Here is a 144,179-nt window from a genome sequence, read left to right on the forward strand (position 1 = left end):
ATCTGCGCTGGATACTAATATCCAAACTATAGTGAAAACACTATCAATTAGCACAGTAACAAGATCGGCAGTTTAAGACATTAACTTGTAAGCACAAAACACAAGATACTTCTCTTTTCAATATGAATAAGGCTTTATTAGATAAATCTAAGACATATAAACTAATCTAACACATAAACACACGCACACACACATTCACACAAGTTGCAGGAAGGTCGAAAGTTAGGGAAAGATGAGTTTAAGAGAATGGAAATATGGAATCCCAAGTTAACAGCAATACTTTAAATTGCATAGACATGAACAACCATCAATCACGTAATTAGCGCTCGCATTGAGTTCCTCAATGGGGTTAAAATTATATTAGATACACCAGCACAACAAATATCTGGGAATACGTTGCCTTCGTTTGCTGTGAAAGGGACTCCAGTTGAAAGGGGTATCCCGGTGTCGCTGATTGGCTGGAAGTTCAGTAGTGGCTGAAGTGACGTCTTGGGAAGCCCGTGGTTGGGCGTTGGCTGAAAGTGCAGAGTCGTGTTCGCTGGTTGAAGTTGAATGGACGTTACAAAACTTAACTCAGAACACGAAACTCTCAAACGGAAAAGAAAAGAAATAAAGTTTGACGAGACTAGGTTGTTTTCTTTCTCATCGTGGCATAGTAGCAGCAGGCAGGCACGCTGGAACCGCGCTCAAAGAACAATGATGATTAACCGCATGGCTAGATGCTACAAGCTAAAGCTACAAGCTAAAAGCTAAGAGCAGGCATGACTGATAGCACGAGCAAAGCTGGAACTAAAAGCCGACATGGCTAATAGCAGCAGCTAGGGACTAAAAGCAGACTAAAAACAAGGCATGACTGATAGCACAAGCAATGCTAGAACTAAAGCCGACATGGCTTATAGCAGCAGCTAGACTAGAACTAAAAGCAAAGATTTAAAAGCAAGGCATGACTGATGTCCAAGCAATGCTAGAACTAAAAGCCGACATGGCTAATAGCAGCAGCTAGACTAGAACTAAAAGCAAGATTTAATCGTGTCCAAAGTTTTTAAACTTCCTTGTTGGCCACCCCTCAAATGTTGCCTTGACCAATCAGATATGTTCTTGGGGTGGGTATCATAAATCATTTGTTTATCTTACCAAGCATGTGGTTCTTGCCTCACAGGGTCTAATTTTGGACAGGATTCCTATAACATGATTATGATATATTTTACAAATAAATGATTGTCAGGACAATATCAAGCAAGAAAATGCGATTATTTCAATACTAGACATGACTAGGTATCCTATAGTTATCAAAAGACATACACAATAAGTGATTATACATGATAGTCAAATGTGTGGGTTACACGTAAATGAATATGGAGTTAAGCAATGGAATGATTCATTCATAAGTCTTTTTTTGAGTTCATTCTGGTCCATATATAATGTATAAAAAGGGTTTCTTTGCCATTCTCTGGCAAAGGACTTTTCTGTGAAGACAAAGGTTTAAAGCCCTTCCCCCTTAGGAATTTCAGTCTGGTTTCACTGGCTGGGGGGGGAAGTCAATGCAAGTATTTAACTTGATCTCCTGGGTTTACATGTGATGTCCAGCGTTGCATTCCAATCACAAACAATAAATTTGACAATCTCTTCTTCGAATTAAAATTGTCAATAATTGTTCTATTGGTGTTAATGTTGAAAGCTGTTGTGTGAACAAGTTGGTTGGTTGGTTATCTTGCTTGGTTCTTGTGGCACTAGAACTGATTTATGACTTCCTGAGGAATTCAGCTCATGTTTCAATGCACACAGCTCTGATAGACTCTTTTATTTGTCTGATTTGACTCATTTCTGCTACATATAAACCATTATTTTATATATTCTATTTTGATAATTTTGAATTATTACAGAACTACAACCTTTTTTTGTTTCAAATAGTTCATTGAACAATAATAAATTAAGTATCTGAAGCTGACAATGAAGTAAATGTATAATAATTAGCAAAGATGATTAATTTAGCGCTGTAAAGGCGCGTGTGAGGGGCTGAGACGCGCAGCGGAGCGTCAGATGCGCGTGAGGACCAAACACAGCAGAACGGTAGGAAACTTCACTCCTCTTATTATTTCTCTTTTACTATAGCGATTTATTTTTAGATACGTGATCTGAGTCTTTCATAGAGTTGTAGAGTTATTAGAGAAATAGAGTTATTTTTTACATTCTTTAGTCGAAGTTTTCAGATCGGGCCTTCGGAGCCTGTTCGCGACTCTTTTGATTCAGATCGGCACTTCGGAGCCTTTTCGTGACTCGGTTGATTCAGATCGGCACTTTGGAGTCTGTTCGCGACTCGGTTGATTCAGATCGGCACTTCGGAGCATGTTCGCGACTCGGTTGATTTCAGATCGGGAATTCGGAGCATGTTCGCGCCCTCGGTTGATTCAGATCGGCACTTCGGAGCCTGTTCGCCAATCGGTTGATTCAGATCGGCACTTCGGAGCATGTTCGCGACTCGGTTGATTCAGATCTGTACTTCGGAGCATGTTGGCGACTCGGTTGATTCAGAATGGGACTTTGGAGCATGTTTGAGATTTTTTTTAATTCAAATCTAGACATCGAAGCAGGAAGTGTTTGTCAAACAGGTGATAAATGAATATTTGGACTTGAGGCCTGTTTTTACCTGTCGATTCATTATGTACATGGACCCACACACAAAGGTGGACACACTCTAGACTTAATCATCAGTAGGGCTCTAAACTTTTCATCCATTGTTATTAACGACGTAGTGTCACGGATCGCAAGAGGCGAAGACTCAAGTGCAGGCAGATGGGAAGACTTTATTTATACGTCACCAAAATAAACAAAAACACAACTGAAACCAGAGGAGCGTTCAAAGTTACGAGACATAGACTGAAGTCAGATTCCCAGTGAAATGCTCTCAGACATCAAATGAAATGAGATTGCATCCTTCTTTTCTGAGAAGATCATCAATATCAGGAAGGCGATTAGCACATCCTCAAGTAAAGCAGTTAGAAATACCAAGGGTTCACACAAAACAAGGGGAATCTGCTTTTAGTTTCTATGCCGCTCGCAGTTGGAATCAGCTTCCAGAAGAGATCAGATGTGCTAAAACACTAGTACATTTAAATCTACACTTAAAACTCATCTGTTTAGCTGTGCATTTATTGAATTAGCACTGTGCAATGTCCGAACTGATTTCACTATATTTTCAACGTTTTTTTTTTTATGTAAAATAATTTTGAAACTGTTTTTAAATATATTTTAATTAAGTACATTTTTTAATCATTATAAAAGTTTTAAAATTGCTTGTTTTATTTTTTTTTATAATTTTTCTTTATGATTATTTTACTTTCTTTTATGTGAAGCACTTTGAATTACCATTCTGTATGAAATGTGCTATATAAATAAACTTACCTTGCCTAGTGTGTTAGTGGGCTTATATATATATATATATATATATATATATATATATATATATATATATATATATATATATATATATATATATATATTTCTATATATATATAAACACACAAACTACCGGTCAGAGTTTGGGATCAGAATGACTTTTAATGTTTTTTTTTACAGGAATTTATTTTACTCATCAAGACAGCATTTATTTGATCAAAAATACTGGAAAACATGTAATATTGTGAAATATTATTAATATTTTTCTATTTTAATATACATGAAGTTGTAATTTATTCATGTGATGTGCAGCTGTATTTTCAGCATCATTCATCCAGTCTTCAGTGTCACATGATCTTCAGAAATCAGAATAATATGATGATTTATTATCAGATTTGTGCTGCTGAAACTGTGATACTTCTTTCAGGATTCTTTGATGAATGAAAAATTAAAAAGAAGAGCATTTATTTAAAATAGAAGACTTTTCTAACAATATTCACTACAGTTCAATAGTTTGGGGTCAGTAAGTTTTTATCCTTTCTTTTTTTATAAGAAATTGTATTCTTTGTTAGATTTTAGAATCTTTCATTCAGGATGTGTTAAATTGATAAGAAGTGATATAAAAGATTAATTTTGTTAGAAGAGATTTATATTTTGAATAAACGCTGTTCTTTAAAAAATATATACATCGAAGAATCCTTAAAAAAGTATCGCAGATTCCAAAATAATATTTGGTAGCAAAATTATTCATAGTTCTAATAATAAATCATCATATTTTCATGATTTCTAAAGATCATGTGACACTGAAGACTGGAAGAATGATGCTGAAAATACAGCCGCACATCACAGAAATAAATTATATTTTAAAGGATTTTAAAATATAAACCATTATTTTATATATTTTATTTTGATAATTTTGAATTATTACTGAAATACAACCTTTTTTTTGTTTCAAACAGTTCATTGAACAATAATAAATTAAGTACCTGAAGCTGACAATGAAGTAAATGTATAATAATTAGCAAAGGTGATTAATTTAGCGCTGTAGAGGCGCGTGTGAGGGGCTGAGACGCGCAGCGGAGCGTCAGATGCCCGTGAGGACCAAACACAGCAGAACGGTAGGAAACTTCACTCCTCTTATTATTTCTATTTTACTATAGCGATTTATTTTTAGATACGTGATCTGAGTCTTTCATAGAGTTGTAGAGTTATTAGAGAAATAGAGTTATTTTTTACATTGTTTAGTCGAAGTTTTCAGATCGGGACTTCGGAGCCTGTTCGCGACTCTTTTGATTCAGATCGGCACTTTGGAGCCTGTTCGCGACTCGGTTGATTCAGATCGGGAATTCGGAGCATGGTCGCGCCCTCGGTTGATTCAGATCGGCACTTCGGAGCCTGTTCGCGACTCGGTTGATTCAGATCGGCACTTCGGAGCATGTTCGCGACTCGGTTGATTCAGAATGGGACTTTGGAGCATGTTTGAGATTTTTTTTAATTCAAATCTAGACATCGAAGCAGGAAGTGTTTGTCAAACAGGTGATAAATGAATATTTGGACTTGAGGCCTGTTTTTACCTGTCGATTCAGCATGTACATGGACACACACACAAAGGTGGACACACTCTAGACTTAATCATCAGTAGGGCTCTAAACTTTTCATCCATTGTTATTAACGACGTAGTGTCACGGATCGCAAGAGGCGAAGACTCAAGTGCAGGCAGATGGGAAGACTTTATTTATACGTTCTTTTTTTTATAAGAAATTGTATTCTTTGTTAGATTTTAGAATCTTTTATTCAGGATGTGTTAAATTGATAAGAAGTGATATCAAATATCAATTTTGTTAGAAGAGATTTATATTTTGAATAAACGCAGTTCTTTAAAAAAAATTATACATCGAAGAATCCTTAAAAAAGTATCGCAGATTCCAAAATAATATTTGGTGGCAAAACTATTAATAGTTCTTATAATAAATCATCATATTTTCATGATTTCTAAAGATCATGTGACACTGAAGACTGGAGGAATGATGCTGAAAATACAGCCGCACATCACAGAAATAAATGATATTTTAAAGGATTTTAAAATATAAACCATTATTTTATATATTTTATTTTGATAATTTTGAATTATTACTGAAATACAACCTTTTTTTGTTTCAAACAGTTCATTGAACAATAATAAATTAAGTACCTGAAGCTGACAATGAAGTAAATGTATAATAATTAGCAAAGATGATTAATTTAGCGCTGTAAAGGCGCGTGTGAGGGGCTGAGACGCGCAGCGGAGCGTCAGATGCGCGTGAGGACCAAACACAGCAGAACGGTAGGAAACTTCACTCCTCTTATTATTTCTCTTTTACTATAGCGATTTATTTTTAGATACGTGATCTGAGTCTTTCATAGAGTTGTAGAGTTATTAGAGAAATAGAGTTATTTTTTACATTCTTTAGTCGAAGTTTTCAGATCGGCACTTCGGAGCCTTTTCGTGACTCGGTTGATTCAGATCGGCACTTTGGAGCCTGTTCGCGACTCGGTTGATTCAGATCGGCACTTCGGAGCATGTTCGCAACTCGGTTGATTTCAGATTGGGAATTCGGAGCATGTTCGCGCCCTCGGTTGATTCAGATCGGCACTTCGGAGCCTGTTCGCAACTCGGATGATTCAGATCGGCACTTCGGAGCCTTTTCGTGACTCGGTTGATTCAGATCGGCACTTTGGAGCCTGTTCGGGACTCGGTTGATTCAGATCGGCACTTCGGAGCATGTTCGCAACTCGGTTGATTTCAGATCGGGAATTCGGAGCATGTTCGCGCCCTTGGTTGATTCAGATCGGCACTTCGGAGCCTGTTCGCGACTCGGTTGATTCAGATCGGCACTTCGGAGCATGTTCGCGACTCGGTTGATTCAGATCTGTACTTCGGAGCATGTTCGCGACTTGGTTGATTCAGAATGGGACTTTGGAGCATGTTTGAGATTTTTTTTAATTCAAATCTAGACATCGAAGCAGGAAGTGTTTGTCAAACAGGTGATAAATGAATATTTGGACTTGAGGCCTTTTTTTACCTGTCGATTCATTATGTACATGGACCCACACACAAAGGTGGACACACTCTAGACTTAATCATCAGTAGGGCTCTAAACTTTTCATCCATAGTTATTAACGACGCAGTGTCACGGATCGCAAGAGGCGAAGACTCAAGTGCAGGCAGATGGGAAGACTTTATTTATACGTTCTTTTTTTATAAGAAATTGTATTCTTTGTTAGATTTTAGAATCTTTTATTCAGGATGTGTTAAATTGATAAGACGTGATATCAAATATTAATTTTGTTAGAAGAGATTTATATTTTGAATAAACGCAGTTCTTTAAAAAAAAATTATACATCGAAGAATCCTTAAAAAAGTATCGCAGATTCCAAAATAATATTTGGTAGCAAAACTATTAATAGTTCTAATAATAAATCATCATATTTTCATGATTTCTAAAGATCATGTGACACTGAAAACTGGAGGAATGATGCTGAAAATACAGCCGCACATCACAGAAATAAAATATATTTTAAAGGATTTTAAACTATAAACCATTATTTTATATATTCTATTTTGATAATTTTGAATTATTACAGAACTACAACCTTTTTTTGTTTCAAATAGTTCATTGAACAATAATAAATTAAGTACCTGAAGCTGACAATGAAGTAAATGTATAATAATTAGCAAAGATGATTAATTTAGCGCTGTAAAGGCGCGTGTGAGGGGCTGAGACGCGCAGCGGAGCGTCAGATGCGCGTGAGGACCAAACACAGCAGAACGGTAGGAAACTTCACTCCTCTTATTATTTCTCTTTTACTATGGCGATTTATTTTTAGATACGTGATCTGAGTCTTTCATAGAGTTGTAGAGTTATTAGAGAAATAGAGTTATTTTTTACATTCTTTAGTCGAAGTTTTCAGATCGGGACTTCGGAGCCTGTTCGCGACTCTTTTGATTCAGATCGGCACTTCGGAGCCTTTTCGTGACTCGGTTGATTCAGATCGGCACTTTGGAGTCTGTTCGCGACTCGGTTGATTCAGATCGGCACTTCGGAGCATGTTCGCGACTCGGTTGATTCAGATCTGTACTTCGGAGCATGTTGGCGACTCGGTTGATTCAGAATGGGACTTTGGAGCATGTTTGAGATTTTTTTTAATTCAAATCTAGACATCGAAGCAGGAAGTGTTTGTCAAACAGGTGATAAATGAATATTTGGACTTGAGGCCTGTTTTTACCTGTCGATTCATTATGTACATGGACCCACACACAAAGGTGGACACACTCTAGACTTAATCATCAGTAGGGCTCTAAACTTTTCATCCATTGTTATTAACGACGTAGTGTCACGGATCGCAAGAGGCGAAGACTCAAGTGCAGGCAGATGGGAAGACTTTATTTATACGTCACCAAAATAAACAAAAACACAACTGAAACCAGAGGAGCGTTCAAAGTTACGAGACATAGACTGAAGTCAGATTCCCAGTGAAATGCTCTCAGACAGCAAATGAAATGAGATTGCATCCTTCTTTTCTGAGAAGATCATCAATATCAGGAAGGCGATTAGCACATCCTCAAGTAATGCAGTTAGAAATACCAAGGGTTCACACAAAACAAGGGGAATCTGCTTTTAGTTTCTATGCCGCTCGCAGTTGGAATCAGCTTCCAGAAGAGATCAGATGTGCTAAAACACTAGTACATTTAAATCTACACTTAAAACTCATCTGTTTAGCTGTGCATTTATTGAATTAGCACTGTGCAATGTCCGAACTGATTTCACTATATTTTCAACGTTTTTTTTTTATGTAAAATAATTTTGAAACTGTTTTTAAATCTATTTTAATTAAGTACATTTTTTAATCATTATAAAAGTTTTAAAATTGCTTGTTTTATTTTTTTTAATAATTTTTCTTTATGATTATTTTACTTTCTTTTATGTGAAGCACTTTGAATTACCATTCTGTATGAAATGTGCTATATAAATAAACTTACCTTGCCTAGTGTGTTAGTGGGCTTATATATATATATATATATATATATATATTTCTATATTTCTATATATATATAAACACACTAACTACCGGTCAGAGTTTGGGATCAGAATGACTTTTAATGTTTTTTTTTACAGGAATTTATTTTACTCATCAAGACAGCATTTATTTGATCAAAAATACTGGAAAACATGTAATATTGTGAAAAATTATTAATATTTTTCTATTTTAATATACATGAAGTTGTAATTTATTCATGTGATGTGCAGCTGTATTTTCAGCATCATTCATCCAGTCTTCAGTGTCACATGATCTTCAGAAATCAGAATAATGTGATGATTTATTATCAGAGTTGTGCTGCTGAAACTGTGATACTTCTTTCAGGATTCTTTGATGAATGAAAAATTAAAAAGAAGAGCATTTATTTAAAATAGAAGACTTTTCTAACAATATTCACTACAGTTCAATGGTTTGGGGTCAGTAAGTTTTTATCCTTTCTTTTTTTATAAGAAATTGTATTCTTTGTTAGATTTTAGAATCTTTCATTCAGGATGTGTTAAATTGATAAGAAGTGATATAAAAGATTAATTTTGTTAGAAGAGATTTATATTTTGAATAAACGCAGTTCTTTAAAAAAATTTATACATCGAAGAATCCTTAAAAAAGTATCGCAGATTCCAAAATAATATTTGGTGGCAAAACTATTAATAGTTCTTATAATAAATCATCATATTTTCATGATTTCTAAAGATCATGTGACACTGAAGACTGGAGGAATGATGCTGAAAATACAGCCGCACATCACAGAAATAAATGATATTTTAAAGGATTTTAAAATATAAACCATTATTTTATATATTTTATTTTGATAATTTTGAATTATTACTGAAATACAACCTTTTTTTGTTTCAAACAGTTCATTGAACAATAATAAATTAAGTACCTGAAGCTGACAATGAAGTAAATGTATAATAATTAGCAAAGATGATTAATTTAGCGCTGTAAAGGCGCGTGTGAGGGGCTGAGACGCGCAGCGGAGCGTCAGATGCGCGTGAGGACCAAACACAGCAGAACGGTAGGAAACTTCAATCCTCTTATTATTTCTCTTTTACTATAGCGATTTATTTTTAGATACGTGATCTGAGTCTTTCATAGAGTTGTAGAGTTATTAGAGAAATAGAGTTATTTTTTACATTCTTTAGTCGAAGTTTTCAGATCGGGACTTCGGAGCCTGTTCGCGACTCTTTTGATTCAGATCGGCACTTCGGAGCCTTTTCGTGACTCGGTTGATTCAGATCGGCACTTTGGAGCCTGTTCGCGCGGTTGATTCAGATCGGCACTTCGGAGCATGTTCGCAACTTGGTTGATTTCAGATCGGGAATTCGGAGCATGTTCGCGCCCTCGGTTGATTCAGATCGGCACTTCGGAGCCTGTTCGCAACTCGGATGATTCAGATCGGCACTTCGGAGCCTTTTCGTGACTCGGTTGATTCAGATCGGCACTTTGGAGCCTGTTCGGGACTCGGTTGATTCAGATCGGCACTTCGGAGCATGTTCGCAACTCGGTTGATTTCAGATCGGGAATTCGGAGCATGTTCGCGCCCTCGGTTGATTCAGATCGGCACTTCGGAGCCTGTTCGCGACTTGGTTGATTCAGATCGGCACTTCGGAGCATGTTCGCGACTCGGTTGATTCAGATCTGTACTTCGGAGCATGTTCGCGACTTGGTTGATTCAGAATGGGACTTTGGAGCATGTTTGAGATTTTTTTTAATTCAAATCTAGACATCGAAGCAGGAAGTGTTTGTCAAACAGGTGATAAATGAATATTTGGACTTGAGGCCTTTTTTTACCTGTCGATTCATTATGTACATGGACCCACACACAAAGGTGGACACACTCTAGACTTAATCTTCAGTAGGGCTCTAAACTTTTCATCCATAGTTATTAACGACGCAGTGTCACGGATCGCAAGAGGCGAAGACTCAAGTGCAGGCAGATGGGAAGACTTTATTTATACGTTCTTTTTTTATAAGAAATTGTATTCTTTGTTAGATTTTAGAATCTTTTATTCAGGATGTGTTAAATTGATAAGAAGTGATATCAAATATTAATTTTGTTAGAAGAGATTTATATTTTGAATAAACGCAGTTCTTTAAAAAAAAATTATACATCGAAGAATCCTTAAAAAAGTATCGCAGATTCCAAAATAATATTTGGTAGCAAAACTATTAATAGTTCTAATAATAAATCATCATATTTTCATGATTTCTAAAGATCATGTGACACTGAAAACTGGAGGAATGATGCTGAAAATACAGCCGCACATCACAGAAATAAATTATATTTTAAAGGATTTTAAACTATAAACCATTATTTTATATATTCTATTTTGATAATTTTGAATTATTACAGAACTACAACCTTTTTTTGTTTCAAATAGTTCATTGAACAATAATAAATTAAGTATCTGAAGCTGACAATGAAGTAAATGTATAATAATTAGCAAAGATGATTAATTTAGAGCTGTAAAGGCGCGTGTGAGGGGCTGAGACGCGCAGCGGAGCGTCAGATGCGCGTGAGGACCAAACACAGCAGAACGGTAGGAAACTTCACTCCTCTTATTATTTCTCTTTTACTATAGCGATTTATTTTTAGATACGTGATCTGAGTCTTTCATAGAGTTGTAGAGTTATTAGAGAAATAGAGTTATTTTTTACATTCTTTAGTCGAAGTTTTCAGATCGGGCCTTCGGAGCCTGTTCGCGACTCTTTTGATTCAGATCGGCACTTCGGAGCCTTTTCGTGACTCGGTTGATTCAGATCGGCACTTTGGAGTCTGTTCGCGACTCGGTTGATTCAGATCGGCACTTCGGAGCATGTTCGCGACTCGGTTGATTTCAGATCAGGAATTCGGAGCATGTTCGCGCCCTCGGTTGATTCAGATCGGCACTTCGGAGCCTGTTTGCCACTCGGTTGATTCAGATCGGCACTTCGGAGCATGTTCGCGACTCGGTTGATTCAGATCTGTACTTCGGAGCATGTTGGCGACTCGGTTGATTCAGAATGGGACTTTGGAGCATGTTTGAGATTTTTTTTAATTCAAATCTAGACATCGAAGCAGGAAGTGTTTGTCAAACAGGTGATAAATGAATATTTGGACTTGAGGCCTGTTTTTACCTGTCGATTCATTATGTACATGGACCCACACACAAAGGTGGACACACTCTAGACTTAATCATCAGTAGGGCTCTAAACTTTTCATCCATTGTTATTAACGACGTAGTGTCACGGATCGCAAGAGGCGAAGACTCAAGTGCAGGCAGATGGGAAGACTTTATTTATACGTCACCAAAATAAACAAAAACACAACTGAAACCAGAGGAGCGTTCAAAGTTACGAGACATAGACTGAAGTCAGATTCCCAGTGAAATGCTCTCAGACAGCAAATGAAATGAGATTGCATCCTTCTTTTCTGAGAAGATCATCAATATCAGGAAGGCGATTAGCACATCCTCAAGTAATGCAGTTAGAAATACCAAGGGTTCACACAAAACAAGGGGAATCTGCTTTTAGTTTCTATGCCGCTCGCAGTTGGAATCAGCTTCCAGAAGAGATCAGATGTGCTAAAACACTAGTACATTTAAATCTACACTTAAAACTCATCTGTTTAGCTGTGCATTTATTGAATTAGCACTGTGCAATGTCCGAACTGATTTCACTATATTTTCAACGTTTTTTTTTTTTATGTAAAATAATTTTGAAACTGTTTTTAAATATATTTTAATTAAGTACATTTTTTAATCATTATAAAAGTTTTAAAATTGCTTGTTTTATTTTTTTTAATAATTTTTCTTTATGATTATTTTACTTTCTTTTATGTGAAGCACTTTGAATTACCATTCTGTATGAAATGTGCTATATAAATAAACTTACCTTGCCTAGTGTGTTAGTGGGCTTATATATATATATATATATATATATATATATATATATATATATATATATATATATATATATATATATATATATATATATATATATATATATATACACATTTCTATATTTCTATATATATATATAAACAAACTACCGGTCAGAGTTTGGGATCAGAATGACTTTTAATGTTTTTTTTTACAGGAATTTATTTTACTCATCAAGACAGCATTTATTTGATCAAAAATACTGGAAAACATGTAATATTGTGAAATATTATTAATATTTTTCTATTTTAATATACATGAAGTTGTAATTTATTCATGTGATGTGCAGCTGTATTTTCAGCATCATTCAACCAGTCTTCAGTGTCACATGATCTTCAGAAATCAGAATAATATGATGATTTATTATCAGAGTTGTGCTGCTGAAACTGTGATACTTCTTTCAGGATTCTTTGATGAATGAAAAATTAAAAAGAAGAGCATTTATTTAAAATAGAAGACTTTTCTAACAATATTCACTACAGTTCAATACTTTGGGGTCAGTAAGTTTTTATCCTTTCTTTTTTTATAAGAAATTGTATTCTTTGTTAGATTTTAGAATCTTTTATTCAGGATGTGTTAAATTGATAAGAAGTGATATCAAATATCAATTTTGTTAGAAGAGATTTATATTTTGAATAAACGCTGTTCTTTAAAAAAAATATACATCGAAGAATCCTTAAAAAAGTATCGCAGATTCCAAAATAATATTTGGTAGCAAAATTATTCATAGTTCTAATAATAAATCATCATATTTTCATGATTTCTAAAGATCATGTGACACTGAAGACTGGAAGAATGATGCTGAAAATACAGCCGCACATCACAGAAATAAATTATATTTTAAAGGATTTTAAAATATAAACCATTATTTTATATATTTTATTTTGATAATTTTGAATTATTACTGAAATACAACCTTTTTTTGTTTCAAACACTTCATTGAACAATAATAAATTAAGTACCTGAAGCTGACAATGAAGTAAATGTATAATAATTAGCAAAGATGATTAATTTAGCGCTGTAAAGGCGCGTGTGAGGGGCTGAGACGCGCAGCGGAGCGTCAGATGCGCGTGAGGACCAAACACAGCAGAACGGTAGGAAACTTCACTCCTCTTATTATTTCTATTTTACTATAGCGATTTATTTTTAGATACGTGATCTGAGTCTTTCATAGAGTTGTAGAGTTATTAGAGAAATAGAGTTATTTTTTACATTCTTTAGTCGAAGTTTTCAGATCGGGACTTCGGAGCCTGTTCGCGACTCTTTTGATTCAGATCGGCACTTTGGAGCCTGTTCGCGACTCGGTTGATTCAGATCGGCACTTCGGAGCATGTTCGCGACTCGGTTGATTTCAGATCGGGAATTCGGAGCATGTTCGCGCCCTCGGTTGATTCAGATCGGCACTTCGGAACCTGTTCGCGACTCGGTTGATTCAGATCGGCACTTCGGAGCATGTTCGCGACTCGGTTGATTCAGATCTGTACTTCGGAGCATGTTCGCGCCCTCGGTTGATTCCAGGGCTGGACTGGGACAAAAAATCAGCCCTGGACTTCATCCAGACCGGCCCACCATGCATGTAAACATGCGCGCACACACACACACACACACACTACATGTGTATACATACATTAATCTGCATGTAAAATTACTGATTAGAATGTATTACTATCAAAACCAAGAAAAAACTATTAAAATAATAAACAAAGAAAATGTAAATTATTTTATCAGGCTTTATTTTAAATATCTAAAGGTCTTAATTTATGTGCTTCTTATTATTCTAATAAAATATTAATGCTTAGGGTACACAATTTCTGCTGTAACTGTATTTCATTTGCTGCAACATAACACTTGTTTTTTTTTTATGTTAATTCACACAAATTACCTCTGACCTGTTGGCTGCTTATAGTAGGCTAGTATTAAGACCACTGAACTATAGTAAGCATTATTTATAAAGGCCACTGATCTACAATAAAATAAAAGAGTAATTAAGACAAAGAACATTGTGTAGTGATTTATTTTTAATTTTTCATAACATAATCAAAGGCCTTTAAAAAGCCGCAGCATAAATGGCTGCCCACTGCTCCGGGTGTGTGTTCACGGTGTGTGTGTGTGTTCACTGCTGTGTTCACTGCTCTGTGTGTGTGTACACTTCGGATGGGTTAAATGCAGAGAACGAATTCTGAGTGTGGGTCACCATATTTGGCTGAATGTCACTTCACTTTATTCAAATGCAGAGCTCAATGCTAGGGTTCAGAACTTTTCTTGCCCTGCCAAAAATAAATACATAAACAAAAATAAAAATAAAATTGCTATTGTTTTCTTTGTAAATAAGCTGCAATCTCATTTCACAATTCTAATTTCAATACCACAATAAACATTAACTATTAAGTTCAAACATGAAAAGACAAGTGAACAGTCAGTAACAAAAATGTTAAAAAATTATCATAAATAGCACCGTTTTCAGGTACAGATATTGCATAATCAAATGTAAATACTTCAGGTGAAAATTTAATAAATATGTACTGTAGTGCACATATTTACCAAAATACTCCTTTCTTATGGCTATTTTTCAATCTCAACTAACCTGCTATGGTCTTTAAATGCCTTTCTTGAGGTAAATGTAACGTTCTGTGACAAAATTGTTCTTCTGCTGTTTTGACTGATAACTGATCGATATTATTTCAATAATATATACATTTCGGTAAGTTGTACTCTATCTTTAAACAGAAAGTAACAGATGATCGGTTTACTTGAACTGAGGCACTAAAGCGATCTGTCACGTCACATTTTTTTAAGCCAAAACGGTATTGTCTGAATTTTGTAATAAAATGGACAGAACCTGAGAGCTGAGAATTTTAAATGTAATTTATATAGATCAGTGAGTGGTGGCATATTACAGCTGGAATATCCTAACTTTTTGAAACAAAACAATGCAGTAGCCTACGTGTATAATTACATTTCTGTCTCACCTCAGCAGTCAAGTCCCGCCCTGCTGACATCTTCACTAAAGTCTTTTGCCTTCCAGCAAATAATTTATATATCTTGACACATTTGGCATCTGCCTCAAGTGCTTGTCGTTTTCTCTCTCTCAACGTTCGGCCACTCCTTTATGCTTAGATATTTTATATTTAACATATTGAATTTCGTCGCAGTTTTAAAGCGGCCGCTTTTCAAGGCTAGAACTTAATTCTGATTGGCCAATGAGCAGTGAACACGTCACGTCTCGCAGCTCGCATCAGCATCATGCGCACGCGTTGTTTTATCTGTTCTTTATACTGCTTTTTGTAATGTTTTAAATAAATTATTGTGACTAACGTAAAAAAAAAAAAAAAAAAAAAAGCATCATGCGGCTTCATGAGAGAGACACATAAGGCCGGAATTGGACTGTACAACAATATACTTACGAATATATTTGCGATAAATAATGATTTAAAAATAAATACATAACGCACCGGCCCAACCAGACCGCGGCCCACCGGGAATCTCCCGGTAGTCCCGATGGCCAGTACATGCCTGGTTGATTCAGATCGGCACTTCGGAGCCTGTTTGGCGACTCGGATGATTCAGATCGGCACTTCGGAGCATGTTTGCGACTTTTTAATTCAAATCTAGACATCGAAGCAGGAAGTGTTTGTCAAACAGGTGATAAATGAATATTTGGACTTGAGGCCTTTTTTTACCTGTCGATTCATTATGTACATGGACCCACACACAAAGGTGGACACACTCTAGACTTAATCATCAGTAGGGCTCTAAACTTTTCATCCATAGTTATTAACGACGCAGTGTCACGGATCGCAAGAGGCGAAGACTCAAGTGCAGGCAGATGGGAAGACTTTATTTATACGTTCTTTTTTTATAAGAAATTGTATTCTTTGTTAGATTTTAGAATCTTTTATTCAGGATGTGTTAAATTGATAAGAAGTGATATCAAATATTAATTTTGTTAGAAGAGATTTATATTTTGAATAAACGCAGTTCTTTAAAAAAAAAATATACATCAAAGAATCCTTAAAAAAGTATCGCAGATTCCAAAATAATATTTGGTAGCAAAACTATTAATAGTTCTAATAATAAATCATCATATTTTCATGATTTCTAAAGATCATGTGACACTGAAAACTGGAGGAATGATGCTGAAAATACAGCCGCACATCACAGAAATAAATTATATTTTAAAGGATTTTAAACTATAAACCATTATTTTATATATTTTATTTTGATAATTTTGAATTATTACTGAACTACAACCATTTTGTTTCAAATAGTTCATTGAACAATAATAAATTAAGTACCTGAAGCTGACAATGAAGTAAATGTATAATAATTAGCAAAGATGATTAATTTAGCGCTGTAAAGGCGCGTGTGAGGGGCTGAGACGCGCAGCGGAGCGTCAGATGCGCGTGAGGACCAAACACAGCAGAACGGTAGGAAACTTCACTCCTCTTATTATTTCTCTTTTACTATAGCGATTTATTTTTAGATACGTGATCTGAGTCTTTCATAGAGTTGTAGAGTTATTAGAGAAATAGAGTTATTTTTTACATTCTTTAGTCGAAGTTTTCAGATCGGGCCTTCGGAGCCTGTTCGCGACTCTTTTGATTCAGATCGGCACTTCGGAGCCTTTTCGTGACTCGGTTGATTCAGATCGGCGCTTCGGAGCCTTTTCGTGACTCGGTTGATTCAGATCGGCACTTTGGAGTCTGTTCGCGACTCGGTTGATTCAGATCGGCACTTCGGAGCATGTTCGCGACTCGGTTGATTTCAGATCGGGAATTCGGAGCATGTTCGCGCCCTCGGTTGATTCAGATCGGCACTTCGGAGCCTGTTCGCCACTCGGTTGATTCAGATCGGCACTTCGGAGCATGTTCGCGACTCGGTTGATTCAGATCTGTACTTCGGAGCATGTTGGCGACTCGGTTGATTCAGAATGGGACTTTGGAGCATGTTTGAGATTTTTTTTAATTCAAATCTAGACATCGAAGCAGGAAGTGTTTGTCAAACAGGTGATAAATGAATATTTGGACTTGAGGCCTGTTTTTACCTGTCGATTCATTATGTACATGGACCCACACACAAAGGTGGACACACTCTAGACTTAATCATCAGTAGGGCTCTAAACTTTTCATCCATTGTTATTAACGACGTAGTGTCACGGATCGCAAGAGGCGAAGACTCAAGTGCAGGCAGATGGGAAGACTTTATTTATACGTCACCAAAATAAACAAAAACACAACTGAAACCAGAGGAGCGTTCAAAGTTACGAGACATAGACTGAAGTCAGATTCCCAGTGAAATGCTCTCAGACAGCAAATGAAATGAGATTGCATCCTTCTTTTCTGAGAAGATCATCAATATCAGGAAGGCGATTAGCACATCCTCAAGTAATGCAGTTAGAAATACCAAGGGTTCACACAAAACAAGGGGAATCTGCTTTTAGTTTCTATGCCGCTCGCAGTTGGAATCAGCTTCCAGAAGAGATCAGATGTGCTAAAACACTAGTACATTTAAATCTACACTTAAAACTCATCTGTTTAGCTGTGCATTTATTGAATTAGCACTGTGCAATGTCCGAACTGATTTCACTATATTTTCAACGTTTTTTTTTTTTTATGTAAAATAATTTTGAAACTGTTTTTAAATATATTTTAATTAAGTACATTTTTTAATCATTATAAAAGTTTTAAAATTGCTTGTTTTATTTTTTTTTTATAATTTTTCTTTATGATTATTTTACTTTATTTTATGTGAAGCACTTTGAATTACCATTCTGTATGAAATGTGCTATATAAATAAACTTACCTTGCCTAGTGTGTTAGTGGGCTTATATATATATATATATATATATATATATATATATATATATATATATATATATATATATATATATATATATATATACATTTCTATATTTCTATATATATATATATAAACAAACTACCGGTCAGAGTTTGGGATCAGAATGACTTTTAATGTTTTTTTTTACAGGAATTTATTTTACTCATCAAGACAGCATTTATTTGATCAAAAATACTGGAAAACATGTAATATTGTGAAATATTATTAATATTTTTCTATTTTAAAATACATGAAGTTGTAATTTATTCATGTGATGTGCAGCTGTATTTTCAGCATCATTCATCCAGTCTTCAGTGTCACATGATCTTCAGAAATCAGAATAATATGATGATTTATTATCAGAGTTGTGCTGCTGAAACTGTGATACTTCTTTCAGGATTCTTTGATGAATGAAAAATTAAAAAGAAGAGCATTTATTTAAAATAGAAGACTTTTCTAACAATATTCACTACAGTTCAATACTTTGGGGTCAGTAAGTTTTTATCCTTTCTTTTTTTATAAGAAATTGTATTCTTTGTTAGATTTTAGAATCTTTCATTCAGGATGTGTTAAATTGATAAGAAGTGATATAAAAGATTAATTTTGTTAGAAGAGATTTATATTTTGAATAAACGCTGTTCTTTAAAAAAAATATACATCGAAGAATCCTTAAAAAAGTATCGCAGATTCCAAAATAATATTTGGTAGCAAAATTATTCATAGTTCTAATAATAAATCATCATATTTTCATGATTTCTAAAGATCATGTGACACTGAAGACTGGAAGAATGATGCTGAAAATACAGCCGCACATCACAGAAATAAATTATATTTTAAAGGATTTTAAAATATAAACCATTATTTTATATATTTTATTTTGATAATTTTGAATTATTACTGAAATACAACCTTTTTTTGTTTCAAACACTTCATTGAACAATAATAAATTAAGTACCTGAAGCTGACAATGAAGTAAATGTATAATAATTAGCAAAGATGATTAATTTAGCGCTGTAAAGGCGCGTGTGAGGGGCTGAGACGCGCAGCGGAGCGTCAGATGCGCGTGAGGACCAAACACAGCAGAACGGTAGGAAACTTCACTCCTCTTATTATTTCTATTTTACTATAGCGATTTATTTTTAGATACGTGATCTGAGTCTTTCATAGAGTTGTAGAGTTATTAGAGAAATAGAGTTATTTTTTACATTCTTTAGTCGAAGTTTTCAGATCGGGACTTCGGAGCCTGTTCGCGACTCTTTTGATTCAGATCGGCACTTTGGAGCCTGTTCGCGACTCGGTTGATTCAGATCGGCACTTCGGAGCATGTTCGCGACTCGGTTGATTTCAGATCGGCACTTCGGAGCATGTTCGCGACTCGGTTGATTCAGAATGGGACTTTGGAGCATGTTTGAGATTTTTTTTAATTCAAATCTAGACATCGAAGCAGGAAGTGTTTGTCAAACAGGTGATAAATGAATATTTGGACTTGAGGCCTGTTTTTACCTGTCGATTCAGCATGTACATGGACACACACACAAAGGTGGACACACTCTAGACTTAATCATCAGTAGGGCTCTAAACTTTTCATCCATTGTTATTAACGACGTAGTGTCACGGATCGCAAGAGGCGAAGACTCAAGTGCAGGCAGATGGGAAGACTTTATTTATACGTCACCAAAATAAACAAAAACACAACTGAAACCAGAGGAGCGTTCAAAGTTACGAGACATAGACTGAAGTCAGATTCCCAGTGAAATGCTCTCAGACAGCAAATGAAATGAGATTGCATCCTTCTTTTCTGAGAAGATCATCAATATCAGGAAGGCGATTAGCACATCCTCAAGTAATGCAGTTAGAAATACCAAGGGTTCACACAAAACAAGGGGAATCTGCTTTTAGTTTCTATGCCGCTAGCAGTTGGAATCAGCTTCCAGAAGAGATCAGATGTGCTAAAACACTAGTACATTTAAATCTACACTTAAAACTCATCTGTTTAGCTGTGCATTTATTGAATGAGCACTGTGCCATGTCCGAACTGATTTCACTATATTTTCAACGTTTTTTTTTTTTATGTAAAATAATTTTGAAACTGTTTTTAAATATATTTTAATTAAGTACATTTTTTAATCATTATAAAAGTTTTAAAATTGCTTGTTTTATTTTTTTTAATAATTTTTCTTTATGATTATTTTACTTTCTTTTATGTGAAGCACTTTGAATTACCATTCTGTATGAAATGTGCTATATAAATAAACTTACCTTGCCTAGTGTGTTAGTGGGCTTATATATATATATATATATATATATATATATATATATATATATATATATATATATACATTTCTATATTTCTATATATATATATAAACAAACTACCGGTCAGAGTTTGGGATCAGAATGACTTTTAATGTTTTTTTTTACAGGAATTTATTTTACTCATCAAGACAGCATTTATTTGATCAAAAATACTGGAAAACATGTAATATTGTGAAATATTATTAATATTTTTCTATTTTAATATACATGGAGTTGTAATTTATTCATGTGATGTGCAGCTGTATTTTCAGCATCATTCAACCAGTCTTCAGTGTCACATGATCTTCAGAAATCAGAATAATATGATGATTTATTATCAGAGTTGTGCTGCTGAAACTGTGATACTTCTTTCAGGATTCTTTGATGAATGAAAAATTAAAAAGAAGAGCATTTATTTAAAATAGAAGACTTTTCTAACAATATTCACTACAGTTCAATACTTTGGGGTCAGTAAGTTTTTATCCTTTCTTTTTTTATAAGAAATTGTATTCTTTGTTAGATTTTAGAATCTTTTATTCAGGATGTGTTAAATTGATAAGAAGTGATATAAAAGATTAATTTTGTTAGAAGAGATTTATATTTTGAATAAACGCAGTTCTTTAAAAAAAATTATACATCGAAGAATCCTTAAAAAAGTATCGCAGATTCCAAAATAATATTTGGTAGCAAAACTATTAATAGTTCTAATAATCATCATATTTTCATGATTTCTAAAGATCATGTGACACTGAAGACTGGAGGAATGATGCTGAAAATACAGCCGCACATCACAGAAATAAATTATATTTTAAAGGATTTTAAAATATAAACCATTATTTTATATATTTTATTTTGATAATTTTGAATTATTACTGAAATACAACCTTTTTTTGTTTCAAACAGTTTATTGAACAATAATAAATTAAGTACCTGAAGCTGACAATGAAGTAAATGTATAATAATTAGCAAAGATGATTAATTTAGCGCTGTAAAGGCGCGTGTGAGGGGCTGAGACGCGCAGCGGAGCGTCAGATGCGCGTGAGGACCAAACACAGCAGAACGGTAGGAAACTTCACTCCTCTTATTATTTCTATTTTACTATAGCGATTTATTTTTAGATACGTGATCTGAGTCTTTCATAGAGTTGTAGAGTTATTAGAGAAATAGAGTTATTTTTTACATTCTTTAGTCGAAGTTTTCAGATCGGGCCTTCGGAGCCTGTTCGCGACTCTTTTGATTCAGATCGGCACTTTGGAGCCTGTTCGCGACTCGGTTGATTCAGATCGGGAATTCGGAGCATGTTCGCGCCCTCGGTTGATTCAGATCGGCACTTCGGAGCATGTTCGCGACTCGGTTGATTCAGAATGGGACTTTGGAGCATGTTTGAGATTTTTTTTAATTCAAATCTAGACATCGAAGCAGGAAGTGTTTGTCAAACAGGTGATAAATGAATATTTGAACTTGAGGCCTGTTTTTACCTGTCGATTCATTATGTACATGGACACACACACAAAGGTGGACACACTCTAGACTTAATCATCAGTAGGGCTCTAAACTTTTCATCCATTGTTATTAACGACGTAGTGTCACGGATCGCAAGAGGCGAAGACTCAAGTGCAGGCAGATGGGAAGACTTTATTTATACGTTCTTTTTTTTTATAAGAAATTGTATTCTTTGTTAGATGTTAGAATCTTTTATTCAGGATGTGTTAAATTGATAAGAAGTGATATCAAATATCAATTTTGTTAGAAGAGATTTATATTTTGAATAAACGCAGTTCTTTAAAAAAAATTATACATCGAAGAATCCTTAAAAAAGTATCGCAGATTCCAAAATAATATTTGGTAGCAAAACTATTAATAGTTCTTATAATAAATCATCATATTTTCATGATTTCTAAAGATCATGTGACACTGAAGACTGGAGGAATGATGCTGAAAATACAGCCGCACATCACAGAAATAAATGATATTTTAAAGGATTTTAAAATATAAACCATTATTTTATATATTTTATTTTGATAATTTTGAATTATTACTGAAATACAACCTTTTTTTGTTTCAAACAGTTCATTGAACAATAATAAATTAAGTACCTTAAGCTGACAATGAAGTAAATGTATAATAATTAGCAAAGATGATTAATTTAGCGCTGTAAAGGCGCGTGTGAGGGGCTGAGACGCGCAGCGGAGCGTCAGATGCGCGTGAGGACCAAACACAGCAGAACGGTACTTCACTCCTCTTATTATTTCTCTTTTACTATAGCGATTTATTTTTAGATACGTGATCTGAGTCTTTCATAGAGTTGTAGAGTTATTAGAGAAATAGAGTTATTTTTTACATTCTTTAGTCGAAGTTTTCAGATCGGGACTTCGCAGCCTGTTCGCGACTCTTTTGATTCAGATCGGGACTTCGGAGCCTTTTCGTGTCTCGGTTGATTCAGATCGGCACTTTGGAGTCTGTTCGCGACTTGGTTGATTCAGATCTGTACTTCGGAGCATGTTCGCGACTCGGTTGATTCAGATCGGCACTTCGGAGCATGTTCGCGACTCGGTTGATTCAGATCGGCACTTCGGAGCCTGTTCGCGACTCGGTTGATTCAGATCGGCACTTCGGAGCATGTTCGCGACTCGGTTGATTCAGATCTGTACTTCGGAGCATGTTCGCGACTGGGTTGATTCAGAATGGGACTTTGGAGCATGTTTGAGATTTTTTTTTATTCAAATCTAGACATCGAAGCAGGAAGTGTTTGTCAAACAGGTGATAAATGAATATTTGGACTTGAGGCCTTTTTTTACCTGTCGATTCATTATGTACATGGACACACACACAAAGGTGGACACACTAGAATTAATCATCAGTAGGGCTCTAAACTTTTCATCCATTGTTATTAACGACGTAGTGTCACGGATCGCAAGAGGCGAAGACTCAAGTGCAGGCAGATGGGAAGACTTTATTTATACGTCACCAAAATAAACAAAAACACAACTGAAACCAGAGGAGCGTTCAAAGTTACGAGACATAGACTGTCAGTTTCAGAGTCAGATTCCACGTGAAATGCTCTCAGACAGCAAATGCAATGAGTTTGCATCCTTTTCTGAGAAGATCATCAATTTCAGGAAGGCGATTAGCACATCCTCAAGTAATGCAGTTAGAAATACCAAGGGTTCACAGAAAACAAGGGAGTCTGCTTTTAGTTTCTATGCCGCTCGCAGTTGGAATCAGCTTCCAGAAGAGATCAGATGTGCTATGTTACGAACCCCTGTTATAAAATGCTCGTTGAGAAAGGGGTCCACAACATGAGGCCAACAGCAATTTAACCATTTGTTTTTGGACTAATAAATGATTACTCAATCTCACGTCTCTCATTCACCTCAACTCTCCACATGTAACAATAACAATTAAACTATACCAAAGTCAAAGAATATACTTAACAGACACTGACAAATAGATCAAACCAAATACACATCAAATAGAACACAGCTTTCTTCGGAGGCTGGACATCATGATGCGCACAACATTCACCGCTGAATGGAATTCACTGCTGCATGCTTCATTCTGGTTCACCCTTCTCTTATATACTCTAGTTGAGCCATCAGAGAAACAGGACACAGGGGTGCAGGGGCGGAGCCTAACACTCAGAAGAGAAAAGACTAATTAGATCACTAACAAACAAATACAGATTCAACACTCAGAAGGCTTAGGCCGTAACACTTCTCCCCCTAAAGGAAGAATTTGACTTTTCTCTTTCCTTCCTTAAAAGGACAAGGAAAAACAAATTCTGAATGAAACCATACCAAAGCCTAAACCAAACCACGAGACAAAGCGTCGGCCACCACATTGTCAGACCCTCTTTTGTGATGGATCTCCAAGTTATACGGCTGAACTATCAAAGCCCAACGCATCAGTCGTTGATTATGGTTATACATTTTATGCAGAAATACCAACGGATTATGATCCGTATAAACAGCGACTGGACAAGAGCTGGACCCCACATAAACATCAAAATGTTGCAATGCTAACAACATAGCTAAAGTTTCCTTTTCAATAGTGGAGTAATTCAACTGATGACGGTTAAACTTAGCTGAAAAGTATGACACTGCGTGGCCGATTCCATCAGCACCCTCCTGTAGCAGGACAGCTCCTATTCCAACTGCACTAGTGTCCACCTCAAGCTGGAACGGGCGAGTCATATCTGGGGCAGACAGCACAGGTGCACTGCAAAGAAGAGATTTTGCAGAGAGAAAAGCTTGCTGGCACTCATCAGTCCAACTGAAACAAACTTTAGGACTACACAGTTGAGTTAAGGGGGCAACTACACTTGAGAAATTTTTGCAAAAACACCAGTAGTATCCAACCATGCCCAGGAATCTACGCAACTCTCCTCGTAGTAGGTACTGGATAGCTAAGGACAGCGGCCACTTTTCCATCCAATGGCCGTACCTGACCATTCCCCACCTGCTTCCCTAAATAGGTGACAGAAGCCTTTACAAATTCACATTTCTTAAGGTTTAGCGTTAAGGAAGCATCTGCTAAACGCCGAAACACGTCATGTAAGGTCGATAGGTGTTCATCCCATGTAGATGAATAGATTACTACATCATCCAAATAAATATTGCAATTAGGAACCTCACCTAAGACAGTTGACATCAAACGCTGAAACATTGCCGGTGCGTTTCGCAGGCCGAACGCCATTCGCGTATATTTTAGGAAAGCGTCAGGGGTGACGAACGCGGAGACCTCAGAAGCGCGTTTAGTGAGAGGCACCTGCCAATAGCCTTTCAGCAGGTCTAACTTAGTGATATACTTTACGCCCCCAAGATTGTCAATACAATCATCAATACGTGGTAACGGAAAAGCATTGGCCACAGTGACAGAATTGACTTTCCTGAAGTCGGTACAAAAGCGAAAAGACCCATCAGCCTTTGGTACCAGAACGCACGGCGAGCTCCAGGGACTATTGCTCGGAACAGCAAAACCATTCTGCAATAAATATATCACTTCGTTCTTCATTGCCTCTCGTTTACCTATTGGACAGCGATAAGCATGTTGCTTGAGGGGTAATGCACTGCCGGCCTCGATGTCATGCTGGATGACATTAGTACCAGGAGGAACGTCATAGAATAAACTCCAAAAACTTTCTATCAGCTTCATTATCTCTCCTCGCTGTTCAATCGTTAAATAGGAGAGCTGGGAGGAAAGCAAAGATAAGACTTCTGAGTTTTCAAAACATCCTCCTTGTAAAGCTTCCATAGGGACATTCAACCCATCATTCTCAGTGTTGGTAGGCAAGGTATAGGTTAGTAAAGAAACATGCTCAGTGGTTAACTCAGTCACTGGTTCACATGCCAAACCCTCAGTGGTGTTCTCTTTTGGTTCAACACGACATAAATATGGTTTCAGCATATTGACGTGACATAAGCAAGTTTTTCGCCTCCTCTCAGGAGTATATAAGATGTAATCAGTTTCACTCAACTTACTTTTGATCACATAGGGGCCAGAAAAACGTGCAGAGAGTGTGGACCCAGGAATGGGGAGCAGCACTAAAACTTTCTCTCCTGGCAGAAAATTACGCACAACTGCCTTTCGATCAAAGGGTTTCTTCATTTTCTTTTGTGAAAGACAGTGCTTCTTTTGCTACAGTACACGCGTTACGCAAGCGCTCACGAGTACGTGATACAAAATCAAGGACATTAGTCTTCGTAAATGAACCTGTACAAAGGAATTCCTCGTTCAACATATTTAAGGGTCCACGGACATTATGACCAAACACAAGCTCTGACGGACTAAACCCAAGTGAGTCCTGTCGGGCCTCACGCACAGCAAATAAGACTAATGGAACTCCATCGTCCCACTCATTCCCAGTCTCTATACAATACTTGCGCAGTGCTGATTTTAATGTTTGATGCCATCTCTCCAAAGCCCCTTGCGACTCAGGGTGATAGGCACTCGACACAACATGAGACACTCCAAGAGCTTTTAACGAGTTACGAAACACGCGAGACATGAAATTTGAACCCTGATCAGTCTGAACGGTTTTCGGCAACCCGAAAGTTGTAAAAAACTTTGTTAAAGCTTTAGTTACAGTCTTAGCAGTTATGTTCCGTAATGGAATGGCTTCTGGAAAATGTGTTGCCACGCACATGATTGTCAATAAATATTGACAACCAGACTTAGCACGAGGAAGTGGGCCCACACAATCCACTAAAACACGCTCAAATGGTTCGCCAACTGCAGGAATAGGACAGAGAGGAGCAAGCGTTACTACCTGATTAGGTTTTCCACTGGCCTGACAAATATGGCATGTCTTACAGTGCTTTGCAACATCAGATTTCAACCCTGGCCAAAAGAAATGTTGGAGCACCCGGTTATAGGTCTTAGTTATCCCAAGGTGTCCAGACCAAGGATGGTCATGGGCGAGACTTAAAACATGTGGTCGAAATCTCAAAGGTACCACAATTTGATGCACCGAATTCCAGTCTTCCCGCTGCTCAGGATTTAGCGATCTACTCCATTTACGCATTAGCACATTATCATTCCAGTAATACTGTTGGTTACGTAACGGCGTGGTCTTATTTTCAACACTCGCACGACATTTGTTTAATGAGGAATCATTTCTCTGAGCTTCAATCAGAGTTTCCCGCGAGACGGGCAAATCAGCAGCCAGATCAAAGCAGAAGGATGAATTCAAAGTCATTTTAGACGCGTCTGAGGATTCAGAAAAAATATCATCTCTCAAAATCTTGGAGAAAACAGAATAGCAGAGAATATTACTTTCTTGATAATCATGCTTAGCTTGTGTTCGCATCACAACAGCACTAAGCACATCTGGCAATTTTTCAGCAAGTACATCAGCCTGCGAATCATTACAAGGAACATCAGTCACTTACACTACCGGCATTACCTTACCTCCAGCTATGTCGTTGCCCATGATAAAATCAACACCTTTCACAGGTAAAGAGGGACGAACTGCAACCTCAAAACACCCAGATGCCAAATCAGAAGAGACGTATACGCAATGAAGAGGAACGGGCACCAAACCCATTTCAATACCCTGCACAAATCGCGCTGGTATTACACGCAGAGTCAGCACAAAAATCCAAAATATCTGATAATATAAAGGACTGAGATCCTCCTGTATCCCGGAGGATTCTTACAGGTTTTTGATTCTCTACCTTATCAGTTAACGACACAAATCCATCGAACATGAAAGGCTGAAAACAGCTCTCAGGTGTTGCAGGAGAACCAGAAAAGGACGGAGACAGTTTTCACCAAAACAGAACCTCGAGGCTGAAAAGATGAAGAATCTTGTCGCTCTTGTTTCCGTTTTAAGATACGACGCTCGGCTAGCATGTGTCCCATTTTGTGACAATAACCGCACTCTATTAGACTTCGGACTGGTAGGAACCCATCTATTTTTTGAATCAGAAATATTTTCATTTTCTTTTGGTGAGGGACCCCCAAAATCAGACGAACGCTTAAAAAACACAGTTTTGTGCATTAATGCGTACTCGTCAGCTAACACAGCAGCCTGTTGTACGGTGCTGACTTTTTGTTCATTTAAGTACAATGCAGTACGTTCTGGGACGCGGTTTTTAAATTCTTCAATCAGCAAAAGTTCTCGCAAAGAATTATAGTCAGTTACCTTGCACGCTTTTATCCACCGATCAAATAAAATTCCATTTTCACGAACAAACTCGACATAAGTTTGAGACACTGCCTTCTTTGTGGTACGAAATCGCTGTCGATAATGCTCAGGCACCAATTCATATGCCCGTAGAATTGCGGTTTTCACGGCATCGTACTGTACGCTTTCCTCTAACGAGAGAGATGCACACACCTCTTGCACCTTACCCGATAGTTTACATTGTAACATTAGTGCCCAAACTTCGTTTGGCCATCTTAAAGCAACTGCAACTCGTTCAAAAGCTTGAAAATATGCTTCAACTTCCTTCTCACGGAAGGGTGGAAAAATAGAGATATTTTTAACAACATCAAAATGAGTTTAAAACGGCACTACTACAGATTCCGATGCGGTATCAGTCGAGACAGAATTAATACTCGAATTTAATGGACCTGCTGGGGTCTCAGAATTACCCTTCAAACTAGATGTTTTAAAAGTAGATTTTTTTAGGTACCTCTGCTACAGCCTGCAACTCCAACTCCCGCAGTCGCACTTTTGTATCTGCATCAATTCGATACATCTCGATCTGACGCTTCAAATCATCTTGTCTCGCCTGAGCTCTATCCTGAGTCTCCCATTGTAACCGTGCTAAACGTAACTTTAAACGTGAATCTGAACTAACTACCGGTGACGACTGTGTAGAAAGTGAAAGAGGTTCAAATTTAGGCATTGAAGACGACGGACCAACCTCTGCACCAACCTCAATCAATGGAGTGACTGGATCACCAGTCAACACACGTAAGGGAGGACTTACTGCAGCCGGTGCCGCCAACTCCGCTGCTGCAACAGGAACAGTTTCCATAGAAGGAAATACCCCCTTATTAGTCAAACTAGCCACCAAACAAGCTTTTAACGCTTCTTTACGCAGTGTTCTAGAGATAGAAATCTCATAATGTTGAGCAATGAGAAACAAATCATTTTTCCGACATGTCTCTAATACTTCAACACTAGGTTGATCTATAAATTGACTCAACTCAAAGGTTGCCATCTTTACAAGACAGAAAAAAACCCAATGTATAAGCAATAAAGGAATACACCAACGCACTCCGGTCCTACTTACCTAACCATCAAGCTAACTATTGTGACGGTTGGGTTTGGGAAAACACAAGGAGAGGGTAGGATCCAATTGCAAGTATGGGTTTTATTTACAGAAGGGTAAAAATACAAAATAAACAGTCATGAGAGACAAACCAAACAAAAGAGGGAACCGGATGAAACGGATAGGAAACTCGGAGGAACAAGAAGGTAAAGGGAAAACTCGGGAGACGAGCACAACTCACACATAGGTTAAGGACTCCATACAGATGACAGAGAAAGACAGCTATACATAGGGAGACTAATGACAGAGGATTGTCAGCACCTGTGCGATTCTAATTGGAGTGCAATTACTGTGAAGACAGAACCAGACTAGAGGAATTAAAGTGCCTATGGTGAAGTGCCTAAGGAGAAGTGAGCTCACTAGGGAACACCCAGGAAAACAGACTGACAGCGTGACAACTATAACCTAACTAGTCTTCAGAGGGTACCGATTAAGAGATTACTCTCTCCCCCGGAATACCTCCAAAAACAACAAACTAAAATAATAAAAGAAAACAATAAACAGCAAACCGTCGTCAGGACTGGCGCTAGACACAGCCCTGCTGGCTCACTCTTTCTAACCGGAGAATACGTAGGATCACCCCCAATCTGCTCCACAGAATCCAATTCAGGATCAATCAACCTTAAAAGAAAAATCAGGACAAAATACGGGACGAGCCCACATTTATGTTACGAACCCCTGTTATAAAATGCTCGTTGAGAAAGGGGTCCACAACATAAGAGGAGACATGAGGCCAACAGCAATTTAACCATTTATTTTTGGACTAATAAATGATTACTCAATCTCACGTCTCTCATTCACCTCAACTCTCCACATGTAACAATAACAATTAGACTATACCAAAGTCAAAGAATATACTTAACAGACACTGACAAATAGATCAAACCAAATAAACATCAAATAGAACACAGCTTTCTTCGGAGGCAGGACATCATGATGCGCACAACATTCACCGCTGAATGGAATTCACTGCTGCATGCTTCATTCTGGTTCACCCTTCTCATCAGTGTTGGGTATAGTTACTTTGGAAAGTAGTTAGTTAGGTTACAACGTTACCATCAATTAAAAGTAATCAGTTATGATACAGCGTTACTCATAAAAGTAACGCGTTAGAGTAGGCCTACTCATGCGTTACCAAAAATTAAAAGCCGTTTGCAGCGGCTCACACACGACACACGACAGACACAGCCCCCGGCCCCTTTAAATGCACCTAGAAGTCGTGACTCCCGACAATGAATAACGTCAGTCATCCGACTAAATTAACACAGCAGAATAACAATAACAGGAAAGACAGTCAGCAATCGGCTGTTCCACATGGCGTTTTATTTATTTATCACAGAACATATTATTAATCAAAATTCGCACCTAACGTTACCCAGCCCGGGTAGCCTAGGCTACTGTATATTATGAGCACCACAAGATAACTCCTGATTTTTCTTTAACTTTAAATAATGCAGTTATCAAAGTACAAGTATGCTTACTTGTAAACACAACCTTAAACAGGCTTGCAGATTTAAATCCATTTAGAAATGATGAACAACCAGCCAGCCAATGATCTAACAGAAATTAACAGCTGCCTGTCAAACAAAAATGATAACAAACCGAATAAAATCCTTCACCGCCACACAGGCAAATGACAAATCGCTTAATAGCCGAACTAATTATTATTAAAGTGTCACTCACAGTCACAAGCCTAAATTCGCTTTAACACAGTCCTCTTACATTTACTCTTCAAAGTAGTGATTAAAACGTAGCGTTAAATTTGAGGTAGAATTTTTGGCGGTCGACAGAAGCTTTTCACCAAAGCAGAGTGTGCATTTTACCGTTATGTTCTTTTCTTTTTCGTTGACAAATTGAAAATAATGTGCGTACTTCCATAAACCAAACGCTGTCCTCTCTGCTATCTTCCCGGGAGTTCAAAAAAAAAAAAAAAAAAAAACCCCACACACACACAGGGTCAGGCGCAGGGCACAGACGCATCACAGCCATTGACTTTACGATCACAGAGCTTCGGCTCCGCTGATACTGTACATCCGCAGGTGGCACAGTAGACCTAGGACTACTGTCTGACAAAAAGCAGGCTCCAGTCGGGATTTTCCTTTCCTTAAAATAACGGATTACTTTTTTTAAAAAAATAACGAAGTTACTGATTACTTACGCACGAAACTAACGCGTTAAGTTACACATTTCAGGAAAAAAGTAATTAGAGTACTCTAACGCGTTACTTTGTAACGCGTTACCCACAACACTGCTTCTCATATATACTCTAGTTGAGCCATCAGAGAAACAGGACACAGGTGTGCAGGGGCGGAGCCTAACACTCAGAAGAGAAAACACTAATTAGATCACTAACAAACAAATACAGATCCAACACTCAGAAGGCTTAGGCCGCAACAGCTAAAACACTAGTACATTTAAATCTAGACTTAAAACTCATCTGTTTAGCTGTGCATTTATTGAATGAGCACTGTGCCATGTCCGAACTGATTGCACTATATTTTCACTGTTTTTTTTTAATGTAAAATAATTTTGTAACTGTTTTTAAATTCATTTTAATTAAGTACATTTTTTAATCATTATAAAAGTTTTAAAATTGCTTGTTTCATTTTTGTTATAATTTTTCTTTATGATTATTTTACTTTCTTTTATGTAAAGCACTTTGAATTACCATTGTGTGTGAAATGTGCTATATAAATAAACTTGCCTTGCCTAGTGTGTTAGTGGGCTTATATATATATATATATATATATATATATATATATATATATATATATATATATATATATATATATATATAAACACACACACATACACACACTACCGGTCAGAGTTTGGGATCAGAATGATTTTTAATGTTTTTTTACAGGAATTTATTTTACTCATCAAGACAGCATTTATTGGATCAAAAATACTGGAAAACATGTAATATTGTGAAATATTATTAACATTTTTCTATTTTAATCTACATTAAGGTGTAATTTATTCATGTGATGTGCAGCTGTATTTTCAGCATCATTCATCCAGTCTTCAGTGTCACATGATCTTCAGAAATCAGAATAATATGATGATTTATTATCAGAGTTGTGCTGCTGAAACTGTGATACTTCTTTCAGGATTCTTTGATGAATGAAAAGTTAAAAAGAAGAGCATTTATTTAAAATAGAAGACTTTTCTAACAATATTCACTACAGTTCAATAGTTTGGAGTCAGTAAATTTTTATCCTTTCTTTTTTTTATAAGAAATTGTATTCTTTGTTAGATTTTAGAATCTTTTATTCAGGATGTGTTAAATTGATAAGAAGTGATATCAAAGATTAATATTGTTAGAAGAAATTTATATTTTGAATAAACGCTGTTCTTAAAAAAATATATATACATCGAAGAATCCTTAAAAAAGTATCTCAGATTCCAAAATAATATTTGGTAGCACAACTATTAATAGTTCTAATAATAAATCATCATATTTTCATGATTTCTAAAGATCAGGTGACACTGAACACCAGGGCCGTGCACAGACCTTCTGAGGGGCATGTGCTGAAACTGAAAAAGGGCACCCTCCTCCCTTTTTTTATATCAAGATTATTTAGTAAGTTTTTTTGTCAGTATTATTTGTAGGGTCCTGTGTTTGTGAATTGCTCTTGTGTACTTAAATTGCATTTATAGAGAAAAAAAAAAATACTTGGCTCATACATAAACATGCAAATTAGCTTATAAAACCAAACAGAAACAAAAATATTTTTTATTGAACTTTATGCACTTTTTTATGCACTTTGCAAAGAACAAAATTATATATATATATATATATATATATATATATATATATATATATATATATATATATATATATATATATATATATTCTCTTGTTTAGCTATTCTGTTTTATAAGCTAATTTGTATTATTTGGTTAACATGATTATGAATGACATTGAGAAGTTGCAGTGAAAAGCATTTCTGAAGGATCACGTGACACTGAAGAGTACTGAACTGGAGTAATGATGCTGAAAATTCAGCTTTGATCACAAAAATAAATTACATTTTAAAATATATTCAAATAGAAAACAGTTATTTAAAATTGTAAAAATATTACACAATATTACTATTTTTGCTGTATTTTGGATCAAATAAATGAAGCATTGGAATGAATCATGAGTTACATTATGCATGATAAAATATAACGATTACAGTGATCTTCTATTTTTTTTTTTAGTTACTACTACATTACTGTGGTAAAACCATGTTTTACAACATTTTATACACGTGAGGACGAACGGAGAGTATACCATAACATGATATACTAAATGTTAATAAATTAAGTGTATCAGCAATCATAAATCAAAGAAGAAATTTCTTAGAAATATAGTTATCTAGGTGACGAGGATCACTCGTCGCTTTGTGTAAGTTCCAGTATGAAACAGCGCGGGGGCGCACCTGTTATGATTTTCCGATGGTAAAAACAAATTATATGTTGTTGTATTAGTTATCAATATATAGTTTTTGACCAGCAAATGTCTGCAAATGTGATTTTTTTTTTTGTCCGCCATTAAAACGGCGACAGCGCCTGCCGCTGCCGGCATCACATTACGTTTTCATCTAACAGTTACAGGTTACAAACTAGTTTTTGTAGCTATATAGACGGAGCGCTCAGTTTTTCCTGTGTTAAATGCATTTTGCCAAAATCGCATTTTATAAAAGATGAAATGCTACTGTATGCACGGGCTATTTAATTGTTGGCTATGTATTGGCTATGACTAGATGGCAAATGCTAGCCCTCTCTCTCAGGCGACATCCCACATGTCAGTCAGACATCAAATAAATAAAATATGAGCCTTTATATACATAGTGTTTAGTAGTATTTATTCAAACAAGATATTTATTTACCCTTCGCAAAACTTTGTTCAGCTCAGCTGTTGTCTACTGTGCGGCTGCTGTGGAACTTCAGTTGGTTCAATGAATATCGAGGGGGCGGAGTTATCAGCTTACTGACAGCTTGAGGATCGAATAAGATTTACAGAAGCTCATTTTAATAACTTTAATTTGCTAAATATTTGTAAAACAGACAGACAGGCGTAAAGGGTAACCAATAGCATTGATAAAAAAAAAAAATAATAATAATAAAAAAAAAACACCACTAAAAAAAGGGCACTTCGCAGTGTAAGGGCATGTGCTCTGCACAGGTTGAGCCCTACCTGTGCACGTGCCTGCTGAACACTGGAGGAATGATGCTGACAATACAGCTGCACATCACATAAATAAATTATATTTTAAAGGATATTAAATTTTAAACCATTATTTTATATATTTTATTTTGATAATTTTGAATTATTACTACTGAAATACAAACTTTTTTGTTTCAAACAGTTCATTGAACAATAATAAATTAAGTACCTGAAGCTGACAATGAAGTAAATGTATAATAATTAGCAAAGATGATTAATTTAGCGCTGTAAACGCGCGTGTGAGGGGCGGAGATGCGCCGCGAAGCGTCAGATGCGCGTGAGGACCAAACACAGCAGAACGGTAGGAAGCTTCACTCCTCTTATTATTTCTCTTTTATTATAGCGATTTATTTTTAGATACGTGATCTGAGTCTTTCATAGAGTTGTAGAGTTATTAGAGAAATAGAGTTATTTTTACATTCTTTGGTCGAAGTTTTCAGATAGGCACTTCAGAGTCTGTTCGCGACTCGGTTGATTCAGATCGGCACTTCGGAGCCTGTTCGCGACTCGGTTGATTCAGATCGGCACTTCGGAGCATGTTCGCGACTCGGTTGATTCAGATCGGCACTTCGGAGCATGTTCGCGACTCAGTTGATTCAGATCGGGACTTCGGAGTAGGAAGTGTTTGTCAAACAGTTAATTTGTGATAAATAAATATTTGACCTGAGGCTTTTTTTTAACCTGTCGATGTGATTTTTAAATGATTTCAATGACTTTTGGATGTCAATACTTCTTGTACCTCAGTTGCCTGCAGAGTCGGCGTCAGAGCAGATCTACTGGAGGGGCATTGGATCATCGGCGGGGGGGCACTGTCGTTTGATAAATATTTTTTGACGCATTGGTAACATCATAGTAGCACGGAAATTCAGAGCTAAATCTGGAAGATCTACATATAGAATGAAAATGAACGATTTGGACTTGGGTTTTTATCTAAAAGAGGAAAAGCAGCGCTGAAATTTACTGTTTTGCCGACCGGATACGGCAAGAGTCAATTAGCTCCAATGATCTATATAGAATGACATTCTACCATAGAATTATAGCTCCAATGATTTTATCTATATAGAATGTCAGTATATATTTTTATTTAATTTTTAAGATTAAGATAGGCTAGCCTAAATCGTTATCGGAAAACCCGGCCCAGAACAGATAGCCTAAACCAGTGGTTCCCAACCTTTTTCAACTCGCGGCCCACACAACCAAACACATATGTTTGCGCGGCCCACTTCAAAAAAAATAACTGACCCCGCTATTGTTGGGTTAATAACTTAGTACTCAGAAACTAGATTTTAAACTATATTTATTGAATAAACTAGGGCTGTGCGATATGGACAAAAAAAATTTTTGATCAATTTTGCAATTGTGCTTTTACAGTCATAAATGCATTCAGGATTAATTTGAAACATATTTCCAAAAGAAAACCAATCAAAGCTTTATCAAAAAGTTGTAACATCTCTAGAACAGACATAAGTCAAAATTATCACTATAGTGAAGATGTAAAAAAAATGTATAGACTTAAAAATAAATCCTGTATACAGGGACTTTTTTTTCTTTTTTGCCATGCATTGTTCATAGAGCTCATTAACTGTAGCGGTGCCTCAGGTGTTTGCAGTGTGTATACTGTATGTGTATGCGCTCAGCAGTGAGAGCGCATAAATATAACGCGAAAGCACATTAAAATAATGCACGAGTGCGAATCTGTTTGCAGCAGATTTCCTTTGCTCTGTCACAAAACCGGTCGTGCTTGCTCAGATACACGCTGCTTTGCGAGGAGAGAGTGTGCACACTTAAAACGTGTCTCCTCTCACTTAAACTGCATCCTGTTCACTAACAAATTCACTCTATGCTCATGTGTTAGACATGAATTATTTTCGCACATTTTTATTTCTAGCCTTTTACCGCAGTGAGAACGCTCTGATCCGTCAACATTGGCTCAGAAAAAAGGCGCATCACAGACAGTGTGTGAACCTGGAGTTAGGCATATGCGCACGCTCAAATCGTGATTTTAGGACGTTTTCTTTTAATCGCACAGCCCTAGAATGGACTGGAAATGAACAGAAAATAATTGGCGGCCCACCTGCAATACCACTGCGGCCCACTAGGGGGCCGCGGACCACAGGTTGAAAACCACTGGCCTAAACAACAGAACAGGACAGAAAATAATAATATAGGCTAAATATAATATAGGCTAAATAAAAAACATGATATAGGCCTACAATAAATAGCTATATATTTTTATAATTAAATAAATAACAAATTACGACGACAAAAATAAAACTGAATCAGTCTGAAGCTTTGTCTGATGGGGACATTTTTTTTTTGCTGTTTTTTTTTTTCAAAGTTTTTTTCGTATAGATGTTTCTGAAAACTTGAGGCTTTCTTCTTCATAAAACGAGTTGGACATCATCACACAAATGTCTGCGTATGGACCAGTTAAATTAAGACTAAAATTCGCCTGCAGAGAATAAGGATGTCACAACATTTTTTTAACAGATTTTTTAGTTTTTGATTTGCGTAGAATGCAAATTTTGTAGAACTTGAGAAATAGATAAAGATAAAATAAAATACAGGAAATGGAAAAAAATCAAATACAGAAAATACAAAGTGTGCTTCAACAAATAAAATAATTTCTTTAAAAATCGTTTTTCTTAGGGCTTCAAGGACTTGAATACTCTAAAGGACTCGTTTTCTAAACAAAATAAATAAAGGACAAAAATAAATGTATATTCTGCTTAGTAGGTCTTATGACTTCAGAGATTTCCATCCGGCCCCCAGAATAATACTGAATTCAGGAATAGCCTTGTAAGAGGAAAACGTTTAGGGCTGGTCCGAATACCATTTTTTTAAGCTTCGAAGCTTCGGTAGTAATGAACGAAGCTTCGGAGAGAGGGGCTGTACATATTTTTCTCTCTAATAAAGGCAGGAATCTGTGTCTGTATGTCCGTTTGTATTTTTATTATTTCGAGAACCGTTCATCCAATCGACTTCACGAGGGAGTGCATTGTAGCATTTGGTGCAATATAGAAGGACACGCAAGACAGACAGGACACATTCAGAATTAATTAACTTTTAGTAAACTACAGTCCGAACTGCGCGAGCGGGAAGCGGCGCACCTCACGCGGGCAGGGCTTGCTCCAAGAATGGACACTGCACTAGTGATATAAAACACACACACACACACAGGTCTGTAAAATTAAGCAATACTTTTAAGGTAGTCTAATATTTTTCTGACTAACAAATTGGCACAGTAAGGGTAGATTTAAATAAGGAAAAACTAAATTTAAATAAAGAAAAAACGAAATTTAAATAAAGAAAAAAAAATAAAGAAAAAACGAAATTTAAATAAAGAAAAAAATAAATAAAGAAAAAACGAAATTTAAATAAAGAAAAAACGAAATTTAAATAAAGAAAAACGAGATTAATTTAGATTCATAATAACCAGTAAAAATGCTAATACATTTTGTTTCTATTTTCCACAATGTCAAAGCAACAAAACACAAGCTCAGACATGCACTTCGGTCCATACTAACTCCGCTGTTCTGCGCATAGCCAGAGAACACTCCCGTTGCTGGAACACGCGTCGGTTCTATTTCTAGCATGCGTGCGTTTTCCGCGTGGCTCGAGCGCGACTGAGACGCGTGTCTCAGTGTGCACACTCCAACCTGTTAAATATGGGAGCCGAAATAAAAACGGAAACGACACGCAGCTGAGACGGTCACAGAGCCAGTGTGTCGCCGGCCTTATTCAAGGGGGAATGAGAACCGTTTGGCGGGGGATCCCAGGTGTGCAAAAAAAAAAAACAATATTCGAATGGCAAATTTTCAAATCGAATACCAACCCACCGAACGAATATTCGGGTCTGTTCCATATTTATTTATTTTTAAATCTAACGGGAAAAAAAACAAAACAAATGAGGCACACAGGTACAGCATTTCTAACATAGGCACTATGAATACGCACGTATCAGTCCATTCTTCATTAAAACTACGGTTCTATGAATCAACTTTTCGCTTAAGGCTCTTTGAGAGTGCCATTTTTAATTTAAATATATTCAGAAGGCCTTTCTTCTAGTGTTCTCCATAAACTACGATCTGCATGTGACAGTGATGGACAGCTTGACAGCATCAAAAATATGAAGCCTAAAATTTCGCTATCTTCCCCTGGTGGCTTGCTGCAGTACAGGTAATATGTAAAAAATAACATAAATTTGGAATTAGAATTAGTATATCAAATAATAACATATTAGGATACAATTCGAATTTTATTTTATATTACGAGTATCTGGCCCTTACAGTGTCTGCAGAGAAAAATTCTGGCCCTTTGACAAATATAGTTGATGACCCCTGGTCTTAGCACTGTGTCCTTTCATTCGCTTGTGCATTTGCTATCATTCGCAAAAGAAGGGCCAGCTCGGCTCTCAGACCGTGGTACTGGTGGTCGTGGCCGGAGTATCCAAGTCTGCTGATTGACGAGGCTGGGGTGGTCTAATCCATTTTCGTAAATCCATTTTTTTTTTTTTTTGATTTTTTAATTAGCTTCTAACAACTGTCTATAATATTGACGGACCAACTGTTCTTCAACATGAAATGGATTTTGCGCGCGCGCTGCAAATCAAATGTAACAAGTTTACTCGGTGAGACGGCGACCAATAAGCATTCACCAAGACGAAGCCTAGTAACGTGCCATGAACAACCAAAATGATGCATTTTCTCATTCTTTTTATTTAATTTAATTTAAGTTACAGTTTGAACATTTAATATTAAAATAATAACTAAAAGGCATATTATTATTTTTTGGCCAAGCCATGGCCTGTAGGAGGGGCATCAATTACCGCTAGGGGGGGCACGGCCCTCGAATGCCCCACCATAGCGCCGGCGCTGTCTACCCTAAATCAGTGAAAAAATGTTTGGCTCAGTTTACAGAAAAGTGTACGTCACACATCCTTTCATTATGATGCAACATAGTTTTCTCCTCAGATGAGTATTTAACATATTTATTATTGTGAGGATTAGTGTGTAAGTGCTACACACACACACCGGTCAGAGTTTGGGATCAGAATGATTTTTTATGTTGTTTTTTTTCTTAGTACCGGAGTTTACTCATCAATTTATTTGATCAAAAATACAGGAAAAAAAGTGAAATATTATTATGAAGAAAAACAACATTATTTTTATTTTAATATACATTAAAATCTATTTTATTTCTGATATTTTCATCATCATCCCTCCAGTCTTAAGTGTCACATGATCTTAAGAAATCAGAATAATATGATGATTTATTATCAGAGTTGTGCTGCTGAAACTGTGATACTTCTTTCAGGATTCTTGGATGAATGAAAAGTTAAAAAGAAGAGCATTAATTTAAAATAGAAGACTTTTCTAACAATATTCACTACAGTTCAATAGTTTGGGGTCAGTAAATTTTTATCCTTTTTTTATAAGAAATTGTATTCTTTGTTAGATTTTAGAATCTTTTATTCAGGATGTGTTAAATTGATAAGAAGTGATATCAAAGATTAATATTGTTAGAAGAGATTTATATTTTGAATAAACGCTGTTCTTTAAAAAAAATTCTACATCAAAGAATCCTTAAAAAAATCGCAGATTCCAAAATAACATTTGGTAGCACAACTATTAATTGTTCTAATAATGAATCATCATATTTTCATGATTTCTAAAGATCATGTGACACTGAAGACTGGAGGAATGATGCTGAAAATACAGCTGCACATCACAGAAATAAATTATATTTTAAAGCCTTGGTTGATTTCAGATCGGGACTTCAGAGCATGTTCGCGACTCTGTTGAATCAGATCTGCACTTTGGAGCCTTTTCGCGACTAGGTTGATTGAGATCGGCACTTCGGAGCATGTTCGCGACTCGGTTGATTCAGATCGGCACTTCGGAGCATGTTCGCGACTCGGTTGATTCAGATCGGCACTTCGGAGCCTGTTCGCGACTCGGTTGATTCCGATCGGCACTTCGGAGCCTGTTCGCAACTCGGTTGATTCAGATCGGCACTTCGGAGCATGTTCGCGACTCGGTTGATTTCAGATCGGGACTTTGGAGCATGTTTGAGATTTTTTTTTATTCAAATCTGGACATCGAAGCAGGAAGTGTTTGTCAAACAGGTGATAAATGAATATTTGGACTTGACTATAAATGTATTGAGTTTTTCTTGCGAGGGCAGCCTCTGGTTATTCCTGACATCTTGATTCCAAATTCTGATCATGCTCGTTACAAAATATATTTTTTAACAGTTTTTATTTTCCATACACAAGTTTAATTGCAATACCAAAGACTAAAGTACAATATATATAAAATTATAAATTTAAATAACAGGGTAATGGAGAAATAATTAGATGAATGAGTTTCAGAATCAGGTGATCAAAAAGTACTGAATAGGGTTAATTTCAATCAAAAAGTTTGATATTTTAGAAATAATAAAAGGTAATAGTTCCAAGGCGAAAGCCACTGCTGACCAAAAAGAACACAAAGGCCCATCTCATGTTTGCCAAAAACATTTTGATTATCCCAAATAATTTTGGGAAAATATTCTGTGGACTGATGAGACAAAAGTTGAACTTTTTGGAAGGTGTGGGTCCTGTTACATCTGGTGTAAAACTAACACAGTATTTCATAAAAAGAACATCATACCAACCAGTGTTGGGGGTAATGCATTACAAGTAATTCAAGTTGCATAATTATATTATGTAACTAGTAAAATAATCCATTACTTACTAATTTATAAGGAAATATCTATTTTTCAAATGACTTGCTTCTTGCGTCAGATCAAGGCTGCATCTCATTGCTAGTTTTACTTGATCTAAGGGCTACGTTCAACATCATAGATCATGACATACTCATAGATAGATTACATAACTATACAGGTATTCAAGGGCAGGCTTTAAGATGGTTTAGATCCTACCTGTCCAATCGCTACCACTTTGTTTATTTAAATGGGGAGTCATCTCATTTATCACCAGTAAAATATGGAGTGCCACAAGGATCAGTCCTAGGTCGTCTGCTATTTTCTATATACATGTTGCCCCTTGGTAATATTATTAGAAAATACTGGATTAGTTTCCACTGTTATGCTGATGATACTCAACTATGTATCTCAACAAGATCAGATGAAACCTCTAAATTATCTAAGCTAACAGAGTGTGTTAAAAATGTAAAAGATTGGATGACCAATAATTTTCTCCTATTAAATTCGGATAAGACAGAGATATTAATCATTGTACCAAAAAACAGTGCACAGAATCTTGTAGATTACAACTTGCAACTAGACAAATTTAAATTTAGTTCCTCTACATTTAAAAACCTGGGTGTTATGTTAGACAGCAACTTGTCGTTTGAAAACCATATTTCCCATGTTACAAAAACTGCATTCTTCCATCTTAGAAACATTGCCAAGCTACGAAACATGTTATCTGTTTCTGATGCAGAAAAGTTAGTTCATGCATTCATGACCTCTAGACTGGACTATTGTAATGCACTTCTAGGTGGTTGTCCTGCTTCGTCAATAAACAAGCTACAGGTAGTACAATATGCAGCAGCTAGAGTCCTTACCAGGTCAAGAAAATATGATCATATTACCCCAATTTTACAGTCTCTGCACTGGCTACCCATTAAGTTCCGTATCAGTTACAAATTATCATTACTTACCTATAAGGCCCTAAATGGTTTAGCTCCTGCGTACCTAACTAGCCTTCTACCACGCTACAACCCATCACGCACCCTAAGGTCACAAAATGCTGGACTTTTGGTAGTTCCTAGGATAGCAAAGTCCACTAAAGGAGGTAGAGCTTTCTCACATTTGGCTCCCAAACTCTGGAATAGCCTTCCTGATAATGTTAGGGGTTCAGACACACTCTCTGTGTTTAAATCTAGCTTTGGCGAAGCACTCAAATAATGCATCTCATAATTTTGGAATGCAGTTATATCTGATCAAATGCACATTATTATTCTTTAGCTTGGGTTAAACTGCTAATTTTACTTGGCTAGATTTATGTCTCTGTTAAACTTGGCCTACGTGTTGACTGGAGCTCTGCCTGGTGAAAATAATCTGAACAACAGAGTGAACATTCCCTCTCACAAGTGGATGGCTGTTTGCTGCTTCAACAGTTTAGGAAACTCAATGCTCTCCAAAGCTGACTGGGCCGAGAACAAAGGGGTTGAAGATGAAAAAACTCGTCCTAAGAGCCTGCAGGAGTTACAAACGTTCTTAAATGAGATATGGGGCAAACAAGTGAAAGTGTTTTACAATGACTGCATGTAAATTTAATATACGGCTGAGAACAGTCTTCTACAGTCAGCGCAGAATGAGAACACAATGCTTTACATCAGCATGTCATCTGTAAGATGAGACGCTTGTCTGAGTAATGTTCTTCTATCATCATCATATCCTGAGAAAAAAAGAAAATAAAAATTCTAGCTCTTCTCTTCTATCTCTTCTTTCATTAGTGTGTACCTTCTTTTTTCTTTAATAAAGCTTGCAACTGCAAATATTGGCACATGGGACACGTCTCACTGACTTATTGCAGGTTGTACTATAATGTCCAAAGATGAATTCTGAAATATCAGAAATTATATTTCTGATGTATTTTATGCCATGGTAATTTTTTTATGAATGTAGATTTCTTTGAGTTTTAGATGCAACAGTAAACTATTGCTATTTTGCGCTCTCCAGTGTTTATAAAATAAATAACATTTCATAGAACATGATTAATATTGTTCTGTTACTGTTCTTACACATGATTCATATCATACATTTATTTTGGAGGATATTTGTCAAATGGATGGATAGACATATGCTTTTTATTTCGGTATAAAAAGATCAGTCTTTGAAATGTGACGTTATCTTGACAGCTTTTGATGGAAAGTTGAACTACTTCAGCATTAAAAAAAATCAAACAAAAACATACAAACCTGTGCATTTTTAATTTGATGTGATTTGATGAGAGCAATAACAGCTATTTGTTTTTGTTTTTTTAAATTGCTGCATTTAAATTTCCATTCTTAATTTGTGATCAGACAGGTTTGTGCCATCATTTTATATATATATTTTTTTTATTCAAATGAGCAAGTTTAGATTTGGGTTAGGGTTAGGGATTTAAAATTGACCTATAAAATAGTAAAAGTGCAACTATACAAATATCTTGATGTAACAGACTGATTTTTTAACGTTTATCTTCAGCTGTAAAAAGGAAACTTTTTAGATTTTGTCAACACAATACATATTATACATTTAAACAATGAGACCAGTCAGTTTCTCAGTCACCAAATGCTTTGAGGTATTTTAAAAGATATTAAGAACATGCTAAGAAATGAATTGGCACCCAGTATTTCGATGCACAAGCAAGAAAAAGAGAGAAAATGTACTTCTAAGTAGACTAGAGTTCTTCTGATTGTCCGTAGTACTGCTCTACTGTAGGTAATGTTGCATGTCCTCCAGATTGGTCATAAAGTTTGTTCATTTTCATAAAACTAACAGAACATATTAAACAGAAGTCATATTATATTTCCATAAGGTAGTTTATGGGTGGAATTTGCATTGGCCTGGTCAGTTGCACACAGTGACTGAATTGAAGTGAATGAGTATCAAATGCAAATGTAGAAATTAATCTTGAACGTATAGTATCCTTCTGTGTCCAATACTCACCTCACAGTTTCACCACTGAAGTGAATAGCCTTGATATCATGACCAGGATAATAAAGAGGACAGATAACCTGTCTATAAAAACAGAGGGTTTCTTTCTGGATGTTGCACATCCTCTGTCATCGTGCTAAATTACCTTGACATTTCTACGATGAGTCCAGTTCAGCTGAAGATGCGTCTGATTTTCTTCTCTGTGCTGCTGGTGTTGGGCTTTCCTTTCACCATGACTGAAGTCGTAGATTCATTCAGTAAATGCAGCGGCTTTTTTTTTGAAGAAAAGCCTCCAGTAATTAAGGACATTCTGGTGGAATCAGTTTCCAAAGATAAAAACCGATACAAACTAATCTGTCACAAATATGCAACTCTCTACGACGCAACAAATAAGATTCCTGTTTTTTCAGCTTACAAATATACTGGGAAAGGAGCTTTCAGTAAACTAAACAGAAAATGGAAGACCGATAAGGAGGTGATGTTTCTTACAGTTTCTTTTTGTCTTATAACTGTGTTTGACAGAAGTGAAATTATTATAGTCCCCATGAAATCAAAATAGATGCATTTAGCTTTTAGTATGAATATGCCTTAGCGTTATCTATAACATTAAGAATGATAGATTATCATAATTGATCTGCAAATTATAGAAATTATAGCCTCCATTGGTTTCATTGGGTCTACAATTCACTTAAACGTACAATGCTTTTGGGAAACACAGCCCAGACTGGTTCATCATGCAACTTTCTCAGTCACCAAATGCTCTAGTAATGTTGCATTTAGTCTTTAATTTCAATTTCATTTCTGCCAATACTGATTTTCAAAATGTATTAAGTTTACTGGAGATTTTATTACTGGAGTTTTTTTTTCTTCAGATTTTCTGTGGGTACAGCTCATTCACTCAAACTGATGGTCACAGAAAATGATTATTTGTTGAGCAACCTTATGATTTGAAATGATTTGTTTTGGTCTTTTTGAAAGGCACTTCCTCAAACCGGAAATGCCTCCCAAAATTCAAAATGCAGTATGCTCACTAGGAAAAAGGTGGATGAATGAAAGGCTATTGATTATTTTAAAAAAGGCAATGAGCTGCTTGATATGTCCCTCCCTCACGTCCGGTTTCAGTTATTATTATTGAATAACACTGCACATTACAAGTATAGACTGTAAAATAGAGTTTCAATGCACTTCAGTGGGGCTTTATGTCTCAGAATGGGCTTTATTTAACTGGTTTTATGCACTAACAAATTTTCTGAGCGTTTTACTGACAATCTCTTTTTTTTCCAATGGTCTGTTTCATAGCTGGAAAAAGCATTTGGATCGCAGGAAGAATGTGCCTATCAGGCTTGTAAAGAAGACTACTTAAACCAAAATCAATGGTCTCGTGGTCACATACTTCCAATGTCCTATGCAGCTGATGTAGACACTGCCAAATCTACATGCAAACTGACCAATATTGTGCCGCAGAAGGAAAGCTTTAATTCCGGAAGCTGGAGTCGCATGGAGCAAACCGTTAAAACAGTAATGGATTCTAACTGCAGGGATGTAAAAGAGAGTAATAAGATCTTGGCCTATGTGCTGACAGGAGCTGTACCAAGCGAAACTGGAAAAATGAATAATAAAGTAAACATTCCCTCACACATGTGGACCGCGTTCTGCTGCTATAACAGTAAGACCAACAAATGGGAGTCCCAAGCTCACTGGGCTGAAAACATAGATGAGAGCAATAATAAAGGCAAAACTATCAGTAAGCAGAGTCTAACTGATGTACAGGATTTTCTAAAGAGCAAGTACAAAGAAACCACACCGTTTAACGGTAAATGTTTGGATCTGTTAAATGCAGATGTAAGTCAGCCTCTAGAAGCAGATAGTGATGATGACCAGCAAAATGATGAGGAGCGATCAGTTTTGGCATTCTTAAAGGCAATGGAAGCAAAAGATTGGGCAGCGTTTCGTTCTTTTTTAGGTATAGGAGACTGAATTTTTCTTTACTCTGGTTTAATGGTTAAATGAAATTGTAGTAATTAAAAGGCATGTGTAATTTATTGAAATCATGAAACGTACACAATTTAACCACAGTTTATTACAAGTTTAACAAAAAACTATATTTTTATGGCCCTATTTTTTTTTTTCTGTCAAATTCCATTTTATTTTGAACAGATTTTGTATTTTTCGTTTTAATTTTCTGGATTCCATTGTAATTGTTTTATCTAGTTTAAAATCATTTTAAAAGGATAATAAAAAGCAACTGTAATTCGTTAAAAGCTTTATTATTATTATTATTTTATTTATCTGTTTTTATTTTTGAAATACTGTGTTATTTACTTCTTCTTTTTTTTCGCTTCATGGAAATCATAGGGTCTTAGTTATGCATGTCTATTAAGTCATGCACTGTTAAGCTTGTCTAAATGTGAAGATGGCATGAAATAACAACAGTAACAGATATTTATGTTGTTAACACTGACAACTGTGTCTTTGACAGCTACTGTATGTAACAAAAAACAAACAAACAAACAAATAAATGCTTTCAATCATTCGAAATGATTCAAGCTTCTGAAATGTATCTGTTGAACTGAAGCTGATGTCACGCCACTTTGAGTTTCTCAAGATCACGCTAGGACGTTTAATATTAATGTAAAAACATATGCTTTACTAGTGCTCAGTAGAACAGAATAGTGCATAATGAAACAAATTACACTTGATTAACTGTGCAGCTAATCAGGTATCTGTATGCTATACTGGTACATGAACTAAAGAATACAGACATTCATTTTCATTGTAACAGCATTTATCATAACATAACTGTTTAACCATAGACCTTATAAAAACGGTTCTCATCTATTCGGATCAGTTTCGGCTGAACTGAACCAGGTCTCAAGCATCAATCTCATCAAACCTGAGACCAAAGAACATTTACAGGTCACGTTTTGCCCCAAAATGTAAATAAATCAATAATATGTTTGCATGTAAACACTTTCATTCCCATGTTTTTGCTAAACTCTAGATTGCTAAAATCTAAGAACCTCATTATTACATAACAAGCATCATTTATTTGTATTTCATTTAACATTATAATAATGATTAAATTATTTGTAATAATTTAAATTACATTATTTTTATACTTAATATACATAAATAAATAAAAATAATAATATTAAATATTACATTTGTATAATTTGTTCATTTAATATTTTCCGACATTAGATTAATTATATAAAAAAGGTTCTTAATCATTTTAAAAAAGCATGTCAATGCAAAAACAAAACAAAAATAACTTTTTTGCAAATATTGGCTCATGGATCTCGTCTCATGGACTTATTGCAAGTGTGTGCACAATTATACATAAGTGAGAAAAAGCTAATTATATAAAGCATGGAGAGTTGACAGAACTCTATAAACATAATCTGATTATAACAATATTAAACTAAACTCTTCCAGCTACAAATATTACAGCTCATTTTGACCTAATATTAATCAGTAATCAAGACTGAATATTTCAAACATTTTTAATAAACTGAGGATCAATTAAAATTAACTATAGAAAGCAAAAATATCAATTAAAAAGTGATTAAAATGGTCAAACTGGTAACCAAATACACAAATAGTCCTACACTCTTTTAAACGGGTTTAAAATTTAAGAAAAAACCTTCATATTGAATTAAAGCAGGTTAACTTAAAAATATGTGAATGTTGAGGGTTATTTTTGATAGTAAATAAAATAAATAAATAAATAAAGGCTAATGAGAGGCGTTACTTTTATGCTTTGACAGATAAGAGAGATGCCCAATTGCCTGAAAAACAAAAAACATTTTACTTTAAACCACAACGGGTGTTGTGCTGAATTCTGACCCCGCCAGATTATTACCCCCCAGTAGTGGTAGGTTTAGGTTATTTGTGGGGGGAGGGGTTAGGATTAGGCAATCAGGAGGGGGGTAATAATTCAGCATAATATTTGTTCTTTAAGTCCGTCATAAATTTTACAAAAACTTTAAAATCACCTGCGGATTTCAAAGTTCCAGTCTCTGATAAATGTCTTTTTTATTTTAAAGCCACAGATTTTTTTTTTTTTTTTTTTTATCATATTATTATTATTGTTTTGTTTGATGATGTAGCTGCACTCGATGGTATCTAATAAATATCATGTTTCAACGTTAGGCTTTCTCCATTTGTTTTAAAATAAAAACAACTATTAACTCACCCTCTTCTGATAATCTTATGATCGACATACAGGAAAAAAGAAAAGTTATTTAATAAAAAAAATAAAATAAAAATTACTATCTTATGACCAATGATGAATTTTTAAATATCAGAATATATATTTCTGATGTACTTTATGAAATGTTCATTTTTTTTTTTTTTTTTGTATGAAAGTAGATTTAAAAAAAAGTATATGACGATCCCTAGTGTTTAGCACAGAAATAACATTTCAGAAGTTGTGGCTGTGATGGAATAAAAACACGATTAAAATGGTTCTTTTACTTTTCTTATACATTATTAATATTGTCCATTAATTTTGGAGGATATTTGTCAGATTGATGGATGGACATGCTTTTAATTTCAGTATTCAAAGATCAGTCTTTGAACTGTGATGTTATCTTGACAGATTTTGATGGAAAGTTGGAAACTACTTCAGCTTTATTTTATTTTTTTAACTGAACTGATCAAAGAGTAGTGCTTTCTGCTTCAAAAGGAGCAAGAAATATCATCAGACACCTGGTGTTATCTGCTTCAGTTCTGACTTAATCAGAAAAACAAATTTATATCTGTCCAACAAAATTCATCCATTCGTTGATAGACAGTAAATGACAGCACTCTGAATAGGGCAGTGAGTTGGAGTTCATTTTATTAGTGTTATACTGAGTAAAGCTGCTCAAAATGAATGTTTTAGAAGCATAATGCAAACAATCTACTCCTTTCAGTCTATTAAAACGACCCTGACATTCAACTCGACTTACTTTGTTAAAGAAAATATCATTGACAGTACATTTAGGCACACCGCTGACAGATACTATACACCAATATGCACAGTTCATGTTCATAGATTCATACGCACGGGGATTCAGCAAACAAAATCAAATCAGAAACATCTGTATGGACCATTTGGTGGATCTAAAGGGGATGTTGCTCCTGTGTGACTCGACCAATCACAGCAGAGTTTAGCTTCTCAGTGCCAGCCAATCACAGTGGAGAAAGACCACGAACAGGCAAATCACACGAGTAAAACTGCTGCTCAATCACAGCAAACAGACGCAACTCAAAGAATCTTCAAAACCCTTTCAAGTGCTATTTTTATTTATTTTTATTAAACGTTCTCATCTATTCGGATCAGTTTCGGCTGATATGAACCAGGTCTCAAGAATCAATCTCATTAAACCTCAGACCAAAGAACATTAACAGGTCATATTTTGCTCCAAAATTAAAATAAATGATACGTTTGCATAGACAATGAAATGAAAACACTTTCTTTCCCATGATTTTTCTACCCGATTCTCGTTACTAAAATTAAAGAACCTCATTATTACATAACAAACATCATTTTTTTGTATTTCAGTTTACATCATAATTATTTAATTATTTGTAATAATTTAAATAACATAATTTCTTATGCATAATATACATAAAAATATAATCATAAAATACATTATTTATTATTGTTCATTTCTAAAATGATTTTTTTGATTTATTTTTAATATATAAATGTATTTAAATTGTAATATATATTTAAGATTTTTTTTTATATTACAGTATTCATTAAAAATGTTCCTAATCACTTAAAAAAAAAAGCATGTCACAATGCAAAACAAAACAAAATCAACTTTGGAGTGAAATATGACCCGTGCATGTTCTTGTAAAGTGTGGAGAGTGGAGAGTGTTTAACAGTGTTTAAGATCTATGTGGCCAAACGCCAGATGACCTCTGACCTCGGCAGCATCTTTCGTGTCTTTGCATGTTTTGATCATCCGTTCACCTATAATGTGCTTTCACTCGTTTCCTAAAAGCAGAACGCACCCAAACCCATCCATCCAAGAAAACGGCAGGAGTTACGAAACATTAAAAACAACAACAACGACAACAAACATCCCCAACACGAGCATTAAAAAGCCAGACTTATAAAACAAGTCCTTTAAAATAAGCCACGGAATGTTTCGGTGGTTTTGGATTGGCTTCTGAAATTCCTCTCTCGAATATACTTGAAAACTATCCCATGTACGATTATCATATAACATGCATTAAAGAAACATATTGCACAAAAACAAATGAGATTTTTGTCTAACTGAAAATGGGATTGGGACAGTCGATGTCTCCTTAGAGTGTGTGCGTACGAGGACACGTCCGTGTGAAAGCTACGTCTCTTAGTCTTGTGTTTAAGGCTGAATCTATACCTCTCGCTGAAACAGTCTTCGGCATCAGACAGTCACAGTTTAGTGCTACACTTGCTATTCTAAAATAAAGTACTTAAAAAAAAAAAGAAAAAGAACACAAACCCTCCACTGGATTGAGTTATAAAAACAGGACGCACACAAACATTGACACGCACATTCGTTATAGCTCATCTCCGTATGTGACGAGCTGCACGTAGCCGTCCGAGACGGTCATGCAAACACACGCTTGAATTCCCCCATCTCTGTCCGCTTTGATATGTTTGAGGGCTTTAGATAATAATCAATAAAAGGAATAGTTCAACCAAAAATGCACTCATCCTCAGGCCGTCTATGAGTTTGTTTCTTCATCAGGTTTGGAGAAATGTAGCATTGCACCAGTGTCTCATCAATGGATGCTCTGCAGTGAATGGGTGCCGTCAGATTGAGAGTCCAAACAGCTGATAAAAACATCACAATAATCCACAAGTAATCCAGTCCATCAGTTAATGTCTTAAGAAGAGAAAAGCTGCATGTTAACAAATCTATCATCAAGGCGTTTTTAACTTCAAACCATTGCTTCTGACTAAAACACTAATACTTTTCAGTGGAGGAAGCGTTATTATGGATTATGGACTAATATTTCAAGTTAAAAACTCAAGAAAAAACTAGGATGGACTGGAGTGCTGTGCATTATTGTGATGTTTTTAATCAGCTGTTTGGACTCTCATTCTGACGGCACCCATTCGGATCCATTGCTGAGCAAGTGATGCCTTAAGCCTTAAGAAGAAACCATCTCATCTCGGATGACCTGAGAGTGAACACATCTTCAGCAAATGTTAATTTTTGCATTAACTATTCCTTAGATTAGCTTAAGTATTACAATTAAGCAAAAGGCAGAGGGGCGTGGTCTGTTTTAAACTCCACCCACTTCATGCAACCGACCGGTTGGCAGGATAACGTTACGCCTATTTCAGTTTCAGTGCCACAGAACGATGATCAAACATCTCTGCCGACGCTCCTCATATGGTTCTGCTTGTAATGAGTGTTAAGGTGCATAGGTTGCTTCGGTCCGATTTCCCTCACCATACAATATTGACGATGAGGCGACCGATGCCAAATACAAAACAAACCCAAAATATACCAAACAAATCGTATATATATATATCTACACAGTGTCATTCAGAACATCAGATCAGAAATGCGCGTCAGACAGAAAGAGCGATGTCTCGGGGCGCTGCAGTCTTTCGTAGTGGTTCACGATGATGAGATGAATCCTCTCTGCTACGGCCGTGTCAACACAGTGCTTGAATCCAGGACGGCCACGAGGCACTAAGAGGGAGGAGCGTGTTCCAGCGTTTCCCGCCGGGATGATGTCACCGTCGGGGCGACTCGGTCGTGGCGGGCGGTCGCTGGCTCCTCCCCCTCTGCGTCGGCGGGAGAAGCGTCCGTCTGTCACCTCTTGTGCAAGCTGCGTAATTTCTGTGAATATCTGAGCACGCGTGGCGAGCGCGAGTGGAGCTTCACGAACAGCTCGGGGAACCTGTACTGAGGAAACAAGGTCTCCAGGAAGCCCTCCAGAAAGACGCAGGCCAGCCGGCGGTTCAGCGGCTGGTGCTGGAACATGTCAAAGATGCGCAGGATGCCCTTGCGTGTGGTTTCTGCCCCGATGATGTGCTTCAACTCATCTGATGGGAGGAGAACAGTCCATGTCATATTGATTTGAATAGCGCTCTTCACAATAGAGTCAAAGCAGCTTCACAGAAAACCAGGAGGTTAATATTTAAAATTAAGTACATTAAGAAAATCTGAAATATTTCCTTGGCCATTAGCTGTAATAAATTACATATAAATGTTTTTATTTTATTTTATTTAAACTAGAAATACTTTTTTATGGTTTTAGTTTTAGAAAACAAAAACTGTGGTACTGATGTACCATGTATCATTTACTTTTTTATATATATATATATATATATATATATATATATATATATATATATATATATATATATATATATAAATTGTTACCTTTATTCTACAAGGGCACATTAAATTGATCAAAAGTGACAGCGAAGACATCTGAAATATTACATAGGACAATACTTTCTATTTATCAAAGAATCCATTAAAAAATTGTTTTCAACATTGATAATAATCAAAGATAATTGATAATAAAAATCAGCATATCAAAATGTATTTCTGAAGGATCATGTGACACTGAAGACTCTTAAAATTCAGCTTTGATCACAAATAAATTACATTTTAAAATATATTCACATAGAAAACTGCTACTTTAAAATGTAATAATATTTCACAATTTTACTGTATTTTTATTAAATTTATATGCAGGTTTGGGGAGCATAGGAGATTTTTTAAAAGCAATTTAAAATGTTATTGACATTTTGACTTATTTGATAATACGTAAATGTCTGTATCTTCAAGATTCATGCTGTAGTGTGTGTGTGTGTGTGTGTGTGTGTGTACCTGGCATGATGCCTAGGAGTGTGGTCTTAGCGGCGACTCGTGTCCTCATGCGTAAGCTTTTGTCTCTGCGGGGCGGCGTCTCGGCGAGGATCCCGTTTGGCCAGTAAGAGTCTCTGCAAGGGTCAAAAAACCAAGTCAGAAGACAAACCAGAATCAGAACATGTCAAAACAAGACACAGTGAGCTTGAAATCATCACCTGAACCTCTTCACATAATCAGACACTTGCTCAGGAGAGGTCATGTAGTCGACGTGATCCACTATTTTCCTGCAATGAATCAAAAACATGTTCAGCTCTGAACAGACAGCAGAAATGCAAGCTGGTGTGTCTGTCGCACCTGTTAATGGTGTCTCCATACGTGGCTTTGATCAGCTGCTGCAGGAGGTTCTTGATGTTTCTGCGCAGCCACTGATTTCTCTCCTTCAGATCGAACACCTCATCCATCAGCAGCAACATCACCCTCAGTGGGATATTATCATCCACCTGTCCATCAACACAACGCTGTTAAACTCACAGCTCATGCAATTATCACTCAGACGCACTGAGAAAACAGCAACTTAATTAGATAAATGATTTCAAGCTAATTATTTGTTATAATATAATTATTATTAAATTATACAAACCAAAATTGAATAAACAAATACATTACTAGGGCAAAATACTACTGAACTGTAAAAGATATTAAAAAAAAAATCTGTATTTCATAATAATGGTGAAAATAATAAATATTATTATTTTGTTAAAATTATTAAATTTAAAAAAAAAAGTTTTCTATGGTAATAACACTACTGCAATAAATATTGAATAAATGTCATAATTGTATTAAAGTATAAACATTTAAAATAACAATGAATTACATATCTATGGTAAAACTATTGTGCTGTGAAAAAAAAAATCTGTATTTATTTAATAATAATGATAACAATTATGTTGAAAATATTAAATGTAATTTAATAAATTATAAAATGAAAAATAAAACAATTATAGTAATAACAATATTAACAAAAACTATAAAAAATATTAATAAAAATCAATAAAGAAATAATTACTATGGTTATAATACTATTGTACTGTAAAATATTATTTTATTAAATTCTAAACAAAAAAGAAATGCATTGGTGTTTTATAATATGTACTGTAAAATAAACAACAACAACAATAATTTGCAGAGTATAAGAAAAATTAAGACAATAATACTTATGCATTATAAACATTATACCATAAAGCTTTTACTAAAATTGCTTATTACAAGTATTCAAATTAAAAGCACCAGCCACTGTGTTCGAGTGATTTGGCCAAGTTTGATTTGATTTGATGTCGACTCACATTGTCGTCCAGCTGGGCCGAGACGCGGCAGTGTTCGGGATCGATGTCAGACTTTGCGATTAAAGGAGGAACCTGTAGATCAGACACATCTGGAGTCAACCACATGCATTCATAAAAGAACAGCATTTGAGTGTAAATATTACATGTCTGCGCATGCATGTGAAACGACTGACAGACGACACAGACTAAGCTTCCCAGTTACAACACTAACAGGTCTCTGGTCTTTTGCGCCTTTCTCGCAGTGCTCGGAGATCCTCCAGACGTGCTCTACCTTAAATATGGACTGTTTAATATCCTGGCCAAGTTTCTCGGACATGCGGCCCATGTCCGCCGAGACTTTGGACACTCCCTCGGCCAGGCTGTCCGGCAGTGACTTCACGGCATTGGACACGTTCCTCATGGAGCTCCGGAGAGGATTCACAAACGTGTCCATCTGTCCGAGTCCAGAGAACAGGACAAGTTTACAAAAAAAACGGTGAATCCAAGCAGACCTCTCTGGAGTAATACATGGAGGTGCGTTCACGCTCACAGCCTACTGAACTGCAGCACTCAGATCGTGTCTTTACTGTTGCTATTTAATGTTAAACCTACTCTACTTTTTTCGTTTTCTATTCCTCAGGGTGTCCTGAAGTGCCAGCTCTTATTGAATATGCATAACTCTCACTTATTTATCGTTTTCCCCACTGCAAATCACTCTTTGTGTGAACATCTATCCATCCGTCTACCAAAAGGGTGTCAAAGAAATGCATTTTACTAGAGTTTCATATAATCTTATCAGTGATTATGTGTTTCAGTGCATAGATTTAATGATTAAATTGCATTACTGTTAAAAAAAATAAAAATAAAAAGTTTAGAGAAGTCTCCAAGTTTTATTTTACAAGAACGTTTGAGGGTCAATATAATTATTTTTAAAGAAATCAATACTTTGATTTAGCAAAGATGCATTAAACCTATTAAAAGCGACAGTACAAGACATTTAAAATGTTACAAAAGATTCCATTTCTAATAAAAGCGGTTCTATTGAAGTTTCTATTCATCAAAGGATCCAGAAAAAATGTATCAGTTTCCAAAACTGTGTTCAACATTGATAATAAGCAGAAATGTTTCTTGAGCAGCGAATCAGCATATTAAAATGATTTCTGAAGGATCGTGTGACTCAGCTTTGATCACAGAAATAAATGACAGCTATTTTCCTGTATTTCTGATCAAATAAATGCAGTCTTGGTGAGCTTCTTTTAAACAATTAGAAATGATTCTTTATTTTTTATGCTGGAGCGTATAAATAAAATGGTTAAATGTCATGTTTTATACCTAGAAATAATGTTATATGCTAAATCTCCCAGCCTGCTGGATATGAAACACCTTCTCTGATCATTTCCTGTATTTGTGGTACTTCTCACCTTGCGTGCGAAGTCTCCTTTGCCCTTGCTGTAGGCTTTGTTCTCCAGGAAGTCATAGATGTAGGGGATCAGCATGGGACAGGCCTTCACCATCTCAGGGTTCAGCAGCAGCTGGAAGATAAACTCCGCTCTCAGCACACCTGAGCTAGCAGAACCCTAAATAAACACCCGTCCCGATCTGACCCACCTGCAAATAAGCGTTCAGGTCCTTCTTCCTCTTCTCCAGAAACTCCCGGTCCATGTTGTTAAAGGTCTTTTTTCCAGGAAGCTTGAGAATCGGAGCAAGGCTCTCAAACTAAAGACGAGACACATGGGTTAGAAAACATGACATCTATCAAACCCAGTTAGATCAGACGGAGTTCAGCCAAAATATTCCCACAGAATTCAAACGCAGTCAACAAGTTCAACAAGTCCTTTTGCATGTTCGCTTAAAAATTGTAACTAATTTGGCTAATAATTAGTGATGATTTCAACTACCAATATTGCTGAACACACAGAAATTAAATAATAATAATGATGATAATATTAATAATAACAATGAAAATACCTATTTTGCTTATAGAAAATGAAATTTCTCATAACTATAATTTTAAAAAAGCATTTATCACACACACACACTCAGACACACACAGACAGACACACAGACAGACACACAGACAGACACACACGCACACAGACAGACAGACACGCACACAGACAGACACACACACACACACACACACACACACAGACAGACACACACACACAGACAGACACGCACACAGACAGACAGACACAGACAGACGCACACACACACAGATGCACACACACAGACAGACACATACACACACAGACAGACAGACAGACAGACAGACACACACACACACACACAAACACACACACACACACACACACACACAGACAGACAGACAGACAGACAGACAGACACACACACACAAACAGACACAGACACACACACACACACACACGTTTGTTTTTGTGAAAAGTGTGTTCATCCCATAGGTGTAATGGTTTTTATACTGTACAAACTGTATATTTTATGTCCCTACACCAACCCTACCCCTAACCCTAACCCTCACAGGAAACTTTGTGCATTTTTACTTTCTCAAAAAAACTAATTCTGTATGATTTATAAGCGTTTTGAAAAATGGGGACATGGGTTATGTCCTCATAAGTCACCCTCTCCTTGTGATAACTGTGTCATACCCATGACATTATACAGAGTTGTGTCCTGATATGTCACAAAAACAAGCCACCCCCCCCCCCACACACACACAGACGCACACACAGACGCACACACAGACACATACACACACACAGACAGACAGACAGACAGACAGACAGACACACACACAGACAGACAGACAGACAGACAGACAGACACACACACACACACACACACACACACACACACAGACAGACACACACACACACAGACAGACAGACAGACACGCGCACACACACACACACACACACACACACACACACACACACACACACACACACACACACACAGACAGACAGACAGACAGACAGACACACACACAGACACAGACAGACAGGCACACAGACAGACACACACATAAACAGACACACACACACACACAGTATATTTATATAGAAACACACTTTTTTATACATTTTTACATTTATAAAATGAGAGGTGGGGTAAAATTATGACATTATTTGTAACAATGTAAGCAAATTTCCCCCAAAATCTAATTCAGGGATTAATACGAATTTCTGCATCAGTGTAGTTTATTATACTGCTTTTAAGATATGCAGATTTTAATTACAATTTCCTCTGTATTAAATAAAAATTGGAAAAAAATTATAATAGTAAATGAGGAAATAAAATCTACAAAAATTTTTTTTGTAATTAATTTAAAGAGAGTACAACAAACTACCTAGAAGTATACATTTTCAACAATTTTGACATAAAATTTTGAAATAAAAATAAAACACACAACAAAAATATATATATGTTATATTTTATTTTTTCCTGAATTTAATCTGATCTGACCAAGTTGTACTGCCTTTAAGATATGCAGATTTTATTTTATATATATTTTTTTACTATTATTTAGAGTACAGTATAAAATCTGCAGAACTTAATGCAGTACAACACACTGATCTGACAGCTGAGGTGTGATGTTCATTAAAGGGTTAACTGGTGTCACCTGCTCTGTGATGCGCATGTGGAAGTCGTGGAAATCGCTGTAGCGGCGGTACGTCTTCCAGATGTCCTCGCTGCCGTCCGAGTTCTTGCGTATGACGGTGAGGGTGTAGAGAGCGTACGTCTTCCCGTGATCGTTACACACGCCTGCCACAGGAAGTAGGTTTAGAAAAGCATCAGCTACAGCACAGCGGGAGAGAGAGAGAGAGGCAGGAGCGATGGAGACGATGGCAGGGAGAAAGAGAAGGAGAACCACAAGAAAGACACACAGCAGACAGAGAACAAAAGGACAAACGACAGAGGGACAGAGGGAAAAAAAGATGAACGTAAGAAAATGAAATAATAGAGTCACAACAAGAACAAACACAAAGTGGCAGGAAGAGATGCTCCTTCAAATAAATGAAGCTTGAAAATGAGAAGAAGTGATGTCTAGAGAAGAGAGGAAAGTTCACCGGCGCACACTGAACAGATCATTACATCACACACAGACTATTACCATTTACACGAGTCATTACTAACACTCAATTAAACAGATTCAGTATTCAGTAATATATATATATATATATATATATATATATATATATATATATATATATATTTTTTTTTTTTTTTTTTTTTTTTTTCAAATAAACATTTAAAAGAAACTTAATGAATAAAATAGAACTTAGGCACTTTTTTTTAGAGAGGTCATATTTCACCTCAAAATCAAAAAAGGAAAAATGTATTACATAAAGAAAATTAAGCTAATTTTAGGACAGTTGTGATGGTTTGCGACATTATCTTCATCACTCTACATAACTAAAAAAATAATAATAATAATTATGCCATTTAAAAATATATTTAAAAACATTAAAAAACATGTATTTATATATTTATAAACATAGTATATAATATATATTTTTCGCTTTATACAGTAATTAAAAAATTGCATAAATTAAAGTACAACAAATACTAAATTATATACAAATATTTTGCATAATGTATAATTTCACACATACTTAATTCATAACTTATTGCAAAAAAACAATGAGAAGTGGGAGGAGCCTAAAATTGGCTTCACCAACAGATCAAGTGAGTATAGGTTTTTTAATGAATCTCTGCAAACTACCTTTCATAATAATGCGCTAATTAGCAAGTTAGCAAATTTGAAGTCTCATGAGAATGGCTCATCACTCCACGGAGGAGAGGGGCGGGGTCAGCAGGGCTCATTAGCATTTAAAGGGACATGCACTAAAACAGCACACAGCGAACAGAGCTGTTTCAGACAGGGTAAAATAGGTGTTGTTTTACACTACCACTGAGAAATTTTAACCAAAGTATGTTATGGACTTTTCATTAAGACCCTTAATAATCTCAAAATATCAACTTTTGGAAAATTGGCATTCAATGAACCCTTTAATTATCTTGGAGCATAACACAATGTGAATTTTTTCTTCTTTTGAAATAAGGTGAAATGTTTTTTTTTAATATTGTTACACAATGTTGTAACCAGGTATAATGCAATAACCACATTTCTACCACGTTGAACTAAGCTATTGTCTAGTTATTATAAGCAATAAACAACAAAAAGGACAGATTAAGGACAGAAAACACTGTAAACCTGTACAGTATTTATCTGCTGAAAGGGTTAACAGCAGGTAAAGCTCTCACCCGTATCAGAGATAAAGGCATGAAGCTGAGCAGACTCATCCACGCTCCCGCTGCTGAGATCATCTAATGACTACAAAACACAATCATTTGAAACAATCATACACACGCCCGATGTATGTAAATATTACACATGAACGGCTTTATTTGACATACTAAATTAATGCTTCCTGTTGGGGACCCGTTGAACGACTCTGGAGAAACAGAGACATATGAATGAATTTGAGGAGATGATGTGTAAACGCACTCATCTGTGTGTGTTTGTGTGTGTGTGTGTGTGTGTGTTTGTGTGTGTGTGGGTCACCTCCGTCCCCGTGGTCTGACCCCATGTAACTGGGCTCTTTCAGCATGTCCAGCTCGGCCAGCATCCGCACGTACAGCGGGTGCTGCTTAAACGACGGGTAAAACCTCTCGTCCCGCAGCATCATATCATACACCTGAGGAACACAGAACACAGCTAATACAGTGGGCTTTTTAATGGTTGATAAATGGCATGATAAAACATCAAAAATCTCAAATTAGACTTGTATACACTAGTGTTGAAAAGTTTTAGATCGGTGAGATCTTTGTTAAGTCTTGTTTGCTCATCAAGTCTGCATTCAACAATATTTTACTATTTCAAATAACTGTTTTCTATGTGAATATGTTAAATGTAATTTATTTCTGTGATGCTCCGCTGTATTTTCAGCATCATTCCTCCAGTTCAGTCTCACATGATCTTCAGAAATCAGAATATTTTGATGATTTACTGCTCAAGAAACATTTCTGATCAATGTTGAAGTGACTTATTTTTATATTTTAATATTTTAATATTTTTACTGGCCATTATAAACTGTATGTACATTTTTCATCATCATCAAAAAAACAACAACATGTAGAACAAAATGGGGAAAACACTGCAATTTTGATTTTGTATTGATATTTGTATTTGTATATGTTTACTATATTACTATTTAATCAAACAAAAATAAAAATAAATAAAATAAAAGAATAATACAAAATCTGAGAATCATCACAATAATAATACTGAGCTTTAAAGTATTTTACAATAATTCAACAATAAAAAATAACAATAATAATAATTATAATAACAAAATTATAATAATAATAATTGTTGTTACAATTATTATTTTACATAGCAACAGTAAAATTACAACACTAATATTTATGGTTGTATTTTCTTTGCTTTATTATACTACTGAACTCCAAAGAAATTCATAATACAAAATTTAATAATAATAATAAAAGTTATTATTAATATTGTTATTCTTATAATTAGTTTAATTTTATATAACAAATGACAATACTCATTAGAGATTATATTTTCCCGGAAAACCACAGGGAAACTTCTGTTTTGAAATGCTTCACTTTTAACTGACAACAGATTTATAAACACTTCTCATTACAAACTTGGAAAGATGTTTGTCGCATTATACTTTTTCAAATGCGCATTATGAGCGATATACATATACTAATCAAAGATTATGTTTTCATATATTTACAGAAGGAAAGTTACAAAATATCTTCAAGGAACATGATCTTAATGATTTGTGGCACTAAATAAAAATCTATAATTTTGACACATGAAATGTATTTTGGGCTATTGCAACAAATATACCCCAGCGATTTAAGACTGCTTTTGTGCATATGAGTCACATATGCTCAAAGAAACATCTGTCATTACCTTCTTCTGGATTTCATCAAATATCTCGGGTGTGGGATCCTCTTTGTTGAGTTTCTGAGCCAGTCTGGTTACAGACGCTTCGTCCACCTCCACCCTCGGAGAGGCCTGAGAGGAAATAACCAGTCAAGCATCACTTCATGATGCCTCGACTCAATCTTAGTGGTTAATCTCAATCCTCTCACCTTGTCGGACAGGTACTGGTCGTAGACGCCGAGCGCGGCGGCTCTCAGCAGGCCTTTGGTGGTCTGACTGCTCTGCTTCTTCCCGTCTCTCTGGCTGCTCTGTAAGACCTCCAGCTGCTGCTGGGCCGTGACCCGATAGCCCTCCACCGTCAGCCAGAAGAACAGGATCGCCTGACCGCCCATGGGCTGCATGTAGTCTACAGACAGAGAGATTAAACACACTGAGGAATGATATCTGAAGAGAGGACAGTTTGTGTGCATCTGCCTCGACTCACCCATGAAGAACTGCAGAGCGATGTTGTGCACTAATATATGCTCCAACGGAATCACACACAGCTTCCCAAAATTAGCTGCCAGTTTCAATGTGTCAACTTCCTGTTCGAAAAAAAAATAAAAAACTTGTGAAATGTTAATCGTCAGACAACTGATTAATTGCTGTTAAAACCTGAAATTATTATTTTTCTTGTACAATAAGTAAATTTTATTATACATTTTAGAATTTTTTTGAAAAAGAGTTATTTCTGTAATAAACAACATTATCAAAAACAGTTATTAATTATATTGGAACATACAGAAATAACTGTTTTCAATACTATAATAACATAATACTGTTATTAAAAGTATTTTCCAAAAATATTCTTATTTATAAAATTAATTATTTATTTCTGTAATAATTAACTGATAATTAATTAAACATAATAATATTATTAATTAAACATTAATAATAACCATATATTTATAATATTTGTTATACACTCTTATTTAGATCATATTACAGTTTTTATTAACATTTTTATTTGTTTTTAATTTTTTAACTTTTTATTATTTTGTTCTGTTTTTTTTTTTAATAATTAGATACTGTATAGCTTTTATTAATTTATATTTCAGCTTTAGTTATTAAAGTACATCAAGGCAAATAAAATTAAAATGAGAAATGCTTCCCCTGCAAGCAGTTAAATATAGTTGTTTTTTTAATTATTATAACTTTTTTTTCAGTTCAGTCTTATTTCAAGAAATTTAAATGTTTATTATGGTTTGAGTTTCAGTTAACTATATAACCCTGATTAAGATTAATTATTTAATATATTTCACTTCCACTACTGTTTAAAAGAAATGGAACCAGAAATGTTTTTAATGAATATTCATGTATTATAATGAAGCAGATGTGAATGGAACAGGAGAGAGGTGTTTACCTTCCCTGATTGCAGCCGTTGTATCCGTGTTTCACAGACCTTCTTCACAAAGAGCAAACTATTGATTTGATTCTTTATGAAGTTGATATCTGTGAAGATGAAGAGTAAACAGTGTTTGTTAATATAAAGCCTTGAACTTGCTCTCAAATTTTCCAAAACAAACCCCAGTATTCATAGTTTATTTTCCAAGCGATGAAAAAGCACTTGACACTTGAACGTGTGTGTGTGTGTGTGTGTGTGTGTGTGTGTACCGTCTCCTCCCGTGTCCAGAGATCGCAGGTACTGAAGCTCCTCCAGGACTTTGTCTTTGACGGCCTCCAGCTCGGCCGCTTTGTCTGTCAGCTTTAAGATGTTCAAGAAGGCCTCGTAGTTACAGCTGGAGTCACGAATCTAAACACACACACACACAAGGTGTTAAAGGTCATTGATGACACACTCTTGGACTGTAAGAGCCGAGCAGGTCTCACCATCCAGATGATGAACTGGTTGATGTAATCAGGGTCACTCAGCTGGTTAATTAAGGGCAGCAGTACTCCTCTGGCCAAAACTTCCTGCAGGACACCAGAGAGTCAGTCAGTGAATCAAGTCTGTTCAGTCTGGATTACATACAACTTCAGCTCTATCCACATCTTTTGTGAGATAATATCAATTTCCACAGAAAATAATTTAAATTCCATTTCATAGGGAAATTATTTTGCAGTAGTTTAAATTAGAATAAATGTTATCTGATATATTACAGTATTAACTAATATTTGACTTTTCCATTTTTATTTAATTTTTTGTATTCATTTTAATTAATATTATTTCAGGTTTTTTGCTGTGTTTGTCATTTTTTATTTCTATATTTAGCTTTATTGTTAATTTAAGTATATGTAATTTTAGAACTTTTTTATTTAAAAAAAATGCCTTTTCAAAAGTTGCTAAGACAACATTTACATTTTTTATATTTCTATTTAAATTAATTTTACTTTAAGTTTTAGAAATTTTAAAATAAAATTTAAATACTGCAGACTGAAAATGTTTTAAGAGCAGTGCTCTTGTATTGAATTAAAGTTTTTATTAATATTTTGAATCAAAGTTTATTTTTATATTTTCCATTTTTATTTAAATTCAGGTTTTTAGGTTTCAGTTTTTCATCTTATATATTATTTTAGCTTTATTTGAAATAAAAACAACTATTTTTAATAGGTCATAACAATAATGCATGGTTTTCTCCACATAAACAGTGCTTTACAGTTCTCATCCCAGATGTTATTTGGATGAATGTGGGACTGATTCAGCATGTGTGAGTGTCTCACCCTGAGGAAGTATCTCATATTCTTGTTGTGGAAATCTCCAGGAGGTAGTAACAGATACAGCAGCACTTCACAGAGATCCCGCAGGTAACCTGCACCAAAAAAAACAAAAGTGCAGCGCTCACATACATTTAATTAAATCATTGCCTTTTAGAGTTTACCAATCACACTTGGCCTCATCGTGACTCACCTATCATCTAAAATTGATAATTATGTTTTTTTTATAACATTTAAGACTTTTCATGTCCTCAAATTTCTTCAAAAACCACAGAATCTACTTTTACGTTGTGTTTTTTGTGTGTGTGTATTTCTGTAACTCAACAGCTTCTGTTTCCATCTACTATCAGTGTGTGGAAAACAGCAGCGTAAACATTCTTCAAAACATCTGCAGACCAAAGAAAGTTGGTTTAGGAAAGACACGAGGATGAGTAAATGATTTGTGATCACTGATGATCACATGACATCTTTTATATTCACAGGGCACATTTATACACACTCCTCCACCCAGCAATCCTGTTTGAAAGATTTCTCAAAGCACTTCCTTGTATTCATGACTGGGTGTGGGTTTAATTAAGTCTTTCAGCTGATGTGGTGTATAAGATCTGCCCTAGAGAAGCATGTTTGACTTATTCATGACTACTGTTGACATAAACCCAAATCAGGCCTTGAATCACTGAGCTGGAGTCTCTCGACTGTCTATAGACACAAATCCTCCGTGTTTGTCTTGCCTTCTTCATCCTTGCGTGACGTGCACACCACATCTCTGCAAATCTTCCTCTCCATTTCCACCTCCGCCTCAAAAAACGAGTCCAGCAACTCGTCCGGAGCGTCACCTGCCACAAACACACAGACAGGGTCATGCACAAGAGTCAGTGCAATCACGTTGCCATAAAAGACTCAAGTTCAGTCCTGATATTGAGATCTTTACATCACGTCCTAATCAGCTGTGATGCAATACAAAGCTTTAGGGTGCATACTCATTCCTTAAAACATCTACCTCCTCATTCCTTTGAGGTAATAAAAGTTAAATGGGTTCGAAAACACATGAGAGCGAGCAAATGACGACATTTTGCTTCATTAGAGTTACACTCAGTCAACATGAATAAACAATCAGGGTTACGACATAAACTACATGAAAGTGATAAATGTTTCTTTGGCAACCAGTTGAAATAAAATAAGTTTAATAAATATGGATACATTTTATAAATGCATGTATATTCACTGATTAATTATTGAAAAGTTAAGTTAGCTAACATTACCTAATGAGACCTTAGAGTGAAGTGTTAGCAGTATTGCCACTGATAAACTGTGCAGACAGACAGTTTGAACAGAGAAGAGAACAGAAGAATCCTTACGTTGTTTTGGATCGTCTCTCTCGTTCAGCTTCTCCTGAGCTTTCCTGAAGACACGCAGATGAGTGGCAAAGTCATCCACCAGTCTGGTGGTGAAGTACGGCTGCCAGTCCACCTCTTTAGACCTAGGGAAAGGAAAGATTGAGCACTGAATGAATCTCAGGATTAAAGCAGTGTTGGGTTGGTGGCCAGGTGTTGTGACTCACATGCTGACACAGATGTCAGGTGTCTTACCTGGTGGAGAACTCGACGAGGGCGTTCTGGACCGTCTGACGGATCTCCAAGAGGAACGTTTCATCATCACTCAGAGTGTAATACCAATACTGGATATAGTCCCTCAGGGCGAACTGGATGACCTGATGAACGACATGAGAAGAGGTCCTATGAAATCCCTTTTTTTTTCAAATTCCATTTTATTGTTCCCCAAATTGCGTTCTTTTTTCTTTTCTTTTTTAATTTATCAGATTTTTTTGTTTGTTGATAAATTCATTTTAATGGTTAAATTCAAAAGCAAATCTAATTTAAATTTAGTCTATTAATATATATTTTTTTAAATATGCATTTATAAAGTAGTTTAATTTTTATAATAATATTATATTAATAAATATAAATAATATATTTTCTGTTTTTACCAAATTCTGTGTTATTCATTAAAATTTTTCTGGATTCCATTTGAATAGTAATTCAATTTAAATAATACATTTTACTACTACAAATAATATTATGGTTATTAAACGAAGATCAAGTTATGTGCAAAAGTAATTTATTTGTCACAATTTCTTCAAGTTAAACTGAACTTTTATTTCCCATGAAGACCTTTGAGTTTCTGTATGTGTATAATATGATGACAGTTTTCCTCAAATGAAACTGCAAAATGCTCAGAAACCTTGAAAAAACAACACAGAATTTCCGGGGGGAAAAAAAACATTTCTTATTGCCTTACTACTATTGTGAAAATTGTTAAAGTTTTAATTTGTTACATTAATTAAACCATTAAAAGGGAATGTAAAAAATATATATATAAATATAAAATATAATATAAATATTATTATTTATATATATATATATATATATATATATATATATATATATATATATATATATATATATATATATATATTTTATATATATATAAATATAAAAAAAAAATTGGAAGCCACTGAATTTTGAAAAAAAAAAATTCATGATTTCATATCACCTCACAAGTAAATGTATTTTTCTGGTTCATGTGCTCTCTGTTCTGTTTGGCACAGACACAATGACCCATCACTGCTACTGCAAAGGACTCTGGGTAGACATTCCAGAGCAGATGTGAAGCTCAGCAGAGCTGACAGAGTCTTAAACTTAATGCAATTTCCTCAAAACCTCAGATTTACATAGGAGGAGTTACACAAGGATTTCACTCATAAAGATGTCTTATACTAAGGGACGAGGTTTTAATGCAGTCACATCATAGAAAAACCGGATACTTATCCGTCTTTTCTCATGTCTACAAGTCTCTCTAGTCCATGCAAATCAGTTACTGAAATTAACCACAAAAAACAGGAACCATTTATGAACACATTAGCCTTGTTCCAAAAACCTAGAATGCTGCCTACAAAGACAACATTTTTAATGGTGTTCAAAACAGAAGGTAACACCATGCTGTCTAGTTATAGTTCACTTGTCCAAGGCAGCAGCAAATGCATGCTTGCAGATTACCACCGCTTTTGATAATAAATGTGTATTAAATAATAAATCCAGAAAAACCAAAACAGATAACTGAGAATTCTGAAAAATATTTATAGAAAATACTTCACAGGGCTCCAATATTTTTTTTTTAAATGGAAATAAATTATTCAATTAATTAAACATGATTAATTAAATGTAATCATTAAATTGAATTAAATGTAAATTACATTAAACATTTATTAATTATTTTTTTAATTCAATTAAATTTAATGCAAGATGTAAACTATATTATCGCCCAGCTCTAAAAGCACTATACAAATGAACATGACTTGACTTAAATAAAATAACCAATAAAAATCAAGTATATAAATATACTTCATTGTAACTTGATGCAACTTGAGCGTCAGTTTGAGACACACCAGAATGTCATTTACATATCTCAGATACAACAGTAAAACAAGCTGTTTTCTAAACGCCAAAGAGAAGGTGTAAAACGGTTGTGCAACATCAATATGGTGGTTTTATGGTGCAAGAAACATCTCTGGCTAACAATAAATGCAAATAAAAGATAAAGTGTAGCATTAAAAAAGTGACCCCAGCAGAACATGTGCATTGTAAGCAAATGTAAAACCGATTCAGTACATCTGCTTTCTAAAAACCTGCGTCTGACGCATGTCACGGGCGGAAACAAACGGCATTTGTGAAGTGAAAGTTGTGTAGAAACCACAGGTTCCTCAGATGCATGAATGAGCACTTTCATCGGTTTCGTTGTACCTGCTGCAGTGGATCATCGATGATACTGGATCCTGTCAGACGACGGTCGATCTTTATGGGCTTGGACTCGGACTTCATCTCCTCCGAAACCTGACCAACAAACACAAAGAATTAAAACTCAAAACTCAAAGTCATCATGAAATAAAAATCAGCTATTTCATTTCTTAAAGGTTTTTTTTTTAAGAAAGTAGCTCGTTGTACTATCTACGAGCCATATTTTTAGGCATGAAACTGCCATAGTTTTAAAAGACAATATCTCTGTTTGCATTGAGCTTTCAGCATCGTAGATTGCAGATATTGTTCATGCTCAAACAGCGACATTACACATAAACTAAAGTAAAAAAAAATAATAAAAAAAATAAAAAATAAATCACAATCAACCACCCCTTTAATAAACACCTTTTCACTCATTTAATTATGAGCCTTAGTTTACATGTCAGTGACTATATCATGTAGCAGAAGAATGATAATGAATTAGCTTAATAAAACCAATTTAAATTGAATAATGTAATATATTAATATATATATATTTTTTTATATGCATTTATAAATTAGTTTAATTTTTATAATAATATTATATTAATAAATATAAATAATATATTTTTTGTTTTTACCAAATTCTGTGTTATTTTTTTTTAAATTTTTCTGGATTCCATTTGAATAGTAATTCAATTTAAATAATACATTTTACTACTACAAATAATATTATGGTTATTAAACTAAGATCAAGTTATGTGCAAAAGTAATTTATTTGTCACAATTTCTTCAAGTTAAACTGAACTTTTATTTCCCATGAAGACCTTTGAGTTTCTGTATGTGTATAATATGATGACAGTTTTCCTCAAAATGCTCAGAAACACTGAAAAAACAACACAATTTAAAAAAATAATTAAAAAAATAAAAAATAAATCACAATCAACCACCCCTTTAATAAACACCTTTTCACTCATTTAATTATGAGCCTTAGTTTACATGTCAGTGACTATATCATGTAGCAGAAGAATGATAATGAATTAGCTTAATAAAACCAATTTAAATTGAATAATTAAAAAATAGTTTCTTCCATATTTTAATATCTGTTGTGCAGCAGGTCAAAAATATCCCCCCAAAAATTGGTTAGGGAAATGTTTGCTTGATTACATTTTTTAATATACATTATATATAATTGAATGAAAAAATATGTATATATAATTCAAATGTTTTAAGAAAAAAATGCTGCATGTCATTTTTTTTAAGTATTAGTATTTTTTTTATAAAGTTTTATACAGTAGGGCTGTAAAAATGGCTCAAAAATGGCGTTCAATATTCCCTAAAAATAAACGAATATTCGAACATCTGGTCGCGCATGTTGTCAATGACGCGCATTACGTCAATAACAGGCCAAAATAATACAAAGAGACATAACTACTTGTATAGATATAGTCTATTTAAGTTTAAACATATTTGACAACGTATTACCTACACAAAAACAAGGAAATCAACTAATGGCCAAGACTGCAGACCTCACTCTCTCTCACCCTCACGTTCTCTGCGCATAATGGTTTAAATGAACCAACTAATTTTTGTGCAAGCAATTTAAGGTCGCGACTGTTGTCCCAAATATAGCAGGCTTCATCCAGTGATTGAAATAAATATTATTAAAATTAATTGAAGTTTTACAGCATATAGAACTGACATTGAATGCTCCGAGCGAGCTGTGCTGTGGTAAACATGGAACTTTTCCTTGACATGAAACGATAAATAATTAAACCTCGGATCCTTTGCTCGACAGAACTCCCCGAAGCCTGCCCCATCCGCGTTACTGATCGGTTTCGTGTCCTTACAAATGAACGAAATTATTTTATCCGTTATGGCCTCTTGTCGTGTTGCAGACAAAGAGCTTGCGGCGGGCGACGCAAAGTAACGTTAAGTGTCAAGACGTGACTGTTTAGCTGGAGCTCCACACATTATGCCATGCTCATTTGGGTGCACATTTTTGAGATGTGACCTCATGTTGCTAGTGGTCGAATGGTATGCTAATTGTATCTTAAATAGCTTGCATACAACTTTATCTTGCGGGTCAACAATTTTCCCTCACTTTCTCTGCTGCGGTCGAGTTGGGTTCTGCACTTGCTGCCATCTTCCATGAAGATGCGTCAACTTTCAGCAGTGATGCTGTGCCAGACAGAGCGACTCCTGTGAGACTGTGACCCGTCCCTGAACCCTCGCGCCCACTCGCAAAGCAGACAACCACGTCTCGACTACCGCGGGCGTTTTTTTTCCACATTTTTTTATATTCGAATATTAATTTTCACCTTCGAAATTCGTTTTTTTTTTTTACTATACGAAGACATATTTGAATTTAGAATATTCGATGACAGCCCTAGGATGTTGTGGTAAATATAATAAATAAAAACAAATAAAAGAGTTTGCACACCTTCGGTATGGCCATCTGTGTTGGTGGCAGGTAGGAGTGTTCACACCTTTCCAGGTGTTTCTCTGAGTTTATCTTTCCAAATAAAAGCAGCACTACAAAACCCCTAGAAGAAGAGAAGAGAGAGACTGTATCATCATACGGAAACATCACAGAACGTAAAGTGCACTGATGCTGCCACTTACCCGCCAATGAAACAGAGGATGTAGAAAGCCAGATAAAAGATAGCAAAGGGTCCAAATGTGATGAGGAAGAGGACGACTCCGAGACCCCCCCATCCCCAGATGGACAGACTGGCCTGAAACACACAAACACAGATAGATATGGAGAGTTAATGACACTATTTCTTATCTTTGGATGACTGTGAGTGCTCACGCTAAAGAGCGTTAACTGATCGGAATAAAAGCAGCATGAATGTAACGTAATTAAACATACAGAAGAACACCACTACATGACTGCAGCTACTGAACAACTCAAAGTGCACATCATCAGGGTACAAAATGATCAAAATAGTGTGTGACCTCTGACATGTGAATGGAGATTTACTGCTGATCACAGAACTGAAAGAACGCATGAGAATCGTGTGATTTAATTTCGATTACAGGCCGTTTCATCAAGCTGCATTTTGCCCCAGATCATCATCATCATCATCATAACAGGGACCCAGAAAAACTGAAAGCACAATGCAGGAGCTTTCAGCCGACAGGTAAAGGATTCCTAAAGAGCTGAAGGAGGAAATAAACCAGAGACGGGACCGATGAGAGATGCGAGTGTGAATGCGTCCAATGGCAAAGGTTTCCTGTTTTTGCAAGGACAGGAAACTCAGTGTCCCAATATGTGCCCTTCCCTTCCTTCTCCTGGGCCGATCACACACACACACACACACACACACACACACACACACACACGCACACGGATCTGAAGGGTCAGACATGGAGTGTGTCCTGCTCAGCTGAAGTGTGTTAAATAAACATCAGACAAAATATGATCAAACGTTCGTCTGAGAAATCAAGAGAGGAACATAACTAAGAAAGAAAGAAGGTCAGTACATTTAAATACAATTGCAATATGGATTAGTGTCTGTGAATATGAAACCACAAAAAACACTATTTAAATATGAAAAACCGAATCATTAAACGATTAAATCAGGAACGTTACACCGTCATGTTGCACGTAAAACAGTGCTGTGGCTGCGTTTACAATTATTTTTGTTGGCGAAATGAAAAAAAAAAAATCTTGCTCTTCATGTGATATTTATTAACTATAAGAAATTATATAAATATACATTTTCTGCCCCCATATCTTGAATTTTGTGTTCATTCAGAATGTATTTTAATAGACTGAATCATGCAGTGAAAATGTGCATCATATATGCATGTCCTGTTTGGTTTTTGCGATATACTCGACAATCTCCATTTGCACATCGTTAAAACAACAATTACGATATTATTGCGAAATTACGATATAAAGGGCCCTAATATGTAATTTGTTAACTTTTAATAAATTGCTGTTCAATGCGTTTAATTATCTCAATAAATTAGACATGCTTTTTGAAAATAAATGTAGAAATAAATAGGGCCCTACAAACATTACATAGGAGATGAATGGTTGGTTCAGTCTCTTACGGTCACAGTGGGCAGCTCTCGGCCAGAATAAGCCGCAATGTTAAAGGTCTGGCATCATGAGAGCTTTAGAGCACATGAAAGCACTGATTTAACCTCAGGACCACAAACCCTAGTCCTGACCCGCTGACCTCATGTTGAGTCCTCTGCCCACAGCGGGCCGTTCACGACTCTGACATCCTGTGGATTTGGTCAAACAGCATCCCTGCTGTAACTTTCTAGAGACTGATTTATGCCACACAATGCATGTTTGTGTTATTAGAGGGCTGAACAAACAGGCTTTCACACGGGACCGCAAAGCAGCAGTCAGCAAACTACTCTAGAAGAAACACCAGCAAACAACACAACACTATCAGAGCAAAACAAATGACATCTCTAGATTTTCTTTCTGCGTGTTCTGGATGAACCGCAGATATTCAATCAGTTTTAACATCATGTAAAATGATTTGCCACACTTTCCAATGACAGGTGAACTAAGAACTTTTCCAGCCATTAAACAGTCATAAAAAAGTCTATTTGTGCACTAGTTAATAAACGTAATATTATATTAGAAGTATGCATCGTGTTTATTATATAAAGAGTCTTGCTCAAATACACATACAATCTAACTGACTGAAAAATGTCCTTGTCTGTGGGAAGGTTTCCGTGTGCTCTGAAAAACATGTTTCGGCTCTTATCACCACCAAACTAACCTCTAAAGAAGATAAAAGCAGATTACAGCCCACAGCGGGACTAGAAAACTAAAGCTGCTCTCTTTGTCGTCAAACACACAATAATCCAACAGCTGCTTTACCTTTACCATGTTTTCTCATCAGAACACATTATATAAGGTGACAATCTCCATCCAGGAAGAAGACAGATGAGCGGTGCGCTTTCGAGGACAGACACGCAGGGGACATTAATTCAATCTAATGCATAAATCAATGAACCCTCCATTCGTCAATGGAAAGCGGTTTCTTAACAGCGAGGATCTCATTCTGTCCTGCTGCGTTCTCCTCACAGGACGGGTCAGCAAAAACTTAAGCCAGGTTAGGATTATTATCTACCGACTGCCATTCAATCACCTGCTGCAAACAAGCTCCTCCTTCTTAAACTGCAAAATTCATTAACATAACGCCTGAATATCCTCAGCTGGGACGAGGCTTTTATACACAGCCTGACCTGATAAAGTTAGACGGTGAATCAGCACTGAGAAGAGCTCATTAAATGATCACTGTAAGTGCCAACAAGTTCCCCAAGGTTTCAAGTGTGATCCTGCACAAAGCTCATCAGGCTTCTCCATTAATTCAGGCTGGTCACTGAGGTCTATTTTAAGAGCTGTGTAAATACCCAAGGCTCGAGTGCCGCTGGCCTGAGATCAAACGCTGTGTACATAGTCCAGATATAAGCTTCAGCACTTACAGAGAAGAGAGTACAAGCTCTTGAGAAACCACAGTACAGCTGCATTTTACTTACTGACACAAGCCAAATAAAATGATGCTCTTAAAAATTTAACACTTTTTTTAGTCTTTAAGAAAACAAGTTGCATTTGCTCATGGAGTATTATTACTCTAACTATACTCTGACTAACTATAAATTTCTAATTTTGGAAGCATTTCCCAGTTTAAAGGGTTAGTTCACCAATAAATGAAAATTCTGTCATGAATTACTCACGCTTGTGTCGTTCCAAACCCATAAGACCTCCGTTCATCTTTGGAAAAACACAGTTTAAGATATTTCTGATGAAATCCGAGAGCTTTCTGACCCTCCAAGGGTCCTACCACGATCAATACAAATACTGCAACTTCACCTAAAATTAACACAACCAACAACATTTCTACAACTTTAAAATTTAAATTAAAACGGAAAATATAAAAATAAAATGAATTATAATATAAAATGGTCATAAAAACAATAATATTATAATATTACTTATATTAAAATAACACTGTGCTCTTCCACCTTGTTCTACAAAAGTTAATTTCTTAATAAATATGATGAAATAAATACAAATTAATATTGGTGAAAAATGTAAACATCTATCCATCTATCTTGAAGACTGTAAATATATATATATATATATATATATATATATATATATATATATATATATATATATATATATATATATATATATATATATAATTTTTTTTTTTAACCCCTTCCTTTATTTCACAGGTTACATGGTGTAACTGTGAAATAACAGCCTGTCAGTATTAGATAATAATACCAGCTAATTAACACCCCATAACCAAGAGCTGCCCAAAGCTTTGATAATGAGCGGATGATGAGATTTAGAGCATATATCTGGCAAATCTGATGCGTATAAACAGGGCACATGCAGAGAGCACATCGAGCACGCAGGAACAGATTCAGAGCACAGGTGAACTGAGCTACTCGTGTGGTAATACGAGCCTGACTCTTCGTCAAGTGCGGCCCATTTACAGTTTTGCATTCCTCTGTTGACACACAACCCAGCAGTGTACCGTGCAAGCATGCATACTTCTTAATATTTACTCGTGACAACAGAAACTAACATGATAAGACCCTGAGCATGACATTGCTATAGATCTATTTGTTCTTATTTAATGCAAAAACATAACATCATATAAATCACAGCAGGCTGGCCTGAAATGCTTTGGTTCAGTGGTAATGCATTAACTCCGAGGTCCAGCCCTAAAATGCAAAGACAGAGCGACTGTGTCCTGATACGCCAGGACACGTGTGGATGCTTTTACAATGGGTCACGTGACTAAAGATGATTCACCTCTTTAAGTAACGAAATAAAGACACAGATTTCAATGCACTGAAACTTTTGACAAATGCATGACTTTCATTGATGAAATATGGCATGCAACCAATTAGCAGGCTTGTCTCTTCATAACACAACAAGGGGTTAACCTGTAATTATTTTATTATCAGATTATTAACCTGAAATAACCCCAACACAGAACAAGTGTAACAGACTCAAATCAGGCCTGTCATCATAACTGGATTAAAACATTTGGATAAAAGCGTCTGCTAAATACTTAAATATAAATGTGAATATAAATAACTATACTACAGCATTTGCATGGTCTTAAAGAAGTAGTTCTCTAAAAATGAACATTTTATGGAAATTTCCACACCCTCAGGCCATCAAAGATGTAGATGAGTTTATTTCTTTAGATTTGGAGAAATGCTTAAATCACTGTCTCACCAATGGATCCTCTGCAGTGAATGGGTGCCACCAGTCCAAAACTGCTCTAAACAAATATGTTTTCTGATATATTTTGTTGTGAGAGGCAACGGGGACTGGACTCTATCACTGGAGGAAGTGTTAATATGGACTCATATTTTAGCCAAAAGCAATTGTTTGAAATTAAATGCATTTTACTTATGGATTTGTATCTTACAAACATGCAGCTTTTGGCTTCTCAAGATGTTAACTGATGGACTGGAGTGGTGTGGATTATTGAAATGTTTTTATCAGCTGTCTGGACTCTCATTCTGATGGCACCCATTCACTGCAGAGCATCCGTTGGTGAGCAAGTGATGCAATGCTACATTTCTCCAAATCTGATGAAGAAAGAAATGCATCTAAAAAATGGGTGAACTATTCCTTTAAATGTCACTTACAGCCAAAACAGGATTTTACTTTTGCCAAAGCCCAAGCAAGTTTGTAACTTTAAAATGAGATGATCAGAAACTGAAATAAAATTCACACACAAGACTAGTCTCGTAAAGCCAGGCTTATCTTGGCTATCTTTAATCTTACTGGAAAGGAAAACATGGCTCTGGCTTTCTAAATAATCTAATATAAACATATATTGAACAGTTTAAAATAACATAAAAAGTGCAACACAAACAAAACAAGGCTTCTCATCATCATACAAACAAACTCATGATCTGAACTACAAGATATACAGCTAAAACAGGCGTTTTTACTTATGTAAACATGTACGTTTTTAATATAAACATGTGATCAGATACTGAAACAACGTGGTGACAGACAAACAAAACAAGTGTCTGTTATCAGGTGTGTCATCATAAATAAATTCGTGACCTGGATAACAACACTTAAATTGATCCATACACACAAAACTGACATTTACTTCAACATACGTTCAATGTTAGTGAAAATACACGATCAAAGGCTTGAATGACACAAACACACAGAAGTTACACATGACAGTAACATGAGTTTCGCACACATGCCACGACGCATCTGTCATTTCCCACCAGCACTCAACATTAACAAACTGAACCACGCAGAAAACACACAAAATCCTCTAATCTCCACCCATGGCCGCTATACACACAGCTGTCACGCACACATTACTCGTGTAAACACACATATATAATGTAAATACACACAGACCGCTGTTGTTAGCTGAGCTAACGTTAGCTGCAGACTTACTGTCAGCGCTCAGAAACATCTAATCTCTTCGCATTAATACGTGTAATCCCGCACACAAGTCGTGTGTGCGTTAAAGTGTGTAACCGTGTGTATTCTTCAACGTGTGTGTGTTTATTTACCTGTTCAGGTAACCCACGGCTAAGCTAACGGCAGCGGGAAATACAGCGAAAACAGCACACTGGCCAAGCAGCGAGTGAAAACCGCGACTTACCTCTGCAAACATTATTTAAAATGCAAAACCGGAGGTCTTTCGGTTTATCTCCGCCACATTTTTAACGTTTTCCTTTCTTCTCAAGTTCATAAACTGAAGCGCTTCAGGACTGCGCGCGCCCTGTCTGCAGCCGCCATGAGCGCGAGCTCGACAAACCGTAGTGATTCGATGCAAAAACTAGAGCGTACACTCCGGCGAGCGGCTGAGGAAAGATCACGTGATGGGAAACGCAGGCTCCGATTGGTTCGCGGGATTATATCTAGCGGTTTGGTTATTATATGACTAACGTTACATTTGATTGACAAAAGTACACATTGTGAAATTAGCCTAAATAAACTTCATCATCAAATAATATTAGAATGTATGAGTACACATTTTTTCATACAGTGCTTCGCAATATAGACTCGCCTACGCTGCTGCTGTAGAGTGGGTATACTAGTCAAAAAGTATACTTAGCGTAACCCGTGATTGGTCAGCGCGTGACGACACACCTTTATCTTTAGCGATCTTTAGTAAATTTAAAATAGCACAGACTCTGTTTAGATTCGACGATCTATATATAGTATCGTGCTTCGGCTTGTGGAAAAAAATCTTTCACAATCAAATTAGTTCACAAACCGTGCGTCATCTGAATGCATTATGCTGATCCAGCACTGATCCAGCAGTTTTCATCAACTCTCAGTACACTGCTCTCAACATGTGACACAATGAAACACTGAACATGCTCTGGCGCACAGCTGGAATAAATGCATGTCTTTTAATCTTCTTTTCTTTTTTTTCTCATGAGGTCAAACGTATTCCACAACGTGTCGCACGGTGTAATCACTGCAATAACATGTTGCATGGTACAAAAGCTTTTAATGCATCATGAAAATGCATTTGGCTACCTGTTTCCAGCTCCGCAAAGCCTCGGTCGGGTCACACTGCATATTTCCAGGCCATTTCAAAATCCAAGTGAGCTTATTCATCATAACATAAGACTTGATTTTATCAGTCCAAGGCAGAAATAAGTAGCATGTACTGTATTTTCTTCATGACAGTCCCACAACAGGATAAAGACCGGTTGACTCCAGGCCAATTGACTCCTCATGACGTCACACTGAAGGATCCCAAACAAACTTTGGACCTTATATAGGTTTATGACCATAAGAGAGTACAGAAAAACAGATCAGGAAGATTAAAGTAGCTACCATAACTGCAGGGTACTGCACGGTATTGATTTGATGAAAGTGATTCTGATAAAAGAGCCTACAGTTTTGTGAACAATACAAAATATTTATTTTTATATATTTATTTATTTCCTTGATTTATGGATGTTTTTGCATTTGAATGAACATGACAAGGATAGCCTAATGTTGCTTTATAGTTAAAAAAGCATTTATTTCCCCGACAATATATGATAACATTTATGTTTATATTCATGTCATAATTTCTTTAACATTCTAATTCAGTATTTGATATAGTCATGCAATGTGAATTTTTCTTTATTTCAAAATGCATATAAAAAAAAAAACTATATTTTCCCCCAACAAATTACAATAAAGCCAAATACAATGTGCTATATATTTTATATTTAGTATCTGTATCAGAATGCTTTTACAGTATTATGATGATGTATAAGATCATGTAGTCACTGCGTTATGTTCTTCACCCTGTCAGCATGTCCTGAGTGATATAAGGCAGTATAGTGATGTGGGGAACAGTCAGTGTGGGTTCTTCTGCTGCATCTCTCCTGTCGAGCTATTTTTAGATCTCACGTCTGGTTGCTGTGCTTGGGAGCGCGCGCTCGCTGAACATCCGCTATGCATTTTTATGAATGAGTGTGTGTGTGTGCGATCATCGTCCTTTCTATCGCAGCATCCCACAAGCGAGCACGAACAGAGAGATACTCCTTCAGGTGAGTGCATGTCTCATTTTAGCATCTTCTAGATAGATAGATAGATAGATAGATAGATAGATAGATAGATAGATAGATAGATAGATAGATAGATAGATAGATAGATAGATAGATAGATAGATAGATAGATAGATAGATAGATATATAGATAGATAGATAGATAGATAGATAGATAGATTAAAGAATTATTAAATATATAATTATTGCATATAGTCTTGAATCAGAGAATTGCTATTGTGTAAAAAAAGGGTCATGTATTGCGTGTGACATTGTGCAATGTGCTATGCATGCTTGCAATTATGGTATTAATTAGAAACGTTCTTGATTTTGTTTAATCTGTCTTTTAAATTGAGCAGATATAATGGCTTGTTATTCAGGTTGTTCAGTAATAATAGTAAAATGTAACACTAATTATAATGTAAATCTAAATTTTGTGGTTTTCTTCTTTTTTAAAAAGGGGGCTTGGAGATCTTGGTAACAGGTAGAGAACATATGCATCATTTGCTCATAGGATGGGGGACACATCACTGAGCTATAAATAGACCTGACAGCAGCCACACACACACACACAGAGAGAGAGAGAGAGAGAGAGAGAGAGAGGATGTTTCTCCAGTGCATCTCAGTTGATTTTACTGCATTGCTGTGCATATAACATTCATATGATGAATGTTATATGTATTTCTGAACTGCATGGCAACAAGGATCAACAGATCTGCTATAAATAAGGGTGTGAATGTGCTTCTGTCTGGTGCTATTATTGAACTGCCATTAAACAAACTATTATAGATTTTTTTTTTTTTTTTTTTTTTTTTGTAAAATATAAAGGGTAAAAAAATATTAAAATATCAGTAAGAATTGCATTTTTTTCCTGAAATTTCAGCAGGTACAAATATGAAAATACTGCATTATCTAATTAAAGATGCACAAACTTGCATACATTTCCAAAACAGAAATCTGGTGAATGATAAATGAACAAATCCTTATGTAAAAAACTTTAGACATGTGGTGTATGTTACTGTATGAAATGGATATTTAAACATTAAATAGCATTAGTAAATAACATTAAATAAATAAATCATTAAAGTACAGCTGCAAATAGCTAGTGTAATAAAATTAACATTTAAATGAATATTTTGGAAGTCTTTCCACTAGCCTGAAACCACATATTATAAAAAGCCAAACAGTCCAAAATATGTTTTTGCCTGTAGTGTATTGTCTTAAAGAAGTTCATCCAAAAATGTAAATTTGCTGAAGCCCACTCTCAGACAGTCCGGATGAGTTTGTTTCTTGATCAGATTTGGAGAAATTTAGCATTGCATCACTTGCTCAGCAATGGATCCTCTGCAGTGAATGGGTGCCGTCAGAATGAGAGTCCAAACAGCTGATAAAAACATCACGATAATCCACACCACTCCAGTTCAGCAGGTAATGACTTGTGAAGGCATTAAGACATTGAAAAAGTTGTCTGTATCAAGAGAAATATCTGCACAGATGAAGCACTGTTTACAAACCCAAAACAGTCAAAAATATCTCTAAACAAATATGTGGGTGGATTTTGAAGTGAGAGACAACAGGAGATGGAGTTTTTCACTGGAGGAAGTGTATAATATGTTAACTGCTGGACTGGAGTCATTGCATTGCTTGTGGATTATTGGGATGTTTTTATCTGCTGTTTGGACTCTGTAGTTGAATTAACATCTCTAAGTGATTATAACAGTCAGTGTGTTTTGTGTTTATTTTGCTGTTAAAGGACATGATGCTGTACACACTTCATCACTGGCTGGCTTCCTGATGAAGCTCACCGCTGGATGCAGGTACAGGAGTTCGGAGCTCATTTGAGAACTCTGTAGTGGGTTCGCGAATCATTTGAGTCAGTTTGAGGATTGCAAATCATTTGAATCAGCTCGGGAGTTCAAAGCGGGTTCGCGAATCATTTGAGTCAGTTTGTGGATCGCGAATCATTTGAATCAGTTCGGGATTTCGTAGCGGGATCGCGAATCTTTTGAGTCAGTTCGGGAGTTCAAAGCGGGTTCGCGAATCATATGAGTCAGTTTGGGAGTTCAAAGCGGGTTCGCGAATCATTTGAGTCATTTTGGGGATCGCGAATCATTTGAATCAGTTCAGGAGTTCGTAGCGGGTTCGCGAATCATTTGAGTCAGTTCGGGAGTTCAAAGCGGGTTCGCGAATCATTTGAATCAGTTCGGGAGTTCGTAGCGGGATCGCGAATCATTTGAGTCAGTTCGGGAGTTCAAAGCGGGTTCGCGAATCATTTGAGTCAGTTCGGGAGTTCAAAGCGGGTTCGCGAATCATTTGAGTCAGTTTGGGAAACGCGAATCATTTGAATCAGTTCAGGAGTTCATAGCGGGATCGCGAATCATTGGAGTCAGTTCGGGAGTTCGTCAATGGTAATATCACTCATAGTGACAAGTCATTATATATGGAGAATTGGGTTTGGCATAACATATTAATTGTAAACCAGCTTATTGACAATAATGGGCAATTTTACACTTATCCTAATTTTATTACAAGATATGGCTTTTTTCTAAGTGAAAAAATTTTAACAAAGTAATTAAGGCTATTCCTATAGTGGCATACTAATTTTAACCAAATCCTCTGATGTAAATATCAATAATACAAGCCAACAAAATCTCCAACTTTTTGTAAATGGTCTCTCTATTTTTGACAAGCGTTTTAATAATAGTTTTATAAGAAACTCCTTTAATGTTGGATCCAGTCCTCCATGTAAATCAAAATGGCTTAAACCTCAATGTATATATTGGCGCAACATTTGGATGCTGCCATATAAATATGTAATTTCTAATAAAGTAAAAGAAGTACTTGACAAAATTATTCACAGATGTTATCCTGTAAATGCGGTTGTTAGCATATATATTCATAGTGTTTGTGATAAGTGTACCTTTTGTAATGCATCTGTTGAGCAAATTGAACATTTATTCTTCTATTGCCCTTGGTCTATTTCTTTTTGGGTTGACTTTAAAAATAGACATAACAAAAAATAAATAAATAAATAAACAAAGCCCTTAATTTAGAACCTCATGATATTTTACTTTGTTATCAAAACCCATCTTTTTCTGATAAACATATGTATATTATTAATCTGTTAATTATCTTAGCAAAGTTTTATATTCATAAGTCAAAAGTATTTTAAAAGAAACTATCATATATTACATTTTGTAACACTGATCTAAAAAATATATTTTGAAACCCTTTCTAATATAAGATCAAAAAAATAAGAAGCTTTTAAAAGCAATACAAATTCTAAAGCTTTTCAAATTTACGTAATTTCCCTAATGCAGTTTTTATTTTTTATTTATTTAATTTGTATCTTTTTTTGTCTTCTTATTTTTATTTGTCTTTATTTGTATTCAATTGTAATTTTTGTTGTTGCTACAGTTATGTTTTGCATGCTTTGAGATGTGCAATGTTTTTCTGCTCAGTCTTTGTGTGATGGAACTGAAAAAAAAAAGTTCGGGAGTTCATAGCGGGATCGCGAATCATTTGAATCAGTTCGGGAATTCATAGCGGGATCGCGAATCATTTGAGTCAGTTCGGGAATTCATAGCAGGATCGCGAATCATTTGAGTCAGGTCGGGGGAAGCACAGCAGCTGTGGTCAAAGAGTTCGGAGTCCGTTTGGGGATCGCAAGTCATGTGAATCAGTTCGGGAGTTCGGAGCGGGATCGCGAATCATTTGAGTCAGTTAGGGAGTTCAAAGCGGTTTCGCGAATCATTTGAGTCAGTTTGGGGATCGCGAATCATTTGAATCAGTTCGGGGGAAGCACAGCAGCTGTGGTCAAAAAAGAACCCTATGGTTCTATATAGAACTCCAATTAACCTTTTTTTCTTAAGAGTGTGCGTTGGACGTTACAAAGGCGCTGTCCCTAGAGAAGGTGCTGAATTAGTTGGTATCGATTTCTCAAGTATCAATTTTTCACTTTATGCGAAGGTGCATTGCAGCATTAAGAAAGACAACACGTTCTATGCAAATGAAACATTCTTCAAATTATTCCAGTAAAATTTATTTTAACATTTAAGTTATCAGTAAAATATAGACTATAAATTAAATTATCAAATGGTCAGTAATATTTTAACTTATTGTTAAATATTATTACAATTTAATTGAACTGTTTTCTGTGAATATTTTGTAAAATGTAATTTATTTCTGTGATCAAAGCTGTATTTTCAGCATCATAACTCTAGTCTTCAGTGTCACATGATCTTCAGAAATCATTCTAATATGCTGATTTGCTGCTCAAGAAACACTTCTGGTTATTATCAATGTTGAAAACAGGTGTGCTGAACAATATTTTTGTTCAAACTTTGATACATTTTATTTTTCAAGATGCACAGATGAATGGAAAGTTGAAAAGAACAGCATTTCTTTGAACTAGAAACTTTTGTAGCATAATAAACATCTTTGCTGTCACTTTTGAACAATTTAATGTATTCTGTATGAACAAAAGTATTAATTTCCCTTCTGAACAGTAGCTCAAGCACACACATCTGGTTTGCATCATATCTCCACCTGTACTTCACAAAAGCCACATGCACTTGAGTATTTTAGCCTCAAGAAGGCGCTGTGTTCACGAGCATGTGTGTATTTTTGTGTTATGTGTGTCTTGTCTGCGTGTCATGAGGTCTGATATGTAGATGGTCTCAATCCAGTGAGTCTGAATTGGTTAGACTGCCAAAATGTAATAATCAAAAAGGCAAAATAGGATTTTTTTTTGTTAGTTTCGAGATAATTGTTACCACTCCTTGGATTAAACAGAATGACATCATTTGACAACTGCTGTTTGAAATGTTTATCATTACATAATGCATAGCTCCACATATTCTATCTACCCAAATAGAGTAGATAATGCCAGAGTAGCACATGAAACATTGAAAATGATTAGTGCATACTGTGCATAACAGTTTTCAGTACACTTGTATTCTGTTCCACACACACTCTGGTCTTTATAGATAGAACAGGCTGTTTTGCAGGCGTGGTTATTTTTATCTGTCCCCTTTTACCTCGGGAGTGTCTGTTTCTCTGTCAGCGACCTGTGCAGATGACCTATTTTATAACACTGCCATTGTTTTGTCTGGAGAGGAAGATCAGGAAAGCTATAGGTCTGTGTGTGTGTGTGTGTGTGTGTGTGTGTGTGCGTGCATGTGTGTGTGTGTGTGTGTTCAAGAGTTAAGCACTCAGTATAAGTAACAATGATGTATAATCAAGAGCATGCACTTATTAACCAAAAAGTCAATACATGCATTTATTGTCACAAGAAAGCAGTGTTTGCATGTACAAAATTCACAGGTGCAATGCTAAAGTGTTGCATGTTTTGGTATCCGGTGCTAAGGTGCCAGGTGATGCATGTTTTAGAAAACTGCACTGAAACTGCTTGGGAAAACAGCTGCGATGACATTTGCGGCCACAGAGGAACTTCATCTCTGTCACACATTAGGAATGTTTCGCTCCTGGGAATTGTGCTTTTTCTGGATTACAAAAAGCTTTCCTCTGTTTCCTAATTCATTAAGCAGGCCTGAGGGTTTTCCACGTCATTAACCGGAGGTTTACGTCCTATTTTTCTTCTGAACTGGCTGACTGTCAGGTGTTTTCCCCACAGTGCGGCTTAACCGTGTTTTCATGATGTTGTTTAAAGAATCCATGAAATCAGATTTGGAGTATTGTGAAGGAAGAGAAACCGAGATAGAGATTCAAAAGGTCGTCAGGAGAAAATATATATATATATATATTAATCGTGATTAATCTTTTGACAGCACTAGTCCTTTCATAATATATATTCCAGCACAATTTTATGTTTTAAGGGGATATACATCAATTACATCAGGTTTGAATCTGAGTGTCCTGTTGCAGATGGAAAATCAAAGAGATGTTTGTTTGTTTACTGAGGATGCTTCGGGAAACAGGAAGTGCTCTGCTTAACGTCAACAGCTTGTGTCAATCTGCCTTTGAAACGGGTTTGTGCTGCTAATGCATTTACTGAGATTAAACCGCTGAGAGAAACAGGTGAAGATGAGACGAGACAGAGCATCAGAGAGCAGATCAAACAGAAGAAAAACACACAGTGACAGAAAGACTGACCACAACAACACAGAGAAACCTGACAAGAACACGTCTGGACTGCGCTTCACCTAAAGATCAAAGGAAAGAAATTAAGATATTTGAGAAAAAAAGATCAAAATTCATATTAAAAAAAAGCATTCGTGTAATTTTATTGTTCGGAGTGAAATATATAAAAATTATACTTTGAATTGAAGCATTATATAAGTATTTTATATAACTCTGTGAAAAAAATATGATATATTGCTTCAATAATAAAGCATTGAATTTAATATAAATATATGAAAGTATTACGGTACAAAAAGTTGTTACAATATAAATATGAATGTAATTTCAATTTTTGTACTGTAATACAATTTTAAAATTTTACAATAATGATGATGATTACAAAAAAATGATTGTTGAACTAAATAAAAATGCCATTAGCATTTAAGTTGCATTCATAATTTGTTAATTCAGTTTATTTTAATGTAATTGTAAAATAATGTAAATATGTTTCTGAAAATATTTCCAGCATTAATGACATAAACAGTTTTTAATTTTTAATTTTAATTTAAGTTTAAAATAAACTACAATAATAAGCATAAGAATTTGCTGCAATGTAAAAAAAAAAAAATCTTTGAACATTTAACTGAATTTATGTAATTTTTGACAAAGTAAATTATTAAATTATTAATTTCTAAACTGTTAATTATACATTACAAAAAGTAATATTACATTAATATTTTTATTTCTGACTTAATCCATCTACTTTTCATGAATTGTGCAATAATCATTTAATAAGCTTTTTTTTTTTTTTTAAAGTAAATGAGTATTGTTTTGTGCAACAGAAATTAAGCAACAAAAGCCATTTTTTTTGCATCAGTCTTGAGAATTTGATGTTAAATGTGCTTAATTCTCATAAATATAAAAAGTAATACCACACAGCCATGCAGGCTTCATTTTCTTCATCTAAGACCTAGATTGGTATGTCTCTCCTCTGGTTTTGTGGTGAAACTGGAGCTGGTGGTTTGTTCGTGCGATGCACCCATGCAGAGATAAATGAAAGGAGAAAGAGAGAGCGCAGGGAGGAGATGAAGGCAGACAGCTGTGTTTTTGTGTTGCTATTTAGAGCGTCTGGCCGCTGCTCTACTCCCCTGGTCTGGCCCGGCCTATTTCTGTCCTGGGCTGGTCCTGCTGCTATTCTTGGCACCTCACAGAGAGAGAGAGAGAGAGAGAGACAGCGCGGTTAGGAAGAGTAACAAAGAGAGAAAGCGTGAAACAAAGCTGCTTCAGTTTCCTGTGCAGAGGTCGAGAGGCAGGAACTCATCTACCTGCTAGAGACACAGACAGAGAAACCTCAAGGACTGTGTACAGGAGCGGACCGGACCAGAGCGGAGGACGCTCGAGCAATGCTGCAGACCATTTATGAATCTGACTCCAGCATCAGTGCTGAGTGGAGCAGGAGACGCCTGGACTCTCACAGCACGGCCATGGCTTCAGGTACAGCTACCGTCGAGAGGAACCTCTGACACAATGCTGAAGTGTTTAACACATGAGTTTGTTGATGTTCACTGCTTTAACTCTCACCACTGTCTACACTGCAAAAGTCAAGTCTGTTTGTGTTGTTTTCCGGTACAAGTATCGAAGCATTCTTAAATCAAGAGACATTTAGTTGAGAAGTAAAGTAAGATCAAATGTAAAGGTTAGTTTCTGAGTTTATACTTTAAAAATGGCAATGGGGTGAGAAAGATAATATTTATTTTCCCTTTGAATGAGGTTAAATGTTCTTACCCCATCGGCATATACATACTTTATTTTTAGTCTTGTTTTATAAACATTTTTTAAATAATTTTAGTTCTCCTGAGGAGTTTTAGGAACTTAAAACAAATGTTTAAATCATAAAAATGTATGTAATTTTATGTTTTGTATGGTATTTTATTGTATTATTGAAGCTGAAATTCAAATCAAAATAAATTGGATTCATTACAAATTTTTGTATTTGTAATTTAAATAATAATTGATATTTCTATAATTTTACATTTTTATAATTTAAATATTTCACATTGCAGTAATGAAAATTAAAACATTTCTTATTTATCTAAGAAAAGCAATCACATGCAGTGTAAGAAAAAACATTTTGATTTTAATTTGACACAGTAAAACAATCAGATAATGTACAATACAAAATGTATTAAATTATAAACATTGTATGTAATTTATTTTTAAATGACTCAAATGTAATTTTAAATGAATTACAAGTAATTAGAATGACAATTTAGTTTTTTTGCCATTTAAAAACTTTGATCTACCGCAATATATAAAGTCAGGTTACATTAATATTTATAATTTTAAAATGAATTTTATTTGCATCATTTACAAATCAGCCTTTTCTTAGATGTTTCATCTCCTCTGAGAAATTAAAAAAGGACAAGTAGTTGTCATGTGGTGAGAGAATAGAGCTATAACAGGAGTGTAGAGAGCAGCTCAGACGGTTTGCTCTTGAGAGAAGCGAGGAGAAGAGTTTGTGTTCGTATGGAGATCTCTGTGAGTTATGGGGAATTTCACATCAGAGTGTGTGTGGATGATTCAACAGCTCTTAACCAGGACAGATCTAGAACCAGACGCCGCTGATAGCTTCAGGGTTTCTTTCAGATCACATTCAGTGAATGGTTTTCAAAAGCAAGTGATTCACATCAAATGAATGGCAGCAGACCCTCTTCTGCAATGTTTCGGCGTTTTAGCTACTGAACACTAGGAAGTATATACTGCATACTAACTATTAAAAAACACATATAGTAGTGATAAACATAGTTTGTGAATTGTATTAAAAGAGTGGCAGTTATTTTGTATTTCTAATGTTTTTTTTGTTTTTTTTTAAATGCAAAACCATCTTAACTTGTTAAAAATGAGTCAAGCAGGAGGTATTAATAGACTGGTGTTACTTCTGGTTCATTCATCACACTGGAAATGGAAGGTCAAGCTGAGTGCATTGCATTGTGGGATACACAGTACCTCATGCATTGTGCCATGTTATACTTAAAACAAGAAAATAAACTCTCACTGACACATGATTCGTGTTTGTTTGAGAAAAAAAGACTTGATGCCATTTTCCTTTTCAAATAAATGTACATCTTGATTTTAGATGCTTGTAAAGGAGAACAAGACAAAAACCTTCTTGCCCTGCAGTAAGAGAAATACGGTAGTGTGCCTCCAGAAATAGCTATTGATTATTGAGTCTAGCAGCTCATCGCTCATCATGTTAACAGTGCAGCGATATGATCTTTACTCTGTTTTTAGCATCTGTTGAGGAGTTGTTTCTCTCAGATGTTCCTCCAAGTGTGTGTGTGTGTGTGTGTGTGGTCCATTTAGCATCTCTGCTATGCACTGAATGTATGGCTGCTGATGCGAAAGTGAATGCTAGTTAATTAAAAAAAGACCTCTTTATCACAATCAATTAGCCTTCTTTTCAACTTGCATTCCTTGCTATTTTTTCTGGAGGCAAAAATGTTAATATTGCACACTATTTAACATGGATAGTATAAAAAATTGGGACACAGCCAATGAATGAAGCACCATAAACTACTGTTTGAGGTCAGTACGAGTTTTACCTTTCTTTGAAAGAAGTCTCTTCTGCTCACAAGGGCTGCATTTATTTGATCAGAAATACACTAAAAACAGCAAAACTGTGAAATAATACTGCAATTTAAACTAGCTTTTTATCTGTGTGAATATATTTTTTAAATGTCTGTATTTTCAGCATCATTCCTCCAGTCTTCAGTGTCACATGATCTTCAGAAATCATGAAAATATGATGATTTACTGCTCAAGAAACATTTCTGATTATTCCTGCTTCAGGTTTTTGTGGAACCTGTGATACATTTCAGAATCCTTTGACGAACCGAAAGTTCCAAAGAACAGCATTTATTTGAAATAGAACTCTTTTGTAATATTGTAAACGTCTTGGCTGTCACTTTTAATGAATGAACGCATTCATTGTGAGCACTAAACTTCTGAATGGTAGAGTATTGTCAGATCTAATCAGCGTTTAGCAGGTGGATGCGTGTTTACTTCATACTTGATTTGTCGTTTCTAAGAAACCTCTTTTGACAAGTGTGTTGTGTTGTGTTGTGCTCAGGCGTCCCTCTTTAGGAATGGCGTGAGAGGGCAGTTATTTACCCCTCTGTGTCCCGTTACTGCCCCGCGGCTGCATATGTTGGACGCTCTGGCCTCTTGACTTCAAGCTCGACTATCATTAGCCACTGTATTTGGGATTTAAGGCATTAGGATGCTAAGATTAGCCCCGGTTATCATTCTGTCTTGAGTTAACTCCTCACGTCACTACATACCGGAAGGCTTTGTTTATAATGCACACTCTTTTCTCTGTTTCTGAATAACAGCAGGAGAAAAAAAAAACGTGTTTTGAAAGTCAGAGGGTTGCGTCTCGGCTCTATTATTGCGTTCAGAGCACATGCTGCAGTATTTTTGTAGTCGAGATCGACACCTTTGGCCAGTGTTGTGGTTCTGTTTTGGTGGCCTGTGTATTCTGGGACGGGGGCCCGATGGAGTGAGAGATGGTTTCACAACGCCCTTTTCATTTCTACACCCGAATGTGGACGTGAGTCAACTGCAACTGTCGCCTCTTACATAGTCACCCTCATAACCCCATCAAAGAATAACGAACTGTGTGCGACCAGAGGAAGGTTTCATCGCAGCAAGGATCTTCTTCATGGAGAGCTTGGTCATGTTTTATTTAAGAATCAACTTCGTCTCAGATGTTTAGCCTAAGATTCTCAAGGACAAATAAAAATAGTCTCAAACGAGAGAATTATTGATTATACTGTAAGAGTAAAAAGTTCGTATTGAGATTTCTGAAGCTTGATTTCCGGCTTGTCAAATCAGAGCACAGCATTGAGATCATCTTCTGTACGGAAACACAATTCCCTTCACTTCAGAAGAAAAAGCATGATTCGGTAAATCATTATTATGAGATAGCATTAGATACAAAAAGTTTTGAAAGTTAGTTTTCACTCTCATATTTATCACTTTTTATCCCATAGGTCATATTTGCAAGATTAAGTTATAATGTTGAGATAAACAAAATTGAAATGATAAAACAAGTCATAGTTATGAGATCAAAAAAGTCACAATTATGGCATACCAAGTCTTAATTGTGAGATAAAAACCACAATTATGAAAAAGTCACAATTATGACATACAGAGTCTTCATTATGCGATAAAAATTTAAAATGATCACATTAGGTCATAATTATGAGATAAAAAGTCAAAATTATGACAAACTGTGTCGATTTTGAGATACTAAATCGAAATTATGACTACTAGGAAGTCATACTAAGTGATAAATGTGACATCAAATATCTATTATTTTAAAAATTATAAAGAGATACAAAGTAAAAATGTATATATGTAAAATGTAAATGATATACTAAGTCATATTATGATGCAAAAATCTAAATTATGACATAGCCTACTGTCTTAATTACATTAATAAATAAAACATTATGAGATACAAAGTCAGAATTTTGACATTAAGGATCAAAATAATTGTTATAATGTCGACTTAAATGACTTTTTAACATCATTTTTTGCCAGTCGTCAGTTTTCATAATTTTGACTTTCTTCTCGTAATGTTATGTCACAATCTCAAACTGCGCGATTTCTTTTCTTCACAAGAAACATCCAAGAAACAGCTGAGAATCTGATACTGACTGATATGGTGATACTAAAAGAGATGAAATATTAAAACATATCTCATAGTTGTTTGTTGATCCTCCTGCGTGTGTTTGTGTGCCTGATGATGAACGCACTGAGAGTTTTATTCGTTCGTTTCGGGCGGCAGATTAAGGGCATGTTTACGAGTGAGTTTTAACAGCGCAGCTTTTTTAGAGAACGAGGCCAGATCATTCACACATATACTACACACATGCACGTCAAACACCTTTTCTTTTCTCGCTGTTTCGTTCACATGTGTAAAAATACACGAAGTGCAGCTCAAATGTGACAGTCACATGCTGTCTTACTTTAGATTGAGCTCAAATAAGGTTTGGGCTGTTGCAAATAAGGTTGTTGAAATACCTCCGTGTTTATACTAGAGGCATTTGAAATAGACCCCATAAAAATCCCCTAACTACCCCTGGGTTTATTTAAATGAATCTTCTGATGCAGCTAACATGGCGATACTTCATTTCTGACACAATCAGTTTGCAATGAGCATTAAACCTGGGGTATTTATACAGCATTTGTTGTGAATGAACACTTACAAGCTCACTGCACACTTAAATGTGTCGGAAAACAACTCATAATGCAATGCAAGTTTGTGTAAGTATCCTTCAGGTCAACAGCAGTAGATTAGTTAAGTTAAACTGCCAACAATGTTTACCAGAAGCTTGTTTTAGATGAAAATATTTGAGAAGCTCATTTAAACAGTGAAGCAGCCCGGGAAGCTACAGTTTCTAACTAGTATTAATCTACAGTCAAAAGTACTTATAGCTACATTTATAGGCAACTCTTTAAGTGGCCAATATAAAATAAATCAAACTATATTCTCAGAAAAAAAGGTACAAAAGCTGTCACTGTCACCTTTGTACCTAAACAGTCCATATTAGTACCTAAAAGGTACAAAAGTGTACCTTTTGAAAAGATACTGCCCCATCTTTTGTACCTTTTGTTTTGAGAGTATCAAATGAAACTGGAAAAGCTACTGTGTTCCTGTAGCTCAATTGGTAGAGGGATCAATTCCCTGGAAATGCATGATGGGTAAAAACTGATAGCCTGAATCCACTGTAAGTCGCTTTGGATAAAAGTGTCTGCTAAATGCATAAAATGTTAAATTGTACTATATTTTGAAACCAATCTACTCTGAAAGTATTCTATGAAGTCTTGTCTCTCTCTGTCTCAGATTCAGAGGCGTTGTCGGCGGTGGGCAGTGTGTCGGAGGTCGGTATGTTGGACTGGGAGCGTGATTCAGACGACTGGGAGAAGCAGTTACAGCGCGAGCTGCTTCTGATCCAGAGACAGCAGCAGATCCAGAAACAGCTGCTCATCTCTGAGTTCCAGAAGCAGCACCAGAGTCTGCTGAGACAGCATCAGGCCCAGCTCGAGGAGCACGTCAAGGTACAAGCCTTCATTCATTCACCATCACCCCAAAACATGTAAACACACGTGCAGATGCAGCACAATCTGCAAAGAAATCTCAAGTATGCTAATGCAGTAATCATATGTTTAGAAACTATAATAACGAACGGTGAAACTAATGAGAGACATCAGCATGCCAGACTGTCGAACTCAAATTAAGACCCTGATTGTGTCAGATATTTGTAGATGGGATGAAGCTGATCCTCCTTTATAAAACAGGTCAGTGTGGTTTTAGGACACTTGGCTGACCTGAAGGAAAGAGCTGCTCTGTCAACAATTACTGAGCTTAATCACATTACTCTCGATGTGAGTGAGTGTGTGCATGAGTGCGTGTGTGACACAAGTAAATTACACAACTATGAAGGTAATGGTCATCTGGACAATGACTTGTAAAGGAATAGTTCACCTAAAAATTCAGATTTGCTAGAAATGTCCTCCAGGATGTAGATGAGTTAAAGCTTCTTCATCAGATTTGGAGAAATGCAGCGTTGCATGACTTGCCCAGCAATGAATCCGAATGGGTGCCGTCAGAACGAGAGTCCAAACAGCTGATAAAAACATCACAATAATCCACAGCACTCCAGTCCATCACTTAATATCCTGAGAAGTGAAAAGATGCATCTTTGTAAGAAATAAATCCATTGTTTAGACGTTGCTTTTGTCTAAAATTGGAGTCCATAATAAATTAAACCTATTGATGGATTAGTTTCTTTTGGTTCTCGAGACATTAACCGATGGACTGGAGGGGTGTGTGGATTATTGTGATGTTTTTATCAGCTGTTAACGGCACCCATTCACTGCAGTGGTGAGCAAGTGACGTACAGTAATGCTGCATTTCTCCAAATCTGACTCATCTTGGATGGCCTAAGGGTGCAAATTTTCCTTTCTGGTAGGACTATTCCTTTAAACATAATCTTTGGAAAGTATGCTTGTGCAATTTTCTAAATAAATGCCACTTACCGTGATGTTTTGTTATTTCATACATGATATTCATACATAAGGTGTGCTTTAAATGCCCAAATACTTCCTGGAGTCACTGTCTATAATCATCATGGCAGTTAGAGGCCACTTTGATCTTTAAATATCAGCCTTTTTTCATCTAAGCTGTAAGTTTATGGTTATTTCTCTGTGTGTTTCAGCTCCAGCAGGCTCTGTTAACTCTGCGGCAGAAGCAGGAGCTGTTTGCTGAGGAGGACAGAGAGGAGCTGAAGGAGGACGACAAGGAGCTTCACAGGAGGGACACACAGAAACACCAGCTTCACAGACAGAAGGAGCGAGCTAAAGACAGTGAGGAGCTTTCATTTGAGCCATTCCTGTAGTATTTGTCTTTATGACATACCTCTGACATGTATAAGTTTATAATATAAACATTTCCCTTATGACTTAATCCTGCAAGTCGCTTCATTCACCACTATGTGGCGCTGTTTCTGCACACGGCTCTTCTCTCTGAGCTGTACTCATAACTTTAGCTGAGTGAGAGTATCAAATAATCAAAATGCATTGAATTCATGATATTAAAATAGTATTGCTTTTTGAGTTTAGAGATGATTAAAATTACATTTTATTTGAGAAGCATACTTAAAAGGGACATTTTAAATGGCTAGATCACAAATAAGTAGTATTAGGTTTTAAAACAATGAAATACACGAGAACAAATGAGATAATTATTTAATTTTATATTTAATATTTAAATATAAAATTATACTTAAACATTAAATCTAAAATATAAAATGCTTATATTTTATATATAATATAAATATACAAATATGAATGTGTGAAATAAATATTTAATTTATACTTTATATTTAAATATAAAACTATAAATGAGTATATTTTCAAATAATAATTAAAACTGTATTTAAAATAAATTCTATTTGAATATTAAAATACAAAATTATATACAATTCAGCTTGAGATAATGTGATAAAACAGCTAGCAAGGAAAATTATTATGGCTTTAAAAAATATGATCAAATAGATTGAAAATATATTAAATGGATATGCAACTATTTTTTATATTTTAAATGCATTTAATGAGTTAAATTCCATTCCAACTTAACTCTGTAAAAGAATCACATACAGGCTGATTTCTGATGCTGTAATCTGTCATAAAGTCTAACTCCGTTCTTGTTTTGTGCAGGTGCGATGGCGAGCACTGAAGTTCGTCAGAAGCTGCATGATTTTCTGATGAGTAAATCAGCTAAAGACCCGTCAGCGTCCGCCGCCGGTTACCCTCTCAACCGCTTCAAACTGTGGTACAGGTACATCAGCCTCCTCCACTGCACACCTGTGCTTCCAGACTTCTTTTTTCCATGTGAATGTTAATCCAATAGTAGGATTTGTGGTGTGATGATGTCATCTCTCACAGCTCCGCCCACGGGGGTCCTGCAGAGCAGAGCTCACCTCCTCTAGGAGAGACTCTGCCCACCTTCAAATACCCTCTGACCTCCGGCCTGGACTACAGAGAGGACTTCCCTCTCAGGAAGACCGGTAGGTCAGAGTTCAGAGGTCACGCTGTCCTATGATCCTTACAAAATCACTCTAATCTGAGACATGTTTGGAAGTCCTCAGGTTGGGTCTTGGAGAAGGGCAGTGCAAGGGCGATCTGAATATACATCGATACACAGAGGTCTCCCTCGGTAAATCCAGATTAAATGGCTTTGTTTCTAAACCTAGTGAGCTCAGCTGCCTAGATGTTCACTTCAGATGTAGTGAAGGCAGCATGAAGGGTATTTGCCTATTGAGTAAAAAATATTAAATTTACATTTACATTTAATCATTTAGCAGATGCTTTTATCTAAAGCGATTTACAAATGAGAACAATAGAAACAATCAGATCAACAAGAGAACAACAACAGAATACAAGTGCCATGACGAGTGTCAGTTAGTCTAGTACAGAACGCATAGCCAGGTTTTTGTTTATATATATGAAAGACAGGAAAAGAAAGAAGTGAATAAAGATATATTTACTTGAGCAGTAAAATTATTTTAGAGACTGTGTCTTGTTTAGATAAATAAATCAATAAAAATAAATAAATCAATAAATAAAATAATAACATTTACTTGAGCAGACAAAAAATATTTTAGATACTGTGTCTTGTTTAAAAATAAATAAATAAATAAAATGAATTATTATTATTATTATTATTATTATTATTATTTATAATAATAATTTATAATAAGACAATAATACCTGCCAATAAGGTCAGAAAATTAAGGTCAAAGGTGAAATAAGATTATTTTTTCATACCCAACTGGCAAATTTTTTTCCTCATAAAATCTTTTAATTTAGAAACATTCAAGAGAAAACAAGACTTAATATCTTATGCAATATTTACATATCTTATATAAATTCCTGTACATATATATATATATATATTCATGAGGATGAAATTATAAAATAGAAATAAAGACTTAGAATATTATATAAATATTAAAATATTATAAACTATCAAATATTGTTATAAATTTTATGCTTACTAAAACAAGAAGACATATATGCCAAATGGGAACAGAAAAATAAACTTAATTCAGCTGGAAAACATGGTTTCTGTCCACATGACAGGTGTTTGTCTTTAAGCAACTCACTTGATTGCAATACAGGTTTTTTTTTTTTTGTACATCTTAAATAATTGTTCTTCTCCTATATGTATCTTGATTTAAGAATTTGTAGATATCGGTAATAAAAATAAACAAATATGAAATAAGACAAAAAAATAATAATAATAATCCAGTGCAAATATTGGGGCAACGGTCTAATTTGAATCATATTAAAATATTCCGCATTTTTATAGTATTGAATAAAAGGTTTTTAATCAATAATTCTCTAAACTAATCTTAGTGGATGCATTTAGTTTGTTTAACCATCTTAGAACGTATCTTAGAAGGCAGCACATTTCTGATGCCGTCTATCTAGGGTGCTCACTAGGTTTTGAAACGGAGCCCAGTGAGCTGATGTGTGCAGAATATAACATCTTTACAGGAGTGTCACAGGGTCCAGCGGAGGTGACACTGCCTAAATGTTTGCAGATGAATCTGGACGATATTTAATCACCGGGGTCAGGGGTCAACTGAGCTTGTCACTGGGAGCAGTGGCCTGTGGGCACAGCTGTGAGTGACCCTGTTTAGTTTTGGGGTCAGCGCGGTGAGAATGACCACTCTTGTGTCCCGTGCAGAGGTTTGCAAACAATTAGCACGCAGCGGAGGGGTGCAGAGATGGACCGGTCCGGCTCTCTGGCCCCTAATCAGAGCACAGAGGTTAACAGGAAGTAGATGGCTTTGGGTCGTACAGGGACGAATCACCTCAGAGGATGGTCAGTGTGGGCATCTGACCTTTGAACTCCTGTCTTTGGGATTGTTTTGCATGTTTAATTGTGTCCTATAGGTTGAAAAGTCTGAGCGTTTAGTGATGGTGACGTTCAGTAGTTTGTGCTTGGTATGGTTGTATAATGTTGTTGAACGGCGTGCTCATCAAAGCTGCATGCATGTGATTGAAAGTATAGCTTAAGACATTTCTTTGAATCCCTGCACAGGGTTTTACATGAATACTGACTTATATTGCAAAAAGTAATGCAAACCGTTTAAAAGTTTTTAGTCTGTAAGATTAAGTCTCTTGTGTTCACCAAGGCTGCATTTATTTGATCAGAAATACAGTGAAAATAGTAATATCGGGAAATAATATTACAATTTAAAATAGCTGATTTCTATGGAAACTTGTTTTTGCCAAAGGATGAAAAATAAGGTAGTTATGTCACAACTCTTGCTTTTTTTCTTGTGATTCTGAAAAAAAAAAAAACGTTTTCAAGATGCAAACTCAGAAATGTGAGGTTTACACTCACAATTAGGAGAAGAAAGGTCCGGGAAATGAGATAAAACACAAAATTACCTTTTTTATTCTGTGGTGGGGGGAGGGGTTATTTTTTAAACAACAACAAAAAAAATACATTTAGAATTCTGAGAGAAAAAAAAATAGAATTGCAAGATATAAATATTTTTTGAAATTTAGAATTCTGTGTTAAATCACAATTTTGATTTTTGTTCTCCAAAGTCCACAATTGTCTTTATAGTTTTTTATTACTTTAAAAAATTTTAACAGGCTTGCATAAATTTCTATTGTAAAATACTGTAAACTGTAATTTATTCCAGTGATGCTCCGCTGTATTTTCAGCATCATTCCTCCAGTCTTCAGTGTCACATGATCTTCAGAAATCAGAATAATATGATGATTTACTGCTCAAGAAATATTTCTGATTATTATTAGTGTTGAAAACAGCTGCGCTGCTTAATTTTTTGTGCTATTTTTCAAGATTCTTTGATGAAACAGAAATCTTTTGTTACATTATAAGCCATTTAAAACAATTGAATGCATCCTTATAGAATAAAATTATTCATTTCTTTCAAAAAAAAAAAAAAAAGAAAATCTTTCAGATTTTTTTTCTGACCTCAAACTTTTGAGAGTTAGTGATAGTGCAACTGATTTTGCAAACACCATGAAAAAGTACATCTGAAAGCTCGCTTGCTTTTCCAGTAACTGGTCCATAATCAGATATTTTCTGCATATTTCGGCGTCTGGTTGCGAGGCTGATTTCGAGATGAGTTTGCAGAGGAAGGTGATACGCCTGACTCCATGATAAGACTGAAACCTCTTTCAAAGGAAACGTAAAAATAGGCCTGGTTTCCATCCAAGCACTGTTTTCACGGAATTTCCAGCACGGCCAAAAAACCGGGAGCCTCAGCGGGCCGGAATACCGCAAACCTCCAGGGAGAGTTTTCCTGAGCGCAGGGGTCTGCTCCGCCTCGGGCCGCTTCAGAGATCAGCACCAAACCCCTCTCAATAACTCAGGTAACAGCTTTTAAAAAGAGGCCCGTCCGGTACATTAGGGGGGATACAAAAACAACAGGAACGACACAAAGACAGGGGAAAAAAACGAGAAGAAAAACAGCCTGCTTTCTTGTCAATGGAATAATTTGTCTGCGCTGACAAGACGGTGTGCAGGGCCACTTCCTGCGGCTCCAGTTTCAGAGCGCAGATCAGAACGAGCAAAGATAGACATTAAAACACAAAACACCTCTCTGTGCCCCAAGAATTGGACAGTTTCAGACCTTACGTTTAGAGATGTTTAAACACTGCATACAAAACATGGAAAAACAATGTTTTTATGCATGAGCTGAAACATCAAACATGTTATGTACACCTCAGGGTTGCCAGATCTGTGCAACAAAACCATCCCAATCACGGTCAACTGTAACCCGAACACAGTAACAGTATAAAACGGTAGACAAACCGGTTTTAAATAACATTTCGAGGAAGGGTTGCCAGGTCTGAATGAACCCAATCACAGCCTAAACTAGACTAATTGCATTTCATGGCAAATTGGGTATCAAAATTACTTATTTGTATCTTTTATTGTGTTTTTTGTTCTGTTGTTGTCATTATTGTTGCACTGCGGAGCTTCTGTCACGAAAACTAATTCCTCGTATGTGTGAACATACCTGGCAATAAAGCTCATTCTGATTCTGATTCTGGAAATCACTCCAAAATTGGGATTCGCTTCAACCCCCAACCTACAGCAACAGTATGAGAGCAGCCCAGTTCCACGGGAAAACAGAGGACCTGGCAACACTGCTCCGAGGCCTCATTCCCAGCAGATTCCCGCTCAGATCGGGGGTGGAGGGGGATCATGAAGGTAGCGTTTGTTCCTTGCCCTGGTCAGGACCCTCACAGCCGAATGATTGACAGGTGTGAAGGGGGCGGGACGCTGAGAGCTGCTGATGTGCAGGCGACAGCTCTGTTTGTGTGAGGAAAGAGAACAGCGGGAGAGAGCAGCACTGTTAGACATCGGAACAAAACCGTAGTGTTAGTTTGAAGCATCAATGTTGAGTGTGTGTGTCAGCACGCAGCGTTTGTGCTCTAGACATTTGTTGTTGTTTTACACCTGCTGGACCATAAAACAGGTCAAAATAAAGAAATAATATGCCATACAGTAAAAATTACATATTTTCAGCTTTTTAAATTTATATAACAGATTAACACACACATGCAGTAAATATTCTAAAGTATATATTTATATTCATGTAATTTGTATTATATATAAATATATTTAATATATAAAATTAACATATTTTGCTTAAATATTTACATGCATGTGTGTGCATTTATACACACAGTACGACCAAAAGTTTGGAAACATTACTATTTTTAATGTTTTTGAAAGAAGTTTCTTCTGCTCGTCAAGCCTGCGTTTATTTGATCAAAAATACAGAAAGAAAATGTCATATTATTACAATTTAAAATAATTGTTTTAAAATGTATTATACTTTAAATTATCATTTATTTCTGTGATGCAAAGCTGAATTTTTAGGATAGAGAATATTTAAAGTATATTATTTTAGTAACATATATGTACTTAAAAATATATAAAGTAACTATTATTTTAAGTTGTAATAATATTTCACAATATTTCTGTTTTTTTCTGTATTTTTGATCAAATAAACGCAGGCTTGATGAGCAGAAGAAACTTCTTTCAAAAACATAAAATATAGTAATGTTTCCAAACTTTTCGTCTGTACTGTACATAATAAATAAACACAGTACATACACACATAATAAATGTAAAAAAAAAATTATTTTGAATGCGAATAATCACAATTAATTGTTTGACAGCACTAATATACACATCTTCTGATTGTTTAAATATATTACTTTCTCCAAATATATATATATATATTAAAAAATATATTATTATTATTTTTATTTTTTTACGAATACACTCTGAATTTTACCCACAATTAATTTTTTAGGATTGGAATATATTTTAGTATTTAAAAAAAATATATTTAGCTGTTTACAACATATAATATGTACATAAGTACATAAATTATTATTATTATTTTTTTTTTTACAGTAAAATTGCTATCTATCTTGGTATTAGACACATATTAAATTGTAAAGTTTGCTGCAGATCTTGCATTGCTGTGAGCTCTGTATGTGGTCAATAAGTGAGCTCAGATCAGAAGCATGTGGAAGTGGTCAGGAGCAGCTAAATAAAGCCTGGCAGGTGTACCTCCGTCCCGCAGGTGTTTGTGTAAGGAAGTTTGAGTCGGGCTGCGCTGAAAATGCCCTTTAATGACGTTACCCAACGTAAACATGCCGCCCGCTCTGCGTATTTTCCCTACGAATTAAAAACGTGTAAATCCTTCCTGCTAATTGCTTGGCAAATATTTTTGTGGTATTTTTCTAATAGCTCTTATTCATCATGTGTCCGAGAGACTAAATTACACTGTAATCTCGTCCAAGTGCTCCTGAAACTCAAAGCATCCTTTTCATTACGATCGGCCTTTTTTGTCAGCCGTCTTTAATTTTATTAATTAATCAACTTATGTGGGGTTCTGTAATTGCTTGTAACATTTTTCTGGCTTAACAGCCAAAGAAATGCATGTTGGGTTTTCCCGAGCGAGAGCCGCAGGACTGAAGGGTTACAGTGGTGCTAACTTCATCCTTGAACTACATGCATGATTGTGAAGTTACACACATTCACATTCATGTTTTTGCTTAATTATGAATACAATAATATTTCATTTCAATGTGAATTTAATGAAATTTTATCTTATGTTTGTTTAATTAGATTTTAAAGTTATCTTTTAGGGTAGAATTTTTCATTTTTTATTATTCATAAACTTTCTTTTGTCATCCCATCTTTAAGGTTTTTTTTAAATGGTAAATGCAATTATATTTTACTTTATAATATTGTAAAAAAAAAAAAAAAAAAAAAAAAAAAAATGAATAGATTATTTTATTGTATATTATGAATCTAGATGCCACAAATAAAGTGTGGCACATACAAAAGTGTGCAAAAAAAAATATTTTGGCACTGATGAAGGGTTAATCGCAGAAATGTTTTGCACATTTAATATCTTTGCACTTTATTTTTGTGGATAATAAATTCATATGAGCACTTTGGCCTATTTTTCCATTTGTGGATCTCATTTTTAATGATTGCATATTATTATAAATATAATTATATGACGTTTATTTTTTGTTCGATTAAAGTTTATTTGTAATTAATTGTAATTAATTTTGTGTTTTTAATTTAATTTTATTATTTAATTTTATTTATTATTTAATTTTAAATTTATCTTTTAGGGCTAGAATTTGTATTCTATATTTAAATTAATATTTAAATTCTTTTAGGGGTAGAATATAGTCATCTTATTTAATTTAATTTTAATTATAAATACATTTATATTTAATTTCAGTTTTATTTTATACATTTTAATTTTATTTAATAATAATAATTATTATTTAATATATAACTACAATAATATTACATTAGAATTTTTTTTTTTTAGCTATATTTGATCTTATTTTATCATATTTTAGAGGTAGGTTGTAATTGTTTTGTTTTTTAATGAATTTTTAGTAGTTAAATTTTTTTTTATTTCAACTAATTTTAATATTTTTTTAAAATAAATAAAATTATATTTAATTTCAATTTTATTATTTTGTTACACATTTTATTTGATTTTTGGTATCTATTTTAGTTTTTTGTCAACAAGTCGTCTTTTAGAGTTATTTTATTTTTATTATAAATAGAATAACATTTAATTTTAGTTTTATTTATTTAAAGTTACAAATGTTTATTTTATAATTTTTTGACAGAGTAGTATATTCTCACGAATCAGTCTTGCCAGTTGGAAGTGTGTGTGTGTGTGTGTGTGTGTGTATTTTCACCCTCCTCATCTGGTTTGATCTCTGCTCTCAGCCCACAGTGTGTTGTAATCACGTCGGGCTCCTGATGTGTGTATGTTTGATGCCCACTCAGCGGTCAGACCGGCGGTAGGTGGCGTCAATCGGGCGGCTGGCTTTCCATCTCAGCCTGAGTGAAATCCAGTGAATTTTAGGACTCCACAGGTCACAGTGGGACAAAATAAAAAGGAGGATTTCCCCTTTTTTAAAGCCAAATCTCTCTCTCTCTCTCTCTCTCTCTCTGTCGGAGCCGATATCTCAGTGTTGGTTTAAACCCTGCTACTGTGGAGGTTTGTGGTTGGTTGGCTGGCAGGTCCTGGACTCCTACAGCCAATGGAGACGCTTTTAATGTCCTCCAGATGAACATTGGAACTGATCCTTCACGTCTTACCTCATTACAGCTGCTAGATATCCCAGAATTCCTCAGTGCGTATGTCCAGAGAGCGGTTTTCACTATTGTTTAGCAGCAAACATATCTAAATCCAGATACATCTTGAGAATCAAAATGACTTTAAGTCTAATTTACTGAAAAAATAAAGTGATAATCAAAATGAAGTGAGTTTAATTATTTGAAATAATGCCTAACCCGATCAGTTTGGTCTCTCTCTCAGCGTCGGAGCCCAATCTGAAGGTGCGCTCCAGACTCAAGCAGAAGGTTTCTGAGAGACGAAGTGGACCGATACGCCGCAGAGACGGCAGCGTCCTCGTTACACCGCTGAAAAAACGATCTCATGAACTAACAGGTGAGCAAACGACCATCTACCTGACACCTGAAACACAGATTATTATATCAGACAACTACTGTATGTGAAGAGACAGACTCTCAGCCAATCAGGACTTACATCTGATGTTTGATAGACAGACCAATGAGCTTCAGTTGTGGGCGGAGCTTACAGTCAGTGTCAGAGCTAACCGCTGTTGTCTCTTTTTTAATACTTCCTGATCTCCTCCCCTCTAGATTCATCAGCCAATGAGAGCCCTGCAGGTTCTGGATCGAGCTCACCCATTGGCTTGTGCAACTATGAGAACGGAGCGTCATACACCACTCAAATCGAGGTACCAGATAACTCAGTTTAAGGGCTAATTAATTAAATTAATTAGTTAATTAAATTAATATTGTCGTTATACATCTTTACCAATATTTACCACTATCGTTCAAACAATTAGGTTTTACCCGATTGTCATCAAAAACTTTTTAATAATTTAAAATAGAATACAATTTAGTAGTATTTTAGTATTTTATTCACTTATTTATATATTTTGATAAATACAGGTAAGAATAAGTATATTGTTCTGTATTTAAATATGTTATGCGGAATGATAGCACAAGATTTTTTTAACTATTTATTGTTTGGATATTTCATTTTCACAAAAGTTATTTTTTATCTTTTGTAAATTTTATGTAATTCGGTCACCAAAATACTATTCCCCATATATGCACCCAAATTAAACAGGCGATTGTTGCCACTGAACAAAACCTCTATATAGCTTCTGTTATGACTAACCTGGTCACATGAGAAATGACTCAATTGTGGGCTGCAAGTACGACTAAAAATGTCTGATTGTCATGACACTGGTCATGGAAAATATCAAAGCAAAACAAATATTGCATAAGCATTTCTCTGAGTTGTTTTTGTGAAATATTTTGCATGTAAAGTCAGAATGATTCCTCTCTTAACGAACACGTCAGTAGTCTTCAGCACAGCAGCAGAATCCCAGTTTCATGCACTTGCGTGCAGTTTTGTTCCTTTGATCGCATTCTTGAGAACTGAAGCATACAGCCCACAAAACTAAAACCAAATAACACGGTCACGGTCCCACGTCTCATTACTCTTATCAGAGTATGGGGTGAAGGAGTCGGGCCCCCAATGTTTGGAGCTGAGAGTACACAGACCCCGTCACGGGGCACTCGTACCATCAGCCTGACAAACAAACACCGCCTTTAAAATCCCATCAGAACAGCAGTGCAGCATGTAGAAGAGTGTGTGTGTGTGTGTGTGTGTGCTGAACTAACTGTGACAGCTCTTTTCCGCTGTGGTTTTGGCTGTGCTGATGGCTGGGGAAGGGGTGAGGGGCTCTGGGATGGTGAGGTTTGTTTCTCCTGTGAAGTTCTGCTCAAGCATTTCCTCACAGGTCGTGGGCCAGAACGCTCCTCTGAGTTCACCCTCACAGTCCTACAGCATGAGACCTCACTGCTTCACGACCTGAAGATGACATCACATCATTAACACTCACACCGTTAACTGATACTGGCTGACATGCTGCAGAACATATGTCAATATCTAAATCTGTTCCTCCGAATGCTTGTGCAAGGTTATGTCACTGGGAGATCTACTTGTTCTCCTTCTTCAGAGGTTCTTGATCTCATGCTGTACTGTTGTTCTGTGTTTGTGTTATGTAAGCGCTGATGTAATGCTCTCTGTCTGTCTCTCCTCCAGCGCTGTGTGTCTCAGGCGGACGGGCACATGTCCCTGTTGAATCTCTACACATCCCCCTCTCTGCCAAACCTGGCGCTGGCTCTACACCCTGCTCACACACACATCTGTGTAAGTTCCTGACACATCGAACTCTACACAGACGAAAACAAAGACCAAAACATGAACAAGCGAAACATAAGTTTGCAAATGATGCCTCTAATGTCTCAAACTGTACTCAAGAGTTCACAAGATACACAAGTTTGCAATGAAAACTCAGAGATCTCACTTTGAGCTCAGATATTCTTCATTAAATACTGTAACCTGTTGCTTTCTGCGTTCAATATACAACTGTATGACAACTGTCAGCTCGTTCAAGAAAAGAAAAATCTGGAGACAAGGTCTCATGCACTTTGAAAGAGCAACCTCTGAGAAATATGAGGCCTGAAGACAAAAGCAGCATCACCGGCTCTTCTTCTGCTGCGCTACAGATATGAATAGATCTTGCAGAAAAAGCAAGGTATTTTTAGGAGACAGTGAGACATAGAGTCGCATCTATTTGTGGTGAAAGCACAAAATACTGTAAGAGGAATGTGTTCGGAGACAGCGCTTAGATGATCCTCTTTATAGAGCGCAGAGATGAGCAAGTCTAATTTTCTGCTCTCACTGAGTGCTTGTGTGGATTAATGGGGCTCGTGACCTCTGACCCGCGGGATCTTTAGCCCTTAGATAAACAGTCTCTCAGTTTAGGGTTTCAAGGCGTGAGTTTAGCATCTCGTTCATCACGGGCTGTTAAAAACTTAAAGAAATGCTGTCAGGAAAGAGCGTAACATGCCAGCAAATAAAAACACGGATCACTCTTACCGAATACTTTCAACACTTTCACATTTTAAAATAGCTGAATGACACACTAGGGAGCTCTAAACGGGGCTCGATAATAATGTGCAAATTATGGACGACGCCGGACGCGAACGCTGACTGGATGTGTTTTAAATAAGCACAGTTATTAATATTTCATATGCTGGTGTTATGCAAGTCTCGCTCATGCTTGAGTGGAAATTTGTGCAAAAATAGGAAAAGGTTGAATGTTAATAATGTTTGTGCGATCTGTCTGTGTCAGACGGGAACGGCGCTGAAGGATCGGAGCGCAGAAGGTCTCGCGGCCGCCGTGTCCCCCGTCTCAATGGAGGCTAAAGTGAGCCACGGACAGCAGGCGCTCCTGCAACACCTCCTGCTGAAGGAGCAGAGACAGCAGAGGATGAAGTCTCCTGGTGAGATGAGTGCTCTCTTAAAGAGACACACCAACATCAGACCAGAGTTACTATTGTTCACTCAAACTAAAACCACAAAAAACATTCTTTATTTGAAATAAAATGAAGTAAAGCAATACATGAATACTAATTCTATATATAATTATATATTATATATAATTATACTGAATATTATTATTTACACAGTATATCAATAATAGTAAAATAAAACTGAAGCAACTATTTTACGAACTATTATTGGAAAATAATACTGTGATTCTTTCCAAATCAGTGAAAAATAATAAACATTTTCCTTTTCATAACCTTTTTTTTCTTTTTTTATAACAGACTGGATCTGAATTTCAGTTTAGCGTGCTGTTTATTTTATGTAGATTTGTAATGTAAATAGTTAGCATCTTAAGTGCATTTAATGAAAATAAAACAAAAATAATCAGTACACAGTAAAAACATAAAATTGGTGCAAAATGGAGTGAATTGCTAAAAATGACAATTTTTTCTATTGTTTTTGTACACGTCTCAGAGGTGTAATTCACATGTCTCTCTCTCGGTCACAGGTAGTGTTCCTGTGCTCTCCTCGTCTCCTCTGGTGATGAAGGAGCGTGTGTCTGTGAGTTCTCGCAGCAGGTTACCGCGGCACCGACCCCTGAACCGGACGCAGTCAGCACCACTGCCACAGAGCACACTGGCTCAGCTCGTGCTGCAGCAACAACACCACAACTTCATCGAGAAACAGAAACAGCTTCACCAACACATCCACATCAGCCAGGTATCTCACCTCACTCACCTGACACATTCACTCATTCACCTGACACTCATTCACTCACTCACTAACCTGACACACGTTCACTCACTCACCTGACACTCGTTCATTCACTCACTCACCTGACACACGTTCATTCACTCACTCATCTGACACTCATTCACTCACTCACTCACTCACCTGACACACGTTCATTCACTCACTCATCTGACACTCGTTCATTCATTCACTCACTCATCTGACACTCGTTCATTCACTCACTCACTCATCTGACACTCATTCATTCACTCACTCACTCATCTGACACTCGTTCATTCACTCACTCATCTGTCACTCGTTCATTCACTCACTCACTCACCTGACACTCGTTCATTCACTCACTCACCTGACACTCGTTCATTCACTCACTCATCTGACACTCGTTCATTCACTCACTCATCTGACACTCGTTCATTCACTCACTCATCTGACACTCGTTCATTCACTCACTCATCTGACACTCGTTCATTCATTCACTCACTCATCTGACACTCGTTCATTCACTCACTCACTCATCTGACACTCATTCATTCACTCACTCACCTGACACTCGTTCATTCACTCACTCATCTGACACTCGTTCATTCACTCACTCACCTGACACTCGTTCATTCACTCACTCATCTGACACTCGTTCATTCACTCACTCACCTGACACTCGTTCATTCACTCACTCATCTGACACTCGTTCTTTCACTCACTCATCTGACACTCGTTCATTCACTCACTCATCTGACACTCGTTCATTCACTCACTCATCTGACACTCGTTCATTCACTCACTCATCTGACTCTCATTCATTTACTCACTCATCTGACACTCGTTCATTCACTCACTCATCTGTCACTCATTCATTCAGTCACTTATCTGTCACTCGTTCATTCACTCCCTCATCTAACATTCGTTCATTCACTCACTAATCTGACACATTTACTCACTCATCTGACACACTCGTTCATTCATTCACTCACCTGACACTCGTTCATTCACTCACTCACCTGACACTCGTTCATTCACTCACTCACCTGACACTCGTTCATTCACTCACTCACTCACCCGACACTCGTTCATTCACTCACTCACTCACCTGACACTCGTACATTCACTCACTCATCTGACACTCGTTCATTCACTCACTCATCTGAAACTCGTTCATTCACTTACTCATCTGACACTCGTTCATTCACTCACTCATCTGACATTCCTTCATTCACTCACTCACTCACCTGACACTCGTTCATTCACTCACTCACCTGACACTCGTTCATTCACTCACTCACCTGACACTCGTTCATTCACTCACTCATCTGACACTCGTTCATTCATTCACTCACTCATCTGACACTCGTTCATTCACTCACTCACTCATCTGACACTCATTCATTCACTCACTCACCTGACACTCGTTCATTCACTCACTCATCTGACACTCGTTCATTCACTCACTCACCTGACACTCGTTCATTCACTCATTCACCTGACACTCGTTCATTCACTCACTCATCTAACTCCTCTAACACTCATTCATTCACTCATCTAACATTATAAAAATATAAAATAAAATATTACAGTAATTCCCTTCCAGTTTCTATTCTATTCAATTCTATTCTATTCCATTCCATTCCATTCCCAGCAGGATGTTTTACTGTGGCTTTTAACACATTTAATTGTTAGACTTGCTTTCAAACATTCAAAATTTTTCCTTTATTTAAGACCTTTTAGAAAAAGTCTGGGTCTTAAAAAGCACTAAAACATCACATATTACACGAGAAACTTCATTTACACAAAAGAGGACAGCATAGAGCACTAGGATCATTTCATGGACGCTATTTCATCAAAACAAAAGGACCGTCATAATTTATCATTGTGTTATAGATTTACACTACATATCTGAAATGTACCATTAAAAAAAACCTTGTGATTTGTTTCTAATGTTTTTAGTAGACAACATACAGTTTAGGCCGCGATAGCCAACGACTGAAATGTACAAATATAAATTCCTTTTAAAAACATGAACACTGGATATTTTTTGTCTAATTCACACTGGAAACAGGGAAGGAGAGTGATGACATGATGATCGATGGTTTGAAGCATATAAATGTGTTTCAGAAGTGCTGAAGAACTGCAGCGTTTTCACCAGGCTCCACAGTGTGTGTGTGTGTGTGTGTGTGTGTGTTAACCTGTGTATCCTGCAGTGTGTCTGTGGTCCTCATAGGAGTTTTTAAGGGCTCTTTTCTCTTAAATGATGGTGTAAACTGATCTGACTGATGCCTCGTTGAGACAGGAAGTGATTTAATAGGAGAGGAAGTGAGTAAATCCCAGCAGGATGTTTTACTGAGGCTGCTTTTAACTCATTTAACATATAGACATAACATTTAGACATATTTGAAATTTTAGTTGTATTTAATTTGACTTTAGAAAATTTTTACAGTTTTCCTTACTCAATCCAAATTGCGCTGTAACTTTTTCATTCAATGGCCAATACACCCAGTTTTTTTCCTTTTAATAACACTTTGTTTTCTTTCTCTATTCAAATTCTCTCTCTCTCTCTCTCTCTCTCTCTCTCATTCATCTTCTCTTTTTCATTTCCTGAGGTCTAGTAGAGGATTTTGCAGTCAGACTCTGGCGGCACTTTAACACACACACACACACACACACGTATCCGCATATATAATTTACCCACTCTTTTTATTTCACACAGACCTTGTACAGCTCCAGAAGTACTTTCCAGAAACATTTTCTCCATATGAACCAAACAAACCAAACAATTAGGTTTTAAAAAGTCAGAAAATCGAACAAATAAATGAATTAATAAAGCCAAATGTGTATTTAACGCACTGAACTACTCATCCCATTCAGCTTTGTGAGTGATGTTATCAAATAAGCCATGATGCAAACTAAAAAAATGATTAACTTTTCTCTCTTTCTCTTGTGTTTGTTCTGTAGGTTCTGTCTCAGTCCATCGAGCAGCTGAGGAACCCCAGCACCCATCTAGAGGAGGAGGAGGAGGAGGAGGAGGAGGAAGAAGAGATCACGTCGCCCCCTGCTGGAGTCATACGCAGCTGCAGCTCCAGAAACTCTCCGAGCGAACCCGTGGCCGCCCTCGCAGGAGTCATCTGCCTCAAAACTGAGCCTGAGGACGGAGAGAGAGAGCAAGAGAGCTGGGACACACAGAGACACACAGGTGAAGAACAGGAGGAGAGTTCAGCGAAGATGAAGACAAGAGATGCTGAACACTGTCTGGAAGACATGACGGAAAGTGATGTTTGAAAAAGAGAAAGAAATGAAGAAAGCAAGGGCTGAATCTCACAAAACATGTCAAAAAAAAATGTTCAGGTCATATTTTATTGACTTAAATAAAGTTATTTGTTTTTAATAAAATTGTATAAAATATTACAAAGTATTTTTTAAAATATAGCTTTACAGTTTTTATGCATTGTGACTTTTTTATATTCTTAATTAAAATGCGTTTTTTAACTTGAAAGCAAAATGCTCAGATTCATTACGAAGACATTGGACGTTCTGTAATACTGCAACTTTTTTTAAAGCATACATTAATCATGGTGCAAAAACGGCACACATAATATAATATACATTTTGCATTACAAATGTAAAAAGATTTAATCAAAGTGTTGTGTAATTTACTGTAATACAGTAAAAAAAATTGTTTAAGCATTAATCAAAGTCTAATATTTAGAACAAATACTTGCATTGTACAATAAATACTACAAATAACATAACATAAATTTTATATTACATAATAAAAAAGAAATCATACTGTAATTTAATGTAATTTAGTAAAATGACTACATTTTATGTTTATCTAAGCATTAAAGACAGATATACAGAACAAATACTCAAATCATGCAAAAATACCGTAAAGAACATAACATTAATTTTGGGTTTCATATAATTTTTATAAAAACCTAAAAAGAAAAATGTTCAGATCCATTACGATGCTTAAACATTTGGTTAATTATTACTGTAATACAGTAAAAATAATAATAATTTTCTTTCATAAATTCAATTCAGATATGTAGAACAAATATTGCCATTGTCCAAAAACACTACAAATAATACAACCTTAAGATTTTTTCGCGGGGAAGGCATGTGTGATTATCATCATAGTGCAAAAGCAATCTTATCTAAGAAGTTCCCTATACTTTAAGCAGAACAAAGTTAAATGTGAGTGAAATGTGACCTGGACATTTATCTGAGGTTCAGCCGAAGAGAGCGATATAGCGAGTGGTAAGAAAGGATGAAAGTGAAGTGAAATACTGAAAGGAAAGAGAAAGTGGGCAGGAATGAGAGTGAACATGTGCTTGTCTGTCTTGTGTCCGTCCTCAGCCCTGTTAGTGTGACACTGTCCGTGACCTCTGACCTCTGTCTCTGCTGTGATCTCCACTCTCGGTTGTTGTTGTTGTTGTGTGTGAAGCTAAATAAAGAAAAGCGATGACCACAGAGCTTCATTTTACCCCCCACATTAAACCAACAGTAGCGCAGCAGCTGCTTTTCATGTGACCAGAGGAAATGATGCTAGCGAGCTTTTCTGCTGCTGTTTAAACTTCTGTCCGAAATTATGCTAAATACCGTGCTCACTGTTAAACTATGTTTTTTTTTTTTCTGGTGGTCAATGTCCAATGTCAATGTTGACTCACAATACAGTTTAGTGACGTACCTACAATTACGGAAAACACTTGTTGTTGCAATGAAAACAATTAGATCGCTCATTTCTCTTCACGATCACAGACAACAGCTCACATTAACATGGAAGAGATGGGATTTATCACTAAAAGACAATGATTGCTTTGCCCTGCTGTCATCCAGAGGCCGGATTCACCAAAAACTTTTTTAAGAAAGAAGTCAAGAAGTTCCTTAAGAGAACTCTAGAAGTTTGTAAGAATGCAATTCTTACAACTAACTTTATAAAGTTATTTATGATTATAAAGTTATAAAGTTATTTATGATGATTTTTAAGAACATTCTTTCCAGGAATTCAAACTTAATACATTTTTCTTTAGCAAAAAAAAAAAAAAAAAAAAAAGGTAAAAGATGAGAAGAAGAAGAAATGCTTTTGGGAATTTTTAAAATAATCATAACTTCATTCTTAAGTTAACCAGTCACAGAGATTATTTTCTTTTCTTAAGACTGTTAATGAATCCGGCCTTGGGTTTTCAGTGTTTGTTTACATGATGGGGTCTGTGTTTGTGACGTGTGCAGTCCAGACAGTCAGTGATTCACATGAATCAGTGATTCAGTCAGTAATGGATTCACATGATTCAGTGATTCACTCAGAGTTAGAGTACATTCACATGTTTCAGTAATTCAGTCAATGTTAGATTCACATGATTCAGTGAATCAGTGTTTCAGTCATTGTTACAGTACATTCACATGATTCAGTGATTCAGTCAAAGTCAGATTCATGATTCAGTGATTCAGTGTTTCTGTCATTGTTACAGTACATTCACATGATTCAGTGATTCAGTCAAAGTCAGATTCACGATTCAGTGATTCAGTGTATCAGTCATTGTTACAGTACATTCACATGATTCATTGATTCAGTCAAAGTCAGTTTCACAATTCAGTGATACACATGATTCAGTGTTTCAGTCAGTGTTACAGTACATTCACGTGATTCAGTGATTCAGTCAAAGTCAGATTCACGATTCAGTGATACACATGATTCAGTGTTTCAGTCAGTGTTACATTCACATGATTCAGTGAATCAGTCAAAGTCAGATTCATGATTCAGTGATACACATGATTCAGTGTTTCAGTCAGTGTTACAGTACATTCACGTGATTCAGTGAATCAGTCAAAGTCAGATTCACGAGTCAGTGATTCACATGATTCAGTGACTCACTCAGTGTTAGAGTACATTCACATGATTCAGTGATTCAGCCAAAGTCAGATTCACGACTCAGTGATTCAGATCAGTCAGTGTTGGTGTTTAGGTGTTTAATGTCTCATTAGTTCGTGAACAGAATCAGTATATTTGCTGTGAATCACCAATGGTGTCAATGCTAAAACTTTTTCTCCATGTGTTGTTTGTAGAAAAAACACTTATGTTTTCATCTTTGTAACATCTAAAGTTCAAGATTTCATCAGTTCACAACGAAGCCAGCACAGAGATGTATAAAGTTTTGTGAATATGCGTTATGATTTTGTGATCATACACTGTGTTAAAGGCCTGTGAGATGTACAGATGAATGAATTGTTTTCATTACTGAAACAGATGACTGATTCATTCTTAATCATGCGGTCATAAAAGTTCAATAAGAGCCTGTTTTTACTTCACTGCTCTGTAAATAACGTTTATTATCCACTGTTACGCTAGATTGAAACAATAACTGCATGAGAAACCTTGGGTCAAAGGTCATGTTTACGTTGACATAGTTTTCAAATAAAAGTTGTTTGTAAACTTCTGTAAAGCTCCTCAGACTCGTCTCATTATTGAAGGTAACTCGGAGGGAACAGGCCTGCGATCTCTCCGCTTTGACCTCGCTGTCTTTCCCTCACATTTTTCCCACAGCTCCTGACGTCTCGTGCTGATGTTGAGGGAGCGTTGCGTTAACCTCTTGTGCTCGGGCAGAGCTGTGGGATCAGGTTAACCCTTTGAAGTGTGCTTAAGGGAACCTGTGATCTTCTGGCTGCTATCAAGGGAATGTGTCTGACGCAGATATAGGACCATCACATCACAGACCTGCTTTTCTAAAGCTTCAATACATGTTAAGCTCCACTGACAGCATTTATGGCATAATATACAACACCTTGACCTTGCCTATAGAAATGAATACTTTTATTCAGCAAGGATGTATTTTAAAGTGATTAAAAGTGACAGTAGAAACATTTATAACTATTTGAATATCTGGAATCTGAGGGTGCAAAAAAAAAAATCCAAATATTGAGAAAATCACCTTTAAAGTTGTCCAAGTTTTAAATATGTCGTACACACTTCATCAAATTAATATTGATTTCCCAAGCAGTTACACAACCAGATGCTGTAAAGCGACTCCTTCCTTTGGTTTGCTTTCAGACATGCTCGACAAAGAAAGTGTCCCGTTTTCTGCCATGCGGCTCTTTTACACTTATTTTCTGGAAAACGCTGCGGTCAGACCTCAATTTGACATCGGCTCTCTATTTTCGCCAAGGGGCCATTTGGATCTCCACAACTAAAGGCAAACATCATTTATATATAGATTAGGAAATGCCTCAAAATAGAGGAATTATTCCACCCACCCCCAATTAGACCGCCGTCCACCTTCCTGCAGAGGTATGCCATTCATCTTGAGGCTCAGCAGGGTTTCAGAAAACAGGCCCACCTGCATCCGCAGCCAGCTGTGAAAGCAGACCCCAGCACCGCAGATTAAATGCTACATGGGCCACTTCGGTTTGCAGCTATTCTGGCGGTTACAGGTAGCATGTTAGGCCTTGCAGAACCCGTTTATGTTCACTTTGGTGCCAAATCTGAGTAGGAGAAACAGCAGTGAAACTGAGTTTCGGTGGTAAAGGTTTCAAAAGAGGGTTTTTGCAGTGATGCAACCATTTTGGGTTTCCCTGTTACCGTATGTTCAAAAACTGTTTCGGGGGTCATGCAGTTTGCCAAAGAATGGTGAAAAACACACACAAAAAAATGTGTAAAATCAGGAAATATTAGCTTTCAGAGACTAGAAAACATAAAATATGTAAGAAAATGAATAATTGTATTTATTTCTATTGTTAGGGGTAAATTTGTCACCCTTTTATGTTCAAAATTAGTTGCACAAGCAAAAGACACCTTTTTTTGCAATGGTTAATACTTGTAATGACTATTTGTGCACTGAGGTGCAAATTACTACAAGTATAAACAACTTGATTTGTAGTTAGTGTAAGATGTATTTATCGCTATTTGTACTTGGTTTTACTTCTTAAGGTATAATGGGTTTCTCACACTTCTTTTCAGTGCTGCAACAGTCTAGTAACTGAGATTTAAAAAAATAACTTTTGCCAAACTTTCTTGACTGTGAAACTCATCTAGATTAAGAAAAAGACTCAAGTGAGATTTTCTTGAATGATTCAGAAGACAGCAGTGAAAGCAGTGAGGGTCAATTTCACCTAAACACAAATGCTATTTCAAATTTGTACAGCTTTTCCATTAAAAGATGTCTCTGATGAAACTCTGCATGCACATTCATGAGCCTAAATAAGAAATATTCACCCAATTGCATGAAGAAATAAAGTATTTTAAGCAACGTGAAAGTCAAGAGTACATCAAACTGACCCCAACACAACAGGAAGGTTCACTCTTAAAAATCAAACTTCTTTAATCTTCTTAAGCTTTTGTGCATTGGAAATTTACCATATATGTTAAATGTTCTTCATATAACCATCAATGCCCCAAAAAAACAAAACAAAACATCATTTTTTTAATACGCTTCATGGATATATAAATAAATGATGAGCATTTTTCACTGTATTTTGTGAAATTAGCACAAAATACAGTGAAAATGCTCATCATTTATTTATATATCCATGAACCGCAGAGGCCCAAAAGTATGCAAAATATTTATCATGTGCAAAAGTGACATTTCATAAATGTGTAAACAACAGCTGAAGTGCTTGCAGTGTTTGGTTTCTAAACATCAGCTGAACATCGGTTTTCAGCAGTCAATAATTCACCTCACATCACGATCAACACAAGCCATGTTTATTGTATTTAAAGGGACAGTTCACCCCAGAATGAAAATTCTGTCATTAATTACTCACCCTCATGCAGTTACAAACACATAAGACCTTCGTTCAACGAGGTTTTCAACAATTCTTCTCGCAGAGTTACCGTCGTCTGCCATTTTGGACAGTAGCATGATGCATGTGTGTGTTTTCCCCAGATCGTAGCTAATCAATGTAATCAGCATTGTTTACATTTAGCAAGAACTGTTGAATAAATTGTTATTTTTGTTTTCTTTGCAAACAAAAAGTATTCTTGTAGCTTCGCAAATTTTGTTACTGATGTCCTTGCTATGTTTCTGTGTTTGGGAACATTTCAGTTGTGTTGCTGTGTATGGAGGGTCAGAGAGCTCTCGGATTTCATCAAAAAAATATCTTAATTTGTGTTCTGAAGATGAACAAAGGTGTTAAGGGTCTGGGACGACATAAGGGTGAGTAATTAATGACAACATTTTCATTTTGGGCTGAACTAACCATGTAAGTCTGGGTCATAAAAAATAGGCGTAGAAACAATTTTCACATTTAGAACAATTAAAAAGAAACAGCAAGTAACACATTGAACTAAACCAGAAATTTTGAAAATCTGAAGATTTAAAACTTTTTGGGTTAGAATATCAGGAATGTAAATTTAGAAGCATTTTCCTTGCTAAATGATATTTTAAGTGAAAACTCAAGCTCAAGACTATGTGGATCAAACAAAACTGGACTGGATCACATGCATGGACTGGACTGACAACCAAACTGATAATATTTTTTTTTATTTTCCAGAGCATTTGGGGCTATTTTAACCCCTCGTGATGTGTGTGGTCGAGGTTCCAGAAGAGAAGCCTCCTGTCGTTTAGTTTAATGATGTTGCGCGGATTGACTGTGGCGGAGAAAAAAAAATAATGTCACTCAACACTGAGAGACTGAGTTTATTTTCAGAGATTAATAGAGAAAGAAAATATCAAAAAATGACACTTCAGTAGCTGCATCTGATCCAGGCAAATGATCACCAGAGGATTTATCATTACACAGAGAGAGTGCTAAAACAAAAGAAGGCAAACTGATTGTAAAGCAACTGATAAACCAGAATATATCCGTGTTTTTGGAGACCAGAGGCACATTCAAATTCAAGACAAGGTTCAGTTTAAGTGTGTCTCGCAATTATCCCGGTTAATCTTGAAATGCAGCGGAGCTGATCATTAAACAAACAAAACATTCATCCCTGTTACTGCATTGACACTGAGGTCCCATGAGAAGTTTATTATTCCCTTCTTTCCCTCAAGACGGCGGAGAGAGAAGAGAAAACAGAGGAAAGCACATTCTTGGTGCATGACCTGTGCTGCAGAGGAACCCCGGCGTGAAAGGTGATAAATTTGTTGTGCATTATATATATGATATCAACACGTTCAGAGCTGCGAGATACTGCGTTAAGAATTATACTACCATAAAAGAGTCTAAAATGCATAAAACAGTTTGGTTTTATGCTTTGAAATGGGGCTCACATGACGTCATCCGAAACGCATGTAGGGAATTATGTGCCCCTGAAGATACATAACGCAAGAAAGAAATCCTTCATCACAGGCCGCGGGGAAATATATTTAAAACTGATGTTCACCAGCGCTGATTCATTGAATGTTTAAAAAGATTGTGAACTCTTTTATAACAAAAAACAAGCGGAGAACAGCAGTTCTCACCTGGAGGTGCGTAGGTTTGTTCTGTCGGTGAGTAATAATGCTTCAGCTATACTAAAAGTGATATAAGATGCTATACTTATAAGCGCAAATAATAAGTGCAACCAACTATAAATGTGCATAGTTAGAGAAATCAGTAGTCTTCAAGTTGGCACGAAATGCTTTTTCTAAATGCGTATTACAGATGTTGAATAATTCATCTATGCATACTTTTTGCCTGTGTTTAATCCAGTTCAAATGTAATAATTGGACCTTCAACTGAAAACCACAGACAACCCAGAACAAAAGATTTGTAACTACTTTTGTTTCATCGCAAAAGTATAATTTTTTTTTGTCATGATTAACAAAAAGGCACTATTAAAGTAGATTTGTGTGTCACTTCTAATATAATTTATTGCATATTTGTTACTATGCAATAGCTTACCAAAATTTTTGAAGCTCTCAAAACTCATTCAAGTCATGTAAACTATTTTTGATTTGATTTATGGTTTTGGTGCTGTTCTTGTCTATTTTTTATTTATTTTTTTGTCTTGTGTATGTAACCCTAACCCATTTACACAATAAAATGTATATATATATATATATATATATATATATATATATATATATATATATATATATATATATTGTTACGTCCCGTGACTCAAAAAGGGGACGCAACAAAAACTGGGACATAAGAAAGCCAATTCGTAAAAAAAAACGCTTTATTTAGCTCAAACAAATATACCAAAACGTCTTAAGATAGTATTCAAAGTCAGTTATGGCATCCTAAAGATATGTGCGAGAATGTAATACCCTGTGGTGTGGTCTCGTGATGTGTGCAAAAAAGAAACATCAAACTATAACGAAAAACAATCAAGTTGGCCGCCCCTCTTCTGCCATCAAGCTTGCTTCTTATAAAGAGGCAAGGGAAATTGGGCACAGGTGTCACGGATGCAACCAGGTTACGGGGGGGCGGAGTCATCCGACGTCTACTGGAAAAAAGCCCAATGAATACCCAGGTCGTCACAATATATATATATATTATAAAAAAACAAAAAACAGGTAATTTAACTGTTTAAATCACAAAATTCGTATTTGTTTTAGAACCACAATATATAAACTCAGAATTTAGACTTTTTTCCTCAAAATTCTGAATTTACACTTTGTGAATCTGAGTTTATTTCTCAAAACTGTGATTTTTGTTACATTTCACAACAGTTTTGTCTTGTGCTTTTTCCTTTAAGGTTCTTCTGTAAGCTCCTCACCTGAAGTCCAGTGTAAGCAAAACCAGTGGCAACGTTTGTCAGTGACAACTTTACGTTGTCCACCTGTCAGCAGGAATATTGCACAGGGCAGACATGTGAAAGCTGGAGAGATGACGAGCCGTGTGCACGTGGAATCTGGTTTATTATTCTTCTTTCAGCGTTCCTGTGTGCACATGCAGGTGCTCGGCTCTGAAGCAGTAATGTATCGTGGCTGTTATTCTTTCCGTACATTATTACCACACGAGTGGCGTGGGACAGCACTGGCAGTGGGCTAAAGAGAAAGACTCGATGCACAGAGTATAAAACAGACCACCCTGAACTCAAACACAGGCCCAGTGAAGCCTTTCTGTTTGACTCTGAAGCATTCGTCTGGTGCCGTCCGATTGTTCATGCCGCCAGTCCACTATAATACGTGGCTTTGTTCGGTTAGGCAACAGTTACGGCTTCAGCATGGATGGAGAAAATTGAGTTTTACAGGATAAATGACGCAATAAGCCATGCGCTCAGGGCAGACCACCGCAAACTTTTGCTCCCTGTTTCTTTTTTTCAATGACTGACAGAACTGAAAATATTCGCAATGAAGCCTAACAGGTTCATTCTTTGAAAAGTCAGCATGAGTTTTTATCACTGTAGATTTTAAAGGCTACAATAACATTGCTGCAGCCGCTAAAGGCGAATAATCAAAACATTCTGCTGTTTATGAATGAATTTATTTTGAACTTATGATCGCTGTCCTCCGGTGCAGCTGTCTAAAGTCTCGTAATGATGCTGGGAATCAGTGAAGGACATTACATTTAGTTTTTTGAGCCAAAGCAGGTGCAAATGACACCAATATTTAAAATTATAAGACCTCTAAATTGATGCACAAAACACATTTCAGCTCTGTAATCTAACAAAACTGAGAAAAGAACGCTCAGACTTGATTTGGACCATTAGAAAATGACTGGATCTTGTAAAATGAAGCAAAGTTGTTGGAGGCATGTGGTGTCAGCAAATAAAAAACATTGTTTCAGAGCTGGAGCACATCATTAAATCTTGGTTATAAAGATGCTACATTTAGTGCATTGATGAATCATTCACCATAAGACCAGAAACATGTTTTTACAAAGTAAATAGCACATAAACATTGACCCTAAGTCAAATCATAAGCTAAAAACACTACACTCTTAAAATAAAATCTTACAAAGCTTTTCTTTTATTAATGTGCATTGGATTAGAAATGCACTGTGCATGGTAGACCAATCACAACAGACTGGGCCTTCTGACCAATCAGAGCAGAGGAGTATGCTTTGAGGATCATTGGAAAATTAGGTGATATTAAATGCATATTTTAAAGAAAATGAAATCATATTTTGACCATGCATGCATGAAAACCTATTGGAGGAGGCTCCCAGAACTATTGCATAACAGGGGCACTTTTAAACTCACTGTGTTTTTTTCATTGTCTACTTCCATATTCTTTCAAATGCAAGCTAACATCTGAAGGCTTTATGCAACCCTTTGAATCAAAATTAAATGTGGCCATAGAGAGACAGAGTTTGGTCATGCTCCAATATAATATATTTAAGATGAAATGAATGACTCAACAATGTTTGATTGTAGGTGTGTGGTCCCATTGAGTTAAAATGGTGGTAATGAACCTCAGTACTCGAGGGGGTGATATGTTTCCTTCAAATGTATTTGCCAACTCATTATATGGACAAATTAAGAGCTTGGAATAGAGTGCTGCGGGGATAACATATTATTTTAGGCCAAAACCCAGAAACAAGCTGCATTTTTTGAACTTCCAGTTCCATTGCTCTCGAGTCAATGTTTTTTGAATGGGTTTTTGGTTAAATGCATGAAATAAGGTCTGTGTTTAACACAAGCTCAAGATGTTTTCATGCTTTAGTCCACTCATAAATTTAATTAATATCCCCTTAAAGCTTTTTTTTCTTGAAAAAGTCTGTTGCCTTCAAGGGACTACAAAAACCTAATTAAACTAAACATGTCACAGCCACGATGTGTATAATTGCACTCTGCGAGCTCTTATAATTTATTCAATGAACAGATTTGTGAAAAGCTTAATTTGTGGCAAAAGAGTTGTGTGACTGTGATACCTATGTTCAGCTTTTTACTTCAGCTGATTGTATTAAAGCATCAAAATTGGTAAAAGTTGTGTTTATTGGGAAGATAACCATGAACATGACAAGAGTTTATTTTCTGCAATAATCCAAAAGCCAATGGAAAAATCCCGTTGGGTGTTTGTCAAGGGAACCAGGGTGATGTAAACTTCTGGTTTGGCCTACAAAAATATGTTACTACTCTGAAACTATGTAAAGTGCACCACACAAGTTTCAAGTTTATTGACTATTTTTGTGTTATTTTAAAGCTTGACAGTCTTGCCTTGAAGGGGTTTTTATATGGCAACATTGGCAAGAGTGGTTTTCCACTAAAAATATATCAACACACAAGTGTGAGTAAATGTTTTAGTTGCATTATTGCATTTAACTTCTAAATGTCCTGCACTACTGAATTCAGTCAATGAAACAGACATGCACACACACACACACACACACACGCTCATGTATAGAAAGATGAATGAGCCTTTAGTGGAGCTGGTTTATGAGTTTGTCAGGCTGATTGCTCTTCTGGTCCACGCTGTTATCTCAACCCTTCTGAAGGATCACACTCCCTCTCAAGTTATGGGAGATAAGAGCGCTGGAGGAGGGCAGCTCACTCCTGGAGTTCAAAAGAGAACAGTTTTATCTGCTGCTTGATGGAGAGACGTTGTGTGGATGGGAGGCAGACTCCAGTCCAAAGAGATCTTCATCCATTCAGGTTTAGGTCACTTCCACCTCCCCCCGTCCCATCAAAAACACGTCTTCAGTCTCTCAACCAGTGCACATCGGCACGGTCATGTCTCATCATCATTATAGATCTGTCTTAAACAGTAAGTGAGATTAGGAATAGTCCTGCTGATGCAACTCAAGGTGCTTGTTCAGTCTGAATTAAAATGAGCAGTTCTTGATCATTTCTCATAACTTTTGTATTGCATGCAATCCATTTAAATTCAAAAACTGCAGGCATTAATCATTTTTGTTGGCATAACTTGGCCAGGGATTTGCAGCTCCCAGTACGCACTGCATGGGGTTTCATGGGGAAAGCAAATGTTGAAATAAAATGCTATTTCAAGCATTTTATGCAAGATGAGAAAAAAAGGGCTCCTTTTAAAGGGGATTTTGAATGGTTTGTGTCATGTTGCATCATCATTGTGGTGAAGAGTGGAGCTTTTAGGCTGAGGATGGGTATGTGATTAATGCTGCTTTACTCAATGAGCATTTACTATTTTGCATGCAATTACATGCTGTTGCTAGTTAGCACTAACTACTAACTCACAAAAGCATGTGTTTGCATGCTAAAGAGTAAATGCTCACCTAGTGAAGCTGCATTAAGATTATTCACCCTCAGCCCATCCAAAATGTAGATGAGTTTGTTGCTTTATTAGATTTGGAGAAATGTAGCCTTTCATCACTTGCTCTCCAATGGATCCTAAATGGGTGCCGTCAGAATGAGAGTCCAAACAACTGATAAAAACATCACAATACTCCACATGTAATCCACACCACAGTTAAAAACATCTTAATGATGGATGTGTTTCTTGCAAACATGCAGTTTTTGACTTGGACTGACAGCTGATGGACTGGAGTGGTCTTTTTATTAGCTGTTTGGACTCTCATTCTGACGGCACCCATTCAATGCAATGCTGCATTTCTCTAAAACTGATGAAGAAATCAACTCATCTACATCTCGGACGGCTTGAGGGTGAGGACATTTCCCGCAAATTGAAATTTTTGAGTGAACAATTCCTTTAAATGTCTCACTTCAACTAGCATCTCTCTTTTTCTCTTTAAGTAAGTTTTTAAACTGTGATATTTCTCTCACTCTTGACTTCTTTTCTACAACAATGAAAGCGTCCCGTATCATTCATCACCAGACTCCCATTTCTTATGTTTAAAAAGCCAAGAGGGAGGAATTCAGTTTACAAAAATATTGTTGAAACTCCCTATAATTGAATAAAAGGCCTGAAAAAATGCCATGAATCTAATTACGCACATATCTCTTGAAATCAACGCTGTTCTGCCCTCTGTAATACATCCATGTTTGTTTTTCTTCATTGAAGAGCCACATCAAAAAATGAGTTTTTTTTCTGGTATGCTGAGGCTAAAGAGGTTATACTTAACTTACTTACTAACACAAATAGCCCACAGCAAGGTAGCGTTTCATCGGCTCGCTCTCTGTCTGTGTCTCTCTCATTCTTCGAGATGCTCTTTAGATTGCGACTCTCTTTATTGGAAGCAGATACAGCTTATGTAATCTTTATGCATCTCTGTTAGCTGTCAATTTGTCACTGTGATCAAGGAAACAGCCAGTGTGTGTGTATGTGTGTGTGTGTGTGTGTGTGCAAAGGCAAGTATCACTACTAGATTGAAAAAAGTATTATTAGTGATCTTGAACCATTTTCAGGCTCTTTCAGTTGATCCAAAAGTAAACTGAGTGAAAGTGAACCCAGTTCTCACTGAATTTACACCAAACATGAAAAAAAAAACTATCAAGTAAGTCATTACAGTGTTTCATGGCACTTTTTATTAATGCATTTTTAAATTTAAACTAAATTAAATTTAAATGTATGCATTTAGCAGACGCTTTTATCCAAAGCGACTTACAGTGCATTCATGCTATCATGCTAATTGCTAATTTTTACCAGTCATATCGCAATTTAGTTTTTTTTTTCTCGCCGAAACATTAGGAGAATTAGCATTAAATAAACATTGGGCTAATTTTGATTTCCAGATTCTCCCTAAAAATTCTTGTTCTTCATGCTCTTTTTAAAAATAATTGCAAAAAAAAATTTTTTTTACATTTTTGCTCATTTAGAAGTGGCAGCCACAATGTGTTGGTGGTACCGCAAAACAAGTAACGCGAGTAACATGTTTTTATTTTTTGTTGCGCATTACTTTTACATTACATTTACATTTTAATTGATTTAGCAGATGCTTTTATCCAAAGCGATTTACAACGATTTTGTTTATTTTTTATCAGTATGTCTAAAAGATAGTACTTTTGAATTTACAAGAAGTTACGTTTCAAATAAGTAACAGCAGTTACTTTGTTTTCCCATGTATTGATGAACAGCTCTCCTGTCCCTGTGATGAGGAAAATCTGGAGTAAAATGTGTGAGCTGTGTGAACATGGTGTTACTGTAGTTCTCGACGAAATGTGCATGCATTTACATTTACTCATCTCACTGCACAAAAACAGACTCAGTATTCCTCAAAACCAATCAAAAGTGGAATGCAAAAAATATTTCTCAAACCTGCAATAATTATTTAATTACATAACACAAATACCCTTTAAGTGTTTAATCCCACTTTATTAAGCACTGTCTTTGATGCTGACCTTTGATGATCCAGCTCAACCATACTTAGCAGAAATGACTTTAGATTAATCTAACATCTAACATTTTTTTGAATGAATAAAGTAACAAAGTGCATTACTTTCCGTAAAAAGTACTTTTTAGGGAGTGACAAAATATTGCAATGCATTACTTTTAAAAGTAGCATACCCCAAAAATACAAAAGCCACAATGCTAGCAGTGATACTTTAAAATCTAATCGAAAAAAAAAGAGTTGTTTTAGTGTTCTTTTTGCATTATGACACACTGTTTTCCTAATGAATGTTGTTCAGTTGCTTTGACGCAATGTATTTTGTTTAAAGCACTATATAAATAAAGGTGACTTGACTTGAATTGACTTTTGTGGTTGGTAGGGTATTTTAGGGCATGTTATGGTATGATTTATTTAGTGTTTTTGTCTAAATAGTAGCAGTATGAGATGTTAGTTGTTATTATATCACAAGTAAAATCATGGTTGCAAATATTATTCATATTACTTTGCATAATATTATAGTTTTTTTGTGTGATTCTGAACCATTTTCTGGGCTCTCAATCCAGATGTGAAAATTAACCCAGATCTCATTGAAGAAGTCTGAATCTGGCACAAGTTTGCTTTCCAGATCCGTTACTCTCTTCTTAATAATAATTGCAAAAAATATAATTCAAAGATACATTTGTATGGTGCTGCCAAAATGCTCGGCTGTTGCTTGCTATGTAATTGCAAAGGTGTTGATCGTTGTTGTTTTTTCCAGCTTCTTGCTAAAGTTAAAATAAAGTCCACCTATTTCTCAAAATATTGACAATTTGATTTATTTTTTGGTCAAATCTAGCATCCCTAATGCTCTCCGCCAGGCCACAGTGCAGTCTAATTTGTATCTACACTCACATTGAGCGAGATAATCGATCCTGTCACGGCCAGAGCACACTATTCATTTCAGCTGTTTATGTTCAAGAAACTCTCACATCCATGAACTCACGACTCAAATCAGTCTGTGCCGCCGTTATCAGGCTGTGATGTCACCGACGCCTGATTTAAAGGAATTCTGGGAATCTTCCTGCACTGAGATGAGGATTCAGTGTCTGTTGTTTTACACTCTGTGGTTTTAATCAGAAACTGGATCCTCTCTCCTAATCAGCACATTGATTTCCCTCCTGCTAACACGGGTCAGACGGAGCAGATCTGCTTTCAGACGAGACCACAAATCAAGCCCCCGCCGCAGAACAGCAGAAAGCCCTTTGTGATCAGGCGCTCAGTAAGACAGCGAACTTGCTATTGCAGTCTAGCATTTGATTATAGCGGAAAGCTCTTTTTTCAGTTTCTTTTTTGGGGGGGGGGGATGTGCCCCTTGAACTGCAACTGCACGGAAACCAAAGTTCATCACGAAAGCAGATATTCAGAGCGAGCTTGACCGTGATTTCTGAAGCGTTTTAGACTTGACAAGAATGGAAACACCATTTGTTTTCAGTAGAGTTAAACAGTTGTGCTCCATTCAGAATCAAAGAATTGGCTCCTTTTGATTCATAAGTGTGAATTTAAATAGAAATGGCCGCAATACACAGGAAGTTGAATTGAAATGACAGGAACAGGAATTAACACCGGTAATGCATTCTGGGAAAGTAAAAAAAAAATGTAAAAAAAAATACGAATAAATTGTATAATAATAAAATTATATAATTAAGTAATAAAAACAATATAAACAGTGTGTATACAGTATTACATAAAAATATTTTTTAACATTTTTATTAAATTTCATTGTAAAAATTGAAAAACGTAAAAAATATATACTTTTTACACACCATATAGATTGATAGATAGATAGATAGAAACAGTCAGATGATAGATGTGTGTGTGTGTGTGTGTGTGTGTGTGTGTGTGTGTGTGTGTGTTGCCATTCAAATTCAGATGGCAATTCTGAATCTTATTAATACTTCAGTTAATCTGAATAGAGCAAAGCATTGGCCTCGGGACAGACGTTTAACATTTTGAGCAGTAAACCCCGGTTGCACACTTCATAAAGTGATGTTTTTTAACATGTTGTCAGAGTGAAAAGTGGTGTTCCGCTCAAAACGCCCTTCATCATTTGATTTCCGAGGAGTGTATATTTGGTCTGCTGTGCTGCTGGATTGAGTCGCCCTGTTTTTACACCCGTCCACTGGGTCTGCAGATAAACATGACCTTGCTAAATCTCAGCCAGAGCAAATCTAACCCATGCTTCGGACCGTTCCTGCCTTTCAACGACTACAATTTACAGTTCTGTCAAAAATATAGAGCTGGCTTATCTGGACGGTGTGGACAGAGGGGACTGGAGATGAATGAAGTGGTGTGAAGAGAGAGCGACAGAGAGACGTGGAGACAGGCGGAGAGATTCAGCATAACCCAGCGTGATAAACTGCTTAATTAAGCTTTCCTTGCAAAACTTCCCAGCATGCACGGCCTCTATGCATGACTAAAGGTGCTCGCATGCTAGAAAAAACCCTGGCGGAAGATCATTTTTGAGAGTGTAGATTTAATCAGGTCAGGTTGTATACTGTAGTTTTTGCATGAAAGCATCAACTGTGTCCTTCTGTGTTCAAACAGAGCGACTGATTCAGTTCTGTCTGGATTGTTTCAAGCCCCAAAACCGTGACGGCCATCTGTGTCAAAACCCAAGCCAGTGAGTCTTTCAGTTGAAAAGAACAAAGACGACTGTTTTTCTTCCTTTTTTTCCAAAAGGAACTTTGAGATGAAGAATAAATATTGTTTCCCAGAGAGGCCGTGAGTCAGGTTTTGGTTGTTTGGGGGTCGAGGATGAGGGTGGTATTACAGTGAGACTGTATGCTTTCTGTCTTGGTTATTTCTATTGGCATTTTGTTTCTAATCCAGCAGGATTCGGGTTTGTTTCATGTGGATTTGGAGGTTCAGGAACCCAAGGATGGAAAAAATCTACTGGAGCAACACGGCAAAGAAAACAGCAACAATACGGTGGACTTCACCGCAAACACTCAGGCGGTATTTCTGGATTTATGCATTTATAGAGAAAAAAATACACAAATCCAATTTGGCTCCAGATCTGAAAACAATCTGCCCTGAGGTACATCATGGGAAGGGTAGTAAGTAATGAATACTTCTGTTTAGTAAGGATGCATTCAATTAATCGAAAGTGACAGTATAGACATGTATAATGTGCTTTTGAGCTTTCTCTTAATCAAAGAATCCTGAAAAATTAAATGCATCATGGTTTGCACAAAAATACAATCAGAAATGTTTCTTGAGCAGCAAATCAGTATATCATAATGATTTCTGAAGATCATGTGACTCTGAAGACTGGAGGAATTATGCTGAAAATACAGATTTGATCACAGCAAAAAATTACATTTTGATAAGTATTCACATAGAAAACGCACATTTTAAATTATAATATTATTTCACAACATTACAGTTTTTACTGTATTTTTGATCAAATTAATGCAGCCTTAGTGAGCAGAAGAGACTTTAAAATCATTCAAAAACATTAAAACATCTTTCTGACTCTAAACTTTTGTAATAATAAATTCATATGTATCAGAGTTATCATCGTTAACTAAAATTAAAACCATAAAAAAATTTGAATAAAAATAATAATAACATTTCAGCTAATTGCCAAGGCATTTCTCATTTAGTTTATATTGAATTAACTTTAAGTAGGCTTACTAAAATAACTAAAAGTAAATAAAAATAAAAACTAAACTACTAATTAAATTATGAACAAAAACTATAAAAATCTATCTGAATCTGTTCCGATAAGGGACAATATCCGTCTAATGACAAAAAAAGAAAAATGACCGGTGCACCATTTTTCACTGCACTGTTCACCAAAAGTATTGATTGACCAATGAGATTTAAGCTTTTGAGTCATGTGTTCATACTCCAGACAGGTCATTACACTCTGTTTGTTACACTGTAGTGCACCTGCATTATTATCAATATACCACACATATTCCTGTGTCAGTGAACTCTGTTTTATCAAATGGTTTTCAGAAACGTTCTTGTCTGTTTCTGCTTTTGTTTCGTATGACACCTGTGTTTAATTTCAAGGGTCTGTAAATTCAAAGTGCTTCTGTGAGTTTTGCGTGAAAGCAGAGACATATATGTGTGTGTGTGTGCGTGCATGTGTGTGTGTGTGTGTGTATGTGTGTGCGTGCGTGCGTGTGGGTGTGGGTGTGTGTGTGTGTATGTGTGTGCGTGCGTGTGTGTGTGCGTGCAGAACTCAAAGGACTCCCGCTGTGTGTGTTGTGCTTTGACTGACGGAGGAGCTGAGCACAAATCATCTCTCTGCTATGTCTAAACCTCTCTGTGCTGGAAAGATTGATGTTATGTTCACAAGCCGTTTTACATTCCTCACGAGAGATTTCTGAGAGAAACATCACACTGAACAAGAATAAACGTCTTCATTTTAACCATCAGGACACAACCGAATAAAGACAAGTGTCTCTGTATGACAGGATGGAAGTTTTGATTTTGATTTTGATGAAAATAAAAAACAGATTAATTACTTACAATAAGGTCACAAAGGCCAGTTCTGATTTAATGTTGGCTTTCATAAACTACACCAAACATTTCCATCTCTATCTAATCAGATTTTCCCTATTATGAATATTATGAATATTTCAAAAATAAATTGGATTCCACAACCATAAGATACATTCTGTACGACTTTAGCTTGACATACTGTGAGAAATATTCGCTGTGGGTTTTTTTTATTTCATGGTAAACTGCCTGCGCTGATTCCTCATCTGTAAGTCATTATGCATAAACATCAGCTTAAATCATGGATAAACATATGCATAAACATAAACAAAATACAGATGATGATTCAATGCATTTTCACTGTGTTATTAACATGAAATGCCCTGCAAAATCCGTCTCAGCATCAGCTTTGAATTTTAGTCACAGAGCTGTCTCTCCTTTACATCTGAACTTCAAATATTAAAATAAGTTTTGCTTGCATGCAATTAAAGTCGCTATGAATTAACATATTCATTCGGCAGATGCTTTTATCCTAAGAGACTTACATTGCATTCAAGCTACACATTTGCATGTGACCAATTCACTTCACTTGCTTTCATTCTCACTGTTTGAGCTACAGGAAAGCCGTCCATCAAATGCACAAATACAAATGTAAAGAAATGTAAATGTGTACACATGTCAGGTTCAGTCAGAGGGAGAAATCAGTATTCACGTTTTCATTTATGCATTTAGCAAACATGCTAACTGACTCATACAGTACTGTCATCTGACCATAGCGTCTCTGAAACACATAAACACCTAAAAACCACAGAGGCTTTATGAAATCATCCAAAAATGAAGTAAAAGCAGCAGCACAGAGATGTTTTAGTGTGATTAGGTTGGGATTTGGAAATCAGATCAGTGATGTTTCTTCTCTTCCTCCTTTATCTGTCTGTCATAATCTGTCTATCCTCATCCGTCTCTCTGTGACATGCACACACACCTCTTTTCTGTTTGCTCAGGTGGACAATACTGTGGTTTTGGAGTGAACCAGTACTGACCCTCGACTTCAGCACACACACACACACACACATACACAGGCATGTCCACCTACACAAACTCCCACAAATTACTAAACCTTTTTACTTGCAAGATAGTGTCACTTTATTTGGCTTTCAGTTTTAGTTACATCTGTTAGCACTGAGGATATGCTCTATGTGCAGTGCTGGGTAAATAACTAATATACCTAACTAACTAATATATTTTATAACTAATATAAAATATATATTCCAATCCTTGTTATCAGCATTGTGCTATGCATTAAACATTACATTACAGCAGGAGTTTGGAGGGAAGAAAATAAAGAATTGGAGTGAATCAATAAATTATGAATTTACTGCCATTGTGTGAATAATATGTGTAATCCATAAAATAGTAACAATAATTTAAAATGTAATATAATTGCTTTATTGAAATGTGATTGTGTAATGCAAATTACATGTAATCAGTTACTAACCATAGTAACTATAAAATGTTTATTTTTAATTAATTAATATCCAATTCATCATTTTAATGCACTAAATAATTATTTATTATACTGTATGTAATATTATCAGTGTCAGAAATAAATGGCACAGAAGGTGACAGAAATATGCCCGAAATTCAAAATATGGCGGTGAAAATTTGTTAATTTCTCATTCTATAAAACATGAGCTGATACTGATTTAGTTTTATATGCAGCTTTACGTGCATTAAATTAAATATTTTCAGTTAGCTATTTGAATGCATTGATTACATCTAGATATTTGACAAAATTGCATGACATACAGTGTGTTTTGATATAGTTGGAAATGCCCCAGGAAATCAGCTCCAGGAGTCAAACATGGGCTTGTATTTAAGAAGCTCAACTCTGACACTGGTATGTATGTCTGGAAGGGGAGCCGAACACCTGCAGGGTCTCCTGCCATCATTACCCAGACTCCCCCTCTCATGCAGTGACACGGCAGACCCTTGCTGCACATCTAGCCTGGAACAGGATATGACATCGGACAGAGAGCTGGACTCACCACACATGGAAGTCATCAGGACTCAAGAGCGCTTGTGTGATGGTGGTACAAAAAAACTCTCTCTCTCTCTCTCTCTCTCTCTCTCTCTCTCTCTCTCTCTCTGTTATAAGATCTTCAGGAAGTAACACATAAAAAAGATACATTATGCTACAAAGTCGAAGACACTTTAACTAAAACTACACTGAACAAAGTTATAAACGCAACACTTTTGTTTTTGCCCCCATTTTTCATGAGCTGAACTCAAAGATCTAAGACTTTTTCTATGTACACAATAGGCCTATTCATCTCAAATATTGTTCAGAAATCTGTCTAAATCTGTGTCCGTGAGCACTTCTCCTTTGCCGAGATAATCCGTTCACCTCACAGGTGAGACATATCAAGATGATGATTAGACAGCATGATTATTCTTCAGGCATATGTTATGGACAACGAACACAGTTTCATTTTATTGATGACATTTGATGGCGTGACGAGATCCTGAGGCCCATTGTTGAGCTGTTCATCCACGACCATCACCTCATGTTGCAGCATGATAATGCACTGACCCATGTTGCAAGGATCTGTACACAATTCCTGGAAGCTGGAAAACATCCCAGTTCTTGCATGGCCAGAATACTCACTGGACATGTCACCCATTGAGCATGTTTGGGATGCTCTGGATTGGTGTATATGACAGTGTGTTCCAGTTCCTGCTGATATCCAGCAACTTCGCACAGCCATTGAAGAAGAGTGGACCAACATCTCACAGGCCACAATCAACAACCGGATCAACTCTATGTGAAGGAGATGTGTTGCACTGCGTAAGACAAATGGTGGTCACACCAGATACTGACTGGTTTCTGGACGCCCCAATACACAATAAACTGCACATTTTAGAGCAGCCTTTTATTGTGGCCAGCCTAAGGCAATAATCATGCTGTCTAATCATCATCTTGATATGCCACACCTGTGAGGTGGATTGACTACCTCTGTAAAAGAGAAGTGCTCACGAACACAGATTTAGACAGATTTGTGTACAATATTTGAGAGAAATAGGCCTTTTGTGTACATAGAAGAAGTCTTAGATCTTTGAGTTCATCTCATGAAAAATGGGGACAAAAACAAAAGTGTTGTGTTTATAACTTTGTTCAGTGTGTGTGTGTGTGTGTGTATATTTATATATATATATATATAGAGAGAGAGAGAGAGAGAGAGAGAAAATGTACAGTATGTATTGTATGTGTATGTGTATATTTATATATATTGTACATATAAAACATTTTATTTCTGCTAGTTATCAAGTCAGCATTTCCCATTCAGTCTCCTCAACTTCTTAATTTAGTTCAGCTTGATGTACAAAGAAGACTAAAATGGAAATAAAATTAGTATCCCAGTATACAGACATATAAACAAACAACAATAAAAATGACAAGAAAACATAAATTCTTAAAAGTCCTTAAAGTCTTAAAACTTAAACAAGTTGCATATTTGAACTTCCAGTCCCATCGAATCGAAATCAATGTTTTTTTTAATGGATTTTTGGTTAAATGTCTGAAATATGGTCTTTGGTGAACACAAGCTCAATATATTTTCAATATGTATTCTGTGACATAAAATTCACCGGTAATACAGTTTAGAATCTCTCACTTGTCTTGACAAAGTTGGTTGCTAACAAATCACTGGATTTATAATTCAGCTCAAACTATTCAGACTCAAACTTTCTATTTACTCTACTTAATTCAGTTTAACTCAAACGTGTAGATTTGAAATAAAGATTAGTAGTAGTGAAGCTAAAGTCATGCATCTGAAAACTAACCCTTGCTTTTACTTTTACAAACATGTAAGAATCACAAACTTTTGTGTGTCACAGAGCTTATTCTCTGTAATAATCCAAAAGCCAGTGGAATCCAAATAGCTGTTTTTTTATTTAGTTTTTTTGTCGAAGGAAACAGGATGATCTGGTCTACAAAAACACCAGTCTAAGGAACTGGTTTTCCAGCATGCCATCTTAGACTGGTGTACGTTGTTTTTATTACTCGTATCCATCCTTCTCGATTGCATTAGGCCTTTGTTAGCATAGCATAAGGTTTGTTTTCCTCTCATATTCAAAGCCATTAATCAAACATGGCAGTGAATCTCCTCAGAGGTTTGGGTTTGGGCAGTGTTCGTTTCTTTGAGCAGTAATCGCTGTACTGCACAGTCTTCTGCTCTTTGAATTTAAAAAAGGAAAGAATGCTAAGGTTTAGCTACATCGCGTGTATAGCGCGACCTGTCATGCCGTGTTTATCTTAGCTGTTTCCTCTTTGCTGCCTGAATGGGGAGCCAATTAAACAGCGCGGTTGGGTTTGATTGTGTCACGATTCATTAGGCAGAATCAGCATCTGTGGAGGTTAGCGAGATGACTCTTTTGTCGTTGTTTATTTTGTTCTGTCTCCTTCACTGGTTCGTTCATTAACCGCCATTCAGCTGAATCACTGCGATGGACAGATATTTGGCGAGGAAAAGTATGAATTTAGTTAAGCAAACAGCAACTAGGGTGATATGCATCGATCAGATGAGTAAAGATATGATACGTCAACGCAATGCATAAAATATTTAAGATTTCGAAACTCCTCTTAAGCACCTTAAGCACATCTGCATGCAATGTCCTAAAGGAAAACCTTTAGAAAGAAATGCCTGTTTGACTGTTAAAACATGTCAAGTTGTCAACAAATATTCAATAAGTTTATTTTTCTTTATTTTCAACACCTCAAGTACTTAATTTGTTGTGTACGTCCTAACAGAGACAATGTTACATCACTGCATTGTCATCTCATTACAACTGTTTTTACAATTTCTCTTTTTAAACTTGTGTACGCTTTTAATCACTTAAAATCTTAATACTTAATGCAAAAATATATTTAACTGAGCTTCGCTGTTTATGTGATGTTTAGCATAATATTTAAAATGACTTTTGACTTACTTTGAAAAAAACTGTAAATGTAACAATATTATGCTGTAAAATTACATTAAATGTCACATTAAATGTATTAGTTTTTTCACTATACTTGAGTGAGAAAACTTACTGTTTACCAATTAATAGTGGCATTTTTATAGTCTTTTACCGTTAAAATTATGTTTATTTTAAGTGCTGACTGGTTTTGCATGGGTAAGTACAAGTGGCATTTTCTGAAGGAAATGCAAGATTTAATATTTTATGATTAAACATGGCCTTTGAGGGTTTTTGTTGAGCAGCAAAACACACTCGTATTTGTCTTCAAGTGAAGTTGGTCGTGCTAGTTCAGCCTTGAATGACACTTCAGATGCCATACAGTGGAAAGATCAACACCTTCACTGAAGAACATTAGGTAAATAAACATCTCTGAGAGAGAAAAACATTAGTTCATCCTGTTTCAATATGACAAATAATCTAACATGGCACTTTTGAGCTGCGCTGAAGTTCAGAGCAGTGGAGCTTGGCTGCTTTTTCTCTTTCTCTGTAGGTATGTTCTCATGCGGTGTGTGTGAATGTGTTTGGCGTGTGTGTGTGTGTGTGTGTGTGTGTATTAGCGTGTGTCCGGAGCTGCGTGCCCGCGGGTCACTCCACAGATGAAACAGATAAGGTAATTGGCTCTAATGAAATCCAGACCTAGTCCAAACCTGTTCGGCTTCTCTCTCTCTTTCACTTTGTTTTCATTCAAACCCATTTATTCATTTCTTCTTGTCTTTCTCCCTCTCACGTTCATGTACGTCTGTTTGAAGTTCGACTTCAGCCTGCTGGGCCCATTGCCATGGAGAGTCTAATTATCGCCCGTTTGCTGTCGTGGAGTTTACGGCACAGGAAAACAGTCATTACGCATTCGATCCATTTTCTTTTTTTAATGTGGTGGGAAGGTTGAAAGGTTGCCAAAAGGAGGTGCAGAAAAATGTCTGAAACTCACAAGCCGGGATGGGAACCTCACTGAATATCATGATTAATGAAAGGTGATGTGTGTCGTGTTTTTCTAAGTTAAAATACCTCCCTATCTCAGCGTATATATGCAGAGATAAAAGTTATACATTCATTGGATGATACACTGTGGTGTTTTTTTGTTTTTTTTGCTTAGTTGGTTTGAGCCCAGCATAGCAACAGTGGCTTAACCAATGGTGTGAGTTTGGAGGACGGACTGTTTGTTTGAACAACCAATGACAGATATTAAGGAAACCTATTTGAAAACAATCATTTTTGCATTTCCATTTTTCACCGTGTGGGAGTAATGCTGCAGAAATAACACACTGCACCTTTAATTATTCAGTTATCTGCAGCTGTTTTTATGTTAGTTAGTATTTTTGAAACGATTCACTTAAAAGTAATAGTTCTTAAGAGTCACGCTACATTTACATTTGTCCAAAGCGACTTACTGTGCATTCTGGATATGCTTTTTTTTTTTTTAACAAGTATGTGTGACTTCTTGCACTGCTAATGCAATGCTCTACCACTGAGCCACAGGAACTCAGCCACACTATTAAAAAATAAAAATCAATTTAATTCACTGTATGTCAGTATGTGACAGAAATGTACCATAAAAAATATAGCATATAACATATGGGTTTACAGATTGAACTTTATAGTAAAAAAAACTGATTTAACAGCAAATACCAACTTTACAATACAACCTACTTAAGTATTATTTTAATTTTAAGTACATCGCACGTCAAAATCATGGTAGTGCATGCCTCTAAAATAATGCAATAAATTTAACTTTCCAACATTTTTCAAAAAACCTAATTTTGTGTTCAAGAGAAGTTTGAAAGAGAAAGATCTGTTTCGATAATCATTATTAAATCGTCATTTTGGGGGTGAACTATGCCTTTAATGCAACTGAAAGCTTTGGTTTGCCTTCATCTGCATTTTAACATTCACAAAAAAAATTTCATAAGGCAGTGTTGGGAGGACAGCAGAGAAAAGAAGGCGGAAACAATTATTTTTTTCATTCAGTTAAATATGTCAAAACAGAACGTAATTACAGGTTTTAATGAAGACAAGGTCAACAAGACTTGAAACTCACTGCCATGAAGCCAAGAGCTTGCCATTGTGTTGTTTGCATGTTGCTATGATCATTTGAGTGGTTGCTAGGTGGTTATTTAATCACTGCAGCGCAAATGGCATTGGATGAGTTACACAAACATAGTTTAATTCTCCAGATTAAAGCTTGAAATCTTAACCCTAAGTATGAGCAATAGTAAGAGTGATGCTTGACTGAGCAAACACCACTAAAAACTAATTTTACATGCAAACAGATCCCTGGGAAGAAGGAGGAACGGAGACCTAATGAGGAAGGATTTACAATGCCCCGCTGAGACATAAAAACCCAGTTTGGGCTTTTAAAACCTCTTATCTGTCCACAACCTTTAACTTGAGCTTCACACTTCGGTGTAGTCCTGTCGGGCCCCCGCGGAGGAGCTGAGGGTGCGAGGGGCTCTTTTACCCCTGCAGGGGGGTGATGAAGTGCTGGAGCGGCGCTTGTTGTTGGTTGAGACGGCATGGGGCGATGGACCATCTGTTTCAGGTTCTCTGTCTTTACTTTTCTGGTTCCCTCTGGAGTAAATGGTGCATGCAGAGCAGCAGGAGGTACCTGCTCCTGACCTCCAAAATCCAGCACCCTCAACTAGGAGATCTGGTTTTAAATCACATAAAATCAGCAATTCATGTCATGTTATTTGAAAATGTGAACTGGATTGCAAAGTTTGCGTTCATAAGCTGAATCTTTGAGATTGAGATTGAAATGTATGTAAACATACCCATTAACACTATTTAGAATATGCATACATAAATTAAGCTCATTATAGAAACAAACACTATTTCTGGACAATTACAATTTTAAATGCATTGTTCATCCAAAACTGAACTTTTTTATTCTCCCTTATTTTCATTGAAACCAGATTAACTTTCTTCTACTAAACACAATGGATAATATTTTTTAAAGATGTCTAAGTGTTTTTTTCCCCCTTTTTTTCTTTTTTTGTCTCCATACAATTAAAATAAAGCATTTCCCCAAAGCTTAACCCTATAAGAAGATTCTAGAAAACATTGGTGCCAATGGATTTACTGTAAATTATCATAATATTAATGCTTAAAGATGGTCAAAATGAGAAAAACCTATTAACTGGTTAACTTTTCCTTACTATATATGGTGGAAAAACTATTTAATGGACATTTCATGTAAATTTACAATAATAATAAAAAAAGAACAAGTCAAAACAGATAAATTGACATTTCTAGAGCAACAGCTCACATTTGATAATAGTTAAACATTAAAAAAAATCTTATTGTTTCTAATCTGTCCTGTACGTTTGGGTGTTATGTTACATTTTAAATTATAACATTGCAAATGTTCAATCTGTACAACTTCAAATTTTGGTCACGATCATGAGGTTTTTGGGAAACACAGCCCAAACAGTTTTGTGAACAATGAATTGTTTACGAATTAGACACCGGCTGTTGGGAAAATGCTTAGTGATACTGAACCTTCATTTGAGAAGAGCAACCAAACCGAATCAGAGAGTTTGCAAATAAAGCTTCATGAATCTGGATCGAAGAGATCAGGTTTTAATTGACCCATAAATGAGGGATAATAAAAGTAGATCACTCACGTCTCAGGAATGTTTTTGAAACCAAGCATGGGAACAGGCACTAGTGAGAGAACCTGCATTAAACCAAAACAAACATCGAATAATTCCACTTCCTTCCCTCCTGAATGCAGAATGTGGAGTTGAATCCTTTCTTGTGGGTGGACTGCACGCAAGCATCCACATCTCCAAACTTCATTGATGGTTTTGACATTTCAAAATGTGTACACGACATTTTCTCGTAAAGGATAAAAAAACAAGCTCACTCATTCGGAAAGATTTTTCTGTACGATTTTTCGAACACAGAGCAATTTTCTTGTTTCCTCTAAAGTGTTCCGAGGAACAGACAGGATGTGAAACTGTTTGAATCACTCTCACAGTGAGTCGAGCAGTAACGCAATACACACTTAACATGCCACAGCAGTGACTCAGCATGAGCTGCTGTGCTTTTAACTGTCTACACAGGCAGCATCACTACTGACATGGATCCTCATAAGTGTGCATCAGACAGCTTGTTTAAAGACCTCACAGTTTACTCAATAAACATATTACTGAAAATGGTTTGTAGTGCCACTTGGCAACATATTGACATTACATTGTGAAGTGCAATGAGATATTTCATAATATATTTTATTTTTTTATTTTTATAATATCTTAATTTAATATTATATATATATATATATATATAAATAATGTGCATGCATGCATATTGCTAACCGATTTTTGTTTACTGTTTAATGCAAAGAGAATTTCATGTTGATCTTAAATTCAAAATCTAAGACCTTTGTGCATGTATGTATGTATGTGTGCATGCATGCACACATCTAGGCAGTGATTTTGGATATATACACACATTACAAATATATATTTCAAATCCACAGCCCAGGTGTGTATGCATGCATGCATGCCTGTATGCTTTGTTTTGAGCCTTGACACAATGCATGTGTCACCCTGAGCAAACTGGCTGACACACTGAAAAGAAGCACGAATCATGCGCTCATTATGAACTTTACACACGTGTGTATCTGTTTAGCATTTGTGTCAAGGTGACACCAGTCAACGAGGCTTAATGAAGCCTTGAAGCTCTGCCCTGGAGGGGGGCAGCACAATGTTTGGGGGTGTCACTGAAGGCTAATTACCCCCCAGGGGGATGCTGGTCTGCATTTACCCCCCACAGATCCCCTCCGGGAGAGCTTGACAAAGATGCATTAAGCAGATCTTTAAAAAAAGAAAAAGCCTCTCTGAGACGTTAACCTCCCCTGACGCCGTGCAGCGCAGGACTCGCTGCTTTAGCTTGTCAGAATTTAATACACATGAGTAAAGTACATCTCATGCAGCATTTCCAACAATGAGCTGATTCAGAAGAAATGCACTTTCTATCTCAATGCACATCACATCACTATAGCTGAGTTTGACGACCAGTTCACCTTCTGACAGAGTTTTCATCAATGTCTACATAACTGTGCCTCATTAGAAAACAAATGCCCGAACAAAACAAGCCCTCTCCGCCTAAAACATCAAGGAAAGTTGTATTTCTCATGTTATGATCCATCTTTCTTGTTGTATGCTGGGATTAAAGCCTTTATTATTAAGTTTTACTCAACTAAATTGCATTTTAATCTCACTTAAACCAGCAAACCATCATTGGACGTTTTATTTTTGTAACATTTTATTTATAAGAGAGTAGAAAAAGATGGGAAAGTGTGACTGTGAACTTGACTGATGTGCTGAAACATGCACAATACTTTAACCGCTAGGCCACCACTGCAACCGTCTCTCACTTTTCTCCGTTTTGGATCAATCACCAGCTTGTCCAACGCTTCAAGTCTGTCTTCACCGCTGGCTTGACGTGTTAAACATCCAGATCACACCACAATTATGCTAATTCATGCTGAATCTGTGAACCAAAACCAAACCTTGGACCTGGAGAACAATGTGCAGTGTTTGTCAACCAAGAACAAAACGTCCAGCGCTGTGCGTCTGATCCAGAGCATCAGATTTTCCTGGCGAGGGGCGTGAAAACGCTTCAACGGAAATGCCGAGGGCTAGCTTCAGGGTCCAGTCTAATTAAAATATTTCACTTTGCAAAGTTTCCAGTGGATAGATTTGACCTGGTGTGTATTCCAGCTATTCAGGGGAATAAAGCAGGGCAAATGCACGCTCATAACTTTCTGTTCCAAGCAGGGATCTGATCCAGAAGAGAAACAGAGGAAGTCTGAGGGGAGTTGGCTTCATACATCTTACTGAAACAGGTCAGCGAGCGACTCCTTTATGTTCTCTTGTTCCTAAAACATCCTTCATTTCAGTCATGATGCAGGGATGTTACTGCACTTTTTTTCCCAGTGGTTGTTTTTTGTTGAATGTAGTATGTAGGTCACATTAAACATTTATAGTCATGCATTTAGAAAACGCTTTTATCCAATCAACCTACATAGCATCAATGTACTGTAGCAAGGTAGAGTGTACTTTTCTTCATCATCTTCATCGTTTATTTCTACTACATTTCAAAAGTCTTTAAGATAAGATACTTAGCTAGTAGTTTTGTTGTTAAAAAATATTTAATTTTATATATACTGCATATGAAATATGAAACGTGAAGTGTGAAGAAAACTCTTCTAATCAGAATTGTTAGTGTGCATCACGTCCATATTCTCAAGCTGTTATTTTGCCAAATAATGCATTGTCTATTTAGTGTACATAAGAAATCGAATGAACCTTAAAAGGGAAATGGAGCTGATCCTTTTATTCCAAGGATGTTTAAAATGTCCAAATATAATTTCCACAACAGAACACTAATACATTTTTTAATGATATTTCAAGAAGAAAGTTACAAGAATTTATCTGTGATGTGTGTATTTTCACTGCTGGATTTTCTTAGTATGCAAATAAATCAAACAAGAGCATCTTAAATGTGTTTAATTTAATTTACAAAAGCACGCACGGTAGAAGAAACCCCTCTCCATCACTGAAATCTATTGGACAGCAACAGGATGATTTAAATCAGAGCTTTCTCTTTACTTTGCATTGTGTTTACCCTCTTCAGACAGGCCGAGAGTTATTTAGGGGGCAACCAGCAAACACAAATAAATATCAGACAACAGCTCTTTTATCCTGCATGAGAGCGTGTGATGTCTTTGTGTACTGCGTTCTGATTGGCTGTTTATTTTCTCAGAAACCACAGGTAGATGTGGGTCATGTCGCTCTGGCACGTGACACAGAGGGCATTACAGCTGCCTGGGTGGTACATATACACAATAACCTCACTATAACATCGCCAGAAACACAACTACAGGACCTGAGGACCAGGACAAACCGGTCGTGACCAGACACTGGCGTAATGCACTTTTGTGAGGCTTTACATCAAGTTATTCTTTATTTACAGACACACCCAAAGTGATTTACACAACTTTTTTTTTTTTTACTACTGGCACAATCACTGCATTGGGTTTGAACCTACTACCTTTTGATTTACTAACCAGAAATGCTCATTTCTTCACTTGCAACATAAAGTTGGTTTCAATCGGCAGCTTATTCTGTCCAAGAACTGCCACGAGTTGACTGACATGTAAAGAAACCAACTTTTTTCGTTTTGTTATAACGTGCCATTTTGGGGCGGTTTTATACCACATTAAGAAACCAGCGTTGGATAAACTGAATTAAATATGCCGACCCACAAAACAACATCCTGCCAAAACTTGCTCAAGTTATGAAAAATATCTTGCATTGCTGTTATTGTGTGGGACGAAATCGTGCACGCCATGTTTGTGCTTTTTTAAGGTTTCCACAAAGGGATTCTTATTTATATAAGACTTTATAACAGAGAGTCTTGATTCTTTATTCACAGATGTTATTATAATTTTTTGACTAAAGGCACAATTGCTGCTTTTGGGGTTTGACCCTACAACCTTTTGGGTTACTAACCATAATCCTTATTTATTTATTTTAACTTGCAACATAAAGTTGGGTTCAGTTTGCAGCTTATTAACAGCCACTATGTTGTATGCATGTAAAGAAATGCATATCTACTTCTCATTGGGTTTTTAAATGTTGTTTAGGTGCGGGTTTATCTGAAATACATTATACCAAAGTAAACTCAAATATGCATACCACAAAACAGCATGCGGCCAAATCTTTCATATTGCTCAAGTTTTGAAAATGTCTTGCATTCCTGTTATTGTGTGGGATGACTTTTAACACCAATAAAATGTCTTGGTTGGTCATGTCTGTTCATTTTTAAGATTTCAACACTGGGTTTCTTATTTAGGAGGCTTGTTTGCATCAAAACAATCAATGGTCAAAGAGAAAAAAGATGTCTCTGAAATGTGGTGGTAATGTTAATGTTTTGCATTTTACTAGAAAACTAAGCCTCATTTTAATTGCAGAACTTTGTATATATCAGACAGGGCTTTTATTAATGCAACGCATGCAAAGAAAGTGACCATGCTGTGCATAATATACTGCAGACAGCAAGCACAATCTGGTATTGCTGTGGCTGAATGATCTGCAGTTCTCCGTCTGTACTGAATATGAAAGAAATGTAGCGTGATGAATCTCTGAACACAAGATCTGGCTGCTCATAATCATTTAAATATGATCAGAATCTCCTCTGTGTAGGATCTGCGTAAGAGCAGAATCCATGTGTTTCCGCTCACAGCGCAGAACCCAGTAAATCAGAGATGAAAAGGCCTTCGCTCAAATCAAATCGAATATTAATCTAGTCCTCCAGGATGGACACGCTCTGTTGAGCTGAGCAGTGTGAGGCATCATTGTGTGCTAGAAGTTTCCATCGAGCCAGAGTTAAAGCAGCATGTCGTGGACAGTCTCAGATCAACAACCCTGTTACCAAACAGTCCAAGAATACACCACTACAGCTGACCTTTGACCTCACTGCACCATCAAAGAGTCCTCAAAAGTCAATATTGTGTTTAAACCCTCTTGTTCTGTCGAGTCTGACTTTATTGTGTGGACACTAGAGGCATAGAATATCATTATTATTATGCTAAAATGTTGATTATAAGATTAGGAAAACTACAAACTAATAATTTAATGGTTGAATTAAAAGAATAATAATATCTGTGCTCACTTCAAGATTAAAATAAGACATTTTAATTTCACTTCAGCATGAACTCAGGAATGGTTTCCTCTTTCCTACAAAAACACCTGTTTATTTATTTTTTTATTTTTTTATAGAATTTAACTAATCTTACGATTTTTCTCAATTGTTATGCATAACAAAAGCATGCAGATATCTGAATTTCTGATGAACGGGGTTTTTTTTTTCAGATTAATTCCATAAAATTTGCCTTTGGTTTAAATTTAAGATATTTATTAGATGACAGCTGTTAAAGTGTAATTTTTCCATTTCTAAACGTGACAAAATAAACAGAAATTAATGCATTTTTACAGTTTTCTTCTGACTTTTTGACATAATTTCAGTGCAATTTTGTTTGATATGCATTTTTATTATATAACTGTCACTGTTAAATTCAGCGTGTTTTTAAGAAAGTACATTTAAAAATAGAATTTGACCCATGAAAATTGTAGACATTATGTTTTGTTTAGTTTTTTCTTCTTTTTTTTTCTTTTTTTTTTTGCATAGTTTTCTACCTACAGTTTGAAGCCATGCTGATGCATTAATCTCTTGAAAGGCTTTTAGATGTTAAATCAATGTCAGAGCCATCGGGTCACACACATAAAGCAGCAGCTGTGCAGGCGCGCGCTGTGTATCTCACCCGGATCAGGAATCTCATGCAGTCAGTTCCACAGAAGCGCGAGCTGCTTCCCCGCTTCAGACTCGAGTTTAACACAGCACGATCATGCTCGTTTGAAGATGGCGAATTGATTCAGCTCGGTGAATCTTTACGGCCCTGCAGGTCAGAACTGATGCTTTTACCTCGACATTCGTCAGATCGTTTAACTGGATACACCCCTGCTTTAACACTACATTGACGATCATGCAGAAGGCCTAAATAAACTGCAGTCATAATGCATGCTTGATTTTGCAGAGAAGGTATTTTTATTTGTTTTCTGTGCATGCATAAAAAACAGGAACATTGTATTCGAAATAATTATAATTATTTATTTGAGTGAAAAGTTGGCAAAACACAAAATCGCAGTATATCCATGTTCAGCCCGACAACTTGAGACACACCGAGTTCAAACCGAGTCCAAATGATGCAAAGTTTTACAGAAATAATTACCACAAGTATTTCCTGATGAAATCCCTGAAATGCTCCAACAGAAATCCCGAATCCTTGCATTTTACTCGTCCATTTTGCATTTGAAAACACACAAAGCCAGGTTTATCATCCCATCATCATCCCATCGAGTCGAACCTCTTTATATATTTGTGTCGGACTGTGTGCAGTGAAGGCGGGTCTGTGCAACTCAGCATCTGCTCTATTCACGTGACGTTAAGAAAAATATGAACAACATCTGGTAGAAATAAGTTTGATTCAGGTGCCTGAGCTCTCGCTTTTGCTCTCTCTCTCTCTCCCTCAAGTCCCCAAACTCCTGGATCCAGGCGCTGTTTGAAAACCGATGCAAACGTTTGGAGAGATCCGTGACGGCTTCTGGAGCTCGTAAAACTAGACTCCTACACTGCACAAACTATTGCATGTATTATTAGCATATACCAAAACCTCCCGTTTCATCGTTTTTCATTTTAAAATGCATTTTAATTAGCCTATTCTTAATTATTCCTTTAATTTATAGATTCAGTAGAAGAGTCTTGATTGTAAAATGTTGGTTTTGACCCGCTCCACCTTTCCGTGACCTTCCTGACCCCTCGGTTTTATAGACATCTGGGAATTCCATGCATGTTTGGAGCCCGTCAAATGATTCCTCACAACATCCTAAACGCTTTTGCAGAGCTCCTGTCATATGCTCTCCTTTTGGGTTAAAATACCCGCGCAAAGCGACACAAATGTCTTCATATTATTTTTTTTTTATGTTATTCTTTTCCTGGCGTGTTAGAAAAAGCATGCAAACATCATTTCTGTGTAAACCATTTTGTCCATTAGACCCATTTTTTATTTTTACTTTTGCATTTATTTAATTTAGCTTTTTTTTAAGCATTACTGCCAAACAATTTTTTTTAAAATAACAAATAACAAAAGATAAGAATCAGTTCTGATTCATTTTAATTTTCTAAATGCTTATGTGTAAATAGTTTCAAATGCTTTCCTTTCCTTACTTTCCATACCAGCATCTTAATTAGAAAAACAAACTGCAATATTTAAATGAGCTGAGTAGTCCTCCATCTATGTGTGGTGAGAGTCTTTCCTTCTAGAACTAATCTTTTAAAAATACTTTTAATAAAAAACGGCAAATCAGCATTTTTTTTAAAAATCGTATCGAATAATTATTGAAGTCGTTTATGTGCAAAAGCTTATTTTCGTTTGTAGCCTGCATGCTTATCAAATCCATAATGCATAAAACTGCAATAACAACATGCTAAAATAAGTACGTTTCAAACCATGTTTTATTGCAGAAAATATACACATATTTACATCGTATTTAAAATAGGAAATGCATAGACACCAGATCTATTCTGCATTCTGACAATCAGTAATAAATAAATAAATGTATTTTTATTAGGACCAGTCAAAGATAGTGTTATGAGCCGAGTTTCTTCCATATTTCCTTCATTCGTTGAGTAATAAATATGACGCAGTTGCTGTCAGAAGCTCTGTTGGTCTTCAGAAAGAAGCACATGTTTTCCACATCCACCGTCACAACAGCACAGATCTGATTGTAATTCCTGCACAACTGTAAGTGCTGCAACGACGTCATGACGCTCCAGAACCTTCCCTTTATAATCCTTATGCTCGCTCTTCCAGTGAGTTCAGCTCCTCTGAATATCTGAAGAAACAAAGATGAAAGAGTTGAAAATACCAGATGCAATATAGTTATAATAATAACATGCACTTAACTGAACTCTTTTTTTTTCTTTTCTTTTTTGTATAGGCCTACAAATAAATAACATTTGCAAAAAGCCCCGAAACTTTGGTTGCATGAACAAGGAAGAAATTATTAATTTCTAAATGATTAACTATGTTAAATGCAAAAGTATCCTTATTATAGAACCATGCTTTGAAAACACAAAATGCACAAAGATTAGTTTAGTCATAAAATGCTCTTGAGGAACATACAATTAGCAGGTAAAAGTTTGGACACATCTTGAGATTTCAGCTCACTGAAATTCTCATCACTGTCAACTCAAATTCTATTTCTAAATAAATATACAGGGGTGAATTCGGGTCACTTTTTGCCATTATACTGAATTAACCCTATAATTTTTGTCTATGTGAAACATTTAACACGA

The 144,179-nt window shown here is 36.0% G+C and overlaps 4 protein-coding genes across 12 annotated transcripts in view; 2 read left to right on the top strand and 2 right to left on the bottom strand.

Moving 5' to 3' along the window:
• Positions 1-44,321: 44,321 nt before the first annotated feature.
• LOC127978884 (nuclease-like) lies at positions 44,322-46,157 on the top strand. The gene is made up of 2 exons (XM_052583839.1): positions 44,322-44,670; positions 45,522-46,157. The coding sequence occupies exons 1-2, from the start codon at positions 44,341-44,343 to the stop codon at positions 46,155-46,157; spliced, it is 966 nt and encodes a 321-aa protein (XP_052439799.1). The 5' UTR covers positions 44,322-44,340.
• Positions 46,158-48,995: 2,838 nt separating this feature from the next.
• Positions 48,996-77,555, bottom strand: snx13 (sorting nexin 13). Of its 5 annotated transcripts, none has more exons than XM_052583759.1 (26): positions 77,231-77,555; positions 70,318-70,430; positions 70,136-70,238; positions 67,720-67,809; positions 65,509-65,630; positions 65,278-65,399; positions 64,651-64,755; positions 63,926-64,014; positions 63,095-63,178; positions 62,879-63,017; positions 62,628-62,716; positions 61,710-61,809; positions 61,435-61,631; positions 61,253-61,357; positions 59,873-60,005; positions 59,725-59,762; positions 59,572-59,641; positions 57,926-58,101; positions 55,933-56,040; positions 55,746-55,856; positions 54,617-54,778; positions 54,346-54,417; positions 53,357-53,502; positions 53,218-53,286; positions 53,021-53,133; positions 48,996-52,224 (listed from the first exon to the last, which is right to left on the bottom strand). In XM_052583759.1, the coding sequence occupies exons 1-26, from the start codon at positions 77,312-77,314 to the stop codon at positions 51,992-51,994; spliced, it is 2,973 nt and encodes a 990-aa protein (XP_052439719.1). In that variant the 5' UTR covers positions 77,315-77,555; the 3' UTR covers positions 48,996-51,991. The 5 variants fall into 5 exon arrangements, with proteins under 5 accessions (XP_052439719.1, XP_052439720.1, XP_052439722.1 ...); XM_052583760.1 differs by having other exon boundaries at positions 57,926-58,068; positions 77,231-77,547; XM_052583762.1 differs by lacking the exon at positions 77,231-77,555 and adding an exon at positions 76,344-76,525 and having other exon boundaries at positions 57,926-58,068.
• Positions 71,030-112,117, top strand: LOC127978835 (histone deacetylase 9-B-like). 5 transcript variants are annotated; one of them, XM_052583768.1, is made up of 12 exons: positions 71,030-71,173; positions 79,991-80,054; positions 91,229-91,443; positions 92,604-92,751; positions 93,604-93,724; positions 93,832-93,953; positions 101,820-101,951; positions 102,167-102,264; positions 103,647-103,754; positions 104,743-104,892; positions 105,441-105,659; positions 108,639-112,117. In XM_052583768.1, the coding sequence occupies exons 3-12, from the start codon at positions 91,273-91,275 to the stop codon at positions 108,960-108,962; spliced, it is 1,593 nt and encodes a 530-aa protein (XP_052439728.1). In that variant the 5' UTR covers positions 71,030-71,173; positions 79,991-80,054; positions 91,229-91,272; the 3' UTR covers positions 108,963-112,117. The 5 variants fall into 5 exon arrangements, with proteins under 5 accessions (XP_052439728.1, XP_052439729.1, XP_052439727.1 ...); XM_052583767.1 differs by lacking the exon at positions 71,030-71,173 and adding an exon at positions 77,907-78,240; XM_052583769.1 differs by lacking the exon at positions 79,991-80,054 and having other exon boundaries at positions 71,031-71,173.
• A 31,201-nt stretch (positions 112,118-143,318) lies between these two features.
• LOC127979409 (twist-related protein-like) overlaps positions 143,319-144,179 on the bottom strand; it is a 1,624-nt gene continuing 763 nt past the window's right edge. Inside the window, exon 2 of the mRNA XM_052584839.1 lies at positions 143,319-143,716. The gene's annotated coding sequence lies outside the window, so the exon portion shown is untranslated. The remainder of the gene's footprint in view (positions 143,717-144,179) is intronic.

Source organism: Carassius gibelio, chromosome B19, assembly GCF_023724105.1.
Source record: "Carassius gibelio isolate Cgi1373 ecotype wild population from Czech Republic chromosome B19, carGib1.2-hapl.c, whole genome shotgun sequence".
Classification (NCBI taxonomy): domain Eukaryota; kingdom Metazoa; phylum Chordata; class Actinopteri; order Cypriniformes; family Cyprinidae; genus Carassius; species Carassius gibelio.

What these genes read in the sequence shown, in the direction of transcription:
- LOC127978884 (XM_052583839.1), top strand. Translation starts at nt 44,341, where the DNA reads ATGAGTCCAGTTCAGCTGAAGATGCGTCTGATTTTCTTCTCTGTGCTG. An exon ending in AGGAGGTGATGTTTCTTACA is followed by an intron (nt 44,671 to 45,521) that starts GTTTCTTTTTGT and finishes TGTGCCTATCAG; the next exon opens with GCTTGTAAAGAAGACTACTT.
- snx13 (XM_052583759.1), bottom strand. Translation starts at nt 77,314, where the DNA reads ATGATGAATAAGCTCACTTGGATTTTGAAATGGCCTGGAAATATGCAG. An exon ending in ACCAGTACCTGTCCGACAAG is followed by an intron (nt 61,358 to 61,434) that starts GTGAGAGGATTG and finishes ATTTCCTCTCAG; the next exon opens with GCCTCTCCGAGGGTGGAGGT. An exon ending in ACTCCTAGGCATCATGCCAG is followed by an intron (nt 52,225 to 53,020) that starts GTACACACACAC and finishes TCCTCCCATCAG; the next exon opens with ATGAGTTGAAGCACATCATC.
- LOC127978835 (XM_052583765.1), top strand. Translation starts at nt 85,722, where the DNA reads ATGCTGCAGACCATTTATGAATCTGACTCCAGCATCAGTGCTGAGTGG. An exon ending in AGCTCGAGGAGCACGTCAAG is followed by an intron (nt 91,444 to 92,603) that starts GTACAAGCCTTC and finishes TGTGTGTTTCAG; the next exon opens with CTCCAGCAGGCTCTGTTAAC. An exon ending in CTGCTCACACACACATCTGT is followed by an intron (nt 103,755 to 104,742) that starts GTAAGTTCCTGA and finishes TGTCTGTGTCAG; the next exon opens with ACGGGAACGGCGCTGAAGGA.